The 143,310-nt window shown below is 47.3% G+C and overlaps 1 protein-coding gene across 2 annotated transcripts; it reads left to right on the plus strand.

Annotated features, from left to right (window-relative positions):
- Positions 1–17,499: 17,499 nt before the first annotated feature.
- On the plus strand, positions 17,500–93,458 carry LOC140658462 (gamma-aminobutyric acid receptor subunit beta-4). Of its 2 annotated transcripts, none has more exons than XM_072876922.1 (9): positions 17,500–17,579; positions 21,604–21,692; positions 44,784–44,851; positions 69,866–70,086; positions 83,202–83,284; positions 87,548–87,685; positions 89,345–89,497; positions 92,249–92,505; positions 92,997–93,458. In XM_072876922.1, the coding sequence occupies exons 1-9, from the start codon at positions 17,500–17,502 to the stop codon at positions 93,372–93,374; spliced, it is 1,467 nt and encodes a 488-aa protein (XP_072733023.1). In that variant the 3' UTR covers positions 93,375–93,458. The 2 variants fall into 2 exon arrangements, with proteins under 2 accessions (XP_072733023.1, XP_072733024.1); XM_072876923.1 differs by having other exon boundaries at positions 92,249–92,493.
- Positions 93,459–143,310: the final 49,852 nt, after the last annotated feature.

Raw genomic sequence — 143,310 nt, forward strand, 5'->3', positions numbered from 1 at the left:
AAGGAGCAGCACACAAAGTGCTGGTATAAAGTAAAAGTCTCACAGAACCGTTGCAGGGCTGGATGCTGCTCAGAGGCTGGAGGGAAACCTCAGTGAACCCTTGCAAGGGACCTGAAGTGCAACCTGGACCAATCTGCAGTCCTGGCCAGGGAGAAACCAGAACCAGATTGAAACTTCCCCTTGATGTACCCAGACAAAATATTTAGCGTGGCATTAGGCAAAACTGTGTGAAACTGTGTGGTGCATCACACAGTTCCAAATTATGTGCGTGAGAGTAACACATGCCTGCCTGCTGCAGGTGCATGGACAAATCCGTTTGGGTTGGGAGGTCACCTCCAGGGTGGGAACAGGGACTGCTGTGGTTGCCATTTGCACAGAGAGTCCTGGTGTCTTCTCCAGCATCTCAGAGATCCTGTGTGGAAGCAGTGAATCACAGAATCACAGAATCACAGAATCGTATAGGTTGGAAAAGGCCTTTAAGATCATCGAGTCCAACCGTAAACCTAACACTACCAAGACCACCACTACACCATGTCCCTAAGCACCTCATCCAAATGTCTTTTAAATACCTCCAGGGATGGCGACTCAACCACTTCCCTGGGCAGCCTGTTCCAATGCTTGATAACCCTTTCAGTGAAGTAAAATTTCCTAATATCCAGTCTAAACCTCCCCTGGCACAACTTGAGGCCATTTCCTCTCGTCTTATCACTTGTTACTTGGGAGAAGAGACCGACCCCCACCTCTCTACAACCTCCTTTCAGGTAGTTGTAGAGAGGGATAAGGTCTCCCCGCAGCCTCCTTTTCTCCAGGCTGAACAACCCCAGTTCCCTCAGCCGCTCCTCATCAGACTTGTGCTCCAGACCCTTCACCAGCTTTGTTGCCCTTCTCTGGACACGCTCCAGCACCTCAATGTCTCTCTTGTAGTGGGGGGCCCAAAACTGAACACAGTCTTCGAGGTGCGGCCTCACCAGTGCCAAGTACAGGGGCACGATCACTTCCCTAGTCCTGCTGGCCACACTATTTCTGATACAAGCCAGGATGCCATTGGCTTTCTTGGCCACCGGGGCACACTGCTGGCTCATGTTCAGCCGGCTGTCAACCAACACCCCCAGGTCCTTTTCTGCCAGGCAGCTTTCCAGCCACTCTTCCCCAAGCCTGTAGCGTTGCATGGGGTTGCTGTGGCCCAAGTGCAGGACCTTGCACTTGGCCTTGTTAAACTTCACACAATTGACCCCGGCCCATCGATCCAGCCTGTCCAGGTCCCTCTGCAGAGCCTTCCTACCCTCAAGCAGATCAACACTCCCGCACAACTTGGTGTCATCTGCAAACTTACTGACGGTGCATTCGATCCCTTTGTCCAGATCATTGATAAAGATATTAAACAGAACTGGCCCCAGCACAGAGCCCTGGGGAACACCGCTTGTGAATGGAGTAAACTCCATTCACCACCACTCTTTGGGCCCGGCCATCCAGCCAGTTCTTTACCCAGCAAAGAGTACACCTATCCAAGCCATGAGCAGCCAGTTTTTCCAGGAGAATGCTGTGGGAAACCATGTCAAAGGCTTTACTGAAGTCTAGATAGACAACATCCACAGCCTTTCCCTCATCTACTGGGCGGGTCACCTGGTCGTAGAAGGAGATCAGGTTGGTCAAGCAGGACCTGCCTTTCCTGAACCCATGCTGGCTGGGCTTGATCCCTTGGTTATCCTCTACATGCCGTGTGATAGCACTCAGGATGATCTGCTCCATCAGCTTCCCCGGTACCAAGGTCAGGCTGACAGGCCTGTAGTTCCCCGGGTCCTCCTTCCGGCCCTTCTTGAAGACGGGCGTCACATTCGCTAATCTCCAGTCAGCTGGCACCTCCCCAGTTAGCCAGGACTGCTGGTAACTGATGGAAAGGGGCTTGGTGAGCACATCTGCCAGTTCCTTCAGTACTCTTGGGTAGCTCTCATCAGGCCGCATAGTCTTGTGAGTGTCTAAGTGGTGCAGCAGGTCACTAACCATTTTCCCCTGGATTATGGGGGCTCCATTCTGGTCCCCATCCCTATCTTCCAACTCTGGGGGCTGGGTACCCAGAGAACAATTGGCCCTGCTATTAAAGACTGAGGCAAAGAAGGCGTTAAGTACCTCAGCCTTTTCCTCATCCTTGGTCACTGTGTTCCCTCCCCCGTCTACTAGGGGCTGGAGATTCTCCTTAGCTCTCCTTTTGCTGCTAATGTGTTTGAAGAAGTATTTTTTGTTGTCTTTTACAGCAGCAGCCAGATTGAGCTCTAGCTCAGCTTTGGCCCTTCTAATTTTCTCCCTGCACAGCCTTGCTACACCTTTGTAGTCCTCCTGAGTTGCCTGCCCCTTCTTCCAGAGGTCGTAGACTCTCCTCTTTTTCCTGAGCTCGAGACAGAGCTCTCTAGTCAGCCAGGCCAGTCTTCTTCCCCACCGGCTTGTCTTTCGGCACCTGGGGACAGCCTGCTCTTGTGCCTTTAGGACTTCCTCCTTAAAGAATGTCCAGCCTTCCTGGACTCCTTTGCCCATTAGGGCTGCCTCCCAGGGGACTCTGCCGACCAGTCTCCTAAACAGGCCGAAGTCTGCCCTCCGGAAGTCCAAGGTGGCAGTTTTGCTGACCCCCCTCGCCACTTCTCCACTTATCAAAAACTCTATCATTTCGTGATCACTCTACCCAAGACGGCCTCCAACCATCACATGGCTCACAAGTCCTTCTCTGTTCGTGAACAAGAGGTCCAGTGGGGCACCTTCCCTAGTTGGCTCACTCACCAGTGAAGGTTTTGGCCATGCAGACAGACCTGCTTTTTTAACCCCTCTACCTCTTCACTCCTCTTTGTTCCTTAGGGAACACTCTGCATGATTTCTAATAGTGAACAAGAATTACCTAATGCTTGAAAAGCCCAGGATCTTGAACCATTAAAAAAAAAAGTGTAATTCAGAGTCACCCTTTCCATCTTGTAATGGGCAGGGTAAAGCAGTCCAGAGTGGTGATGAGATTTGTGGGATGTCACGGCACAAACAGAGCCTGGGTCTCCTGCTTGCACCCCAGATCCCTGTCCACCACTCGGCTTTGCCTCCCCAGGGAGAGATGTTGGGAAGAAAATGGGGGGATAGCAAGAAGAAGAGTGGTTAAACCCTCTCTCTCCTCTCTCCATTGCAGCCAGGGTACAGATTATGCTGTTTTTCTCCCACCACAATAACATCGTTATTCAACCTGGCAGCACAAGGTGGAGTGAGTGAGTGAGAGAGGGAGAGTGCGTGTGGTTGGTATTTTTTTAATCTATCAAACATTTCCCCGTTCTGCCGATTGCAAACTCCTGCCCGGCCGTCCCCGCTGCAGCATCCTGCGTTGCCATGTCAACAGAGGCTGTCATCCCCTGTGTCGTGAGGGAACGCTCCGCTTTCCTGGGGGCCACGGGCTGGCGATGGAGGGATGTGCATGTGCCTGGCTGATGCTGACCCCTAACCAGGGCATTTTTTGGTAATTTTCCCCCAGATCTTCCAGTGCCAGGGGATGATTTACCCCTCATTGGCCCCTTTAAGATGTCATCATCAGTGCTTGACTTGACATCATCAGGACATCTTGGCATGAAAAACAGCCTTCTCCTGACCCCTGTGCTTCCACTGTGAATTAGATGTAATAAAGCAAACAGCTCTTCTACTCCCCACAACACCTCGCAGCCTTCCTGCCCTCGCTGCCGCTGCAGGGGAGTGTGCAGGGCTGGAGGGAGCTCGTGGATAGAACCGGGCTACAGGGCCTCTGCCTGTTTATTTCTGCGCTCTCCTCTCCTCCTCCACGGGAGTCGGGAGTGGAGGCATGGCAGAGCCAGGCTGCCCAGCCCGGTCAGCATGGTTTCTTTTAGAGCGTGTTTAAAGCACCAGCTTCCCAGGGAGATGTCCTGCAGGGCTAGTCAGGAAACAAAGAAGAGAAAGTTTGATGAGCTTTGCTTCTTTCCACCGGGGTGAAGATGCTTGAGGAACAGTTGTGGATGTAAATGTGAGTGCCACTACCAGGAGATAACAGCCTCTCCCAGGGTGTTGGTTGGCTCCAAGGACAGGGAAGCAGTGGATCTGCTGCCTGGTCCCAAGCTCACACCACGATGTCCTCCCTTCTGTCCCTGGGTGGGTGAAAAGTGTCAGCATGGCAATGTGGGGAAGGGGTACAGGGCTTGTGCTGGAAAAGAAAACAATGGCATGCCAACCAGCACTTACCTGAGACTGGGAAAACAAGAATCCCCTTGAATCAGGAGTGTCCCTTGCTTTGCCTGCTGGTTACAAGGTATGGATGGCTTGCAGTGTGAGGCGAGGTTGGACTAGATGATCTCCAGAGCTCCCTTGCAACCAGTGTTTCTATGATTAAATCTCTGGGCATCACCAACTTGGTTCAGTTTTCTCTGCAGAACTGGGTAGCCGTTGCTGGAAGAATTGTTATGTTGGTGGTCTGGAAAACAACTTCACAGCCAGAAGCTGGGATGGTGGGCTGGGAAGCTGCTGCTTCTCCTGGGGGGTTGCTGGCTGAGGCACCCTAGGTGCAGATTCCCTGGGGACACAGGCATCCAGCTCTGTCTTTGCTCCTGGGCTTGCCGCTGGAGGTTGTCCCTTATGGTTATGTCTACATAGTGCTTTGTACTCTCCAACTGTGGAAGAAAAGTGGCCCCTGCTCTGGGTAACAGACTGGAGGAAGGGGACAGCAGAAATACAGGTCACCTTACTTCAGCGTGGGCAGTGTTGTGCTGTGTCATCCTTTGAACAGGACCTGAGAAGATGCGAAGGTCTGGATTTAGGTTGAGCTGTGGGTTGTTTAGAATTTGCAGTACACTTCCACTGGGGCCCCCAGGGAAGGCAGCAGTGGGATTTGCTTTTATTCAATTAAAGAAACAAAACAAAATGCATCACGGATATCTGCGAGCCCAATATTGCTAGCTGCTGGCTTTGGAAAATCATGACCAGCCAAATGTGTGGCCACACCATGCCTGATTTCTAGCCTAGCCTCAGGTCACCTCCTATAGACTTTTGGTTTGCAAATAAGGGCCAGAAACTCCAAAGAAAGCAAAGAGAAAGATGAAGTTTCCAGGAACTGGGAGTTTAGGGTCAAATGGCAGCTTGTGGGAGCATGACAGAGGCCAGTGAGACCCTGGTGTCGGCACCCACCACTGACCCAGCCAGGGTTTGCTGGGCCCCAGGACAGCACAGCCCAGAGGTCCTGCCTGCCTGGGCTGCTGCTCCTCCCTGCAAGCCCCTGCCTGGACATCCCACAAGAAGGGTAAGCGCTGTGGCCATTCCTATTTCCCATTCATAAAGGAGACTGTCTTTCCCTCCTGGAGGAGGTTTGTACCGAGCAGCATTGCAGGAATGCTTTATACTTCCCCTTCCAGTTGCTTTGTTTTCTTGCCTCCCTGCAGTTTCCTTGGAAAAGTTAATTTTCCCTATGGACTTGCTTTAGATGGAAACATTTCCCCTCAATGGATTTGGTGAGCACAGAAAACATCAGTTTGGAACCTGAATGGAAATAATTTGAAGCACCTTGGTGAAGAAAAATGGGCATGGACTGAGATAGCTTGCACCCCTATATCCATGCCTTGATTCACAGGACATATGAGATATGGCCTAAATTTTTGTCAATAGCTTTCCAAAAGCTCTTGTGCTAGCTTCAACTCACTTTCTACCACCTTCTGCATCATCTGGCTCCAGCATAAAGCAAATGTAACATGCTACTAAAGTGTTATGGCTCTGCACTCACTTTAGGCTGGTGCTAGCTGCAGCAGGAGGTGTTGGCTGGTGGAAAATGAGATGTTTCAGCTATTGCTTCAATTATAGATAGCTCTTCCTGAGAAAAGACTTTTCTGCCTGAGAAAAAGGCAGTGGAATGAGAGGGACAGCAGCCCAGCACGAGGATGGCTGAGAAAGGATTCAGAGCTCCTCTCCACCCTGCACAGCGAACACGCTGTAACCCTCCTCTCTATCAAGTTTTCTGGGTATCACTCTTAAAAAAATGTTCTTTTCCTTACAAAACTCAGGCTATGGCAAGGACAGACACACAGCTGACACAGGCAACACAGCTGACACAGGCAAACTCAGTGCATGTCCTGGTCTCACAGCTGCTTTACCCTGCAAGCAGGAGCCCAAGGAACGCTGCCTCCCCTTACACTCTCAGGTGCTGTGCTGAACCTTAATTTTTAAAGAGAAAGCAATAGATCAATTTTCTCAGAAAACATGGTACAAAATAGAAATGTTCTGTGGAGAGAGATTGATTTTTTTCCTCAATACTCATGATAGAAGATTGTAATATACTTTGTTCTGATAAGCGTTGCAGTCCTTATCAGTTTAAATTTAGTATTGCCTCATATTAGAAATGACAAGAAAGGTACAGCTAAAACAAAACTTTATCCCAAACATCTCAGAAGCAGCTATACTTAGAAAAAGTATTTTTGCTCATCTTTCCAAATTGGGATAAATCAACTACTGGATTTGGGATTTTCTGCCAGGTGGAAGTCCTGTTACAATGCTGTTTTCAGTCAGGCTGGGTGGAAAAGCATCAAGATGGAAAGAAGTGAGCTAAAAGGTTTATCTTAATTATTAAGACTCTAGAGCTGAGCATGGGGAAACCACAGTCTATTGCAGCACTACTACTCCCTCACTGTATGAGCGCGAACAAGATACCTTGTTTTCTGTGTCCCAGAGGCAACATGGATGAATGCCTCCTCCTGAGGACACTGTGAGATAGTGTGGTTACTCTAAAAAGACAAAAGGAAAAGCCAGAGAGTGGCCAAAGGGTGGCTGTTGTCCTTTCTGCAATGCGTTCTGTGCAGGGGCAATCTTGTGTGGCATCCCCATGATGTAGAGGGCTGAGTTGTCAGGCTCCTGTCCGATTCAGCGCTGAAAACCAGCTGAAATGCAAGCAGAGAGAGGTGGGGAAACCTCATGCATGGGACAAAACAACACTCAAAAAAATTTCTTTGGGATATCTGGGGCAGAGGTCTGCAGCCAGGACTCATGGTGCCATGCTCCAGGTAAGGGGGATTACAGACATCCCCTGGGGAGGGATCAGCAGTGGTGAATGAGTGACCTACTAACAGGCTGGGATTTCCTAGTAAGAAGGGACCGAGTGTCACTTCAGTTGGCACGGTGGCCTTCCCCAGGGATCTTCCCTGAGGGCTGGCTGTACCCCGTCCCGCCATCCCTCCCTGAGCCATAGCTCAACTCCAGGCAGGGAGTCCCCTCTGGTCTGCATGTTGATGTGGGGAAAGGGATCCCCAAAAGTTGTTGTGGATGCAAATGGGAGAACAGAGGTGCAGGAAGACCTGTGGCTTTGAGAGGGATTAACCAGACAAAAAGCATTTAGCATGGAAGGAAACCAATTGCTTTCCTTGTCCATTTACCCTATTCCTCCCTTCCTCCTTTCCTCCTTTCCTTCCTTCTTTTTTTATTTCCAAGCACTTAAAAGTAAAGGAAATTAAGATTAGACTCACACCCTCTGTGCTGGCCAAGCCTGACCCCTCAGCCTGAGTGTGGTGCCTTTGGGACAGCTGAACTGGGGCTGGGATCCTTTTGGGGATTTGTCTGAAATGTGGTGTTATTCCTGGTAAAGCCTTGTGTGGATGCTCCTTGCTCAGAAAAAAAGTCCCTTACCCCAGTAAGCGGGACTATGAAGCAGTGCAATCAACTTTGAAACTTGTCTGAAGACCCTGGGGGTTGTGAGGGCAGCAGAGTGTGAATCCCTTAGGGGTGAAGAAACACTACTGATACTCAGAGGAAAACTGCATTTTCCTGCAGTTCTTTGGGTCAAAGCTAGGACACATCTGAACAGAGACTGCAGCTGTCCCTGGGAGGTGACAGCCAAGAGCCCTTGCAGCTCAGTGAGTGCCCAGATGTCTTCCCTGAGCTCCCCTTCGGTCTCTCCGTCTCTGACTTCTCTCTTTTCCCCTACCCTCAGGCTTTCGTCTCCCTCTTGGTTCTTCTCACGTTTTTGTGTCTATGCCTTTTCTCTGAGACATGTCTCTCTCTGCTGGAGCATGCTCCCCTTCCCTCTGCTACACTGTCATGGTTTAGCCCTAGTCGGCAACTAAGCACCACACAGCTGCTAGCTCACCCTCCCCCCTCAGTGGGATGGGGAGAGAATCGGAAGAGCAAAAGTAAGAAAACTCGTGGGCTGAGATAAGAACAGTTTAATGTTTGGGAAAAACAGAGAGAAAAAAATAATAAATTGTAATGAAAAGGAAAACAACAAAAGAGAGAGAGCGGAACAAAACCCAGGAAAAAAAAAACAAGTGATGCAACTGCTCACCACCCGCTGACCGACCCCCAGCCAGTCCCCGAGCAGCGATCGCTACTGCCAGGCCAACTCTCCCCAGTTGATATACTGAGCATGACGTCATCTGGTATGGAATAGCCCTTTGGCCAGTTTGGATCAACTATCTTGCTTGTGCCCCCTCCCAGCTTCTTGTGCACCTGGCAGAGCATGGGGGGCTGAAAAGTCCTTGACTAGTGTAAACATTACTTAGCAACAACTAAAGCAGCAGTGTGTTATCAACATTATTCCCATACTAAATCCAAAACACAGCACTATAATAGCTACTAGGAAGAAAATTAACCCTATCCCAGCTGAAACCAGGACATACATGCACACACGTGCAGGCACTATGGCTGGAGATGCTCCTCTCTGGCACAGCCATGGAGAAGACTTACCCTGTGCTCCATCACTCCCACCCTGTTGCCAAGCAACACAGCATCACACGGATTTCACTCCCAAGCTCCAAAATAAACTGTATATACATGGGATTTTCCTCCTGTTCCTCCAAAGAGGGACTTCGCAGACATGGGGACTGGGAGGTCTGAGAGGGTGAGGGGTCTCCAGCAGTCACTGTTGACTGCTGGCTTTGCTGGGGTACTGCTCTGCCTGGAGCAGGAAAGCTGGGACAGAGTGGGGTGGCGAAGGCAGAGAGGAGACACCTGTAACTCCTGCTGGGGCCAGCTGTGGTTTCCTTGTCCCCCCCGTGCAGCTTGCTCACACTTGACATCTACCTCCCACGCTGCAGTCACAAGGGATGGGCAGCAAGACTTCTGTCAACCTGCGGGACCAACTCTATGTTTTCTGTTACACTGGTTCAGATCAAGGCAATTTCTTACCAGTGTAAGAGGGAACACAGAACCCATCTCAGTTGCTTTCTTTTCCAAGGCGGAGGCATACTTATCATACAACTCCTCCCTTTACCTTCCCATCTGCCAGTTTTGCACCTGGGAAGTCCCACACTGAGTTTTATTTGAAGGCAGCGAATTCCTCCAGGCACAACCCCTCAGGCAGCTGGAAGCCAGACACTTGGGAGCAGTAGGAAACACTGGCATGATCCTTGTCTCCCACAGGGATTTGTTTCACAGATGCCCCACCTTCAGCCTGCACAGGACTGGCAGTCTTCAGACTTTAATTTGGGGCTTTGCACACTTACACAGGAGTTTTGTTTTCACATCTACAGAGCGAATGCTAAAATGACTTCAGAAGTTGAGGCATGACACGAGCTTACTTGTTGTCAGCAGGCTGATGGACTGTCAGACCTATTTCAGGAGCAAGACACATGTCTCAGTGTCTTCCATCCTATAATGTACAAATTGCATTTCATGACAGCCATCTAACACTCCTGAGAGCAAATTTCGGCACAATTATCACCCTTTTCAGGTCATAAAAGTCACTCAGCTCTCAGCCACCTGTTTTAGAGCTGTCAGCCAAAGCCCCTTGCAATCACTGCAGTGGTTAAACACCATGGGAAGGCACACATGAATATTATCTCACATAAAATGCTGAATTAACAAGGAGCACACATCATGTTCCCAGTGAGAACGTATTGCAAATACCCTGTCCCAGGCAGGAGGAGTCCTAGAGGAAGCATGCCTTTCCCAAAGCAGCATATGCCTTCAGAAAGCACGCTTCATAAGTGTCCTTATGCATTTCCACACCAAAAACTGGACTCAGTATACTGTCTCCATCACAGAAACAAGCCTGCTAGTTGGCTTAGGTGTCCAGTCAAAACTAAGAGAGATCAAAGCTGGGAAGCCAGAGACCTCCCAGCTGGGAATGGGGCATTTGCATTACCAGTGGGGACCTCTTGATCCAGCACATACTTAAGGCAGTCCTGGTCTGCTCCAGGGAAGCAACTGAGCAGAGCGGCTTCCCAGCACGGTGTGACACTGGAAAGATGCAGTATGACAGTGCTGCGGTGCAGGGCTTTCTGCTGTTATAGTGTCCACAGCCCTGCCTACAGGGCTGTACTGTGCTAAATGCTCCACAGGCACTGGGACACAGGAACATAAGTGCCTTCCTTCAAAGGGGGCAGCTGTGGTGTAAATCTCTTTGGAGGGAACAGTCATTGGGATTGGTGTCACCTGACGCCAAGGGAGTTTTTCCACCCAGTTTGCACTCCCCACATAAATAATCACCCATGCCCACTCTCTGTAGCTCAGAACAAAATTAGAGCCTTCCTCAGGACACAGATGTGGCACCTGCCTCTCCTCCCTTACTGAAGTATTTAGTACATCTGATCACCAGAAGTGTCAACTTTTCACTCTGAACCAGAACTATGTATTAAAAACCTCTCTGAGCTGAAATATCCCAGTGACTGAAAGACCCAAAGAACTAACCTTTGCCTTTTTGACTGCACAAGTCTATCATGTTTGCAGCTGAGATGCTCTTGCAATGTAGCTTTGCTCTGCCTGTGCTTTCCTGCGTTCTTGGTCCCTCACAGAGCTGCCCCTGAACAGGCAACCTCCTGGCTCTCGATTTAAACCGTCAGCTCAGGGAAAACTTCTCTTTCTTACTGTCTTTTTTTTCCTGTTAATCTCAAATGTCATCTTACAAAGGTCCAGGGTTTGTAAATCTTCTACAAAGAGATGCTCTTTGTAGTTAAATACTCTTATAGTTAAAAAGGAGGCAGGAGTTCTAGATGACTGAAATTGTGCATTGTAGGCAGGCAATTAAGCTAATATCTGCCTCAATTTCCCACCTGAAAAATAAAAACAGGAATTTATGATGAACAAAGGAGTAGGGTTGTTCCTTCTGCATTCAGTCTTAGAAACTCTGAATGCAGTTTTATGTTCTCTCTTTCAGCTCTGCTCAGAGCAGAAAGCCCAGATGGGCACCTTGATGTGTGTGTCCTTCACTGGTGTCACGGCCTGGGGACTTCATGCATTTGCCTCTCTCTGCAGCTCACATGTCTTTGGGATGCTGCCTTCAGCAATATGCTTACTCAGTCTTCTATATGCTCCCCCCATGACATCATCACTTGACATTGCCCTCTACCCATGACATCACTGGCCATCTTTCCCTGCCATTGTCCAGAGTGTGACTCTGCCTGGGTGACCCTTACAAGCCCCTATGCATGGCCTCTCCTGGGCAAGGGGGCTCTGTTTACAAGCAAACCCCACGCCAGTGGCTCAGACAGTCCTTGCTGAGCAGGAGAGTCATGGGAGAGCGCTGCAGCTGTCTCCAACCACTGGGGCATTGCCTGTGGAGGACACCACCATGAGCTTTATCATGGGATAAAATACAGACGAGGACTTGCTCTCTCCTGTGCGCCTGGGACGCAGGATACGTGGGCTTGACCTCCCTGAGGCTAATGGAAGAATCGAGCGCAGGTGCCCCATGGTGTGAAGGAACCATCTCTTTTATCACATTTGCTGTGGCCACTCAGCACAGGTGGTGGATGCTGCAGGGCTTTGGAGGAAACAGCTCCAGGTGGCACCTGCTCTGGGAACACATTGTCCCTGTGGCCAGCAGGGATCAGCAACTGGGTTTCTCAGCTCCTCCTACCTCCTGGGTGATGGTGTTGAGCCCTGGCCCTCCTCAGAGCAGGAGAGCTGTGGGGACAGAAGGAGGAAGAGAAGCTGAAACCATCCACACCTCCATGTGGTGGTCAGGAGTGGAGTTTTTTACCTAGATCCTTGCAATCCGTTTCACTGCTGCTTCCAGCACTCTTTGTTGGATCTCCATGACTCAGACCAGGAGCTTTGACTCAGAAGGGGCATTCTCTGCTGGCATAGATGGGAAGGAGCATCCCCAGGAGAAAGAGGTGCTACACCTTCTGAAATGGGGATGCCTCATGGGAGACATGGGCCCAACAGACACACTCTGTGTCAGAGCAGATCATTATTAACAGTAATGAGCAGGGAGGCATTTTTTGGCACTTCTTAACTGTCTGCAGGAGCTGAAGGGCCTTTTCCTTGCCTTGGGTCCTTCACACTGCCAGTCGTAATACGATCAGAAATGCCAATGCCAAAGGGGATCGCTGCCGCTCCTAACCACCACTGTGGAAATGTGAAGAGAAAATAAACTTGGGGCCTTTTATGTGCTAAGCTCAAACCTGAGAAGGTCTTTGCCACAGATCAGGAGTTTGTGTTTACAGCCCTGAGGTGAGATGTGCAAGCAGGGTAAGTCAATGACACACCACTGCAGTAAGCAGGGCCAGGCAGGCTGACACAGCTGAGGAGCTGGCCCCCATCTCTGTGGTAGTCCGTAGCCAGGGGACATACAGCCATACATGCATTCACGAGACGACTAAGGCTCTACATCTCTCAACACATATGCAGGAATGAATTCATGCCTCCCGGGGTACCACAGCTCCACTACAGCTGCATGTCAGCCCTAAGGCTGCCCTGTGGACCCAACCTACCCACCTCTCTCGCCACCACCCTTCAGGTACAGTTGGAGCAGATTGTCCCTGTGCATGGGGAGACCGGCATGCATAGGGCTGTTCTTTCATTGTAGACATGGGAGCTAAACCTTCTCAACAACCACAGGTATCACAGCACTTCTGCAATCTCGTAATCAAAGGACCTTCACTTGGCCATACCATTTTTCAAGTGAAGGAAAGCCCAAACTAGACTGTGTCTGCAGCCTCATAAGGTAAGAGACAGGCTGGAATGGGAGCTGGTGCATGAACCCATCTCCATGGACCATCCTTTCTCCCTTCCTTCCACACTTTCCATCCTCTAGTTAAAGAGATTTGAGCACAGAGGAGATACATGACCATGCAAAGCTCTGCTCACCAGTTCACCCATTCACAGTTCCTAAAAATCGTCAACATTTCCACTTACTCTGGAGAAGTCTGCACTATCTTGCAAAGTGATGAGGGATCTTTAACTCAGCAAAGATGGGGAACCCTATATATACACTATGTCTTTGGGATATTGCCTCAGGAATATATAACATCTAGCATATGGTCTATCCAAGCAGAGGGGCTCCTGGGCTAACACATTTATGAGCGATTTGTGAGTTAGAGGACACAGAGTTGCCGAAATGACAGTCCCAGCTGTCCAAGCAGTTGCTGATGGCTGTCAGCCCCATTAGTACATGGGGGCAGCAACTTGTGGTCTTCTCTTGCCAATGCCTGAGGGTGATTAGGTGGCCTTGTAATTGCTGATGGAGCATTTGTCCTGCAGGATAGCTTGAAGGAAAACCTTTCCTGCCGGAACCTAGAGCTGGAATTGCAAAGGATCTCTGGCTGGGTGAGTTCAGTCCTGGATGCAGCTACAGCAGGAAGCAGAGGCTGTGTGCTACACCAGGTGGGAAAGCTTCTCTTGCCTCTGCCCTTCTCTATTTCTGCCTCATGAGGTACACTTCATTTATTTTCAGGGTGTTTTCCACCTTCCACACAGGAATGGGGGCTCTGAGGCTGAATATTTTCTCCATTCCTGCAGGGTTTTTATTAAACTTCTGGTTTAGTGCCTGGTTTGTTTTGTTTTCTCTTCTCTTGTCCTTTTTCTGCTTTAGAAGAACAACCATCTGCTGCTAGGAGTTGTTGGCTTGACAGAAGAGCCAGCCATCCTGCCAGTGGGGAGAAGGGACCGGGAAGAAATTCCACCTTGATGGCAAGCCCTTGGGAAAAGCGGCACTTATGTAATAATCATGATGGCAAGGGAAAGAGCTCCTCATTCCCTCCTGCTACAAGAGGGACACATGACACCTCCTCAGGACAAGAGCTGACACAGCTAAGTGGTACTGGTGGACCTGTATTTTGGATGCTTCCTAGCGCTAGTTCTAATTATGGTATTTCCTGATGTTGGATACTTTCTACTGAAATATCTACCCATAATCCATTTGCTGTGTGCATCTGCATACTTGGAAAGGAGGTCTAAAGCATGCCTTGGTGCTGGCAAAGCTCAGCCTCCTCTTTCCCTGTTTTTGCTAAAAGGTAGAGACAATCTGATTCACTACCTCGCTGCTTTACTTGTGCAAACCCCTCAGGACAGCACTGATCCATCTCTCCCATGCCATGGGCTCAAAGATGGAGGTAGCACACAGATGAAGACCCAGCAAGTGCTCAACTGTTAGACACCATGGAGAAAAAAAAATAAAAAAGGGGGGGAAAGAAAAAAAAAAACAAAAAGAAATTGCACTGTCTCTGGTGTCTCTAGACCATAAGCCATAACGTGTAGAGGCTTTTGGCACAACACTGTCACACTGACTGTGACTTGGAGTCACCGGTGGCCACAGAATAAGAAGGGAGGTCAGGACGTAGAGCTTGCAGCAGAGCAACAAGTAAGAGAGGCGTGAAAATGAATGATTTAATAGTGGAGGACAGCAAATGGCCATGAACAGAGTCCTCCATGGCCTCTTCAGGGTGATTACAGCCACAGCATGTAATCTCCAGCAGCCTCTCACAGCTCTGTTTGGACTCAAAATATGAACTTCGGAAAACCCCATTGCTGGGCTTTCACTGGAGAGCAGACAGCACCCAGCAGGGGAGGGAGATTCAGCATTTGGGATTCTGGGAGGGGCTCAAGGACATCCATCTTCTGGAGGGCAAGAAACAAACACCTCAGTGAGCATCATCACGTATCAATGTGCATCAGCATTAATGAGACTCAGCAGAGATGGGTGACTAATTCCAAAGCAGTCCTTTATTCATGAACATGGCTTCAGGTAGGTTATTCAAGAGCCCACAACAGCTTCTTTGAATGCATTCACTGCTAAGCAATCAGCTTTCCAAAGTTTCCTGTTGTGGCTGAGTGGTCAGATAATTCATGTGACATGGTTTCTGCTCCTGACTGGGTGAACTTGCAAGCACAAGTGTCACCATTTGTGAGCATAATTTTTCCTCTTCATGTATGCCTCTGATATTTGCTTTTCACTTACCTTTTTGCCAGTAACATGCAATCACAGCTGGTGGGAGAGAGCAGTGCTAAGGGGCCGGAAAAGGGAGGAGCAGAAGGCCCCAGGAGGGGCTAAATGGGGCCTCTGGTGTCCAGAGCCTTGGCAGAGGCAAATGCTTCTCATCTCCCCAAGAGCTCCTCCCTGGTACCCAGCAGCTTAATTCAGAATAAGTGCTTCAGAAACACATTGCTGCCGGGAGACCTGTGCGCTGGCAGCAGCAGGTGAGGTAAATACTATACCTGTACAACTGATGGCACCTGAGAGGAGCCAGGGCAGCTCATCCAAGAGAGAAGGGGATGCAGAGTATGTGATCTGTGGTGTGCCTCTGATGAGGAAACCATGAAGAGCCATGCCAAGCATGAGGGAAGGGAACATTATGAACCCCAGAGCCAAGGATTTGCCCATGGGGCTGGAGCAGATCTCCCTGCAGGGAAGGGCAGGACAAGCGTGCTGCCCAGCAGCCACTGTGCATTGCCCTGTGCCTCTTCAGAGGCATTTTGGACCTCATCCTGCCCAGCTGCAGTGACACATCTGCTCTGCCCTCTTGACCCAGAGGGCTTTGGAGACCATCCACACACAGGTGTCAGCCAGCACCAGGGGAGGGGAGACTTACCTGCTCACAGGGTCTGCTCTGAGCTGCCAGGCATGTACAGAGGAGATGGCATCCGGGATGGTCCTGGCATGAGAGCTCAGACATTTCCTCCTTGAGCCACAGCTTCTGCTCTGCATTCAAAGTGCTGTTGGAGCTCTTCTTTTTCCTAGGAAAAAATCCTCCATGGAAATAACATTACTGCATGCCTGAGGTAGAGTTGTACAGCTCCTTAATTATATTACTTTTTTAAGATAAAGATCAGAAGCTGATGCACAGCAGATTGTGACTGTGAAGATTTCAATGGCTGTTACCATTTCAGCAGGCAAAGCCACAGCACCAGGAGCTGATCCTCAACAGCATTTCTGGAAGTTCAGGCTCCCTCTTCCCACAAACTGTATTGTACCCATAACACAGCACCCTCCGGGGAAAGCTGAGCATCCCCGCTGAGCTGGGCTTACCTGGCCTGGGGAAATCTCCAGCCCCACCAGGGGCTTCAGATCTTCCCCAGCGCACCAGGAGGAGGCCACCAGGCTACTCTGCCCCATGGCATAGGGAGTGCCTCAGTTGATCACCTTCTTTTTTATCTCTGTGGCTGAAGGAAGAAGCTCAGCCTTTGCTGATCGCACTATTTCAGGCAACCACAGCACCCATCAGCGCTTGCAGCTGAGCTGCTCTTGTCCAGGTGCATCCCTCTGCTTGTCAAAATGTCATCACCTTTCCAATCCTCTCCACTGCTCCCACCTCCCTGGGAGAAAAAAAATCCCCTCTACAAGCCAGCAGGGGTTAATGTTGTCAGCCATGACGTCAGGATCCCAATTTGCCCGGAGAGTCCCCCTCCCCATCCACAAACTCCCTCTCTCCTCCCCTCCTCTTGTGACTTTGCAATGAACAGCAAAACTCCACAGGAGCTGCGGCAACAGCACTAGGGAGACATCCAGTCCTCCCTCGGAGAGCAGCTCTTTCCGCAGACAGGGTTTTTTTTTTCCCTACACATGTATATATGTATTTATTTATTTACTGGGTTGCATTTGTTTTTCGTTTTTTTAACCCTTTCAGAAAAGCCCCAAACCATCCAAGTGACGAGCCTGAGATTTCCCTAAAATAAAATAACAGCACAGTGGGGTTGGGTTGCTTCCCCTTCCCCCTCGGAAAATAAAGAGGGAGGGGGGAGCAAGTAGGTAAAATCCAGAATAAAATCATATTGCTAGATAACTCACACCTCCCCCCTCACACACACACACACACACTCTCTCTCTCTTTCTCCTCCTCCTCTTCTCTGAAGGTGGGTAGCAGGAGCCATGCAACATCTGCAGAACCGGATGGCAAAAGAGCAGGAGGAAAAATAATCCAAGTGGAGTGCTCAGGAGACACTGAGTTGTTTTTTTCTTTTTCTTTTTTTGTTTTTTCTTCTTCTCCTTTTTCTGCGTACCTGTGAGATTCAATTTCACATTTTGCTGAGCCCATTTTGGGGCATTTTATTTTTCTTTCTCTTGGGATTTTCTCCATTGCCAGAGGATGTCTCTTGTTGAGAGGATGCTGAAAGGAAGAAGAAGCGAATTCTTTGACTGGCACTGAAGGAGGGGGGGGGATATTTTTCCCCCACATTTTTTAGTTTTGTTCATTTTTCTTTTTCTCTAGGAAATCATTAACTGGGGGGGGGTTGGTTTCTTTTTTCCCTCCCCCCCTTTTTTTGGAGGGGGATTTCAGAAGATCCATCCTTCTTTCCCCTCCCCTCCAAAGATTTTTTTCATCCTTCGTCTTTGTGGAAATGTGGACATTTCAGGCAGACAGATTGAGTGGAATTGTCTCTGCTTTAGCAGCTCTTTGTCTCGCCTGCTGTGCGCAAAGGTAAGGATTGCGATCCCAGGCTGCAGGGACAGGGGGGCTGATACAGGATTTGTTTGTTTTGTTTGGGGTTTTCTCCATCGATCTGGGAAAGGGGAAGGGGTCCTTTCCCCAAATTCCTTCCCCTGCTGCTGCTGTTGTTATTTCCCAGTCCGTGTCATTTTAGGGGGAGGAGGGATGCTCCTACATGAGATGTGGAGCAGGCTCTCTGCAGACGGAGCCCACCTCGCAGCCCACTTGCAGCGCGTCCCCCCTTCCCCCGCATGCAACCTGGGGGAAAAATGGCAAAATGAAGCGTTTTGCTGGGGAACATGGTGTCCTTAGGAGCCGACGGAGTGCATGGCACCGAGCTGTGTGCATACGCACCCCGGCACAGGGCTGCCTTGGCCATGCCTGTGCCTGCACACACAGAGTACACACGCAGCCACACTCACATCCAAGCGTGCTGTGCCTGTACAAAAGCTCTCGCTCTGCGGTGTACGGGAGGCAATGCCTACATCTGTGCCTCCACGCAGATTTATGGCATGGAACATAATCATCTGTGGGTGTGATCTGTTCAGATACATCCCTGCATGTGCGCATTCATCCATGCCCATTCGGGTGCACACACGTGTATCACAACACACCTACAGAGCACAGCATGCTTTACCTGCTCTGCATGTAGCCATGTAAATGTTTGCACTAATACCCTGCATACTCAAGCTGCAGCTATTCCTCGTATATGCCTTGAGCACTCCAAGTGATCCAAGCAAACAGAGGTGCAGGCACCATCCAGCCTGGACAAGGTGTACAGAGCACACCTGTTTGCTCCGACACAGGCGTTTATCCACTGCCTTCACGCACAGGAGTAGCGCTGCCTACTCCTCCTCACCCTCCTTTCTCACACATGCGGGCAGGTGGGTTTGTGCCTCTGTGCTGACAGTGTTCATGAAGTCTGCTGGGGAGGGAGCTGTAGCATTTCCTTGCTCAGCCATGCACACTGAGCAGTGCGTTCCCGATGCACACATGCAGGTCCCTGCACAGCCTTGCAGATCTGTATATACAAAGATTTATGTTCCCATAGTTATAAACATGCACATGCGCAGATTCATGCCCACCTTACCCATATCATCCATGCATGGTTCCACTGTGTATGGACACATACACAGGCATGCTTAGAGGCAGTGTCCAAGCAAGTGTGTAAAGGGCAATGCCCATATCAAAAGCCTTTGCTCAGACATGTCCTTGCATGTGTGTTTATATCTGCTTATGTCCAGGACTGATATTCACCTATACTCTGCATGTATATCTGTGCATGCCTTGGAGACAAAACACTCTCCCATGTGCACATGCCTTCAGCTACTCCCACACATCCCAGCCAGCAACGTGGTGCACATATATGTAGATGTTTGTCTGCAAGTGTACGTGTATATGCAAAACACATGCACACCCACACAAAATCAGGGACACAGTATTCAAAAATTCAGTTCACAGGCTGGATGTACGTGCTCCCTAAGCGCATGCAGACCCACATTTGCCAGGAATAACACTTACATGCAGCTTCTCACCCACAGCTGGGCAAATGCACAACTCTCCTGTTCAGCAGGAGGGACGTGGCTTTGTGGATCAAAAGGAGCACTGAGAGGCAAGAGACCTTGCCCTTAAGCATGCTGCCAGTTTATGCCCTCACTGGGCCAACTTGTAGCTGATGAGGAGGAAAGAGCCCCCTCTTCCCATTCTGCCACTTTCTGCAGGGCCCCTGGCACATTGGTTACTGTCTCTGCCTCAATTTCCTTGCCTATATTAAGGAGGTAACACTGCTTCCTGAGTTTATGTCCTGTATGAAGCTAAACAGAAGTGTCTAAATCCCTTGAGAAATACATTGTTTCTATAATATGAACATGGAAATCTATGAATATGGAAATCAATGTACCTCGGAATGACTATCTAGAGATGAACAAATGCTGGTACACACTATCAATCCACAGTAAGCATATATACATAAGCATGTTGTAAAACCTCACATACCTGCATAGAAATCCACAGGTGCAGGCAGACCTTGCAAGCCTAGACCCAGTGTTGTGAAAATGTCCACCTGTGCACACCTCTCTGGCTTTTTTACAGTGAATAAAGGAATGCAATGAAGAGCTGTACCCCTGTAAGGTGCATGCTCAGGAACACAGCTCAGACACTTCCCCCCGCCTCCCCCCCCAGCACAAGTGCTGAAAGGTTTGTCCATGCACCAAAGCTGGGCCTGGGAAGTGTGCTGTCTCACATTTGCACATCTCTGTTCAGTTGAGAAATCCCTGCACATATACAGCCTGTACATCCAGAGCCTTAACGCATGCCCAGACTCCCCAGTGGTCCCACATGCCTCCACCCACATCTACACAGAGTCTGGGCACCTGGGAACCCAATCTCAGGCACCCACAAATGCCTGTTTATGTGTCCACAGCCCAGTGTCTCGTCATAACCCAATGGAGCAAGATCTGCACCCACAGTCACCTCCACACACACTTGGATGTGGTCACACACGCTTGTGCACGTTTCACAGCTGTACTCTTGAGCTCCAGTGCTTTCATGTGTCTGCATGCCTGCACGTGCACAGGCAGGGAGTGCGTACATCCTCTGTACAGTCAGGAGAACATGCATGTCTGTGTGTGTGCGTGCAGACACACGCACATGTCAGTGCAAACCCTGGTGTCCAGTGAGGCACAGGGCTGGCTGGCAGAGGTAGTGCTATGGTGCAGCTTTCCAGCTTGACTTGGATGGATGTGGGAGGCAGTGTTGACAGGGAGACATGCTGTTGTGGTGGGTGACTGCAAAGAGCAGCAGTTGTCACCGGCAGGGTCTCTATTCTCATGCAAAGCAGGGGATGAGGGTGGCACAGAGGCTGGGTTTTCAGGCAGAAAACCTATATACCCCGCAGCACTGAATAGGTTCAATATTTTTAGCATCCTCTGTTTTCTGGTTTCCCACCTTCAGTTTTGCTTTGGCTCTTGAGCTGTTATTAGAGGGAGCTCCCTTCTTGCTGAAATGGCTGGAGGAGCTGGATCAGTGTTAGGGAGGACGGCTACCCTCCCTGCGTGCAAGTCAGAGGGCTGGGAGGGAAAGGATCACTGCCCTGGCACAGAGAGCAGAAAGATGGACTCTCCTTCCCTGTCTCTGTCTCTTGATTTGTGTTGCTAAGAAGTCACAGTGATGCTGAGTGACAGAAAATGAATTTTTACATGCCAAAGATCAGCCTATGAGGCCATAGGACAAAAGGAATATTGTTTTATCCTTTACTTCAATAATATGAAGAAATACCTGGGTGTGCTGAGAAGCAGAGGTTGCACTGGGATGTGTGACAGTGCAGGGCGCCTGCTGGGGGGGGAGTTGTGTAGTGGGGACCTCAGTGTGTGACAAGTCCGTGCTGTGTGGTGTGAGACTGGGAGCAAGTGCCCAGTGTGGCAGGGGAAGGGGAGCAAGCCCTGCAAGAGGGAGGCTGCAGCCACCCTGTGCACACCTTGGTGGAACAGAAAGGATAATTTCTGCCTGCGTGTGTGGGTGTGCACCCACCTATGGGCAGGGCAGAGCAAGGCGCCCCAAGTGTGCAGGTCAGTGGCCAGGGAGAGGGTGTGCATGGTAAGCAGTGCCTGTGTTGCGGGGGATACCAGCCTGCAGGACTGCTGGGATGCAGGCACGTACCAGGTGGGAGCATGGGGTGATGGAGTTTGGAGTATCCAGGATTCAGAGTGAGCCACAGAAGAGGAGCCAAAATACCTGCTGAGACTCCTGTGCCACCCCCAAGGATGGCTTAGGACCCCTGGCAGCCCCGTGGGGCTCATGTGCAGGCCGGGAGCCAAGACCTGTGCCAGGGACAGAAAATAGGAGTGAGAAAGGAAAGGGACAGGCGGTGCCCATGGCTACAGTGTCCATAGCACACACAGGTGCTTTGGTGCTGTGGGGCATGAGGGATGCTCTGGCGGTGCTGCCCAGCCAGGACACCCTCCCGCGGGGCTGGTGGCATACGGGATGATGAGGACTTTCTTCTTTTGTCTTTCAGCCCATCCACTGGGAATATTTCTGTGGTGAAAGAGATTGTGGACAAACTGCTGAAGGGCTATGATGTCCGCCTCAGGCCTGACTTTGGAGGTATGGTGATGGCTGGTCGCGGGGAGCAGAGCATGGGCACAGTCGCATGTCTGTGCTGGCAGCTCGGCTGCTCACAACATGCACTAACCTTGCAAAATGTTCCCACCTGACTTCTCCCCCCACCACTGTTTGCTAGCCCCATCTCCTTCTTGCCTTCTTCCTCATGTTTCTTTCTTGCCTCCTGGTTTCCCTCCTCCTCTCACCACCTCCTCTCCTCCTGACATGTCCAATTTCTGCAGACAGCTGGGGGTTATCCATGGTGTGATGTCTCTGGGGATGTTTTGCTGGGACAGAGGCACTCTGCTTTTCCTCTAATCCAAATTGTCCTCCTGACAGACAACAGGTCACCCTCCTCCACTTCTGTTCTCGATGACAGATTTTTTAGCTCTTTTCCCTGCAGAGGGTTGGGGTGTCTGTTGTAAGGGGTGTTGGTCGGTCTGCCAGGCTGCCCTCTCAGCAACAATATGGGATAAAATATTCCGTGGGGAACTGGTGGCCTCGCTGCTTATTCAGTAGGAGATGCAAGGATCTGCAATTCCTCTCGTGTCCTGTGAGCAAAAAGGAGAATGGGAAGAGCCTTCTCTTTGTTGTCCTGGTGGAGATGACACATGAAATAATCATTGGGTACTGTCGTACTCCAGGGTACAGTTGAGGTCCATTTGTTAGAGAGGAGCAGGCAGTGGAGAACCACAGGTGACCATACGGGGAGGAGGATTTGGAAGACTTCTGGCTTCAGCCTGCCAAGCTTGGCTGTTTTCAGTCTTTTCTGAGCAATGCTATTTCTTCCTCACGAGGAGATGTGTGGGACTGGGGGATCTTCAGCTTGCAGGAGGACAGGAATCACATCGAGATGTCCTTCTCCAGATGACTGCTGGGAAGCAGATTCATGCTTGTGCTCTCAAGGGGTAGAGATGCCAGGGCAAAGTCCATGGTGATACAAGGGAGGAGTGTTCTCCCAAACGGCCTGATCCAGAGTTCCTTGAAGCTGGGGGTGGGGGAATATCCCCACTGATTTCACCAGGTTTTGAAGTCACTTCAGTGTATTTCAGTTTCCCATGACCCCATGAACAAACCTGAAACCTCTGGTTTCCCTGCACCTCACCCAAACCTGCCCCCATCCACTCACTGCCCCTTACCCTTTGGCAGAAACTGCCTTCCCTCCCCATGCACACCGTCCCCACCACCCTTGCCACCGCACTCTCCCCCAGGGTGGAGCAGGGGCTTTCAGGCAGCAGCACCAAGTGCTGCTGGGCCCTCGCCTCATGGAGGACTGTGGTGCAGGGAAGATGCTCATCCCTCCATAGTGCACAGTGGGCATCTGCGAGGTCACTTCAGTGCAGGGGGGAACACTTCGAGGAGTCTTGCAGCACTCTGGAAGGGAACAGGAGTTCCCCTTCTCCCTTCTCTCCTTTGAACATGGGATTTGATTTAAAGGCTCTGTCTGGGAAACATGAAATTTCCATATTAGCTGACCAGCCCCATTCACAGGAATTGGTGCAGTCACATTTTATGAGGGGGAAAACTGTAGATATGACATAAAACCTGCAAGAAAACCATCCTGTAAACCATTGAGATTATTATGATACAGTAAAACAGTAGGTGATCTGGCTCCACGGAGGCACAGAGCAGAGGGTCGCAGTGGGAAGCTGTGGGGCTGGAGATCCAGCAGCCCAGGTCCATTTTGAGCCTGTGTACTGATGCCAGGTCCCCAGGGCATCCTACCATCCCCCCAGGACACGGACCACCCCTTCCTTCAGCCTGGGCAAGGTGGCACGGGGCTTTGTGCAGGCGGTGCTGCTGACCCTGCCAGGTCTGTGTGGTGCACGGGCTGGGCTTGGCAGGCACTGTGTCCTTCCTGACTGTAAAAACGATGTTTTTGGGTAACCATTGCATTTCATTTGATTTTACTCTGAATTCCCAAAGTACCAACTGCATTTCCCCTTGCTCAAGCAGAGAAATAGAAAGACGACAGTAACCCTCTTTCCTGCGCTCATTTTACTGTTGCCTTTCACCATTTCTTGTCCTTCCTTCTGCTCGTGAGTGCAAAGTCCTGGCTGGCAGCACCAGTGACGCTGCCTTTGGTGCTCAATGTGCAGGGATGCCCTAACTCTCAGCATGTCTGGCTCCCTCCCCCTGAGAGTAAGCTTATCTGGACAAAATTTCCCCTGCAGCATTTACAGATGAGGGAAGGGTGGGCAGAGAGGTGAGTCTGAAAGCTGGAGATCATTAGCATTACAAGCCCAGGGGAAAGGGGTGGAAGTTTTCTTGCACCACTGCTGTCCCCAGAGCTTACCAGTTCTCTGAGATTTTGGGCCAAATCCCTTCCTAGGAGAAATCCAGTGGGATCATGGCAGGATGAGTCTAACCCTTTGTGGCTTCTAGTTCACCCACAGCCCTGCTGTGGAGAGGGTGAAATTCCCCCCAGTAAATTATGTGCAGCTAGAAAAGGCACACTTTAGGCAAAGTCCTGGAAGCTGTCTGTATGCAGACCTGCCATCTCTCAGGAATGCTTGGGACTGGACTGAACCCCAGTCCCAGCACCCTGAGGACTGGCCTGTTCTCCAGGAGACTGCCCCGCAACCCCCCTCGTGCTCCACTTGGACTGTTCTGCCACCCCTCGGCTGCCTTCCAGCTGGGCAAGTTGTGTGTAAGCCATCTCTGCTGGGGGAGGCAATCACTCTTCACCCGCTTGTGGTCTCGCCCTGCGAAGACCAGTCAGGGTGTGCTGCAAATGGCTGAGACAGCATCTCAGAGGGGGGACAGGTCCTGCTTAGAGCCATCTGCCCCAGAGGAACATCCTCGGGGCTGGTCCAGCAGTGACCGAGGGGTCTGGCTGGACAGGCAGCTGCCTGCAGGAGGAGTGGACAGGCCTGGAGCAAAGCAGCTACTGCTCATTTTGCTGTGAGCCGGGCTGAGCTGCTCCAGAGAGCACCTCTACAAGCCAGAGCCCTCAGCCCTCTGCAGCTCAAAGATGAGGGCACTGGGGGGCTGGAAGATCAGAGCAGCTGGTGCTGGGCACCCCAGAGGCGCAGGCAGAGAAAGACCCTTCCCAGACAGATTCCCATGTGAGAAATGCAACCCACAAAAGTGATAAACCAGGCTGCCCTCCCTTTCTCCCTTCTCTGCTCTTTCCCTGCTCACTTTCCCCATCTCTTCCTCCTACAGGAGTATTGTTTCCTTCTTGCCATCCTTCCCCCACATCAGTGCCTGGTAGCAATCACCTCTGCACTGTCCCCCACCCGCTCAGCCCTGAAGGCAGGGTACCACCTTTGCATTCTGGGACTCCTCCACACATCCACAGTTGCTGCCCACAGAGTGGGAGGGAGCTGGGGACCTTTGGGTGTAGAGGCACTGGAAGAGCATGTTCCTATATACAATTTGTGCTCCTTGCCATGGTGAGGCAGAGATTGCACTTCTCAACCTTTCTAAGAGAGCCAGTGCTTCCATGGCACAGCAGCCCCAGGCTGCCCTCCTCATCCCAGCACCCCCACTGTCCCCGGGATGTGGTGCTCCAATGGCTCCAAATGCAACTCACGGCTCCCCAGTCCTCTTTTTTGAGAGAGAAAGAGAACTCCGACTAATGCCAAAAGGAGGACAGGCCTGCTGGGGATTGCAGTTCACTTTTTAATTTTGAGATGCCTCGTTAGCTGTGGGCCAAGCTGAGTGGCTGAGAAATGCCAGCCACTCGCTCTCCTCCCCTCTCCCCCACCCCCTTGGAAACCCATTAGGCCGATGAGCAGGTCGGCTCTCAGGGGTAGTGCTGTGGCAATGAGTGTGACGTGCTCATCTGGGGAACTGGGCTGAATGAAGGGACATGCGGGAGAAAGGGCGAAAGTTGGAGCCATGTGGGATTGATGGAAAAATGTGGGAGCAACTCCTCCAGTAAGCTGTCCTGGCTCAGTGGGGGCAGCCCAAGGGGGTCAGGCACCAGGTGAGGTGGAGTGGAGGGGAGTGGCATTGAAGGGCCAGCAGGTATATCGGTCCTTGGGGCACAGGCGATAAACCCTTCCAGCCTGGGGAGTGCTGGACAGACCCCTCTCACTTCTCAGCCACAGTCCCCCAAGCCCTAGAGTAGCATACCAGGTTGGAGATATGTGGGACAGTGGCAAGGTGGGACATGTAGGGACCACAAAGACTAATTTTCATGGGCTGAGCAAGGAGATGGCCTGGGACTGAAAGGGCAGGGGATCATTGCAAAGCAGGTCTAAAGGGTTTGGCCAGGATTGTGGTGGGGATCTGGAGCAGCCTTGGAGGAGGCATCTGCAGGGCAGGAGGAAGATACAGCCAGGGCTTTTGGTCTGCTGAAGAGGGAGATCTCTGTCCTGGTACTGCAAGATCAGCAATGATGCAGAGCGAGGTCTTTTGGCAGGGTGTGCTGGGGAGCCCGCTCAGCTCTCTGGGAGGAGGGCAGTGTATCTCACAGGGAGATCAAATCGCAGGTGGGTGTCATCCAGCTGGCCCTGGCCTGGGGGATGGACAGTATGGGGGTCAATATTCAGTGGGTATGTTGCAAGCCAGACCACAGTAAGGCAAGCAGGATGCTCACGATTTAGGACTGGACGAGCAGCGGATGCTGCAGATCAGGTCTGGGAAGCATTGCAGGGCCACGGGTCAGGGAGAGAGGGAGCATTCAGAGCAGCACCCTGGTTCTTGTAAGTGCTCTTAGGCACTCACTTTCAAAAGCACTAGTTCTATAGGAGAAAAAAAAAAGGAAAAAAAAAAAAGAAAGCAAACGAAGACTGTATTGCCCCAGGATAGAGAAGGCAATGAAGGAATGGCAGGAGGATCCCACTTGCGCTCAGTGACTCAGCTGCTCTCTGTTGGTGCAACATTTCCAGCCCAAAACTTTGCAAGAGTTTCAAGCAGGTGGCTCCTGCTTCCCAGGAGCAGATGGAAAGGGGACCCTTTATGGTTTCCCAGCATCATTTACAGATCTTGTTAGCCAAAAGCAAGGTGAGGGCATTCTCTGCTCCTTGTCCCCAGCCCACCTAGAGTGCAGGGTTCCTAGTGTTTCTCTTGGGTGGTGTGTACAGTGTCTGAAAATGCCTGGTGAAAAAGGAATGACTGGGAGGCCCTCAGGATTACACAGTAAATCCTATGTTTGCATGCCTATGCATGGAAGCAGCTTTCCCTGCCCCATTTTTAATTCAAACTACCCTAAGGAGAAGGGGGGTCTTGGGGGTCTTGGGGGCACTTAGGGGATCTTGGATTGAAACGAGCCTGTGTCCTGGTCCTTATCTGCTCTGTGGCATGGACTTGGCTTCCCAGCTCTCATCACCCTCACCCAGTCTCACCCCTCTCCTCTGACACCCAAACCCCTCCTTAGCTGCAATATCTTGGCCTCCCTCCGTTCTCCCCCCTGCCCCCAGACCCTCTCTGCTCCATCATACCTGCACCCTCTTGGGGACCCAGCCTGCCTCCACATCCTGCTTGTTCCCTAGTGTTTCTTCTTCAAAGGCTACTCCAAATTCAGTGGACCTGGGGATGAAATCCTCAGCCCTTCCCTGCGTAACAGCATCACTTGAAACCCAGAATTGTAAAAATAAATGATTGCTGATGCATAAAGTGTTGCAGTGAAGCATCGTCAGTAGTTCAGGGCTCTGAAACTGGCAGGGCTGGCAGGCTGAGTGGCTGCGTTGGCTGGCATGAATGCGGCAGGAGGTGGAGGGGGCCCTGAGCCCTGACCCACCAGCCCTGTGTGGCTGGGAAACAGCTGGTCTTAGTGGTCCAGTACTGGAAGAAATGGGAATTTGGTTTCTTACGTAGTCAAGGCTGGTGGTATTGCACATTGTTAAGACTTCCTGAAAATGTCCCTGTTTTCCACTGCGTATAAGGTTCAGCCACAGTGGATGTGTTTTTTCCATGCAGCTAGCTTGCTTTGACTTTTCGAAGGGGAGGGAGGAAATTTTAGGCAAAATGATTCAGACATTTCTGAGAACAAGCCGAGGCACGTACATGCTGGGTTTTTTTCCTCTCCTAAAATGTTGCAGGGTAAAACTGGCAGCACCTCCAGCAGGGCTGGCCCAGGTGCGTCTGTAGCAGGCGGGTGCCCGGGGCCGCCAGCGCACCGGCTGGTACAAGCACTGTGGCCCCACCACCTCCGGTGCCAGTGCAGCATCCCAGACTGGCGGTGCTGCTGCAGGAGGGCCAGGGTGTGGGGCTGGGAAGAGGGCAGCCCAGCAGGGGCCAGGCGTTGGTCCTAGGTTGCCTGTCCCAGGGGCAGTAGGAGCTGCAAACCTGCCTTTCCAGGGCTTAGTCCTCAGCTCTCCAGCTCTCTTCCCCTCCACTTCTGTGGCAAAAATGTTTAAATCTCAGAGCAGCCAGATTAAATTTTCCCTATGCTTCTGAGAAGCCTTGAGCCAACTCTTTTGCATGCTTCGGGGCAGGGAATTGAGACTTAGCAGGAAGGCACTCCTCCTGCCAGGGCCATCTCCTTCACTGTCTGCAGGAGAAATTGCCGAAAGCTGGACACAGGGTTAACCTGAAACACTGCACTTCACAGAGCCTTACTACAGTGGGAAATATCACCCTTCCTTCCTTATACCCTGTCAGGGCAGAGGAGCAGCTCTGGATTTGAAATCAGAGGGGTGAATATGGATCAGACTGGGGAAAGGAGTAAATTGAAGGAGAGGCAGGAGCTGTCTGGAGAAGTCTGCAAACCCCAGTGTCACCTGGGGCCAAAGAAAAGGTGGATATGCCACCATGGCTGCCAGTAGTCCCACTTTCCTTCCTGAGAAAAGGGTGTTAAGAAAAGGATGTTCTTGGTCAGTAAAACTGTCTGCAGCTGTGCAGCCCTCACTTCCTCCCCCATTTACTTGACTTCTGGCTCCAGACCATGGGTCACATCCTCTCTAGGGCTAATCCAGAAGGAAAATGACAACCTCCTGCTGTTGTGTCTTACTTCATTAACTGAAGTGGCAGGAAATGAAAGGATCCAGTCCTTCTTGGGACATATGTGGATGTTAACACATTGCCACATGATAGAATTTCTATTTTTTTCACTTTGCTCTTTTTATAGGAAATACATGCTGTGAAAAGGACTTTGAGGCTGTAAAGTCAGACACTCAGGACTTCAGAAACGCCAGAATTGGGGTTTGTCCCTGGATCTATATTTGGTCCCCTTGTGAGGGTGCATCAGGAGGCAAGGTCCAACAGTCAGTTCCTCCTGAACACCTCTACAGAGCACACAAGAGATGCCATTTACATGTGGAGCTGATCTTCCTTGTTCCCTTCATTCAAGAGGCTGGGAGCGTGACAGTGGGGACTAGCTGAGGTGGTCGTGGCAGGTGATTAGGGCAGGTTGAGGCAGACTGGAGTGAGATGCATGTCTGATGCAAAGCCTGGGACTGAGCAGGCAAAGACCATCTTGGACTCATGCTTTCTTGACTGCTCTGTATTCAGACCTGCTCACAACACAGAATTAGTTGTTTTTATAACTGTTGACAAACACACTAGTACAGCACAAACATGTTCACACCTCCCCTCCAAAAAGCCAAAGGTATCCCCTGCTGTGGGGTGCCCAGCCAAAACACCTGATTTTCCAGAATACTTAGCAGCATTGTAGTCAGCACACTGCATGTCTGAAGCACAGCTCCTATTGATTTCAGCTACAGCTGTGAGTGCTCAGCCCCAGTGTCCCAAGAGAGAGACACTCAGAGTTCATGAAAACCTGTGAGGTTTAGGTGACTGGCGTAAGAAGCTCCATGTAGGAACCCCTGTAACACAGTCCTGGAGAATAGGACTCAGATACACAAACAACTTCTTTCCTTTCCTGGAGGCCTCCCCCTCACTCACTGCATGGCTATCAACTTCTTCAGCAAACCAGGCAGGGACCCCACTGTCAGTGCTATCCTCTCGTATGTAATCCTGCGTCATCCTCAAAGCAAATCCATCCTCTATCAAACAAGGAAAAGGAATGCACAAGGATCCTGTGGACTGTTTAATTAAGAACTGGCTCTGTAACATCCATTCAGCAGTGGGCATCCTTCCACCTAGCTTTCATCCATTTTGTTTTCTCATGCATTTTTTTTGAGTGCAATAATATTTTAGTATATTAGACCAGCCCCTTCCTCCAGTGTGATAGAGCTTGCAATCTTCTTGCTGCATGTTGAACACATTTGTGCATTCATCTGTGGCCCCACAAGATCCTTGTTATCCTTCTTCAGAGACAGGAAGCTGTGACACAGGGCGGTGGAGGGAGTTTTGGGTGGCATGATGAAGACAGCAATGAAGATGAGTTCCTCCAGGTCTCAGCCCAGAGTCAAATTGGACTTGGGTTTCTGAGCAATCTGTGTGCCTGCCCTAGAGGTGTGCTTGGTAGTATGAAGCACTGTTTCCTGGATTTGGTATCCGGTGGAGGACATGAAGTCTTGCTGCCATCCATTAAGCCAGTATACTTTCACAGGAACTGGAGGAGATGTTGATTCTCATGTTTGTGCCAAAGCCCATGTCAGATAATTGCATCCGGTTGCCCTCCTCCTTCCTTTTCACCCTTGGCTGGTGCAGTCTTTCCCTGCAGCTCTGCTTGGCCCCTGACACAGCCGCTTTCCAGTGCTGTTGGAGCTAGTCCACTGTAGTGCACTGTGGCTAGCGAGGGGCTCTGAGATATCTCTCTCAAAGAAAGATGTCATCATCATTTTAACAAAGCATTTATTCCATGAATTTTGCCTCTTTTCTTAGTCATAGATATTTTGTGACTGAATACAATGCATTCAAGTTATTGATTAGTAGAATGATTCCAATACTTCTTAATCAATTAACTGATTAAAAGCAGATTGTTGTTTATAGCCAGTCTGGAGGATGTTTGCCATCTCACCTGGACCCATCTTCCTCCTTCACTAACATCTACATAACACTCACCATTTCTGAGATTATTGCTGCCAGTAAACTTGCCTTCAAGGGACTGCCACTGAAAGCAAAATGTAAAAAAGAGTGTAAAACCCATTAGTACAAATCCTTTTGATTACTCAAAATATATTCCCACAGCCCTAGAGCTGTTCATCAGAGCAGCTTTACATATCTGCATTGTTCATTTCCTAAGACTCTCAATATCCCAGTTAGGCAGAAAAATGTTTTTAACCCACACAGCACAAAATATAAAGGCCAAGGAATATGCTGTAGTTTTACTGCTACATGAAAGACAGACCGTGTGTCCATGTCACTTTTCTCACCTATGTCTGATTCAAATAAAAGAAGTTGGAGGCTACTAAAGTGTCAGGCTGAACTGATGTAAGATGGTTCTTCAGCGGTAGTGACAGCATTTGGTGTGGAAGTCTGTAAGAGCCATTCTTGCTGATAGCCCTTGGTGGGGTTTGTTAAGTGTCTATTTATATCTTGATATTTCATGTGAAATATCATGCACTTGTTAAAACATGACTAGAAACATGGACAAGACAAATGATGTGCTTAATGATGGCATAAAGCCCATTAAAGGAATTCACATCACATATGTGAGAAAGAGAAATGTTGGATGGCGGAGCCCTATAGCACAAACAGATCAGTCAAACAAACAGGTATTCTGGAGATCCAGTGATTGATCCTGTTCCCATTAAATGGAAAGAAACAGACCTCTTCTCAGTCAGCCCTTCCTCCCAGGCTGTAGGAGCGCCACTGTTTGCTTTGAGCAGGGTATGAATTTCAAGCTGGTTTGGGGAACACTGATCATGCAGTTCCTATAGGCTATTATTCTGGTTTTGGCATTTATCCTTGGTTCTGTGTCAGAGCTAAAAACTAATTTTCTTCTCTGATCTTTCCCCCCTCCCTTTCCTGTTTCTCTTGCTCTTTGCAGTCCTGCAGGAATACTGCTGTTAAGTAATTGTACACTTGTAGATGTCTGTGCTTGTGACAGGGGTGAGCCTCAGCCAAACCTCCCATGGCTTGAACTTCCCTCCCCAGACCTGAGGACCTCTTAGTTCAAGTCTGGGATGGCTATACAGTTATAGTTGGAAAAGAGCCTCTGTAAAAATTACATCTTGTTTTTCCATATTTACTCTCCCTCAGTGGTTACCATGTCAAATTTTCTCAGTTTACCAGTCAAAACAAGATATTTCTACCTGCCAGCTCTGCCAGCTCAGCCTGGGCTCTGGAAATCAAGCTGTGCTCTCTCTGCTCTGGACATCATCACCAGCCAAAAAGGATTCTCAAATCAGGGCTGAGCTGGATGTGATCTTGATTATTCACGAATATAATTTGTTCTCAGGTAGTATTACGGGCTTTGTGTGACAGATAGCAGCAAGGCTCCTGTGCTGTACAAACACTGACTAACAAATCTTCCCTACTACCTCTGGGACAATGGGCCACTGATAGGTCCATTTTACATCTAGGGCACACCAAGAGGGGGCAGCTTGTTGGGTATGACACAGAAAACCTGTGGCAGCGCAAGGAATACCACTGGAAAGTTCTGCTTCCTGCTATTGCTCTTTATTTATGAGGTCAGACCTGAGCATCTTCAGTGCTCTGGTCCACTGCTTGGTCACCAAACCGTGACCTTTCCTTTGACTGTGGTAGTGTGTGAAATCCCCAAAGGGAACAGGCAGGTGGGCCCACTTCTTGCTGCAGAGAAATGGAAGGTGTATAGCCATAGGAAAGGCTCTCACATGCAATGAGCATTAATTTTGTTCACAAATAGTTCCCCTTCTGGTGGATGGAACAGGAGGGCATTCCCCACTGCCCTTTTCAGAAAAACTGAAATTTTGAAAATTTGATCATTGGCTGAATATTTCAAAAAATTATATGTGGCAGATAATATATTACCTGTGTATGATCATGTCATATAGTAGAAAAAGTGCGAAGGGTGTCCTGGCTGTTGCACTACTTTCAACCTTCACTTTTCTTGTGCTTCTGTAATGAATCTCACCACGGGCTGTCAGCAAGAGGGGACACCACAGGCTTCCCTGTCCCAGGGCGAGACTCCACTCTCTGAGCCCACAGAGTCATTTCAGCCACTAAAAGCCATGGTAGGCTTTTATCTACTACTCAGACCAACCCCTACCAAGAGCAATGACCCAGAAGTAGCATGCCTTACTTGGTTCCTATGACAGTTTATCATCCCATGCTTGCATTTGGGACCAAGGCTCATCAGTCAGCTGAGAAGGGAGAACACCAAACTGCCCCTTCCTCTGCCACAGGTCGTAATGGCAGCTGTGCCGCAGAACCAGGACAGGTTTTCTGATCAGATCTTTCCAAACACATCTTCTCAGCTACCAGACAGCTTCCTGGTGTTCCTCTTACACATTGGCCACAGCAAGACAATCCACCTACAGGCTTCTTTCTTTAAGGAGCTTTGTGTTAATGAGACCACAGCAGATGGCTCCTTCAGGTTGGGGGAAACTTGTGCCATGGGAAGGCCAGGTTCAGGGGCTGCACTGGGCAGTTCAACAGGGAATGCATAAAGAAGGGGGCTCCACATTGCAGGTGGCAAAGCTCTGGGTGTAACATCAAAGGCTGTCACACCAGGAGAGGAGGCCACCCAGGTTATGGGTGGGAACCTACTAGCGGGACATTGTCACCTGAAGAAGGAAACCTCCTCCAGCTGGGGAGAAGGTCTGCAAGAAAGCCCAGTCTGCTAGCCTCTGGGGAAGGGTCTCAGCCTGGTAGGAATTTTTTGGAAGTGAGGGAGAGGGTAGATTATGAGCTGAATTTTTCTTCTTATCCTCCTTTCATAGCAAAAATAGAATGTTCATCACAAGTTCCCCTACATGTTTTTCTTCCCTATTGCACACTAGCTCCTTGCTAGTATTTGAAGCTAGAGAAAAAAAATTGATGAGTACTCAAGTTAATAATGCGTGATTATTATGTTGATGAATTGCTGGAGATGAATATATATGTAAAAGCTCTGCAAGATTTGCTCATCCATGCATCCTGAGTGAAAGCAATTATTTTGGTGAACAAATGGCAGTTAGTTCTATCTCTTAACAAGAGGTGCTGGGGTAAAAGGTAACCTGGTAACTTTTGTCCTGCTGAATTTCCAGGACAGTTTTGCAAATTGATCATTACTGAAATGATGGAAACCCCAGTGGAGGGGTTGATGTTTCAAAAGTGACCAAATTAGAAATGAGTTCTTCTTCCTAAAAAACTTGCAATTCTCAGTCATCACTGCATTTTGTAAGATTTTTCTCTGCCTTGAGACTGTGGAGAAAAAGCAGAACGACCTGAACAAGGCACATCCAAAAGACTCAGAAACTGGGAGATGAAAACATATAATCCCATGTATAACATTTGGAAAGGGGGAGGCTTGTTTGTGTGTGTGCTTTGCTTCTCATGATTTCTAATTCAGACTCATGATTTTAATGTGAATGTCATGATATTTTCAGGCCTGACTCACTCCTTTTTTTTAATGCTTGCACTGTAAATTGTACTGACTGTCACTAAGTGTAAGCCTTGGGCACCGTGCGACCCCAAAGCTCTGCCTCTGAGCTGAGCCAAAGGGCCACTTGCCCTTCGTAGGGTAAAGAAAGGACCAGGTGCGTGGTATGAGGAGGTGGTGGTGGGAAGCATCTGAAGTCAGCATTAACAAAAGCCCTAATAGCAGGCTCTATCGGGAAGGATAAGGTGGGCACTGGGAAAAGGCTATATCTCCACAAAGGACTTGACAGAGGAAACAAGAAAGGAATGATCTTCTTTCCCTTGGAGACTGCAGCCATTGACTTCATCCTGTGTTGGGGGATGAAGGACCATGTCCAGCACCATAAAAAAATCATCTTATGGAGGTATGGCAAGGGGGCCACAGCAGAGTCCCTCCTGCTCCTGGATGTCCCAGCCCTGATTTCTCTATTTGTGCAAGTTTGGCATGTCCTGACCTGTCCATCTTGTTTCTTTTCTTTTTTCCCCGCATGCTGTGCGTGTCCGACTGGATTCAATCCAGGAGTTAGATGCTGTGGTACCCTTTAAAGACAAGAGTCCGTAAACAGTGATGAGGAGGTGTGACTAACTCATTAAAAATTGAAAACAGGGGGAAAAAAAGGAAAACACCTTCTTGTTGTCACTTTGATAAAAATGACAAGTCCAGTTGTTGTTCTTACAAATACTTCCAAGACGGAGTAATGGATTTGATATGAACGGAGAAGCTTGTGTGAACCCATTTAGATTAATTTGGTTTGGCTCATTTTCAGCTAAGGGGATTAGATGGCTCAGGATTTGGTAATCTGTGAGAGTGTTTTCCCAGACAGGTCACGTAGTCGAGTACCGGCCAGGTCTGCAGTTGTTTGGGGGATGATATTTCCAGTGCACATAAGAGAGAGGCTCCTCCATGTAACAGGCATTTATTGGTAATGTGCCAGAAAAGCCCAGCACTGAAAAGGTGGGTCAGGACCTTTGTACCCTGAGTGGGCAGATGACAAGTGAGACAGGCTGATGGGCAACATGGGAGAAATTTCCACAGCTGCCAGTTAGTATGCAGGAAAAATTGCTAAATGGCCTCACCTGTGTGCCACCCTGGCAGCCCCACCTGAGGTTGGTGGAGGGTCCTGTGGAGGGAGGGAGCCAGATGGTCAGATCCTGTGTCAGTCCCCAGCAAGCACTGGGATGGGATGGGATGAGATGGGATGGGATGTCCCACATATAGCACCAGCCCTGCCATTAGGAGCTATTTGGTTGTGGGTAGGAGGAGGGTGCTGTGGTTTCCTCAGGTAGCTTGCTGTACTCCTACCTGCTGGGCTGCTGCAGGAGGGTCATGGTGCTGTGGCGGTCCTGGTGCTAGGGGTTCAGCCCTAATCCTGCTTAAAAATCTGTGTGTGTTTGTGGACCTTGTAGCACTGGAGCTTGAGCAGGAATCCAGCATTTTGTGTTGTAGAGAGTATTTTCCAGGCTGTGAGGGACCCCTGGGAGTGGGGTGAGTGGCCCCCTGCTCTGAGACTAGCCTGGTGAACTGGATGTGAGGTAGGAGGGGGCAGCTGCCTGTGCTGAGGCTTGTGGCAAGTCTGCTCTGGTGGAAAGCTGTAGGGACATGATTAAATACTTTGCTCCCTTTTGCACATTTACCCATGGGCTTTGAAACCCTCAGTGTCTGTGTGCAATCCTTTCTGAATGTCTGCCCTCTTCTGTGTGCCTTAAAAAGCAGGGTAACAGGTAGTGGGCTAGGAAATGAGGAACAGCAAGGTGCCAAAGGCTTCTGAGTCTGCCTGAGCTGGGGGAGTGGTGGTGCTGGGAGCAGCAGGGTGCTGATGGCTCTGGGAGTGCAGACAAGTGCCCAGACTGGCTGTGATGAGAAGGAGCAAATATGAACTCTGAGGGCCTGAGTAAAATCAAAAGGGCTGGATTTCTCCTGAGTCCCCCACAGCTTCCCAGGTGGGCAGAGCTGTGCTCCACAGCTGTACTGGCAGGGCCCACAGGGGAGATGCACTTGCCTGTCAGGATCCTGACAGAGGTAGGAGGAAAGTCTTCTCAGGTGGAGAAATGTGGGGGTGGCTGATCAGTGTGGGTCTGATGCTTCACATTGCTGCTGGGGAAAAAATGCCTGGCTTGTGTTGTTCTGCTGTCAGTCTACAATATATGCTGGCTTGGGAAGCCCTGTTGCCCACCTGCTACTACTCTTGGTGGAGAGTAAGAGCTGAAGGGATCTGGGATGCTCAGTGTCTCTGCTTTTCCCAGGGTTAGCTCAGTGTAACCACAGGGAAATGTAGTGTTTCATAGAAGTGCCCTACTCTGCAGGGAGGGATGTAAAAGAAAACACAAAGTGTGTGCCCTGCAGACTGCAAAGCCAGGGAGCTGGTCAGTGTGGGTGCCCTGGAGGACACAGGGAGGAATGTCCCTGGAAGGGGAGGGCAGGTGACCAATCCTTGCTCTAGCAGCACAGTGCACCAGGAAGTCAGGGCATTGCCTTCATCTCCTGATGATCAGATCTGTATCTGCCTTCTGCAACCGCCCTGCTCTGACAAAGAAATTGATGGCTGTGGCAGCCCTGCAAAGTAAACTGTCTGTGGGCTGAGCTGGGCGTTGCCTACTTCAAGGGATGGATGGTAGTTGGAATTGGTGTTCTTAGTAAAGTCACTCTTAAAGAGTTGATTGCTTGGGACCCTCTGGTGGTACGCCAGATTGATAATAATCAGGTCTGGTAAGGTGATGCAGTTGTGTATGTCTGTAAATGAGAGCAAATATGCGGTTTGACAAACCTGGGAATTTATTTTCCCCTCACTTTGCTGTAACCTTACCAAGTGTGCATCACCCAGGCAAGAGAGATGCATACGGAAGGCTTTGGAAGACTATCTTCATCACTGAGGGTGAAACACCTTTAAAAATCTGTCTCCTGAATATTGACCTAGCCCTCTCCCAAGAACAGATGGTATTCTGAGTACTCAGTGACTTTTCTTAATGCTGAAAGCCTTGTGTGTGCATACAGGCACTTTGCTGAACTGAGTCCACCAGTAGTACAGATGATGTAAGGGTTGGTGTCTAGTCTCTTTTTCCATTTTTAAGCCTATACATTTGAGACCTTGTTTTTATTCAGCTTGGGTAGCTGTCTACCAACATCTTTTAAAATCAACCTTGATTTAGCTTCCTCTGTAATCCTTCAATACCTCTGGGACAACCTTTACACTGTTTTTGCAGCCAGTTGATTGTTCTCTCTCACTTCCAAATTTCCATGGGATATTTGCAATATCCCACTCTAATACCTACTAATCCATTAAAAATACCCATGAGATAGATTAGGTAATCCACTGTGCCTCACAGATTGTGCTCCTTAGCTCTCTGCTTTCCCTAAAACAGTCACAGAATGAGTGCTACATCTTCATTGGGAAAGCATTGTTCCTCCAAAAGGATTCCTCAGCACTGGTTCACAAGTAGGCACAGCTTACCTGAGAAAATTCTCTTTATTCAGATCTACAGGGACAGCTTCATTTGACAACATGCTGGAAATATGGCTGCCATTATCAAGGTTAACATGTGTTTGCAAAGAGCATCACAGGATAGAAGTACTTGAGTGGCCAGTTCTGCCTGCTCTGCAAGTGCTGTGTCTCTTGGCTCCTTGGTGAAGAATTGGCCTCATTGCTTGCTTGGAGGAAAGGCTGTCTCTTATTGAAGCTCTTCATTTGTTCAGTGTGGATATTCCAAAGGTTTGCTCAAGAGCTATGCTATGGTTGTACTCTCCCTTAGATGTTCCATCAAACCTGTGTGCTGTCCTTGATATCACCGTCTTGGTGAGAGCTTACTCTAACTTTTCATTTCTCTTGGGAAGTCCCTAGTATTCCCCCTTCTTAAATGAATAGTGCAAACTCAGTCATCTGACTGGATGAGGTGAAAATCCAGGCTGCCAGGAGAGCAGAATGATACAGGCTGGAAATCCTCATTAGCCTCCTTGCACAGGGTACTGCTGTGTCTGGTCTGATGTGGATGGATAGGAAGCCTAGCAAGGTTAGGCACAATCTTGTTCTGTGCACAGGCTCAGTGGCTTAAAAAGTGCTGAGCACTCCCTAAAGAAGCATGGCAAAATGCAGGAAACTTGTCAGGCAGAAGAAACTGTTTTCTGCCAGACCTACTTGGAGACTGGCTTCAATCCCCATGAGAATCAGTGGTGGTAGATACCCCTCCTGCCCCTGCAGAACAACAAATCTGTGGGGAAGTAGCAGGCATTGACAGTCCCAGATATTCTGGACACCAGAGCCCTGTCTTTCAGCTCCAAAATACCATGCTTGCTTCATGAGGAAGAGTCCTCAGCAGCAGCAAGTCCCTCATACTCCCTATTCCCCCACAGACAAGAAGACAACATCATATTTGCTGACTTGTCATGAGACCATCTCTCTTTCTGGTAATGTACAACAGTGGCCAAAAGTGTAATGTCATGGTATGCTTTGCTCTTTTAAATCCAACAGACGTCATGGAATCACCTGCTAAGAGTAGGGGAAAAGCTTTGATATCAGCCTCTGAATGTGTTTGCTCCTGGTTGATGTGCTGAGCCTGGCAAGCTTAGTGCACAGCAGTGGCTGCAGGTTGAGGAGAGGTAATGGAAATAAGAGTAAAAAACCAAGTGGAAAAAAGGTTGGAAAGTGTTTAATGGGTATTTAAACCTATATTTTGTTGGAAAAGTTTAAGTAGGTTCTTAAGAGACCCTGCTGAACTCGGCTTTTCTAGATGTCACTGCAAATCAGAGATGCTGGATCAAAGTGGTTCCCAAAACATTTCTGCTTTCATGATACATGGTCAACTTTTCTTGCTCCTGAAGCAGTGTTAAAACTTACTGAGTTTGTGCTTGATGCTGTACGTAAGCTAAAAAAAAAAGGAAAGGAACAGGAAAATTAGTGTTGGGAAACTTTTGTGATTTGGCTTGTTTAGCCTACTGGGATGGCATCTTTTAGACATTCTCCTATTAACTGCTGTAGCAGAGCCTCAGTCTTGATCTGTGAGCACAGCTATTATGCAGATAGCAATTTGTGAACTCTTCTTACAATCCTCCTATATGGTGAAAACCCAGGAGCATTTTCATTCTCCCTGTCCTGGGGGGTAGGTATAGAACTCCTCCACAGTGAATTTGAGTGTCCTGATAGTAGGCTGGCCTCTGAGTTAACTTTTTGGTGGATTTAAAAAAACTATGGCCCAAGACTAATTAGTCCATCACCTGAAAATTATTCAAGGGTATCTGTTTCAGGAGGGATTTCTTAAGAGATTGTATGGTGGCATCCAGGCAGCAGCTCCTCAGTGCTGAATGTGCTGCCTTCTGCACCTCTGATTACCTGGGAGCTCTTGCCTCCTAACTAACCATGTCTGTCAGCCCTTGTATAACCAACTCATTGCTGCACGTAGCAGTGACGTGGGTCATGGTTTTAAGTTGTAAACGTAAAGCCAGGGTGCCCTGAGGTTCAGTGCTGTGAACAAAGCAGAGGCAGTGGCTTGGGCAAACCATTTTCTGCAGAAAGAGCAAACAGATACTGAACAGTTTTCCTTTGTTCAGGAAAGTGGGGATAAGGCTGAAGGAAAAAGTCCTGAGAGTGAAATTACAGTCTGTGTGCTGGTCATGCCTTTGGCAAGCCTGAGAATATCCTAACTGCTGATCCTGTTTGGTGTGGGGGGTCATTGAAAATGCAAGTAAGGCACTGCAGTCCTGTAGCTACATATATCAGCAAACCTTGCTCTCTTCATGCCTGCCTCTATCAACCTGCATTTGCAGAAATAGTTCTGCCAGCCAGTGCTGGGCAACCTTGTCTGAGACCTGCTGTTTCTGGGCTCTAGTGCCACTACTGTCCTCTGGCTTCGGGAGAGCTGGGGATGAGGAGCAGGGTTTTGCATGGATGGAGTCTTATGCCTGTGGGTATTTACCATTGCAGGGTAAGGCACAGACCTGTTCTATATGTAGGTTTAGTGGCTGAAACATCTAATTTTCTCCGGTTGGCTTTGTTTACTCAGCAGCAGACCTTAAAGCAGCTTTCCTGCTGCTGCAGGGATCTCAAAGACTGGTGATGCCACAGGCAGGGTGAAGCAGGGAACGCTGGGCCTCATGCACAAAGCTGTTTTGAATAATCTTCCCTCTTGTCCAAAAGAGACAGTGTTGCACTCTCTCTTCCTGCATGTGTGATGCACTCTAACAGCAAGAGCTAGGCTGCCCCTTTAACATCTCTAACCTACACAAAGTGAGCAGCTCCCAGGATGGGTGCAGTGGGTTAGGAGAGGCTTCTGTGGGAATGGTGTACATGAGAGGTTGCTTTTTCTTTTCTCTGTACTGGTGACATGTCATCTTTGCTTCAGCGGCTGGTTTCTGGACACCATGCTTTAAAATAGAGATGTAGACAAACTGGCAAAAGGCCAGAGGAGAGCAGCGCTAATTGTCAGAGCTTTAGAAAACACGACCTCTGAGGAGAGGTTGAAGAAATCAGGTGCATTTAATCTAGGCAAGACAGTGTTGGTGGGGGAGGGAGAGGGATGTAATGGTTTCTCAGCACATAAAAGCTGTTGTTAAGGAAGGATGATTAATTTATTCTTTCACTAGCATTGGGGCGAAATTGGAGACAAAACTACGTTTACACAGCAGAGAAGGTTTAGTTTGGATATTTAGGAAAAGCCTTCAGTGCAGTGAAATGCTGGAAAAGATTGTCCAGGGGAGCTGTGGAATTCTGACACTGGTGGTTTGAAGAAACTCTGGTCTGCTTCCATGAAAGATATGGGCTGTGCAACCTCCTAAGATCCCTATCAGTGCCTTTGTTCCTGTAGTTTAGGCCAAAGGGTAGGTTTGAGGCTGATGCCTGTCCCTTAGCAACCACAAGCCTTGGCTCTGCCAGCATTGCCAAGTTCATGTGGTCAGAAATGCATGAACCAGACTCCTCAAAGCATTGGCCGTAGTTCATAAAAATGGTGTGGCTTCAGTGGATGATAATATAAAGTAAGCTCTGTTTATCTGTCCATTATTTTTGAGTCTTTTTGGCTGTGTCTGTATTGCAGTTGGAGATCTGATGGCAGAGAAACCCAAGCTTGCTCTAGTCTAAATTTCTTGGGTAGGAGTGAAGAGAGGGCAGCTTGGACATTAGTACAGGGCAGTTGCCCAAGTAAACATCCACTGTCTGGAGACCTGTGACACTGAATTTTGTGCTATTGTCTTTGCTGCTCTCTGCAGCTGAGCTACCAGGCTGAGATCTGGAAGAGATGTCTGGATTCAGGCTGTGATCACCTCTGGCTGTAGTGCAGGCAGACACAGGCTTGGAAACACAACCTTTCCTCTGCAGTTGTGCCATAGGAATTACTTCTGTAGCAATGTGACTCTAGATTCTAGGGCTTTTAAGCATTATAAAATAAAATGTGAAAGTAATAACTGGTTGCTGGGAAAATATTGCAGATTAGCACAACTTGTTCTCTACCTTGACTGTTTTTATATTTGACAAGTATCAGTTGCAGAAAAAGGACAGGTTTTATTATAACTCTTTTGTCTGCTTCCCTTCTAACTTCCTGAGTACATTTTTCACAGGCATCAAACTACCTTCTGGATAAAATGTTGGTGATTTCTCCAGTGGTGGTGAGAAATGGGGATGCGTGAGGGTGCTGTTCACTGGTGAAAGTGGAAGAATTTCTCACACTCCCTCACTCGTGATCTTGCCTACAAATCTTTTCTAGGCATAAGCTTTTTCTTTAAGGGGAGGAGGTCTATTTTTTTGCACTCATTGGCAAGGCACAGATAAAACCATGGACCTTTAATATCAGGTTTGCTGCTTTTGCCTTGTCTCAGATCCACAAATGCAGAGTTCTGCCTTTTTGGACAAATTTACAGATGACGTTATCCCATATTTTAAATACCCTACTTTTGTATCCCTCTTGCCTGAAGCTATTAACTTTGGCAGAATTGATGTCCTTTGTTTATTTTGTGTACTACTTACAGCCTGAATGTTGGACACCAACCGGTCTAGTTTTTTGTTGGGCTGCAGTAAGAGTTAGGGCATGCTTTTCCTGTTGGCTGTGTACATGCTCTTGCATCCCTGTCCTGAGGAGACTGCAAGCCAGTCTTCACAAACAGGGATGGAGAAGGTGAAATGGCTTCCCTGTGATCAAGCTGAGAGTAGGTCCTGTAAAGGCAGGACTTTGCATTCCTTCATCTTTGGAGTGTTTGTATGACAATCATACGCTTCTGCTTGTGGATTGATGGGCACACACCCCAGGGGTTCCAAGCGGGCAGTGGAGCCTCCCATTTGCCATGATAGATGGGATGTAGAGGTCTTGGCAGTGCCCAGAGTGGCCAAAAGGAACATTGCTGAGTGTGCATGGGAGCTGGGTGCAGCTGAGCCCAGGCTACGGGGAGCGGTGTGGTTGATCTTCACTCCAGTGTTTGTCTTGGAGCTGGGAGTCAAGAGGTCTGGATCTTATCCACGGCTCTGACATTGAGTCACTGCATGACCTCAGGCGCTCAGATACCATGGTGATGAACACAGCACAAATGTCTAGACAGATAGATTAGATTGGATAGACTCTGTATTTGACAAATATTTGTATATCACCACTGTCAGTGCTTCCCTGCTATAACCACCCAGCCTGGTGGTTTCAGTGGGTCTCCTGCACAGCGGGGTGGGGCAAGAACCACTTTTTGCACTGAGGAAGGAGGGGACACATAACCAGTGACACAAGTACTGGTGGTGACAGATTGGAAGCAAAGCAGGCAGTAGGGCAACTCTTGGAGGAAACAACATTGAATGGCAGAAAGGCTCAGGAGTCAGGAGCTGGCTTCTCCCCAGCTCTGCTGCAGCCCTGTGCGTGGCCCCATCTTTCCTCCTGTAACCAATTAGTCTGTAAGATCCTCAGGGCAGCGGTGACTTCCTCCTCCTGCTATGGCTTCTATCACAAGGCCCTGATTTCAGAAAAAAAGACAAGCTACCAAAATGAGACTTCCTTAAAATCTTTCCTGTGCCACTGTCAGCCTCTGGCGCAAGGGAGGATGCAGGAGAATCAGCTCTCCCCAGAGTGACTCTTGGTTATTTTCCCACCTGGTTCCCTTGTGAAAGATGAATGTAGCTGTACAGCAAAGATGTGGTTAGGAGCATACCCTTGTAGGGATTTTCAGAGGCTCTGCAAGGTCTCCTGAGCACCCCTGCCTCTGGCACCCCTGACAGTGAGCTGGAGAAGAGCACTGCCTCTTTAAGGAGATTTACATAGCAGAGCCTAATTACAGTTGTTGATTCTGATGTTTTCAGTGTTGTTCATATTCCATTAAAGGATAATGCCGCTTAATTTGCAGCAGAGGGTCTCGGTTTACAGTACACCCAATCACAAGGCAGCCCTAATGACACTGCTTCCCTACTTCTGGTAACACATAATTAAAAAATCACTTAATTTCCAGTTGTGTGGTTCTCCCCTCTCCCCCAATCTCCTAATTACTTTCTAAGCCATTTCATGATTATCTGTAAATATTTCAGCACTTAGATCTACTAATGAGTCCATGGAAGAGTTAATAACTTGAGTGGCATAACTGCTTGCCATTCCCTTTCTAGTACTGCATTGCAAGGAATCATTTTCCACCTTGCATATGCGAGAAGAGGGGCTTTGCTCATGGTGGGATTAGGTTTGTGCTCGGGCTGTGGGGATGGCAGGAGAGGGGTAGCACTCAAACTCCACCTCAAGCTACAGGAGGTTTTTTGCTGGTTTTGGTAGTGGATGTGTATCTCTGCAAATTGTTTTATGTGGCTTAAATCCCACTGAAAGGGCTGTCCTGTTGCCTGGCTGTGGGAGCTGCTAGTCAGAGGGCCTTAAGTAGAACTGGATATGAGTCTGGATCTAGCTGGGATGCCCACACATCTGGAAGAATTGGCTGAAATGGCTGGTTTCTGCCCTGACTCTACAGGTTTGTGGGAAGTGGTAATACAGCTCTTGCTGCACTTGGGCAAGAGAGGGCAATAGGTCTGGCTGTGACTGCCCTTGTACGGTGTTTCTTCACAAGCTCATCTTGCATGCTGCAGTCAGTGGCACTTACTGCTGCATGAGTGTAGCTTGGTCACTGGGTAAGGGAATATCTGAATTTCCCAGCAAACCCGTGCACAGATGTTTACCACAGCTCTGTGGCTGCAGGCAAGAGGATGTGGGGTGACATGTGCCCTGATGCCCATGGTAAAATAGGGAATCTGTTCTCTAATCTAAGTGCTGCTCTGCTCTGAAAAGCCACTATACAAATGTTGCTTTCTCACTTCATAGATCTGGTCCCTGTACTTGCCTAATATCTTGGATATTAAAATTCACTTGGAGTTTTCAGACTGAGCACTCGGAGCTGACAGAGTGATGGAGGAGTGAGCTGGAGTATCTTTCCTGCCCATGTGTTGCATGGGCTTGATTGCTATGTTCTTTGTGTGGTCAATCAGTAACACCTTATGCAAGTCCATTGGGAGCCTGCTGATGGCTTCTGAAGGCATTATTTGGAATAACCAGAGATAATTGTATAACTAGGGGGTAATTAACTTCCAGGAATTAAGGAATCAAGCTTAGGCTGCACTACTTCTAGGGGGAGTCTGTAAGGCTGGGAGTTAAAGAAATGTACTCTTCTCTAATCATTTGAGCACATGTGACTTGGAACCATTTCTTGACACCTGGGGAATGTGAGGCTACTTTAAATCATATCCAAGCATTTCTAGGCAATTCTTTAATAGCAGACAAGGGAGGAGGGTTTGAATATGGTCCTAATCCAGTCCATTTGTGTTTCAGGTAACCCTGTCACAGTGGGAATGAGCATCCATATCTCCAGCATTGACCAGATCTCTGAAGTCAACATGGTAAGTTTGGAAAGAAAAAAAAAAAAAAGCCTAATAAACTGTTCTTCCATTTTCTGGTCAAGATGTGCTTCCAAGACAATGGCTTCTTGGAGCCATCTGAGATTTCAGGGTGTCCTTCTGAAAAGCAGGGTAGTCACACCCCTACTTCCTTCACCTCCTACTACAGATCTTCCCTGCAGCTGGGAAGTTGAAGAGTGACATTTGTCTGGTACTGAAGAAGTACCTCTTTCTTCTGCTTTGAACACAGAATTTTGTGGGGTGATGGGAATGCTGATTTAAGACAGAATTCTTCCTCACTAAAGCATAAGGAATTCAAGGATGATTTCTCCACGTGTAGTGTGCTGAAAAAGAAAATAAAACACTTAACTGGGCCATAGGAAATAAGGGTGTGTTTTCCTAATTTCTTTCTCAGCATACTGATTTCAGTGTGAGCCTTGCTCCTCCCACCTGATGAGTGGCCTGTGTCACTGGGACTGCCTGTCAGTTGTCCCCACAGCCTCAGCCCAGCCCCAGGCTGAAACAATCCTGAACTCACTGAAATAACACTTGCAAGACAGGACTGGCATGTGGGACCTCTGTGGTACACACCTACCCCTGCTGGTGGTACTTGTGATGTGGTTGGACATGCTGAAAGACTGTAGTTCACTTCCTAATGTGGTGTAACTTCTAGTAGGGTTAGTGATTGTCTGTACTGGCACACTGAAGTATCCCTGGTGTTATCTGTGAACATGTGGATGGGGGATCTCTGCTGGCAGCTCCGGAGCTAGTGGCATCTTATCTAGAGTAGATTCTCATCCCTTATCCTTCTGTGATGGTTGCATAGCCACCTCTGGGAGCCACTAATGTTTATGCCTTAAAAGAGTAGATGCGAGTTGTATTTTTTGGTTGACACAAAGGTAGTGGTGTCTTTACAGTCAGCCTGTGCCTGCCAAGTTGAAAAACAGTCAGTGGCTTTTCATGCTTGCTGGTGGTAATTTGGCATTTGTTTGGAGATCTGTACTGGAAAGGGAGACGTGTAATGGAAATCTGGTTTTGGGTGGCATTGATAGACTGGAGCTTTTCATACCACAGAGAAGAAAAAATTTATCTGCTTAGATAGCAATGGTTTGGGGTGAAATTTGTTATTGTTTTTGTCATGGTTTGGGTACACATCCAGGCCTGTGCTGTCTCTCAGAAGCCCTTAGCGTCCAGCAGAGGACATGGATTGTGCTGATCGTTGCCTAACCTTGCCTTCTTTCCTCCTCTCCAGAGGCTTTTCCTCCAAACTTCTCTCCTTTCCAAGAGGCTGAGTGGAGTGGAAGGCTGGTAGGGACCTCCTGGCAGCAGCTGTCCTGTTTCTTGGTTCCTGACCCATGCAGGAGACTCCTAGGCCAGTTTAGAGCTCTTGCTGTTCAAGTCAATTAAAACCTTGGTCTCCCAGTGCTCCTGTCCTAGTTATTTATCTGTTTCTGGACTCTCCTGCCTGTTTCTCTGGCCCACCAGCTATTCTGCTGTTGCATGGGCGGGGAGGAGGGAAAGCGAGACAATCTGACTAGTTGTTTTGATTTCCAAACTGCTTGAAAATCCTGAATGCATATGTTGATACGACCCAGGGTGAAGGGCCAACCATGAACCTTCACGTTCTCATATGGAAGTTTCTTTTCAGACTCTCTGCTATCATCCCGCCATTACTGTAATTATCTGTGTGGCATGTTACACCTCAATCTAGTAACAGTGACACTGGACAGTATGTACAATCGGAAATTCAGGTACAGACCTATGTCCCCATTGCATTGGGTAGCTGTGCTTGAGGTTAGGCTCAACTTAGAAGAGCCAGATGGCTTAACTTAGCTCCATCTATCTTTCCCTTGTCAGGGCAGAGCTCAACTTTGAGTCATTTCCTCCCCCAATCTCAACTTGGACCTGAATTTTCCCATCTGATGAACCAGTTGTCACCCTCCTTGCTAGAGCCAGCATGAACCATTTAGGGTCTGGGCCTGTAACTTAAGACCCCAGCTCACACAAACGTAATTGGGAGTGAGTGAGGGATTTCATTCTCAATTTACCTGTAACAACTGCCCTGATCTTCCTCTGTAGACCTGAGAAGGTAGCTGAGCACTGCAGAGGCTGGTTCAGGATGAACCTCCTGCTGGAGGTGTGTCCTTGGACTATAAAGGTTGATCAAGTGGTTTGTCATACACCTGTTGTGAGCAGCTGTGGCCAGGCATGCTGTGTCCTAGGCTAGTAGCCATTCTCTTAGCAACACTTTTCAACCTTTGCCATGGGAATGTGATGCTCTCCCCTCTCCAGTGAACACCTGCTTCTCTCTGCCACAGGATGGCTGAGGCCAAATGTGTATGCTCGGGGCTCGGGAGAAACAGCAACAATAATATCCGTGGGGTGCATGGCAGAGCAGGTTTCCTGGCATAGATCTTCATCCACATGCTGTTCTGGATCTTGCAGAATTTGGGCAGCACTATTGATGGACATTGAGTGTTTTGATGGTTGTGGCATGGCTGTGATCAGGCTGGGCACCAAGCACTGTCCATTCCATGCTCCTGTTGATACTGTGAAGGCATGTCACTTCTGGGCTTTTGATTAACCCTCCTGGAGCTCTGTTTGTCTTGACAAGCATAATCTCCTGCCCATCCTTCCTACATGTGTTGGGGCGGGGGAATAGGGGATAAAGTGGCTATATGTGAGAACCTGATCAATATCTATGAGCACCATGGTGAGGCAGCTTCAAAAAGGGGTTAAAAAAATCAGAATCATCTTAAAGGACAAACATTTAGGGAGCAGAAGAGTTCTCATGTGATGTAAGTTTCCAGGCTGAAGGGATTTTATGTGCATCATTCTTCTGTGTGACAGATGCCCTGGGGAAAGGGCTGTGTCTTACCCCTGCTCTGGACATGGATACTGGCAAGAAAAACAAGGCATTTTTTGGCATCATGTGTGATTGGGAAAGGGACTGTGCAATGAATAAATTAAAGGCACACAAGTGAAGCTGGGTTGTCATGGCAACCAAATAGCTTCTATTGTTCCACAAGGAGTGTTATTACTTACTGCCCCTTGTAGGATAATTAATTAATCCTCAGACATCCTTTTGGGAACAATGGCCCTGGTGCTGGGGCTGGGCAGGCTGAGGAGAGCCCCCAGCTCTCCCATGCCTTTCCCTGGCACCCTTGCTGTCTGCTGGCTGCATGATGGCAGGGAACAAGTGCTGTCAGTGACTAGCTGTTGCATGATTCAAAAAGTTGTTTTCCACAGGAGTCCAGCTGGATGCGGTGTTGTGGAGGAAAACAGTTCCACCCATGATCTAAGGAGCACTCCTTGCCTTCACTCCCATGAGAACTGTATTCCCAAAATGATGATCTGGTGACATTTCAATCCTGGAGGATACAGGGCTCTCTGCAAAGGCAACACAGTTATGTCTTTATGCTGGAAGTTCCCAGACGCTCTGATATACAGAATGCTTGCAGCTGCCTGTACATGCTATGTTTTCTGGTGCCTTGCTATACAAAGGCGATGCATCTCTGTCTCCTTGGGGGCCGTGCCCAGATACTGTGCTCAGAAGATGGAGTCATGCCAGGGTGCAGGACTTTCACAGGTACCGTGCTGGCTCTGTAATGATCTCCCAATGATGAGGGACCAAAACTACAGTCCTTATTTTAAAACAATGGCACCTTCTTGTTCATTGCAGCTGCTGCCTGTGTGTGGTCAGCTGTATTTTCAAGCTCACTTGCTAGAGTAATGCTTTATTACTGTGTACTCCTCTTAGCCCTGCTAAGTAATGCTGAGCTGCAGCCTCTGTTCTTGTCAGTGATTAGAAGGATTATTTGCTGAGCCAAGATCAGCGACATCAATTGAAATGCCTGGGAAAGGATGCCAGGGGCCAGGCCAAATAGGTACTGGGGAGGGCACATTTGACTGGCAGACCCTCTGGGAAGTGCTGAGCCATGAAGATGAAAGGCCTAGCTGGAGTCTTTTCACACCCTGTATGAATTTGCAAGTTGGGGATTTAAAGGCAGGCTGAAAGGAGGAACGTCTTCATAACAATGTTCAGTAGCTCAGATGATCTGCAAAGATTGGAAGGATGGTATCTCCTAGTTCTCCTTAAAGGAAATGGGCTGGATAAGTTATCTGGTAAATGCCATTTTGCTACAGGTGGTTGAATTGCAGTAAGCATGGAACAACATGCAGGTATTTATAGATGTTTGTTGGCATATAGGGGTACTTGGACAGTGCTATGTTCAGACCTGTATGGTGCCCAAGTTATTGAGGAGTCTAGCAGTACTTCTGACCCAGAAGAATGAAGAGCACTGGCAGCGTGGAGCTCAAATCACTCTGCAGCTGAAGCAGCATGCAGGTTTCTGTCCTTGTGGTATGTGGTCTGAATGCTGCCCAAAGTCACTATCAGCTTAATGGTCTGGTTCAACCACCCTGCTTTGGTGAATCCGATTCTGATGGTATCTAATGGCTTCAGAAAGAGCTGGAAGTCTTTCCCCACTCCTGCATGTCCTTTCAACACACAACTGAGGACTGGGCTGTTCAGGATATATTGTACTTGCTGCATGGTGGGTCTAGAAGCTAATACTTCCAACTGTAGCCTTCTCTCTCTAGGTAATCTCTGGGGACATGTTTTTCTAACAGCAGACAGTTCAGACTCCCTTCAAACATTAATGAACTATTTCAATAAGAAAAACAACCAGAAGTTTTGTATGCATTCGAAATAAGAGATGGTTACCCTTCATAATGCTTCAGTTTTCATAGAATGCTTTGGATTGGAAGGGACCTCCAATCCAAGATGACCAGGTCATCTAGTCTAACCCCCCTGCAAGAGCAGGGACATCTTCAACTAGATTAGGTTGCTCAAAGCCCCGTCCAACCTGACCTTGAATGTTTCCAGGCATGGGGCCTCCACTACCTCTCTGGGCAACCTGTTCCAGTGCCTCACCACCCTCATTGTAAAAAATTTCTTTCTTAAATCCAGTCTAAATCTGCCCTCCCTTAGTTTAAAACCATTGCTCCAGACCTTGCTAAAAAGTCTGTCCCTGTCTTTCTTATAGGCCCCCTTTAAGTACTGGAAGGCTGCTATAAGGTCTCCCTGCAGCCTTCTCTTCTCCAGGCTGAACAACCCCAACTCTCTCAGCCTGTCCTCATAGCAGAGGTGCTCCAGCCCTCTAGTCATTTTTGTGACCCTCTTCTGGACCTGCTCCAACAGCTCCATGTCCTTCTTGTGCTGAGAACTCCAGAGCTGGACGCAGAACTTCAGGTGGGGTCTCACCAGAGCAGAGTGGCAGAATCACCTCCCTCGACCTGCTGGCCATGATTCTTTTGATGCAGCCCAGGATATGGTTGGCTTTCTGGGCTGCAAGCGCACATCGTCGGCTCATGTCCAGCTTTTCATCCATCAGTACCCCCAAGTCCTTTTCCGCAGGGCTGCCCTCAATCACATCATCCCCCAGCCTGTATTGAAACCGAGGATTGCCCTGACCCAGGTGTAGGACGCTGCACTTGGCCTTGTTGAACCTCATGAGGTTCACACAGGCCCACTTCTCCAGCTTGTCCAGGTCCCTCTGGATGACATCCTGTCCTTCTGGCGTGCCAACTGCACCACTCAACTTGGTGTCATCTGCAAACTTGCTGAGGGTGCGCTCGATCCCACTGTCTATGTCATTGATGAAAATATTGAACAGCAGTGGTCCCAGTATGGACCCCTGAGGGACACCACTCATAACTGATCTCCATCTGGACATTGAGCCATTGAATTTTCTTGCCCTATGATCTGTACAGTCCTAAACCTGCTCCCTTCTGTGTATCTGCACAGCATAGACAGCTTGGAGCATCCAGCCGTTATAGTTGTGATTTCTTTGTGGCTCCTATAATTTATTCATCCCAAGATGCTCTCCTACATCTGCAATAACATTGTTTCAGTTTGTTATAGCACTAGCTTTAAAGTTTTATAAACCTGGTGACAAGTTGAAAAGTTATAAGAGGATTGTTGTAGAGGGCTAGTATAAGAAACCAGACTTCCAAATAGAAATGTTTGCAGGAATATACGTGTTAGAGGAACGATGCCTGTGGGATTGGCAGTACCTTTTGCTGGGGGACAGTCTGCAGTGCAGATAGGTTAGAGGTTGGTGCAGGATGCTTGGCAAAGCTGATCTTGATGATTCGCTTCATTGCCTCCTGCTCCCTACTCCTGTATCACCTGTTGCCACACTACTGTCCTGTTGGAGTGACTGCACTCGCACTGGCATACTGCACTGGATCTCTTGGGGGTTATGGAAGGAAGCATCATGTCTGCTATTTCCCAACTTCCTGAAGCTTGCTTGAAAAACAAGCTGTCTTGTTAGGCAAAGAAGTTTTCCCTGTTCATGAGAGATGTAAAGCATGTCCCAAGACAGCAATGAGCTGCAAGAGTTTTAAATTGGCTTTTAATCCAAAAGAAAGTGGATCAGGTTGTGTGTAGGGGTTTTCTTTACCAGGACAGTTGCTCTTACAACCTGTTATGCCATCATCAGTGGGGCATCACTCTTCTCACTACATCACATTTTCCATCTATTAGGCATGCTTGAAATAGCCTGTGTAGTGGAATCTGTCCTGATCAGGCTTTGCAGTTCTGTTTTCACTGGAGTATGAATGTGCGCTGACTAGTTGGATCTCAATTTCAGTGTAAACCATGCATAGTAATATATGTGCTTGACTCTGCTGTATGTTGCATGTAGTTGATGAAAGAAGGCAGTGTGGATGGCTAGGCTCCATACAAGAGGCTTTCTTTGGTACACAACATAGCAGCCTCTTAGGCTGTACATTCTCCTGGTCAGAGCTCTTGATATTTGGGCCCTTTCAGGAAAGGGGAAGGGAAAGGCAAGAAAATATATATCCATGTGGGATCACTGATGTGGATGCATGATTTCCAATCCATTCCCAAACTGTTCTGACAGTCAAATTATGTATGCAAAACCCTGGTTTCCTTGGCGATGATGCAGCTTTGGCAGTAGCCTTTAAGGACCCTCAGCAGAGCCTCTGTATGCCTGCAATAACAGACAGAAAGAACTTTGCTGCAATATGCCCCTGAAAAGGATTTTCCATTGGTATAGATGTCTTGAGCTTTAAAAAACAAGATTTTAAGAAGAGGTTTCTACTCTTATACTGTACCTTATATTACCATATATTCTCTTCAAATATATCAGTGTTTTTCTTATTTGTAACTGAAAGTGTTTTGTTTTGTTGCCATTTCTTTTCAATGGAGAAATGACATACAGATATTTCCTAGTCAGTCCCTGGATATCCAAAGGTTTTAAAAAAGCAAAGGTTAAAGTATTTAAATCCTACAGTCAGAGGTTTCTGGAGTTATATGCTATGAGATACAAGTATGACATGACTTTCCAGTGCTGTGAATGTTTCCCTGTAGCCTAGAGTATCTCCAGCCCTGTAGTATCTAAACTGAGAGTATGTGTGTACATGTATGTACACCACATTACATCTTGGTATTTAAGGCTGCTGAATATTGAAGATTGCCAAAATATGGTAAAACTAAGAGGCAGCTTTGGTGCTGAGCTAATGATGGTGTGCTGTAATGGTACTGCAGGGGCTGTAGTCCTGTTGGATTGCTGTAGGCTCCTGGCATGGTAGTTTTGCACGTAGCAGAGGATGCTGTGGGGCCTTTGAGCTGGAGAAGGGCCTGATCCTACCAGTGTGGCATGGTAAGAATGGTACAGCTCTGACTTACGGTGAGGTATCCCCAGGCGCTGTGCTGGCATGGACAGGTAGGGATTATGTGCTTTTTTCACATGCTGGGGGCTTCTGTGTTCTGTGATTTAAACTAAGGTATTGCAAACATGCAGCTGAGATGGAAGGTTTCTTCAGTGCTGGCAAGTGTCTGCGCCTTCCTCTGCCGATGATTGTTTCAGTACAACTTAAGCCATGCAGCTATTGTCACTTAAAGTCCTGGTGTGCAGGGCCGCAATGCATTGGATGGCTGTTTGCTTGGGAAATCAAACAGTGGCAGTTCTGAACGTCTGAAACAGCATCTTCCTGAAGGGGAGAGTTACCAGGGGGTGCAAAGGGCAGTCCTGCACAATGGTTTTCTGCAGTGTCCTGTGCAAGCTGCCATCAGTTACATATAGTCACCTTGGTGGCCTTCTCACATTTCTGCTTCTGCAGCAATAGGAATTAGCTTGTGCTTGGCTAGCTGAAGGAAAGCAACAGCATCTTGATGCTTTTTCCTTCTGCTAGAGGGATGTTTGGAGAAATAAAAGACGGTGGTAGCTGGGTGGAGAGTAACCTCCAAACCACTTTAGACATAGCAGCTTTGAGCTGGTCTCTTTTGCAGGCAGGAGGTACAACAGCCTGCTCTGTGGCTCATCTAGATAGATGGTAAGAGTAGAAATCTACTGAACTCCTAGAAACATCTTTGCAACAAAGCAGATGTCAGGGACCCATCTTATCTGCCATTGCTAGATTTGAGGTTACTTTGTCTGTCCTCACAGTGGTGACACCCTGTGACTGCTGAGGCTCAGGGTGACTTTCACCAGCACTGATACAGTCTAAAAAGTCAATAATCAGATGTGGATATCTGCTCACACCACATTATGCTTTTCTTTAACAGAACCCACTGATTGTGCTGAAAGATCCCTTGGACTAAGGTAGTGCGTGAGGACAAGTAAAGCATCTGGCCTCAGGGGTTCTCTGCAGTGTGATGGTATGGGCGAGTGGATGCTGAAGTTTAAAGAAGCAGTGGTCCTCTTTCTGCCTGAAAGACAGGGATGGTCCTTCCACAAGAGGGTAGGGTTCTTGCACAAAATAGTTAAGAATAAAGCAAACTTGTGAAGGAGCCTGAAGTGCTCCCCATTCATTGGTTCTGAAATTGGTTGCAAAGATATTGTCCCGATTTAAAAACTAGAAAATAGGTCAGTGTGACTCATATGTCAATGTCTACTGCATTTATGGTAACTTGTAGAAGGGAAAAAATCTGTCTTCCATAATATTTCACAGATTATTCTATTCCTATGACAAAATTCTCCCTATGGCCTTGGTCCTGGTGTTGCTTGACTGCAGGCAGCCCAGTAAATTCACTACATCTTAGACTCAGGTTGCTAAGTAACAACCCAAAGGTCACCATACAGTCTCTTCAAATCCTGTGGCCAGCTGAAAGCTAGGATCTGGACAAAGCACCAGCAATTCCTTCTGAGACAGAGGTCTCAAGGACTCAGTGCATGTGTAGCAGAGAGCAGTCTGGTAAAGCAGCAGTCCTGCCAGGTCCCTGCCACTGTACTTCCTGGAGGTGTCCTCATGTGAGAGGGAACAGCTTTATTGCTTCCCCTATACAGGGGTTTCCTATGGTTGTGCTGAAGTGGTCTGATATTTTGAACATTAATGATGTCCTTGAATGAAATATTTTCATTGGCTGAATTGCATGATTTTACCATGTACATAGATCAATAAATGGTGAACTGTGGAAACCTTGCTGAAACAAGCTCTCAGAAGAAGAAAGACTGTGAACTACTGGACTAGAGAATGAGACTCTGCCCCTGAGGCTTTCTATTCTACCATGCTGGTTTCTTCCTAGGGGTTTTGTAGCATTCACATGATATCTTAATGGGTGAGTTTGCAGAAAGCCCTTTGCATAACTGGAAATTCTTGGTTATGGGAAAGCTGTTGGGTAGACTGGCTGATTCCTAGCCTAGACCTTGGGTTTTGCAGCATGAATAAAATGTGGCATTGCTTGTTGCAAATGATTTCCCCCTGTGCATCTTTCCATGATGTTGTTATCCCTAAGGAGCAGCTCTGCAAGTCCTCCAGTATCACAAGTTCAAGCCTCAGGAGGGCTGAGTCAACGCTGCTCCAGTACTGAGAAACAGAGTTCACATGTTTTGCTCACTAGGCGATTTCCCAAATGAGAACATTTCTGTGCTCTCACTGAAGAGACTAAGTTCACTCTGCATTTCGTAGGTCACTCCACTCCATGGCAGGAGAGAAGTCATGTTGGAGAGGATGAGAGTCTATGGCTATACAGTTTGCAGCGTGCTCTCAGCTGAACAGTGCTATGTATTGCAGTGTTCCATCTGTTCCTGTATCAGCCAAGTTATCTTTAGATCTGAACATGTCAATGTTGTATGGTGGTGGTATGAACCACTTCAGCTTGCACCCCAGCATTCCTGTAGTAGTTAGAATTGCTACTGCAGAAAACTTTGCCCAGGATAAAAATGTCTTTTTTTTTCCTGCTTAAGTTTTTATTCAGGTTTTTACACAGGCAGAACTCCCACAGCCTTTATATATATATATTTTTATATCTATATATTTAAAAAGCTCTCTGTATTTGAGAGCAATGTTCCAAACTGCCACCTGTTTCAGTAGCAATGCTGTAGCATTGGAGAGGATTACTGCAGAATGGTAAAGTATCTTCCCACAAGTGAAAGCTTCATCTGGTTTGACTGAAAACCAAATTAGATCTTGAGAATCTGACCTTCTGACATCCTGTCATATAGACGTTTAAAGCATCTAGCAATAGAGAGTGTATGTGTGCAAGAGTGCCAGCACCTCAATATAGAACCTAGATCCAAATACAAGTACGTGCATGTCGTGTCTCTATCTGAATATGTAAATAAATGGGGCTATATATAGCTCTATATGTTATGTACATGTTAAGTGAAGGTGGCAGATACGACAGCTGAATATCTTTGCTGTTTCTGAATGCTGGTAGAGGCTCCCTGCATGCTCCCTACATCTCTTGTGCTTGCTCCTACCCCTCTCAGCCTTTCTGCTATCGCATTTTTCAGGCCTCTGGAGAAGATCGTGTGTGGGGACAGGAGTTGTTAATATTCTGAGTCTGTGCTGAGTTGCTAGGCTACAGAGAAAAATGAACATTCAAGGAAAAGGGATGGTAAAAGGAAGAGGATCTGCTGAGCTGTTTGGAGATCCAGAAAGGTCCTCTAGTCGAAAGGGATCATTTTGGGGAAGGAGGGGGTGCATACATGTGGGATGAAATGTGGGCAGTCCCTGCTGCCCTGACACAAGCAGAGTCCCAGACCAGCTCCAGCCAGAAAAATGGCAGAGGAGGGAGTAAAAGGCAAGATCCGCTGGCCCCTTCCATGTCACTGCTTGCAAGGTGTGCACAGCTGGCTGCGTACTATCTCTGCCAGGGTGCAGTGGGTCACCAGGCTGGAGTATGCCCTCTTATACATCCTTTGCCCCCTCTCTGCAGGGTGCACTGAGCCCCCATCTGAGGCTCTAGTAAAGAGGGAAGCAAACCCAAAACATACTCACTGCTTACAGATTGGACCTCATCTCCCTTTTCCACTGCAGCAGCCTGCTACCACAGTATCTCCTTTAATTTCAGTATGACTGCAGGGGAAGGCAGCCTGTCGCTTGTATCTCTCTGTCCATCCCCTTTGATGGATTCCTAGGTCATGGATACACAAAGTATTGACCCTTTTATCCATCAAGAGTTTGCAGCTAAGGTTCAAGGGGACTTTCAGGTTTTACAATATACAAGCTCCTGTCGGAGCCTAGTTTTCCTAAGTCCCAGTCTAGTTCCTGAACACAAACCCTCTTCCTTTTCGGCTGTCCCCCCCATAAATGAGTGTCAGGTATTTAGCTGTACAGGCTGTGAGCCATCAGACCTACCAGGTGCCTTGTGTTCCACTCTTCTGGAAGGATGGCTTTGCCCTGTGCTCCTGTTCCTGTCTGCAAGATTTCTGTTCCCTCTCAATATTACTGGCTGTATCAGAACCCTCAGAAAAATTAAACAGTGCCTTTGGGTATTTTTATTATCTGGATACTTTATTTACCGAGCTTGCATGGGCTCCCTGCCAATAACTTTCAGCCAGCTCTGCAAATAGAGCTCCTTGGCTCCAGGACTGTTGGTCCTGGTACTGCAGAGAGCACTCACTCAGCATGGACAGAGACTGCAGCTTGTTCTCTGCCATCCAGTTGGCTGTAAAGTCAAAGCCTGCTTGCTTGTGGGCCTCCACAGCCTGCTGAAATCTCCTTTTTCTTCATGCATCCTGTAATAAGCTTGACTTGTTCAGCAGAATCAGGAGTGTTTCATGCAGCTGCATTTTGAATGCTATTGTCTACACTGCACCCATCCATCAGGTTATGATCCTGCAGCCAAGACTTGGATTGCTAAACTGGAAGAATGATAGCATGGGCCATATTGTGTGCACTGCTGGTGGTGTCAGCCTGGACTGTTTCCCTTGGCTTTACCCTGGCATAACCAAGGGCAGACTAACCCATGGATGAAGGCAGAGATAGACTAAATCCATGATGGTACACTGTCTGGTCAGTACCCTTGACAGTAGAAACTTTTTCCTAGAACAGATCAGTTGATACTCCTGTACTTTTTGGTTGTCCCAGCATGACTATACAGTGCTTTGTTCACACCACAGTTGAGACAGTTGATTGCTAGCCCTTTTCTCTAATGATAACTCAATCTTACTGAGTTTGTCAACTTAGGAACCAGAGATATGGCTATGCAGAATATTCATATGTAGAAGCAGTCACCCCAGATATAGAACTGGGTCTCTGTGTGCAGAAGTCTTGGGGTTTTCAAGTGCAATAGTTTGCATCCAGTTTGCTTGGGCTTGTTGAAAAGCATCCCTTGTTTTTCAAACCACAGGGCTGCCATCCTCTACCCTTAGGAGACCACCCTTGAACTCTATTGCCAGAAATATGTTCTGCTCTTCTGCATTTCACCATCTTATCTGCTTACTCCCAGTTATTCTTCTTACATGATCAGACTTTAGTTTCTACAGGAAATAAACACCATTCTAACTTTTTGGTCAAGCCAATCTGTGCCAGCCTAGTTGAGGTGATTGTTCCACCCAGGACATGTTATTCATCTTACATAATTTAAAGGATTTGCTTGCCTTTGGCTACCTCCTGGGAAATGACATCTTTGTGGTGATTTTTGGAACTTGGAATATCAAACCTTCCTTCTCTAAGTTAAAGCAGTGTCTTTAAAGCACTGTGTGCCTTGATATTGTTCCAGACAGGCTCATGGTTTCAATGCTCAGAGCTGTATATACAGCATTTTATTCTGCCGTGCAAAGTAGTAATATTGCTTCATCCATAACATGATTCCCTACCTATGCAGCCCCAAACTGCATTGGTGGTCTTGACTGCTACAAGCTCTATTTAATTCTTTTTTCCTCAGGGAGAAAAAGTCATTTCTGTTCGTTACACACTCAGCACGTGCCTAGAGATGTGGGGATCCCAAACTGCAGCATGGAGGCAAGTTAGCATCAGTGTCTTATTTTTACAGATAAGAGAAAATGAGGCATAGGTGAAAGTGCACAAAGCCTCCTACAGAATTATCAAGTGAGCTGAAATTGGTACGCAGAGATGTTTTCTAGAGTACCTAATTCCAATGGGCTACTAAGCACCTTAACTGCTTTAATTCCACATTCCTCCAGCCTTTTTTCCTTGTAATCTCTACTAGTCAGTGTCTATGTGGAGGGCTGGAGAACCTCTCCTGCTTGGGGTAGAGTCTGACTGAATTGGTGTCCAGTAAAACTCTTGGCAAGGTGAAGAGGATATTTCATTTAAATATAAAAAAGGTACAGAGGAGTGAAGAGTTCTGGGAATGTTTTGGAGAAATTACATTTTTCTGTTACCAGGTTCCTCCTGCTAGAAAACCTATTGAGTTTTAACCACTTGAAGTGAGCATCTCTCAGCAAGCAAGAGGTAAGAAAGTCACTACAAGGTGAAAATTCTCTAAGGATACATGCAGAGGCTGTGAAACCCCTTTGAAAAGGACTGGTCTTCCAGCATCACCTTTCCCTTGGCATAATCCATTTTTTTTCCCCCATCCTTCTGAGGGCTTTAGAAACTGATATCTTCACTAGTCACTGTTCAAATGTCTCACTCTAATTTAATTTACTCTAATAGGCTAGTTGTTGCATGTTTAATTAAATACAAAGTGATTATTAAAAACATTTTCGAGCTTTAATAGCTGTATATTAGATATGTCCATATGTGTATGCAGGAGGGCACTGGCAATACTTGCTGTAAGGCGGTAAGGGTAGTGCAAGGAAGTATGAAAAGATGAGCTGGGAGAAGCTAGGTGGGAGACGGGAGGAGGAGAGGTGGGATACAGGCACCAGCACTGTCCCATAGCTTGTAGGCATGCAGAAGGCAGTTATGTAGCATACTTAGATTAGTGCAGGCAAACAGTGAAAGGTAAAGTTGGCCTTTCTGAAAGCACCATGTTTTCCTGTTATGGGTCAGCAGAAGCCTATGGTAGCATAATCTGTTTTAAATTACCAAGTACTTCAAACCAGAAAGCTTGTTGTAATATAAGCATTCCCTTGGACTCCCTTTCCCAGCTATGCAATGCATGACCATAACACTTCCCTGAGACTCCACAGAGATAGTGCATTAATGCTTGTGTGTCTCACACTGTGGTAATGGGTGACCTTTGCATACCTAGAGAGAGGTTAGGAGAATCAACAAAAGGGGCCAAGTTAAGATTTTGCCTTAAATAAATATGGTAAAAGAGAGAAGGGATTTGGAAAGACTTGATGAAGCCATTTGGAGACATCTGATACACTAGCAGAATATAGATGTAAGCAATAAGCCTTTAAGGATCTCCAGGAGGGGAAAGAACCCGTTACCTGCACTGTCTGGGACCCATGTCACTCCTGGGACAGACTTCACTTGGGAAAACATACCTTGAACTTCTCATGAAGGGGGGGTCAGCTTGCTGCCCTCCTTGCACTATCTTAAGCCAGTCACCCCTCTAACTTGCCATTTTCCTGGAAGAAATTACTCAATTGGGAACTTGCTGCCTGAGCTCCCTCCTTGTTTAAGTGAGCATCTTACCTGTTTTTAGCTCTCCTGGTACTACAATGAGTCCTTACGAGCTCCCAGCCCATCTATGAGTGAGACGATAGGGTAAGCACCATCCCTTTGACTTTCTGCCTGAAAACTGGTCAAATTAATGCATCACCTTTTTCTGAACTTAATGTATGATGTTGCTTCTCTGGCCTTAGTTAGCTGTCTGAACAAAGCATGCCCTTCTATGCTGGTTTGGCATGGGAAGGTATAGGAACCAAAAATGAGTTTGACCATTTGTCATTAAGTGTTTCCTCTCTGGGAAAGACAATTTATCAAGTTATTATGAGGTTTGGAGTGAAAGCTAGCTGGTGATGCAGAAATGGGAAGGTCAAAAAATCCTGCTTTTGGGGGTAGAATGGGCTCCAGGTTTTGCCCAGCTACTAGTTCATGGGGAACTCAGTGAGGAGACCAGACCAGCAGAAATGGTATGCAGTAGCTCACAGATTTTATGGCTTAAGAATAGAAACTGCCTAGTGTTGTTCTCTAAGAGCGTGCCTGAGGAAGGTGTCATGCTGCAGGTGGTGATTTTGGGATTGCTGCCTGTAACACTGAACAAGGTTGCTGTTTTGCATGTGCTCATAGAGCAGGTGATACTCATCCCTGTGCCCATTGGTTCTGGCTTTCTCCTCTTGACCTCTGCTTCCAGTATGACTGGGGCTGTTAAGCAGATAACATATGGTGCTGCCTCCTGCTCAGATAGAGCATTGATATACAGGCTCAGAAGTCTGAAAGCCTTGTCATGGGCATATCAACGCCCTTTTGGCTTAGGACCCAGCTAGGTATGTCCTCTATTTTATACCTGCAGGACCAGCACCAATCCAGGTGCTGCAGGGATAGGGCATGGCAGGAGAGAAATAGGGCAACAAAGTGACACTTTACTTGCACACCCTTAGTTGTTGAGGATATAGCTGATATCTGTCCCAGTTTCTAGACATGCATTCAGCAATTAAACACATGCAAATTACTACAAAAGTAGATCAAATTAGTGAGGGGAACATCTCCATGCAAAGTACTTCTCAGGTCCTAAAGAAAATGAGTTCAAGAGCACAAAGACCTGCAGCACAGAAGGGCATAGAGCATATCTTAGAAGCCAACAAATTCCTATCCCTTACTGGCAGAGAGATTGCAGGAGGAATGTGTCTTCCTGATCCCCAAGTCAGTGCTGACATCTTGTTATTCAAAAATAGGGGAAGTGGAAAGAGGTTGTGGCTTTCTTGCCTGCTAAGCTGAAATGCAGGGAGAAGGGCAGTATCTAAAATAGTTGTCACTTTATGTAGAACAGTTGTCATGCAGAACTTCAGACTTGTAAACTGGGCATTAGCTTGCATCAAAAGAGAAATTAAAAGCAGCATTTTGGCAGAATACTCTCCCCATGAAAAGTACAGTATGTACAAGAGCTGTTGCCTCCTGCCCTAAGCAAAGGTGAGAGTCTGAACAGTCTTAGAGCTGGAAAGACTGCTATCAAGTATTTACTTATGTCAGATTAACCAGTGCTTGTTAAGATCTGGGACCCATTGATTTATCTGTGTGGAAATGGACAATCCCTTATGAGGGCAAAGTAGTTTTCTTAAGCTTGCTAAGGAACAACCATGGCTGTCTTGCTCTGTCCTTCATGTATTCTCCTGTACATTTTACACTGCTCCAATTCTTTGCAACTGATTGTAGGCACATCCTGTCTCCTCCCCTTAAAAATAATTCCTCTTATTTCCCCTACCCTTCCTTAAAATGAAATATACTTGAGGGCTACTTTGTCCTTTAATTTCTCTCCCAAGAATGATGGGAACAGGAGCTGGTGTTTAATCATCAAAGAAGTTGAAGCCAACAAACTGTTCATTAGTCTCTGGCAGTGGCAGCTTGGTTTTTACTAAGTCAGATGTTCCATTTTTCTCCCTCTTTCTGGAGCATCTTGGCTTTCCTAATGTTCTTTTGCGATCTTGGACAAGGAGACCATATGTCATTTGCTTATATGGGGAAGGACTTTTAATTGGTCACTTCTTCAAAAGGAGGTGCTTTATCAAAGTTGGGGTGGAGGGGAAATGGGGGGAAAAAGTCAAGTGGCACAGCTAGTGCTAGAGGCAAGTTGCAAAACCTCCTTTATCCCTCATGCCCAAAGTCGTGCAGCAGCAGAAGAGCAGTGTGCACTTTCCCCTGCAGAAATGTTATTGCTTCCAGTACCTTATAAGTGCTTGGTGAAACACAACCTCCACTAGCAGCCTGGAATAGTCACCTTCACTTTCAAAGCCCCTCTGAAAAGTATCTGAGTCATTTGTCATCCAGAAAAATGGACTAGGCACAGGAGACGTCCATGTTGCCAGAAATACTGTATTCTGAGCAAAGGTTTGACCCTTTCACATACATTACTCCTTCCATTTCTAATCCTGGCTTCTGAGTCTAGTGTAGCTCCCAAAGAGCATGCACAATTCTGCCTCTGGACAAGTTTAGTACTGGGGACTCTAGGTCACAGCAAAAAGGAAAATGATCTGACCCAACCTGCCAATGATCCATGTTTCCCAGGAGCAGTGTTGGGGGTTTATGAAGCAGCCTGCCTGGGAGGGATGCTTCTGGTGACTTTCTGTTGGAAGGTGGAGCTTCTGCCTCGCAGCACGAGGCTCTGTGTCCTTGGGCTATTCTTTCCTGTTAGTCCCTTCCTTTTATGACTTGGACTGTATTTTCCACACTAATGCCTAGACCTTCCAAAATACTGTTAAGCTCCTGACTTTGTGCTTTTGTAACAGCAAATTCCACAGGCTCTGTAGAAAGTTATTTCCATTACCTTGCTTTCAGTCTGTTCTTGTGCAACAACCCATTGCAGAACGTCAGATACTGTCATCATACGGCTCTGTTCTGTGTTTAACCCGTGCAACAGTTCTCCCCTCCCTTGCTGCTTCCTGCCTCTACCAGAGCCTTTCTACTACTTTTGAGAGTACATGTAGTTATTTGTGTTCTGCTCAGTAACCCTTAAGTATCTAAAAGGGGGTGGGACCCTGTAATCATAACCCTGTAGGGTTACGATTATTACTGACAATGCAAGCGCTACAGGGAATCAGAAAAGAGTAAGATTGATTTGTACTTGTTTTAAAGTGATGTAAATACAATGGAGAGCTAAACTGTGGAACTCACTACCACAAGATTGCAGATGCCAAAGGCTGAATATTCTGAGAGGTAAGACAAACTCTCAGAGGAGAAACTGAGTATCTTCATTTAAGAAGGTACCAGCTCTGGCTCAGGAAATCCTTAAGCCTCAAATAGCTGGAGAATTAAGTATCACAACAGAGACCCTGTTTTGCTTATATTCCTCCCTGCTATTCTCTTTACTATTACTGAAGACAAGATACTAATATAGAAAGACTTTTGGTCTGACACAGTACAACTGTGTCTCCAAAATCAGCACAAGCACACTTGTAAGAATACCACCTGGGACATATACCATGTTTGTGTTCTGCACACTGACATGAGACTGTGCAGGAGAATGGCAGCTCTTTTGGGGGAAGAGGGGCTCCTTAATTTTAGACCCCTTCTGCCACTGCAGTGAGCAGAAAGGGACACACGATGCTATCCTCCAAAGGGGTCTCCTTGAGCCTAGGGACTCTTAACAGTGCATCACTGCGTGCAAAGGAGGAGTGCCTTAGGTGGCTTTCCAGTTAAAGACTGAAGGTGCTCTCTGCAGAGTGCTGCCTTTGTTACTGAGGTGCCTTAACTGGTCCTGCTCTACCCCTCGCTGTTCTTTGATCTGTAGACGAGGAAGTTCAGGATCCCACCCTGAACTGACTCCCTGAAGTGTTGTGTTCCTTGGTGGTCTGGGCGCATACCTGCACACTGCTCAATGCACATGGCTGGCTCACAAGCAACTGGCCACATGCCCATGTCCTCACCTGGGTTGTGGTGGCTTCAGATAGTATCTGCTAACCCTAAGTGCTCCAGCTTCCTCCTGGCCGCCAGTTTGTCAGTGCTTCAGTGGCAACCAACCTGTGCTCACAGCACCAGGAGTGACCCACTCTCCTGTGTTAGTCCCCTTTCCTGGACCCACATGCCCTCTCGCTGACTTGGTCTCCTTAAACTTTGCCTTCCTCTGCACAAGTGGGTTTGTTCCCATTAGGCTTAGATCTGCCATCCTCCTCCTGGGCCACTTCTCCTCCAAGAGGCAGCTTTGCTCTCCTGTGACAGTGGGCTCATTTCTGATCACAGACTGCACAGAGCCAGCACAAGTGGGGAAGGGTCCAGGGTGAGTCCAGGTTTGCTTTCTAAGGATAGGTGAGCATTGTACTCCCAAAGGGGCTCTGTGAGACAGAGGTGGAGGGGCTCATATGGTAGATGCTAATAAAGGTGTTTGGAATATGAGACAGTGGAAATTCATTCTTGAATTCATACTAATGCTGCTGGCTTATTTCCCTTCTTATCATAGAATCATTAAGATTGGAAAAGACCTCTAAGATCATCGAGTCCAACCGTCTATCCAACACCTCCATACCTACTAAACCATGTCCCATAGTGCCATGTCTACACATTTTTTGAACTCCTCCAGGGATGGTGACTCCATCACCTCCCTGGGCAGCCTGTTCCAATGCTTGACAACCCTTTTGGTGAAGACATTTTTCCTAATATCCAATCTAAACCTCCTCTGGTGCAACTTGAGGCTGTCTCCTTTCATCCTATCACTTGTTACCTGGGAGAAGAGACCGACACCCACCTCGCTACAACCTCCTTTCAGGTAGTTGTAGAGAGCGATAAGGTCTCCCCTCAGCCTCCTTTTCTCCAGGCTAAACAACCCCAGTTCCCTGAGCCGCTCCTCATAAGACTTATGCTCTAGACCCTTCACCAGCTTCGTTGCCCTTCTCTGGACATGCTCCAGCAACTCAATGTCCTTCCTGTACTGAGGGGCCCAAAACTGAACACAGAATTTGAGGTGCAGCCTCACCAGTGCCGAGTACAGGGGGATGATCACTTCCCTAGTCCTGCTGGCCACACTATTCCTGATACAAGCCAGGATGCCATTGGCTTTCTTGGCCACCTGGGCACACTGCTGGCTCATATTCAGCCGGCTGTTGACCAACAACCCCAGGTCCTTTTCCGCCAGGTAGCTTTCCAGCCACTCTTCCCCAAGCCTGTAGCATTGCATGGGGTTGTTGTGACCCAAGTGCAGGACCTGGCAATGAGCCTTGTTGAACCTCATACAATTGACCTCGGCCCATCAATCCAGCCTGTCCAGATCCCTCTGTAGAGCCTTCCTACCCTCAGGCAGATCAACACTCCTGCACAAGTTGGTGTCATCTGCAAACTTACTGAGGGTGCACTCGATCCCCTCATCCAGATCATTGATAAAGATATTAAACAAGAGTGGCCCCAAAACGGCTGTGCACCAGCTGCTGTTCCCTTAGATGTATCTACCCTGTCCTCTGAGAAACTGGGGAATCCATGTGCATGCTTGACTGAATTTGTTGCCTCTGGGGTTCTGCAGGAAATACCTTCCTCCATCCATGCCCCTCTCGTGTCAACATTTCATCCTTTCACTGTTTAGTCCTCCTATATCATCTTTGGTTTGGGGTACCTGCTGAGTTTCAGGAAAGGCTGTAATTATCGGTCTCCTCCTCTTGTCTGGAGATGGATGCTAGCAGCCCTGTCCTCAGTAGGATGCACTGTCATTTCAGCATGTGAGGCCCCCAAGTAAGCTCCTCTTCCTTCTCCTGAGCTTTTGTGGGCCTCTAAGTGAGCTGTCCTCCCTCCTCACAGGAAGGCACCTCTGCAACACGAGTGTCTGCTGGCTCCACGTGTTGCTCTCACCTCTGTTTGTGCGTCACACGCGGTAAGGAGGAGGAAAAAAAGAAAGCAAAGCCTTTGCAAAACCTGGGAGCGGGGGAGGCGAGGGGGGCTGGGAGTGACAGCTCGCAAGGAGCTGCTTGGCAGAGCAGACCGAATAGAGGCACGTGGAGGGGAGGGTCTCATGGGGACGGTCATGCTGAGCGGCTTTCCAGCAGGCTCAGGTGCCATCTCAGCTTCATGAGGGGCTGAAGGGTAGCTGTAGTGCTGAGTGCAGTCCCGCACGCAGCTGGGCCACGAGGTCTGCCGTGCAAGGCAAGAAGGGCAGTGCAGGAGTACTGCAGTAAATAAAAGGGCTGGAAGCAGCATTGGAGCTGTGCAGCTTGTGAGCTACTGGGTACTGGATTTCTGGGACAAACCAAGAGATCTGGCCACCGCTGGGCTAGCAGAGATGGAGGAGAGAGGAACAGCTTGTTTTGAAGCACACAAGCTCTTTTGGCTTAAGGGGCACATGATTTGTAGGTCAGTGAGACTTGACAGGGCTCACCTGGGTCTGAAACAGGCTTTCCCCTTGCCAGTGCTGTTGACTACAGCATTTCAGCTTCCCGCAGTGGGATGCTGGTTAGGGTAGGTACAGGCTGACGTGGCCAGTTAAGCTACGGTAGCAAAGCCTAGCTAGAGAAAGTTTGCAGTATCTTTGGAAAGCTTGCTTTTCCTGGGGGTGGAAAACAGAGGACCAGGTGGAGATATGTAACTTCTGTTCATGTGCACCTTTCAGAAGCCCCTTTTCCCTTGTCCCAGCCTGTGTTTTTTAAAAACTGAAATCTAAGTTCACACTGAAAAATTTCCAAAGGCCCTTGCAGTGCAACATGCATGGAGCTTCTGATGAGGAATGGTATCTCCCTTCCTCCACGCTTGCCTCTCCTCCCCCAGTAGCCACCAGATGAAGCAGGAGGTTGCACAAGGTAGCCTAGCATATACATGCTCCCTCCAGTGTAGGTCCTGCCTTTTCTCCCTGGTGCAGTACCTGGCAAGGTGAGCTGGGAGCTCTCTGCAAAGCTCTCCCACCCTTGCCACAGCAGTGACTGGTGCCTTGGCCAGACTCTGGCCCTGCCTGAGCATTTTATGGTCCTCCAGAAAGACCCAGTGGAATCCATAACAGGACATTTGGAAGCATTTTTGTTGCTACTGGAGCTGCACTGGTGCAGTGCAGAGAGGGTTTAGGCTGCTAGTTCAGAGGCAAGTGGAAAGTCATATTTGCCTGTACCACCTGCTTGCTCCTCCAGCAGCAGCAGTGGACAAAGCTGCTTACTGGGTACGCATGCACAGAGAAAGCTCCCTCGCTTATCCTTAGCACAGGTGGCAGGGAAATTCAGCTGTTTTGTCCCACTAAAGTATTTCAGTGGTGAGCTGGAAGGAAGAGCTGCAGGGGTGCATGGGCTCCAGGTGTGTTTGGTTTTGAAGTTCTTAATTGAGCCTGGTAAATGGGCCAACTTTCTATCTGCTGGTGATGCTGGGAAACCCAGCTTGTATATCTGTGGCATCAGTAGGCTTGTGAATGTCACTGGTTACTGGGAGGTTTGGGAAAGCCTCATATTAGCCCAATGACAGATGAAACCCTACAACAAAGGGATTGTCATTCAAGACTTGGAGGAAAATCAGGCTCGTTACTTCTGATTCCTAAACTTATGAACTGCTGTATGCATTGGCTCCATCTGGCCATTCTGCTTCTGCAGAACTATGTCACTCTTGCTTGTTATTCTATCTGCCTCTGAAAGGAAGGCTATGATTAAGATCTCATCAGCTCTGGAGCCTGGCCAGGTGGTAATGCTAGGGTGTCACACAGGTACTTCATAATTGCCTGACCAGACTATGGGGTATAAAGGGGAAGGCAAGCTCACTGCTTTCTCTCCTGAGTACTGGTCCCTCTCGCTTGCTGTAGTGGGCCATATCAGTGCTTCCTCCAGGCCCCTGGTCTGTGCCCTGTCCTTTCCCAGGGGCCTGGAGGCAGAGCATCCTTTTTCCCCAAAGCGCAGTGCTGTGCCCATCAGTATGTCAGCGGCACCTGTCCTCCCAAGGAGAACCTACCTCTGTGGGGTGGACACTTGTCCTGCTCTTTTCCTTCTTCCCAGAAATCCTGCCCACTGTTCAACAATGTGATGGGGTATGGAGAGCAGGAGAATGAGAAGTGGAGCACAGGAATCAACAGAGAGAGAGGCTGAGGGAAACCTCAGGCACTAGATGAACCATGATTATCAAGTGCTCCAGACTTCCATGATGCTGCCCAGAGAAATCTATTGTGCCCAGAAGCCCAGGAAGATCGGAGAACAGAGCTTAGCCCAGGGCTGGGCTGACTGTTCTTCCCCAGAAAGATCTCTGCACCTGAAGAACATCATCAGCCTGATGGTTAGGGTTTGGGCTTTTATTTCTGCACCCTTCTGAGTTTGTTCCCATCGATCATGGAAGATGTGTTTAGAAGGTGTATCTCTTAGGTGCTAATGACTGTTCACTTTGTAAGCAGCTTGCCCTTTTTGACTTCTGGAGATCAGTGCTACCTCTAGTCTCCTGCTGCTTGAAGGCTGGCAGGAGCCTGCAATGACAGCAGGGTGGCCTGGTTAGGGGTGAGGTGTTGCAGGACTCTGTCAAGGATTAGGAAAATGCAGGTCAGTGAAGCAGCTTGCCAAGATGTGTGGGCGGAGTTCTCAAAGGGAGAGAATGGAAATTATGCCTCTGTAGCTGAGTTTCCCACAAGCAGGGGAAGAGTCTGTTACCAAGGAGGGTAAGAGGCTCCAGGAACTCAGGTGCTCTGCTCCTCTGTGCTCTCACTGCAATGCAGGTCCAACCACTCTGGGAGGGGTACCAGGGAGAACATTTTCCTTTGCAAGGTCTTGACCAAAATGAAAGTGTTTGTGCACCTGAGAGATGGTCTGTGAGGCTTCTGAGGCAGGAGTTTAGCAGTCCCTTAAAAAGCAAAGCAAAACAGTTTCTTGGCCAGAAAGCTGTCACTGTGTTTTTCTTCTTTTCAGTATAACACAGAGAGTGACAGATATAGCTTTTGTATCCAGTCTACACCACAGATTTACTCTGTGACCTTTTGGATATGCATGTGGGTCTAGATTTCTGAATCATAGTTAGATACCCAAAGGCTGGCATACCAATAATGTGGGATTATTTGAGCTTGTTTTTAGAGGTGCTAATGACACCTGGCTTTGAGTGAAGTCAGTAGGAGAAGACAGGCAGGCAGGATGCCCCTGTGCTCAGCCCAGATGTTAGTGCATGAGCAAGGTCCTCACCAGCCCCTTGCACAGAGCTGGAATTTGCAGAGCAGAAATGCCTGTCATGCAAGTCTGTGTGGTCAAGAGGATTCCTGTGGCACTGTAGGTATCTCCTTGGGAAGAGACAATGTGTTTCTGGCCCCACCTGTTCTAGATCATTTGCATGCATTTACAAAAATGCTTTTTATTTAAGGACTTGTGAAAAATCACTGACTTCTGTAAGGCCACTGTCAGCAAGACTTGTGCCTGCTTCCTAATCAACATCCTGTTATTTTAATGCTAGCTGTTTTACCCCCAAAAATCTTGGCTCCTAGCCTGTTTTAAGACCTGTTGTGAGAATGTTTTCCTACAGTTGTAGGCCACCAGACAGCTCTCCCTGCCCCTCTGTAAAATTCTTGTCTTAGCAGCAGTTTTAAGTGTCAACCTTTTACTATTGAACAGGAGAAGAGCAGGAGATATGCATGGCATTGTGCTAGCTGGGGATGGTTAGGGAACTGCCCCTTTATCAGTGGATCATGCTCCACTGGTGACAGATTTCCTCCACATATGTCCCTTCCTGAGAATCGCAATGAACTCCCAACTTAGCTCATATAACAAGGCAAGTGCTAATATCTTGTCACGGCTGGCCTGGGTTGACTTTGAAACCTTGGCCTCGAGGTGAGATTCTCCATGTGCCCTTGGGAATCTCCTGAGTTTCTGCTCAAAATAAAATTGGCTTTTACCAGCTGCGTGGTAACAAGCAGTGGCTGAGCATGACTGCATTGTGCCCGGACACCTTTACATGACTTTATTGGGAGATCAATCCTTGAAGTCTTTGGCATGGTGTAGCCCACTGTTGGTTGACATCCTTTAGTGCTATCGTAGTCCTAACTACTACTAGTTTTGCATCCAGACTCTAAGCAGACTGCGACAACATGAGTGGGATGCACTTTTGTTTGATTGGAGACATGTGATGTTGTTTTGTCCCCTACAAAGCTCAGGCTTGTTTCCATTTTCCTAGAACAAAGCACATTCCCCCAAAACTGGTGGAGGTGCAGGCACAAACATTTGGGTGCCAAGGAATTTGGAGACCCACCAAAGGTCTCAGCAGTGGCAGTAGTGAATGGACTGAGTTACATCCCTACTCTGGAGCCAGGCTGACGTTTGCATGTTTCTCTCCCAGGACTACACCATCACCATGTACTTCCAGCAGAGCTGGCGGGACAAACGCCTGGCATATAATGACCTTCCTCTCAACCTGACCCTGGACAACCGGGTGGCTGACCAGTTGTGGCTGCCTGACACATATTTCCTGAATGACAAGAAGTCCTTTCTGCATGGGGTGACAGTGAAGAATCGCATGATTCGGCTCCATCCTGATGGGACTGTCCTGTATGGCCTGAGGTAAGTCTGAGCGGAATCTTTGTAGGTTGCAGTTGAGAATGACATCTCATCTAAACTTCCCCCATTTCCAAAGATATTCTGTTAAGGCAAGGACCCAAAAGACACTCAAGTGTTGCACAGCTTTAAGTTTCTCTTCTTTCTCCAAGCTGGAAATGGTTGTTTCCTTCAGGCCTCCAAAGTTTCCTGTCCTGCTATAGACAAATGTTGGAGATGGGAGTAGTCTGCTCTGAGTGTTTCTGAGTGTTTCAGGCCACTGTCATTCATGTTGCATAAAACTTTCATTTGAAACACTAATTTTCAGTTGCTTATAATTTTCTGCAATTTTGGCCTATGGAGGTGAGACTTCATTACTCTTGTATCTAAGGCTGAATTTCCATAGCATTTGAGTCAAATCACTTTAGTCATTTTTGAGTATGAGATAGGAGACATGTTTTTGTATTGTTAAAAAAAAGTCTCTTTACCAGAGCAATTCTGAAGAATGAGGCTTGAAAGTTGATAACTAGTAGGGGAATGGTCCTCAATGAGGACACTTTTTGTGGTGTCTGGAATAAATTAACATAGGCAAGTCCACAGCCTTTGAAAGTGCTGTACTTGTGTGCGGTGGAGGTGGCAAAGGTTGGCCTTACTGTATTATCTGGATATGTGGAGATGCCAGGGTACGTAAGAAAGTTAAATGAAGGGGGCAGAGGGCTAAGAGGGGAGTTTGCAGCTACAGGTAAGAGTGCAGGTTTTGGATACTGTAGCTGAAATCTAGGCAACGATTTTCACAACCCTGTATTTGTCTGCTTTGAGCTTTTCTCCTAGTTTTTTTTTTCCTTTTCGACTACCAAAATTCACAGCTGGCTTTTTAGACCTGCCTCCACATTCACAAATGATTGCGATAGCAGCTCTGGGCTTACGTCCCAGTGCAGCAAAGGGGGAGGAAAGAACTTTCTTCTTCAAAGAGGGTACACCCACCCTTCCCATTTACAGTATCAGCTCCTCTGCTGCTTTGTGTTTTGTGGCAAAGTCTGACTTTGTATAGTTTTTTTCCTCCTCTTTAAGTAGCAGGAGTATTTTGGGGTGGGTAGGGCTGGATGTAGGCATAGCAAAGTAGGAGGCTGCCCAGGGCATCATCCTTCCAGGGCAGCAAGGTGGCTGTGCCCAGTGCTTTCCCTATGGCAGAGTCCTGGGAAGCCAAAAGAGCAGCAGTCACTGCTGGTGCTGAGGGACAGGCAGCGGTACATGGGGTGACGTATGTACTACTTTTTCCTTCCAATTAGTGGATGCCTCTTGCTCCAGGCCCAGAGACAGCAAAAGAGGCAACAAGCCCAACTGTGTGACTCTGTCCCAGTTCTGCCTCTCCCTTCCCAGGACAGATACATCCACATCTCTACCTTGGCTGATACTGTTGTTTGGCTGATACTGTCAGGGAGCCCTGAGCCAGCTTTACTGACCCACCAGAAAGATTGCAACTTTCCCACAGCTGACTACCCCAAATTCCCTTATTGTGTTACAACAAGAGTGAAGGCTAGGCAAGAAGATGCTTTGACTTGGGATAGGTAGGAGCATAAATTCAGCCTGTTGGGAAGGAGGGGGCAAAGATTGCTGTCAAACTCAGGCTGCTCTTTGCTGCTGAGCCAGCCCACCTGAGCATAGAGCTGCCTCCCCCAGGCTGGTGGGAAATCTTTGCACACATCTGCGTAGCAAAAGAAGCAGAAATGCTAGTATATTTTTATAAGCTGCCATTTAGTCAGCTCAAATAATGAGCAGTGTGAACCTTGCAGCACAGGTCACAGGCAGTGGAAGTCCTTGGAGGGCTTGCACTTGAGCTGGCTTGGGCTGGGACACCACGCAAGCACCTCCTGCACTGTCCCTTCCCTTCCCCTCCCGCGGGGCCCAGCAGTGCAGGGAAGGACGCTCAGCTCCTTCACATGACCTGTGTAAACGGGTGAGATGAGGAAAATTGCATCCAGGCCAAAAGAAAGAAAATGACAGCTGTTTGCCCCTGTTATTTCCAGGGCCATAGTAAGAGCTGCCTGTGTTGTTTTAACTTTTGGCTGGTTTTCCTGGAAGCTGCTCTCTTGCCCCTGGAGAAAATGGCAATTGCAAAAATGAAGCATTGAGCAACTGTGGCTTCTGTTCCTGAACTGTACCTCAGGTCGGGATGGCTGGCTTTTACTATCCTGAAAGCACTGGGGATTTGGGGGACAAGCCAGGTGCCCTGAATGCTTGAAGTCTCTCTAGCTTTATTCATAGTGGTATGGGCAATGTTTTCTTTAGGGCTGCTTTCTCTACTGACTCCTGCACCTGTGATTTTGCTGACAAGAGAAGTGCTAGGTGCAGTTTTGCAGGTGCAAATAACTGTGATCCTATTCAAAAATACATAGCCACGTGCACAGCAGGTGTAAGCAGGTAAGAAAACAGTCATTGAATATTCACCTGTGTTCCCCTTATCTTTGTAAAAATGCACCCGTGCTTGTCCTGTAAACAGGAAGAAAAGTGGAGGTCCTCCCTGTGTTTTGAAGCCTGTTCTTGTCTTTTCCTGCATTTTTCAGAAGGATTCATAAAATGGAGTTGCCCTGAAGGAAGAAGGCCAAAGGAGGCAATTTCTGTTTCTTTTCCTTTCTTTGCCTGTTTATTTTTCCCCAAGCAAGATACCACAGCTCTGCTCCGTCTCCTGCTACCTTCTCACCAGTCACTTCCCCCTCCTTTGAGCTGATCCTGTAGCAAAGTGACTCAATCATGCTATTTGTGGCACAACAGTCATTTTGCTTTCCAGCAGTCTCTGATGTCAGAGACTGGGAAGGATGACACCCTGGCAGGCCCCTGCCTTCAGCAAGTGTTCAAGCAACTGGCAGGATCAGGCTCAAGTGCTGGATCAGACCCCAAGGTCCAAGTTAGCTTACGTGGAATTCAATGGGTATTTTGTTTCTGACTTCAGTGAGAACAAGATCAGGCTTCAGATAACTTGTTTGCATGAGTAAATGAAGCCCTTTATTCCTCTGCTCCATTGTGAAAGTTTTGTGTCAGAAAAGCATATGCTTGTTTTTGGTAGAATTAGCAAATTAGTGGATGAAGGGAGTGCAGCAGATGTAATATAGCTACATCTTAGGAAAGCATTCAATACAAAAGCTTACTTCAAAATTAATTCACAGTGGGCTTGGATTAAAAGCTGGTTGACAGGTCTCCAACAAAAGGAATGCATAAACAGCAGTGGGCTGCGCTGGGGCGGCAATGCTGGGCTGCTGCAGGGCTGGAGTCAGGACTGGTGTTCCCTACCCCCTTCTTCAATGAGTTAGCAGATGGCATAAATCCCAGAAGGCCAAATGGGGGCCTGGGGCCCAGATCCAGCCCAGAGGGTACTGTTATCTCTGCAGACATGAAGCAGGATGTGTGGTCTGCAGTGGGAGGATGCAAACTGGCAGAGCTGACAGGGTTTTTAGGAGGTGTAACCTGGCATGATGGTGCCTGAACTCACCCGGCCCCCAAACAGCTTGCAGGAATTAAAAGTTGCTGTGAAGCATAGGAGAGCTGGTCACTTGTAGCACGCATCAGGAAAGTGCTAAAATTATGTGGAAAGTCTGCAACATGAAGGGAGGCTTAAAGGAGCTACCCACAAAGACATAACAATCAGCTCTTGGATAGTGGAGAGGGGCAGATAAAATAGTGAGGAAGAGCTGGATAGCACTGGCTGAATTCAATAAATTTTTCCTCCTAATGGCTTTTTGTCAGAAATTGCATTGGTTTCATCAAATTTTAAACAAAAAATTAGAGAGAAATTTTTCATTTAACAAAAAGCATTTCAGAGAATGTTGATGTTTCACTCCTAATTTTATGTAGAGAATTTTTCACTTATGTCAATATTTCCCTCACTATTTCAAGCTGCTTTACTACCACTATGGATGTTTGAGAGCAACACAGAGAATCATCAAAGGCTTTCTCTGGACCTCCAGAGACTGTCTAGTCCACTGCTGCCACAATATTCAATAAGCTTTACATTATCACACATACAAGCTATACGTTATGGTCTGAGATTATTTCCTTTTCTAGACTGTGTAGCATCCATTTGGTAGTGAAACAAGTTGAAACTTGTCAAATGCTGATGCCATCAGTATTTTGTTTTCTGTTTTCAGAGACCTAAAAATAGAAACAACTGTAACAATGCTGAAATTCTCATATGGTAATTTGAAATCATATTTGAAACCAGCTTTAAAACGTCCTTCAGGGAAATCTTGAAGCTATTTGATTTCATTCTAATTAGGGACAAAACCGGATTCTAGCAAAACAGGTGCTTTGAGGAGCCCAGACTGCATCCCTGAGCTCGCAGGGGGAGTGGGCGGGCTGGGATGCTGGGAAGCAGGCGTGAAGCCGGGTGGACAGCAAGCAAGATGTAATGCCTGGCTGGCGAGGAGCCCAGGCAATGTAAACTGAGCAACTGAAAAACTGCAGAGGAATTTGATGATGGAGACTAAATCCTGTGCAGAGAGAATGAGGGATCTCCTCCTGCGAAGGTGGTAGTGGTGGTGGGGAGCATGTGCATGTGTTTTGTATTTTTTTTATTCCTGTCCATGATAGTCACTGCAATGAGGTGTGTTTTAGAGATGAGGCAGTTTGGATGCAAGCACAGGTGCCAAGGCATAGTGGGGCTCTGAGCCCAGTGAGTGCTCTCCTGGGGAAGCAGACTCCTGCTATCCTCATCAGTGTAAATACCTGTTCGGTGCTTAAAGCAAGGGGGGAAGAATTGTCATACTTCGAACAACTCAAAATTTGCAGCTTTAAACTGAGAGATGGGCATATCTGCTTTGGCAGCATGTAATTTCTGCTTTTCATGGGGGTAAGTTCCCACTGGTCAGCTGCTCCCTGCAAGGTAACAGCTCCTGGGGGACATCAGCCCTCACATTGCAGCAAGCTACTGCTGACCTGCTTGTGGACCAGACCTTGTTCCTGGGCAAGGCAGCAGCTAGAGCACCACTTCTATCTCACCTTACATCGGGAAGTGACACAGGTTAACAGACCTAAGTCAAGCATCCCGCGTGGTCACTCATCCAACACCAGGCACACTGGCAGACCCCCCCCATGCCACCCTGCTGTGCGATGCCTCCAGGGCTGCCCTGCCTGCTCCCCATGGCTGGGGCTCTGCTGGAGCTCATCTTGGGGACTTCTTTATAGCTCCCATCTCCAACCTGCCTCTTCATCAGGAGCCATCCCTGTCTGTATTACATTCCCCAGGTCCCAGCCTGGGGTTATTGGGTTCTCCAGCTGGTAGAAAGGTTTCTCCTGCTCCTCTCTCACTTGAAGCCTGCTGTTTGCAGCCATGTCCTTGTTCTCTCCATGCGTGTTACCTGATTTCCCGCAGAGAAGATGGCCTGATGGGTTAAGACAGAGGAGTTTTTTCTGTACTGCGACCACTGTGCAATTTTCTTCTGCCATCTCACAGGCCAGAAGGGAAGAAATCCGTGATTTGTGCTTCCCCTTCCCTCCCTGAGAGAGGTTTTTTTGGAAATGTGAGAGATGATTCAGGCTCTGCCTGCTCCCTCCGCAGGTTAGACAAAGGCAACGGCAACAGAGATCTCTCCCTTTGGCAGCTTGGGTGCAAAGAGTTGGGCTTATGTCCATCCAGCTGACCCCTTGGAGCTAGTCCTGCAGCCTTGTACTGCTCCTACCAAGGAGCTCTGCTTTGGGCCAGCTCCTTAGCACAAAGATGTGGGGATGGGAGAAGAGTTTGTTAGGTGGGTGAGGGGAAATGAGAATTTAATTAGGAGCTCAGCTCCCCAGTTGAGGTTAAGGACAGATCCTCTTCTGCATTTTTGCCTCCTAGGGTTGAGATGAGGGACTTAGCTGGAAACACTGGAAGGAAGTTTAATAATATGGAATTTCAGAATAATCTTAGAAGCTGTAGAAGAAATTGGAGCTCACCAAAACAGGATAAAGCAGCAAGCCAGAGCTGCTTCTCCATCCTTAATGTTGCAAGAACAGAGGAAAGCATCATCAGGGCCTGGCTGGAGTTGCTGCCTGTGCTACATCTCCTATAAGTCTGACTTGTTTATTAGCAAAAATAGAGGTCAAGGAGTATCCACAAACAGCTGATTCCCACTGTCTCCTCACAGATCACTGAAACAGCTTGCGTGCCCTGAATCCCTGTCTCACCCTGGCAGCACCTCTTAGTCTTCCTGCTTACCCTATCCAGCCACCAATCTGAGCCCATCCCCAGACCCTGTCTCTTCTTTGCCATATCCCACAGGTTTAAGTCATGGGTTACTGTTTCATTAATTCAGCTTCATCCCAGCCTGATGCTGTTGAAGGAAGAGGCCTCCTGCCCTGTTAAGTGTAGGTCACTGTTGTCTGAAGCAACTGTAACGAATGAATCTCTTTTTAAACATGTTCCACTTGGGTCTCTCTTGTCCCCCCAGTCCAGCTGACAACTTGCCAGATGCAGAGTGCCTTTGGAATAGAATAAAAAGGCAGAAAAGCAAAACCTTGCAGCCAAGGCAACTCTGGTTTGTACTCTCCCAGGGTGGAAAAACGGTTGATTTAGATGACTGGTACCCTGAGTACAAGTTTAGAAGAGTTTTTTTTCTCCCCCATCTGAGTGCAGTGCACACTGTTATTTATCAAAGGATGCCTATGCAAGCACAGATGCTTTTCAAAACAGAGTGACCTTAGCAGGATTGTGCCAAGGCTTATGGAGTCAGTTTTAGGCAAACAGACACAAGGGGAAAATATTCTGTATCCTTGCCTTGCTCTTGGTTCTAACATGACCTCCAGGAGTTTGCAAAGATCAGGCTGTGTTAAAAGAATGGCAAAATTCACCATGGGTTTATAAATCCCTCCAGGCCCTTCGAAGTTTGTGCTCACTGCCAGGCAGAAGGTGACATTTGCCAGCATGTTTTTATGACTGACTTTGAGAATGTACAGAGTAAAAATTCAATTTTGTTTTTTTCCCATGTTCAGCAAAACAGCAATTTTGCCTCTCTCTCTACTCTTAGTCACCAGAATTCCCTTACGAGTCTAATTTGCCCCATGGGGTGAGCCTGCACAAGTCCTGCGAAACCCAAGCTGCTTCCATCCGTTCTCCTTATAGCTGCAAACTGCTGTGAGCTTTGGGAGTCTGTATCCTGGGGGAAAGGAGTATCTTCAGCTTCTCGGGAGATCTGAAATCAAAAAAGTTGCAACCAGGAACTTAGAAAAATGTTTATCTTTTGCTGTGAGAGGGTTTGTGTTAGTGCCTGCATAATGACACTTACTCCATACCTGCAAAATAGGGTAAGTGCCTGAACTGCTGGCTCTGTCTCCCCCTGAATTAGGAAGGCAATGGTGGGGGCATTTGCGTTATACTCCTCCTATTCTCATCCATACTGAATTTTAGGCAGCATCCTTTCGAAGCCAAAGGTATCAGGGAACATTCCTGGGCACTGGACATCAGTGGCCTGCATAGTCAATTTGTTTTGTGGTTTTGGTCTGTGTCCACGAACAGCCTCTTGGGCATTTCCCAGTTAGAGCACAGCAGAGGCTGGTGACCATTCTCAATAAACATTTTGCATGCAGCCAGACCCTTTTTCTGGAGGGTAAGAATTTAAGTGTAGACAAAGTCTGTTCCATACCAATCGACATTGGCCCCAGAAACCAGTGCCAGGCATGTTTAGTTTGCTGGTATAGACACAGTTATGATGCAGACAGTGCAGTAGTTTATTTTGTAAGGATGAGCTTAAGGGAAAAGGGACCCCACTTGCTTTAGGAAGCCCTCAAACGTAATAGTCTTCCCCTCTCTCCCACCCAGTCCTCCTTAGAGAGTCTAGACCTGCTCCTTTTGAAATCAGATGGTATTTCAGGGAAGTTATTTTTTGCCCCTTACACTTGTAGCTGGTGAATTTGGTTCTCCCAAGACACAAGAGATGATCTAGAGGATGAATGGGTAGCTGAAGGCCTTCAGAGATGAAGTTTGGTAGAGGGACATCCGACTGGAGCAGGAGCTCAAAAGGCAGCTACCTTGGAGGTGGCCAGCAACAGGATAAGGAGGAGATGGAAAGAAGATATTCAACCATCGCAAGTTTTAATAGTAGGTTGGAGCTCTGTGCTGCTCCGTGTCTGTGAACTTATATAATTCTAAATAAGACAGAAGAAGCCATTAATAAGTAAACAGCGATGAGGAGGATCAGAGAGGGAATGAAATGGCTAGTGGTGTTCATGTCAGAGAACTGAAATATTTGTGGAGGATGGATGGTTTATAGAAACTTGAGCATTCCCTTTTGAGCTGCAGCTGTGGTGGGACAGTCCTCTGCTGCTGCTGGGTTCAGCTTGCAGAGCAGACATTGGTGGAGGCACAGCAAGGTGTGGTTGCATTACCCTTTCTGTGCCAGCATCTTCTTTGTCAATACAAGCTTCAAGTGGGCAGAGCTTTCCTCATTGTAACAAATAGAGACCTAGCACTCACCTTGTGTGACTTAGAGCTTTGTGGCTGTTTTTCTAGAGATGGTCTCTACCTCTCCTGGGGTTGAAGGATGCTCTCCAGAGCTACGTATCCATGCTACTTTGCCTTCTGCTCGGATCCACTGGGTGCTGGCAGAGAAGGGGGATCTCCATCAGCCCACAGCCTGCCAGAACTGCTCGACATCTCATGAATGCATATCCCTTTTTTCTTTTTTTTTTTTTGAGATGTGTGGTGGTTTCTCCACAGCCCTGTCTCCCCCCAGTTGAACTGTGTCCGCCTGCCAGCTGTGCAGCAGAGTAGCAGGGCAGTGAGGACTTGGCTGCTTGATAGCACGACTGCCTACAGACCTCCGGAGAAATGATTAGGGCAAGGGCATGAACGTCTGTTTTGTGGGGAAGGAGGTGTAATGGTTGTGACATGTGAGAGGGCTGACCCGGAGGCACATGGGGTGGGCAGAGATTGAGGGAGGAAAGGGGACCTGGAGACGGAGAGTGGTAGTGGTGGCCGGCCTCAGCAGCTGGAGGGAGCGGGACTGCTTCACTGAGCGCATCGTGCAAAGCGCAGGCGAGCCTCTCCCCTCTGAGGGGCAGTGTCTCTGTGAATTGCCGTCAAAGCAGATGAAATTTCACACCACACAAATTTTTGAATTTAAAAGGGGAGGGAAGTGGGTAGAGAAGCGGGGGAGGGAGAAGATGCAGCCTGGCCGGGCGCCAGCGCCTCTTGCTAATGCCACGGGGAAGGTGGCATCCTTCCCCGGTGTTCCCTCCGGCCCCCGCGCTCCCTGCTCCCTTTCACTTTGGTCGCATCTCCTGGAGGCGCGGCATGCTCTGTCTAGAGCTGTTTACAGGGCAACGGTTTGTTCTCTGTCTCCTCATCTCTTTTCTCACAGAGTATCCACTCCTCTGCTTTCTGTCTTTTAACCTCTTGTTCTTCTCCAGCTCTTCTTCCCCAGGCTGCTTTATCCCTTGCTTGCCCTGATCCCTCTCCTCTGTTCCCTTAGCCCGGTCACTTCCTGTACTGCACTATCTGCTCTCCTGTCTCTCATCTCCACTTCTGCCTCCCCTATCAGTGCTTATGCCGTCATCACTCTTTGATCGTGTCCTCATTTTTCTACCTCTTACTTTCCTTCCACCTTTATTGCATGTTAACCCTGTTGAGTTGCCCAGGAGCTCCTTAGTGTCAATCCCCCCCATCTATCTCTCCATCCAGTCCTCCCCATGCTGTCTTCTATGTGCCAAGCAAACACATCTTCACACAACAGCTCTGAGCAAATCAAGGTAATACATTTATACCCATCAAAGCATGAGGCAGAGAGGTTGGTCCTGTGGCCTTCTAGACCAGAGATGGCATGTGCTGTGACCCCACAAGGCGGCTGGGGTGCCTGAGTTTTGCTCCCATTCCCCTTTGGCTGTGAGAGGTAAGGGACTCTCATCACTTTATGAGTCCCACCTACCCATAGTACACAGCCACCAAAGGAGCTAGAGAAATCTCTTGTTGGCCTCTCTAGGAACAAGTGAATGTTGAGTCAGTCACAGAGGCCACAGGTGGACATTTCACCAACAGTGGCAGGTGCTGTATAAAGCAATGACAGGGTTGTGATGCTGTGGGTCACCCATGGACCTCAAGCAGGGTATGGCAAAAGGAAGTTGGTGTCCAGGATGCATTCTGAGATCTGTAGTCTAAAGAATTAAACACCCCCTTCTTCTCTGGGATACCACTTGCTTTATTCCAAGTAGGGCTGGTTTATCAGGGTTCAGGAAGCCCAGAGGCAGGACCTGAGCTGAACCTTGTGCCCCAGGCTAGCTGCCCCTCACATCTTGTCATGCTGCAGAAGCCCCACATCCAGGTGGTCCTGTGGTGCTGGCATCCCTGGGCTTGCTGGGCACGCCTCACTGTGGGTACAGCACTGCAGCTGAAATGCTCTGGACGAGCAGGTAGCTACAGCCTAGCCCAGCTGCGTGCAGCTGTGATACCTCTGCTCTGAAAACAGAACAAACCTTTCAGCCTACATGGTCCCAATTCTCATCTGCCCAAGCAGTGTTACATGGGCAGATCACCAGGAGTTTGGGACCTGCAGCCAACTGGCGTATCTCTGGAGGATGCTGAACTATACGGTGTGGATGCACCCACCGTTTAATGAGAAGGAAAGAGAAATTACCTGACTTTTGAGGACAGATGCCCTCTTAATCTTGTTTTTCTCCTTTCTGTCCTACCTGTCCTGAGGTGCTGCTCTTTTTGAATCAACAGGGCTAAATTCTGCCCTGATGTAAATCTCTGCTGATATAAATTGGTGTGATCTTGCAAAAATCATTGGAGTGGCTCTGGATTTATGCCGGCTGTTAGTGTGAGCAGGATTTGGCGCATGGAGTGTGGTAGCCATAGCTCACTGTGTCGTGCTCTGCATTTCCAGCCAGCACTGCAGGTGACAGGCAAATGCTGTTGAGAGGCGAGAGGGTCCCTCTCAAACCAGAAGAGGCTGGATGTCCTTTGTGTGGCCAAGTTAGCCAGCCAGGCTGCAATTTTGGGATGGACACTGTGGAAAGGTTTTAGCCCACAGGGTCCCACAAATGGGGTGGAAAATTTTCATTTAATACATTTTTGCATCTCACACTTTAGGGAAAACAGGAGAACACATTTGTAACTGCTATTTCCCACGGGTGCAGTATAATATATACAGTATATGCCATGTGCAGCATAGGGGGATGAGTCATACCCATTCGTGACTTTTTGGTCTCAGTGCCTGGCTAGGATGGACGCTACACCTGCCACTTTGGGCTTTCCTGGCAAGGTGCAGCTCCCTCCAGGTGTGCTATGGATCTGCTCCTCCACTGTGGTCTCCTGTGCCCAGCCACCCTCATCCAGGAGGATTAGGGTGGGAGAGACGTTATGTTTCCAGCAGCCCTCCTAGAGATGCCAAACTGGGATGCTGTAAAAGCAATACATGCAATCCCAAAGCCATGGTGATAATTTTTAAGTGGCTCCTGTCCTGTTATACTTCTCCCTCTCTGAGCTTTCTCCTCCACCCCAACTGCACTACAGACAAAAGGGTTAAGAGCTCACTTGGGCCCCCTGCTCAGAGAGAGGGCAGTTGCAATGTTGTATCTAGACCCAGTGAGGATATATATAAATTCCCTCCGTCTCTTCAGATCTATTTATAGCACGGCAGGCAGTGGCAAAGGCTCTCCTCAAGGCTTCATCTCCTACAAACAGTCTTCACAGACAGCAGAGAGATAAATTTAGCACACGAGATTTCTTAAAGAGCCAGCAGCTCTGTGGTGCCGCTCGCCTGCCCTGCTACAGCCCCCACCCTGATACCCCCACTGGGGCAGCTCTCTCCTGCAAGTGCTTACCCCCTCCCTCTCCCCCCCCTTTCCAATTTTCTGTCCAGCTTCACCCATTCTCTCCCCCTTTCTGGTCTCTTTTTCTTTCATTGATGTTTTTTCTCTTTTTTCCTTGTTTTTTTGCTGGTTTGCCATCTCATCCTCTCTGCTTTCTTATTTTTCTTTTTTTCCCTGTCTTTTCTCTCTCTCCCAGGCCACAGGGCTCAGAAGATAAAGCTTTCTTGTTAACAGTTCACTGGTTATGTCTACATAGTAAAAAATGTGTAGCTTGATTAATGCCTTCCAGATGGTTAATTGAAAAAAGAGGGGGGGAATGCACCAATCTCTCCCCCCTCTTCAGCACTCTGCACACATACATCGCACAGGAAGAAAACTGCATTAAAGGGTGAGGGGAGCAATATATTTGAGAAATAGGGGCAGCCTGTAAACTCCAGGGCAGCGTTGCCAGGCCGGTGAGTTAACTGTTGATTTCCTCTGTCCCTGCTTCGTGCCATCTTCCCTCATCTATCCCACCCCAAAATTCCCCATCCCAGAGAGTGATGCTCCTTCATGTACAACATGTAACACAGACAAACCCTCCTCGCACCCTCATGTGAACCCCACTGTGGGTACTGTGCCACTCTGCCCTCACCCCGTGCTCTGACACCCCCAAAGCAACACCTACCCTCACTGTCTCCTGATATTTCTCTTTCAGGGGGATGCACACACACACTCATGTGTCTTTCATTAATCTTGATCATGCAGTTGTTTGCGCAAGAGTGACTGTTACCAGAGCCATGAGCCCACAGGAGTGGAAGGGCCCCATCGGTGGGGTCTGGGCTTTTGGATTTGGCAATACCAGTGGGTGCAATGGAGGGGGCGTGGGTGGGTTGGCGGCTGCAAGTAGGGCCATTGGGGCAACTTGGGAGGAAAGGGGGGTGATAATGTGGTCAGCTATTCTTCTCCATAGGTCATTGCTGGGCAATTTAATCAATGCCTCTTCTGTTTTACAGACACGTGTTGGCTGTCTCCCTCTTACAAACTGACATGCCCCTCCTTTTCTCCCCCTGCCGTAGCTCTGCCTGCTCCCGGTTTCTTTGTCTCTCAAGGGAGAGACAGAGGAGGAACACAAATCCCTCCCCACTCTGTTAACAGAGATACTGCCTTGCTGACGTGAGTCATGAAGGGTTTAAGCCGTGCGGTTGAGGGTGAGCTGCATCCAGCCCCCCGCCCCGCACTCCTCCCACCACGGATCTCCCTGGTTTCCAGGGAAACAGCGGCCCCAAATGCTGCCTGACTTTCACATCTGCCTTTCATTTCTCCTTTTTTTTTTTTCTGTAAGAAAAAAACATACAACTGATTTTTTTTCTCCCTTCCCCTTTCAGGATCACCACCACAGCCGCTTGCATGATGGATCTGCGGAGGTACCCCCTGGACCAGCAGAACTGCACGCTGGAGATCGAGAGCTGTGCGTATGCCGCGCGCCCGCTCTCCACCGCGTTGTGCCACCCAATGCCACCTGCCCCAGCCACGGCTTCCCGCTCATGGGATGCCTCCCAGGGCCACCCGTCCTGGAGGATGCTCCCTGGGGCAGGAGCAGGCTCCCTCATCCAAAGTCCATCCTGAGGGGACCTCGTGGGTGAAATGCCCACAAAAATGGAGCTCTAACAGCAGGCTAGGCATTAAAATCACTCTCACCCTAGGAAGGGTGGTGGAAGCCTCCCTTAGCCCTAAGAAAGCCCTAGGAGCTTGCCCTCACTCGTGGCTAGCGCCGCTCTGCGTGGGAGGTGGGACCCGAGCCCTCCCACAGTCTCTCCCTGCCTGGATCTTCCCTTGACTCCTATGGAAAGCCTCCCCTGACCATGCTGGCAGAGGAGGTCCGGCTCTCCCTCATAAAAATGCACTGCAGTATCCCTGCAGGAGCGGTCCAGAGCAGCAGATCTCACAGTAATGATGATGCAGCTTCAGTGGTGATTATCAGAGAATTGCTTTTTTCATAAAAGAGATCCCACAGCATCCATAGTTGGAAGGTGCCATGCCACCTTTCCCAGCCCTGCCTGCACCTGGGACCCCCCTTCTCACTCACTGCTCGGGTTGCTCGGGATGCGCAGCCATCACAGCACTTGGCGTGGTGGGTAATGGGATGTAAATTAGGTCCTGCTGGAGACACTAATGACATGTCATTTCTGGCACTCCTTAGCATGTTGAGAATAGTTTACGGTACAACCAAGAAAACAGAAGGCAGAGAATTACCCACAGTTCCCCATGTTGCAATTTTGTTCTTAATGGGACATGTCAAGCCAATTTGTTAGTTGAAGCTACGTTTCCTTACAGTATTTCTAAGATCCACACAGAGATGAAGAGATTCAATCATTTCCTTCCTCGGAGCTTTTGTCTTTCAAACACTTGCACATTTGAAATCTGCAGGGCTCCATTTTGTTTTCTTCCAAGTCCACACAACTCTAGAATAACAGTCCTTTCATGGCTGGCTTACAAAACAAAGTATATAAAAAACCCCTTAAAACAAACCACCAAAATAGCCCTTTTGTGGTGTAGGGGTGCAGGGTTTGTAAAGCAGCAGCGGGCAGCTGGGGTATCCTTCCCCACAGCAGCTTGGGGCACTTACCTGCAGGAGATAGGCCAGTGCTGGCACTGCCTATTGATCCCATCCCTCCATCCCGAAAACAGCCCTCACCATGCATACCTCTGCCTAGCTGTGTGCCAGGATTCAACAAAAACCTGATGAGGCAGACAGCAAACAAACTGTTAATCTGATGTTTTAAGACATTGTATCAATACTTTATGATATTTCATGTTGAAATTACTTGTCTTTGTGAAAATTCTTTGACTTTTTAAAAGTAAAATGGAAATTTGGGGTTCTTTTTAAAGGTAGAAATTGAAGTGAAGCATTTATTTTTAGACTGAACAACCTTTCCCTTTAGAATCCCTTTAAAAAATGGCTTCCCAAAAAGCATGTTTGATTTCATATTGTATAATGCCATAATAACAAAAAAAATACAAAAATTGGTACCCAATACCGGCAGGTCAAAGAATAAATGAAATAGAGCCAGTTAACTGCAAGATCTCCTAAAATTAGTTACTGTAATTTGACATTTACGTTGCTGATCAGGAAGTAAATTTGAAGTCACTGCTGTTAAATTTGTGTATGATGAAGATAGCAGTCTGCGTGGCTTACTCGCTGCACATTTGAATACCTCCCAATTTGAATACCTCCAGAATGCATTTGAATACAGCTAAATGTGGAGGTCTGTGCCTGGGTGCGGGAGTGCAGGCAAGGCTGCCAGACCGAGGGACTCGTACCCGCACGGGTATCGACCGGGGGAAATGATGAAGGGATGGCAGCCCCGAGCACTGCTGCTGGAGATTTCGTAGCAGGGCTCTGACAGAAAGGGCTGGAGCGAGCCTTGGTTATATAAACCAGGGGAGCCATGAGTCAGAGCAGGGAATCGATTGGCCTCTGAATATGTCGCTGGTGAGATGAGGAAAGGGACTCTGTCTATATTTGGTTTCCAAAATTTAGAAAGGAAGTTGAGAAATCAGAAGAGGTTGGGAAAAGATGCTAAAAAGCGGTTCAAGGGCTAGAGCAGATGTTTTGCAGTAAGAAACCTAAATAGCTCATTCTGGTTTGTTTACTGCAAAGGAGGTGGAGAGGTGATTTGTTTACAGGCTGGGTGCACCTCTGCAGAGGGGGAGCGCTGAGTGGAAAGGGCTTGGTAACCTCCTCAAAAAATTCAGAACAGCAACCAGAGTCTGAAAGTCTGAGCCAGGTGAATTCAAATGTAAAATTGCACACAATGTTTTTACCTGAGAGAGTGTTTGTGCCGCTGGAATCAACCACTGTGAGGAGTGGGGGACTTGGCTGTTTCTTGCTGCTTTCCACACTTGGTCTCAGTGCTCTGGGAGAGATGCTGCAGCCAGATGCAAATACCAGTTCCTGCACACAAAGCTGGGGTACTTGAGTCAGTGCAACAGCCTGTAACACCCCAGTGTCTGCAGCAGATGAGATGATAACCTAAGGGTCCTGAATCTCTGTGGGCTCATGGGTGTGTGCTTTACCACTTACTGCCTTGGGAGCAGGAGCATGCCATGGGGGAGGAGGTGGAGCCCTGGCTTAGGTGATTTACACCAGAAGCAGATCTGGCATGGCATTTGGAAGATTGTTATTATTTTTTAGCACCCATGAATAAAAGCAGTAATGACTGAGAGTGCAGGATGTGGGCTTGGAGACTACACAGTCATCAAATAATTCAGTTTGGGAAGAGACCTCAGAGTGTCTCCAGTGCAGTCCCCAGCTCAAAGCAGGGTCAGCTATGAGATCAGACCAGGTTCCTCAGCTCTTTGTCCACTCGGGAGATGCAGGATGACAACATCCTCAAAGGTTCAGCTCTTATCTGGGGTAACCCTTGGCCCCTAAGGCTAGGTAGAAGAACTTCTCCTCCATGTTACATTCAACAGCTCTTCATTCCCCTAGTCCCACTAATACCCTGGTGCTGGGTTGGGTGGCAGCTCTCCCTGGTGGATGTTAGCCTTGCTGAGTGTTGCTAGCCAACTGCCTCTGCTGCAAGGGATTGTGGACGAGGCAAGCTGTCGTGCTGCAGTGCAGGTTGTGAATAAAAGCTGTCTGTGGGCACAGCTGAAGTTCATGCTCTAAAAGAAGCCTTGCACCATGCTGTACCAAAGCCTGTACACAGAGGTGCTCCCATGCAGTTCTGCACTTTGCTTAGAATAAGAGGACACCCCTTGTGTAGCAACAGCCACAGTGCTTCAAAACGCAGCTTGCCACAAGCGGCGTTAATTTTCAAGTGGAGATGAATCCTTGCCCACAAGGGCAGCGGGCAGGGCTGTGAACATCACACTGATGGGAGGGGAGCTGCATGGTTTCGTCCCTAGGCCCTCATTCCCCATGAGTCCAGAGCATCTGGGGAGTCTTTGGCTTTGGGCTTCTCAGCACTTCCAGCCCGTGCAGCCCTGTCTGGCATGTATAGTTTGGGGTTAAAGTAAGAGGCTGTACCCTTGGCTGAGTTAACAAATCCATTACCCTGAAACATAAGGGTTGAGTATTTGCTACCAGCTTGACTCCCCCTCCTCTCTTCTCCCATGACTGCTCTTTTCAGCTGGCACTTGGTAAAAGCAGCCCCCAATCTCAGAGACGCTGTCCACTTCCCAGCTCCGAATTTTGACTGAGAGTACTTAGAACAGGGAGATGCTCTGATGCTCAAATTTATTTTCAACCGCTGTTGTAAATCTTTTTCTCTCTGGGAATTTTTAATATTTAGATGCTCTGTTTACCTGATCCCCACCAGAATGTATTGTGTGGTCTCCCCCTTCTGGTAAAAGGAGGCAGGTTTTGAAAAGCAAAATGCCGTGTTTGGCGCATTTGACAGAAGCTTCTGATGTACAAGTCCCTGTCATGTCAGCCATGGAGATTATGTAGCGCAAGTCAAGGCTTGATGGACCACTTCTCACCTTTTTCTCCTGAATTCTAGCCAGAAGTGGGAGTTCTGACCAATTTTTTCCTCTTCTCCTGGGGACTGTACTGCCAAGCTCAGCTGAAGAAGAAAAGTACATCAGCAGGGAGGGGCTATGCTTGCTATCTGATGGTGTGGGCTTGCCTTTGGATCCTCTTCCAGATCACCTTAGTGAAAATGGGGGTGTCATCTTCTCCAGCTTGTCAGCTTAGTTCTCTCTCTGTGCTTCTTCATCTCTGCAGATGGTTACACGGTTGATGACATTGTCTTCTTCTGGCAAGGAAATGATTCTGCTGTCACGGGGATGGAGGTGCTAGAACTGCCCCAGTTCACCATTATTGAGCAGAGGCTCGTCAGCAGGGAAGTGGTCTTCACCACCGGTGAGTCTCTGCTGAAGGGATGAAATGGAATATGCAAACCTCCTGCTGTTCAACGTCAATGTGGTTGTTCCTCTGATTCAGATGCTGAGGCACTAACTTAGGATCTAGGCTTCAACTTAGGGTCCTGTTCCTTTGAAAAGAGGCACCTTCTGTGCCCACCAAGTTTGCTTTTTTTTTTGGCTGCTTCTCTTCAGAGACTTATGGGATCATTTTTTTGCTACAGTTGTTTTCATTTTTGCATTTTTGCTGCAGTTGTTGACATGTAGTCAAAACACCAACTGAGCTCAAAACAGAACTTCTTTAGAAAGTTCTCAGCCTTTACCTTATTTTTATGTGGTTTGCAACTGGCTCTCAAAGCTAATGTAGGTGCAATAGTAAGCAGAAGAATATATCAGTTGAAAAGCAAGTGGTCTATGAAATGACGCAAACCCATCTGTACACAGCAATAAAAAGATCTGGAGAGAATACCTTGGACAATTCAGATACTGCCAGTTGGAAAGTTGGAGGGGTTTGGATTTTGGTTGCTGTCTTCACTTTGATCTGGCAAGGAGTTCACTGCCAAAACAGCATGCCACACACCTGTTATATAGGACAATTTTTGAAATGTGATGAAATCACAGCCTGAGTCTATCAGCGGTGGTGGCAGATGGTGATGTTGTTACAGTAGTGCCTTGGGGGCATGCTGGGAGCAGGGTCCCATTACAGTGGTAATCTAGGGACCCACAACAAGAGGCAATATTCCTCCATAAGAAGTTTGCAGTCTAAATAGGTAAGACCTTCAGAAAAAGACTGGTGAAATACTGTGTTCAAGCTATGCAAATGGCACATAATGGTGAGAGAACATAACCTCCTTTTTCCCAGTCTACCTCCTCGATCATTAAAGACTGTTGTTCTCTTGTTACTTTAGCTGCCAACCCACAATTACACCCATATTTCAGGCTGCTGTGTGCCTAAGGGATGGAGGTGGGAAGGAGGAATGACTTGGACTTTGTTTCACAGCAATGAGAGAGGCCCTGCTTTGTCCCTGTCAAAATGACCCTGCTCCAGTGGAAGGACTGTGAAAGTACTTATTGTTGTCACTATCCCCATTAGGTTTGCTAAAAGACTAGGAGGAAGTTGCAACAACTTGGAAAAAAAAAGACCTACAGATTAACTAACAGTACTCTATTTGCATATGAATTTGCCCAGTCTGACCATAACCCATTTTTAGAACAGCATGGGAAAAATATGATTCAGATCTTCATTGCTGTTTGGTGGAAAAACTAGCACATGAAACATTGGAAAATCATCTCACTGCATCCAGATATAGGGTTAAAGTCTCCTGTGTAAGCCTGTATCAAATTGGCATGTACCATAATAGCAATTTCAGCACTGAACAGACATTCTCCCATGATGTCTGATATGATAACGTAACTTATGTAGAGTTTCAGTTTCTTTCTTCTTAATATTTTGAGCCAACTGAGCAGACTCTGAAGAGCCCCCTTCCAAAAACTGATGAGTCTGGAAAACCAAATGAAGAAAAATAGAGAGATTTCTCATTATCCCTGCCTCTTGAGAACATTTTCCAAATAAAATTTCAATTCCTAACCTAAGCTCTTACCGTAAATACAGCCTTGCTCTCTTGTCAAACAGCATCTCCCTTTAATATCTCATTGACAGGTTCATATCTGCGCTTATCCTTGAGTTTCCGGATTAAGAGGAACATTGGTTACTTCATCCTGCAGACTTACATGCCATCTATTCTCATCACCATCCTGTCCTGGGTCTCCTTCTGGATCAATTATGATGCTTCTGCTGCACGAGTGGCACTGGGTATGTACCTTTTCATTATATGTTGAAGAAGGTGGTATTTTGAGGGAGATCAGCTAGGACAGCTGTAAGAAAGAAAATACCTTTTTCTTTATGAGGTAGCAGCTAAGCAAGCCACACAGGTCTGTCAAACTTGTCTTCCCAAATGAAGGACATTTTTTCTGAGAACAAACTTCAAATTTTCAGCCAGAAGAGCTACTTTTTTTTGTTCAGAAGTATCAGTACTTCCCAAGCTGGAGTCTGTATTATTTGAATCAGTAAAAGTTCTACCATAAATTTCTGTGCGTGCAAGTTTAAACTCTATAACAAAAGCATAAATGGTCACAGCTTCTCAGGCATGTGAGACTGACATGCCATGAGCTCACCAGTTTCTTCACTCTGGTTTGTACTTGTTTTCTTAAGAAGAGAAGTTTGGGCACCTCTTGGTCAACAGGTGTGCCGGGACCGGTTAGTTGGATGATAAATGCTGGGAGTGGGTGACCAAAGAGTGGTAAGAATGGTGAGCGAATGGCTAAAAGATTAAAAAAATAAAGGAAGTGGCATTACTCAATGATAGTTTAGGCCCCACACAGACACTTTTTGTAGCTGAAGACCTTCATAACCAAGGCAAATGTGGAACAGTAGTTAAAGTCCAAGTTCTTCTTAAGCACATGCTCCCCTAAATAGGAATGCTTTCCTATAAGAGGAAAAAAAATCAGGTCTTTTAAGCAACAGAAGGGAAGTGGGGGTGGATTGCAGATGAGGATTTTGAAGAAGGAACAGGAGAAAAGGGGGGATGGCTGGCATATGAGAATGGGGCTGTGCAACATGATAGAAAGTTCAGAGGAAATAGGAGAGCCAAGGAGGGAGAGGGATTTCATCTGTGAGTGGGAAAAGGCTCAGAGAGGCAGTGGAGCACAGGTAGAGGCTGGGTCTTACAGAAAAGGTTGGGGGCTTAAATTAGCTCTAGGAGAAGACAGAATCTGAGAAGACTCAGAGGAGGGATGTTTTGTACAAAGATATAAAATAGATGATTTGGCTGTGCTTGCTTGGAGAGGCTGGAGCAGGGAGACAGAGAGGAAACAAGAAGAACATGGTAAATTAAAAAGGTAAGTTGCATTGACAAGAGTATAATCAGTGAGAGAAGAAAAAAAACCATGGCATACATTGCTGGCACAGTGAAAGGACAAGCAGAAGGGTGGACATAAGATGCACAGCTGTTAAATTTCTGCTGACATCTGGATTCAAAGGAGAAGACAGAAGAAAAACATTGTAGATCAAAACTGGAACAGCTCTCCCTAAACTATTCCTGACAGCTCTCTATCTAACTTGTCCTTAAAAAAGCTCCAAAGAAGGAGACTCCACAGCCTCCTCTGGGCACTTTATCTCCAGATTTACCTGCTTGTACAGTCAAAAAGCTCTTCTTTGCCTCTGTCCTAAGTCTCCATTGCAATTTGTCCACTTCTTAATGGAGGCGTGGAGAATATTCTATTCCCCCTTTCTTTGCCCCAGATTTCTGACTACTGTCTAAATATAGACAGTATAATATATTGTATGTATATAAATATATCTCCCTTCTGTTTACTTTTCTGTGAACTAAAGACTATTAGTTCTTTAAATCTTTTATCAGGAGTGACACTAAAGAGATTATGAGGGTGAAGGGGAATCAGGACAAGCAGAGGTCCAGGATGCACACAGAGTCTTGAGAGCCATGACTGTAAGAGGTAGGGCTGAACCCAGAAGACCAAATTAGGGTCATGGAGACTAAGAGAGCTGCCAACAGAGAGATGAGGAGGAGGGACACTAGAAGAAAAGGAGATCAGCAAGGCAGTAAGAAAAGCAGGACAGCTGAGCTAGAGAAGCAGAAAAAGAAGACTAGGTTGAAGAGGAAAAGTTACTGCCCCCAAAAGAAGCAAGAAGGCTCATTGCCATCTTTTTGAAGCTGGCAGAAGGCTGTCAAAGAGACCGATCTGAGGCCACTCTGACAGTCCAGAGAAGGGAAGAGGATGAGAAGAAACCGAAGAAGAGGACTGAAGCTGTGAGAGTAATCATGGTGCACCAGGCTCTTGGAGACTGAGTAGATGGGGAAACAAGTGTTCAATGAGATCAAAAAATTTTTATTTAAGATGCAGGAAATATGAGTAGGCCTAAAAAGGACAGCGTGAGAACCATGGCAGGAGTGTGTACAGATGATAACTGAAGTGGTGAGCAGTAAAGCTGGTGAGAGGGAAGTGGGAATTGATGGGGTCAAGGATGTAGACAGAAGCCTATGAGGCAGGCAAAAAAAGTGAGTGCCATGAAGAGGGAATCTCTTCACTCTTCCTCCTATTCATGGCACTGGAAAGACACAGCAGATTATAAATTCATGTCAAGGATACTGAGGCATTCAGTAGTGCCCAGGGAAGCCTGATGAGTTCATGAAGTTGAAAAAAGGGAGGAGAAGAGGTTGAGAGACTGAGAGCAAAACTGAATGTTTCCTACCACACTGAGGGAAAGAAGGAGGATCAGGGAGGACTTAAAGAATGAAGGTCCAGAGGATGTTGATCCCCATCGTCCTGATGATACTCAGCTTTGACATTTTCTCCCACTGTTGGCGGCTGGTTTATTTTCTGCAGCAATTTGTACTGGGCAGCTGGGCTTAGAATAATGACAATTTTCTTCCCAGTTGCACTGCTCTCATCCCTCCTGCGGTTGTCCAGCTGGGAGGAGGGACGGGGAAGCTGAGAGTGGAAACCATCCCACCTTGGTAACAGAGCACCTACCCTCTCCTTACAGGGGTCACCACGGTACTTACAATGACTACCATCAACACCCATCTGCGGGAGACTCTCCCCAAGATCCCTTATGTCAAGGCTATTGATGTTTATCTCATGGGCTGCTTCGTCTTCGTGTTCCTGGCACTCCTGGAGTATGCTTTTGTCAACTACATATTCTTCGGGCGAGGCCCTCGGCAGCAAAAGAAACAGAGTGAACGGATCAGCAAGGCCAATAATGAGCGCCACCGTTATGAGGAGAAGAGGGTGAGAGAGCAGGTTTGTCTCCTTCTTTCATTGTGGCAGGAGAATTCAGACTCTCCACTGTTCATTCAGTCCTGAGTGAGCTGTGGAGAAGCCTTTCTCCTCATCATGAGAGATGAACTCCTGTTCCCCTGTCTGGTGATTACTGGGAATTTTTTCTCCTTGATCGCTTTGTCATCATCCTCAAGCCAGTCTCATCATGACCATCTTCTTGCACGGGGCAGGTGTACCCAAAAGTACCCCTGTGGCTTTTGGTCCTACAGTGTTGGCAGAATCACACTACCCCACTCAAAATTTTGCTGCGAGCACATGTGGCTCGTCCTTCAACTCCAGCATCCATGGACAACATTTTGAAATGCAGAAGTCCAGGTTCAGAGCTCACAAATGACCCAATCAGTGGTACTGTTACACAGAAAACAGTTCAAAATCATTCCTGATGGTGTGGCCCTGTGTGCGTTGTGCACAGGACATCCACACTACCTTTCTCTCTCTCTTCCCTGTTCTAGGTTGACCCTTATGGTAACATCCTCCTCAGCACTCTGGAGATGAACAATGAGCTGCTGGCCACGGACATGATGAGCAGCGTTGGCGACTCTCGAAACTCTGTCATGTCCTTTGAAGGCTCAGGAATCCAGTTCCGCAAGCAGCTGGCCTCTCGGGATGGATTTGGTCACCACCCAACCCTGGACCGCCACGTCCCACTGACCCACCATGCTGCAGCCCGCAACCGTGCCAACTGCCGTCTCCGCCGGCGGTCATCTAAGCTGAAGCTCAAAATCCCAGACCTGACAGATGTCAGCACCATTGACAAGTGGTCACGAATCATTTTTCCAATCACCTTTGGATTCTTCAACCTTGTTTACTGGTTGTACTATGTAAATTGATGCCTGCAGCCTCCGAGAGAGATAGGGACAGACACTCAGACAATGACAACACAGGAGTGTTGTGGTCTTTTGGGTTTGGGTTTTACTCTTTACTATCATTATCATTTATTCCTTTGATTCATTAGATTTATTCTAAGCTTACTCTTCTCTTTTCAGCACATGTAGAACCATGGAGTGGGGAAAGGGGTAAGGGAGAGAAGGGTATATGGGAGGGGGTTTGGTTTCAGGGAGGGATATGTTTGTCTTGATTTTGGTTTCCTGCTGAAGGACTGAAACCATTGTAAAAAAAAAAAAAAAACCAAAAACCAAAAAAAGAAAGGAAAAAAAAAAGAAAAAATGACAGAAAAAAGAAAAAAAAACCAACAAAAAAAACCAACAAAAAAAGAAAACTTTAAAAAAAGGGGGGGAGGGAGATTTAAAGAAATTGAGTCAAAAACTGGTGGGGGGATAGGTTACCTTTGGCTGTGCTCACTAATGCGCTATCCTCACTTCCATTTCACTACTGAATTTCATCTTTCTCTTCTCAGTATTATTATATTTTTTTAATCTTTCTTCTGTCACTGCTCTTAGCCCCTTCATGTTTATTCTTTCACAGATTCATGAGATGGTGGGGTTTCATTCTCATGCTATGAGATTTCTCTTTTCTTTTTCTCTCTCCCTCTCTCTTGCTTACAAGCCTAAAAGAATCTTTTAAACCAACAAATAAAAAGAATATTTATTTTGGAAGAGCTGGGAAGGGGGGAGGACAAGGCAATTATTTGGGAGGGAAGGGGCAATGTGGGGTTATGGGGAGGGGGGGCGAGGAGGGAGCTTATCAAAAACAAAGGCACATTTGCAAGTTGCCTTTTTCCACCTTCAGGAGTTTGCAAGCTGTTTTTCCTGTATGAATGTGTGTGTGTGTGCGGCGCATCTGTGTGTGTGTATGTGCGCATGTATGTAGATAACGGGTGTGTGTGTCTGCAAGCATGTTTTCTGGGGAGGGGAGCTGGGAGGGGGGTTTTGTAATGTCTTTTGTAGAAAGAGAACACAGATGACATTTAACCGCAGTGTTTTGGGGGGAATAGCAGGGTTTTGTTTGCTCATTGCAGCTTTGCGAGGTTGGAGGTCAGAGTCTCAGCTTGTATTAGAGAGACAGAGCTGGGGAGGTAGATTGTGCAAATAAACACTTGCTGAGGAAAGAGAAGGATTTGCGGATCAGCAATGGGACAGTGCTGCTGTTCACTGCTGGCATCTGATCTCTAGTAGACTATGCTGATTCAGTCCTGAAAGGAGGGATTGTTCCTAATCATTCCCACCCTGCATCTTTCTTACTGAGTTTGGGGAGAAAAGCATTTGCAAGACTCTGAAAACTCAACCCTTCCCCCTCTCTACCTGTTTGTTGTGCCAGACAAGGGACTTCACGCTCCAGCCCACCTAGCCTATGGCAAGGTGCAGGAAAGGGTGGATGTCGTTTAACTTTGTTGTGCTTCAGGACGAAAAAATTTGGAAATTATAACTATCCCCTTTCCTAAGAATTTCAGAAGCAAATGGTGGGCTGGTACCCTCCGATCTGTACTGCTTCTATCAGGCCTTCCTTTATGTCTGTTAATATATGTAGAGTGTAGAGAAGAGCACCCTGTGTCCCTTCTTGCAGAAGATGTAAGTAAGGATGCAGTAGAGTTCCATGGAGCATCATCTTGCTGGAAGACGATGGCAGGGTGACTTCTTCAAGGCTTCTTCAAGACTTCTTCTTCATGACTTCTTCAAAGACTGGGCAGGGTGAGGGTTGCAATGAAAATGCTGAGCTTGTCAGTGCTTGTGGAAGTCCCTAAGTCTGTAGCAGTTTCCATCCACAGGCACTCATAAAGGTACAAAAGGGTAACTTGGCCTTGGACAGCAAGGTCAACTTTTTCCAAAGGAGCCAGTGACTTTCAGGAAAATCACTGAATTATTGGCCACTTTGGCAATCACTGATGATTGATAATCTCCCTTATAATATTAATAAAAGCCATGAAAATAATAAATTCACAAGTGCAAAACTTTAACCCTAGGGTCATTGTGCCATTCCTGGAGTAATGATGAGAACCTTGTTCTTACCTAATGGAGGTTTTTACTTGCCAGGCACACAGACACACACACACTGCCTTGAATCCTACCACCCCTTTATTTTCCTGCTACCATTCTCTTCCTTTTTCCTTGATTCCCATTGCTTGGGAGAGCAGAGTGATCCTGTAAGACCAGGCAAACTCCTGTTTTTCAGTTGACAGATGCATCTAATACACATCTTTTCATTCAATAATTTATGTCTGTACAGTGCTATGAAAATGTGAATCACTATAGGCCTGACCTAGTAACACTGAAGTCATGGAAAGTTTTGCCTTGACTTGGATGAAGCAGGATCAGGGCTCATCAGAGTAATAAGTATTGTTATTTTTATATCAGTAATGTGTCTTATGCATTTTCCACTAATAGAATCCTAAGCATAAACGTAGAGCACCCATCCTTCTCAATCGTACCCAATCTCTGTCTCCCTCTCTCATGTTCATGCATGCACACATTCGGTCCAGGCCTCCCTGGACTCACCAAGGTTTCAGCACAATTGTTAAATCAGACTTAGATTCCCAGCTGCCCTGCAGAATAGTCTCTTGCTGCTTTCCACATTCAAGAGTGATGCTGTTGAAAATGGGTTTTCCCAATGTTATTGCAGTTTACGGTCTAGATGAGTCTATATAGGAATAAGTCTGAAGAGTGAATGGAGATGGATGATTGGGCTAGGGCTGGATCAGGTAGTTTTGTCTACCTGATACGCAGGAAGTTAAAGCTTGGCCAATGGAGAAAGTTATGCTTTCTAGTGGGATTCTATCTGGAAATGGCTTTTAAATGTTTTAATGGAAGTCATAAAGTTGTAGTTTATGATATCAGCAGTATAATGTAGGTGGATACATGCATGTCAGATGACTGCAGTTCCCAGATGGAGGCTGCCTATGAGCAGGTTCAGTTTTTAAGGGGAGTCTAATCAGCTGATTGATGATTAAATAAAATATCTAAATACTTACCCTTTATATATGTGATTGCAATGTAAAGGGTGGTCAGAACAATAGAAGGGAATAAAAGAGGCAGTTACAAGAATCCTATTAAGATTGGAGGGAGAACAAATGGCCATGTGGTAAGAAATTATGAAGCTGAGGCAGATGACTCAGGAACTCCAGTAATTTGATAGTTGTAGTAAAAGCCTGACAAATATGTGGTAGGAGTTAGGCACCTGAGAGCTCTCTCAGCTGGTCCCAAAGACTGGCAGCGGCACACAGATGATGCAAAACCCACCTATGCTCTTTGCTGCTTGGGTGCTGAGCCCCACACAGAGTGGGGTCCTGACCGATCCCATCCAGTGGCTTGCAGGTACAGCCCAGGGCCTCCAGCAGCTGGAGATCAGGCACAGGGGGGCTGTGTTTAATATTTGAGGCTTCAATCAGAGATTGAGCCCAGAATTTCATAGCGACAATCCAAACATTTTCCAGGGAAAAAGCACTGCTCAGCTGATTTCTTTACCTGATGGGACTGGGAGCCAGACTCCTTTGCTATTGCCTCGGTTCTCTGTTGGCTGGGTTCTCTTTCTTATCAGGAGTCATCATAGTTTCTCTCTTTGAATGTTTCTGACGTGGTATTACCAGGTCAGTTTTACTTCATAGAGTCAGTCTTAGTATATCCAGACATCTGGACTATTTGGTCCTACAAAATAATCTTTGCCAAAGAGTGTGCAGTCAGGACTTTTCGCAGTTCAGGAACTGCCTTATAATTTCTGGTGACAGGGCAGAATGCTGGAGAACAACTGAGTGTCCTGTGAGTCAGATGAGTAATAGAAAATACATTCCCGTACTGGGGTGAGGGAAGAATGCTGAAGGCCTTTAGAAATGCCCTCCTCCAGAACTGCGGTGACACCTCCATTTTCCCTCTCCATAGCTGTCTGTGTCCACCCCTAAGAAAGGCAACAAACCCATGTCTCATTTTGAGGTCCAGTGATCCAGAAAGGAGATAGTGGTGAAAAAAAGGCATTTTAATCATACTCAAGGCTCAGACGTTTCAAGCCATCACAAGCATGAAGAAAGGAAAGGCATGAACATCTCATGCAGTGGGTACAAAGCTCGTGTTATTGGAAAGGTGGAGGGGATTTCCATGCTGCAGCTTGTGTGCCTGCTGCTGTCCACCTTTTCTTCACAAATGGAGAGCAGTGGGGAAAGAGGGAGGAAAGAGTGTAAGTGCTGTTCCAAAGTGGAGCTTATTCTGACTTTTGCTGCAGTGGTGCAGGAGGCAATTCTGATTGGGGCTTGGTTTGTTTGCAGCTTGGGCAGGATTGCTGCTTGCTGGGTTGTGTTTTTTAGCAGAGACAGTAACACGAGCATAAGGGATGGTCCATGCTGCCTGAGGGAGCTGGGCTGGGGGAGAACATTTTGCACCTTTCCCATGCACAACAGCCTAAGACGGGCATATGGAAGAGGAGAAGGAGGAGGAGAAATAGAAAAGAAATCTCTCTCAGGATATACATGGCCAACGCAACTCTATCACTTCATTTTCTGATACTGTATAGTGCTGTCACTCAGGGACCTTTAGGAACTAGGACCTTGGGACTGTAATCCTACCTGTCCCCCTCCTATCCTTCCTTCACCTTGAGTATTAAGAACTGAAGAGAGAATGAGAGAAAGAACAAAAGAGGAAAATAAGAACCCTGGTAGCAAACCCCAGCTATTCCATGGGTGAAAGTAAAGTTTTGGTTACTAAGGTAAAAGGAAAATGTATACCTTTATATTCATGTCTTCAAGCATAAGCCAGCCCATAGTGTATATAGGATAAGTTCACAGTGCATGAAACAAACAGGACTGTAGGTCTTAACTGGCATCCAGCTTTCTTGCATGCACATCTGACACCACGCCAGCAGCTTATGTCTTGCAAATAAGTAGGGAACCTGCCAAGGCTTGGCACTTCCTCTGTCCAATGGACAGCACATCCACTTCCCAGAAATAAAGCCATGTGGGGAACTGATCTGGCCAGTCTGTTTGACCAGATCTGCTCCAGAGACTCTGGCAGGAGGAGATAAGGGGGTGGGGGAGGGAGTTGGTTTTGTTTTCTTTTTTGGGGGGGGAGGGAGTTGGTTTTGTTTTATTTTTTGTGGGGAGGAGGAAGGGGTTTTAAATCTCTGAGCTGTTATCAGGCAGAAGAGAAACCTCTGGAGCTGCAGACCAAAGGACAGTGGCTTTAGGGAAGGTGGTTACTGATATTCTAATGGAGAGGATGGGACGAGGAAGAGGTTGTTGTTGGGAGAGAGCTCTAACTTCAGAAGCAGAGCAAATAGGAGAGAGGTAGTGAAAATATATATGTGCAATACAATAGGTTTGAAGGGACTAGAGCACTGAAAACCGGGGACCTCCGTTGAGTCAGACAGGCTGGGTACAGCTGCAGGCAGCACTTGAGGAAACCCAGCCATGGCAGCAGTCCCCAGCGGGCAGAGACTGCGGTCTCTGGGAGACGGTGAGGTCAGAAATGGGGAAAATAGAGGGAGACTCACTGTGCTCTGCCATCAGTATGAGCTCAGTCCCTTTAGGCAGGGACAATCATTTGCATCTGGACAATGTTGCAGGAGCTGGGCTGGGATGCACAGGGGAGCAATCACCATGCCAAGCTGGGGCAACGGCTGAACTCTACCCTGGTGTCGGAGATCAGAGCCAGCTGGGCAAGAAATGCCATGCGGGTTACCAAATGCTTTCTTGGAGATGAGACTGGGCTTACCAAGCAGGGTGGGACGTCTTTACAGTAGACATAGAAATTGGGTCAGGGGCATGGGTTGGGTGAAAGATGTGAAACATATGTGTTGGAAGCAGGACCTAATGCAGATGCTGGGAGGGAGGGAAGGGGGAAGAAGGGTGGGAGGGAGGGAGGGAGGGAGGGAGGGGAGCGGAGACCGGGGAGGAGATGTATATAGTGTTGGGGCTTGGGTTTTGTTTTTCATTTGGGTTTTGTTTGGTTTTGTTCTTTTTTTTTTTTGGAAAAAAAAAAGTTTGATTTCTCATGTCTTGATGTAAACCAAATAAAAATGGTTCTGTAAATTCAGAAGTAAAGAACAGCTGAAAGGTGACAAGTGTAATAAAGAAGCACTGTCCTCCAGGCTGATACTATAACACATTTCCCCAGACTTTTCCCACAGGGGTTGGAGGGCAAACCTGTGCCTGTGCCTGCACGGAAGTGCAGCCCGCTGGGATGGTGACCTTAGGGTTGGCCCCCTGATCCACCTCCAAGTGCAGTAAAGAAGAGGTGGGCAGTAGAGATGGAAGTGATGGTATGTAAGTAACTTTTCAGTGTTTGATTCCACCATCCCTGAGGCCAATGGGACAAGGCTGTGTATTAGACCCTAATCTCTCGCGCACGTGGTCTCTTCCTGGAGAGACCTGCACTATGCCTTACTATATCTTGGGATGTAGTGAAGAGGGTGAAGATGATATCAGGTACCACTTGCATAAATGAAGTAATGCAGATGGAGTAAAGGCAGTATGAGCCTGAACTTCCTTTCAGAAGCTGTTGTTGCTGCTGCTGCTTTCCGCCCTGTGACTTAGTCTGGGGTAACAAGTGCTAGGAAATGTCCAGCTGCTCAGAAGAGGTACAAAGAAAGCCCTTCATGTGAAAAGATTTATCTTAAGACCCTTTGCAATTCAATAGAACCTTGCCTGTGGGATCCTGGCTGCTTGTGAAGGAAGGGTTTGGAAGAGAGTGCAAAGAAGGGACCTTGTGTTAAGCTTAGTTATCTGTTTTAGTGGCCATTGGCCTTGCAGAGACAAATTTTTCAACAGAAGTACAGAAGGTCAGAAGTACAAATGAGTGGGCTCAAGTGTAGGACATTGATTGAATTTGGACTGAGGGGCACCTGGTTTCTGTGCAGCTTCCAGTTAGCAGAAATGAGTGATGGGGAATGCCAAGGCTGATTATGGTAGTAGGTCTGAGACATGCAGGTAACCCTCTGTGTTACAATCCATCTTTGTCTGGACTGGGAGGAGTGTCAAGGGTAAAAAGCAATATAAGAAATTGCCTGTCTGTCTTATCTTATGTTTAGTGCTTTGGAAAAGCAGAGACAGTCTTGCCTCCATGGGGCAGAAGTGTGGCTTCTTTCTGCAGCTGGGCCAATGAATGATGTATTGTTTGTGTTACTGCAGCGAGGCTAAAAGAAAAAAACTTTACATGGAAGGCAGACAAGAGGGAAGTCTCAATCCTCTTAGGAAAGGCCATTCTTCAGCAGTAAGGCTGCAGTAAGGCTCCACTGCAGCTGCCACTCCAGCTAGAGTGCATCAGTATGGTGCAGCCACACAGCCCTGACTCAGCAATTTATGCTGATGAGCAGGCCAAGCAGGACTGGTGGGTAAGCAAGGACAGGTGTTTTGCAGAGACAAAACAAGGAGGAGTTGTGTGAGCATGAGCTCCTGCATCCTGTTGTACTCTAAACTACAAAACCCTGGAACAAAATGCAGTCCCTTGCTCCAAGAAGCTTATGCTGTCATCATCCCACTCTAGAGACAATGGACCCAAACCATCCCAAACCTCCTGTTTTAGCTCCATGCTGTGGGCTGCCTGCTCCCATCTAAGATAGCCAGAACTTGCCAGTGCCACAGGTAGAAAGCACTTACAGAGTAATATTGAATATGCGTATGACAGTGCGGAGATGAGAGGTGGTAGACCCATTTATGATACAGGGGTGCACTTTTTATCATTTGCACAGGCTGATCTTGGCATTTATACCAGCAGACTTTTCCCCCAGAAAGGATGAGATAGTACAGTGGTGAGTAACATTTTTTTTTTGAAAAGGGTAATACTTTCTCCTCCAGTATATGTTTTAAACTGTAGATCAGTATTGGTTTGCCTTCTGTAAAGGCTAATGTGTCCCAGCTCTCAGTGCTATGCCAACTGAATGACGTGGGGCAGCTCCAGGGTTAATTGCCATATTCAGTTAGATGCTGGGTCCAGGTCTTATTTGGGGACCTTGCTGGGCATCTAGTGGACAGAGGGTCCAGGCGGGAGGGTCAAAGATCTTTTCCCTGACTTTCCCACTGCTCTGGACATGTCTTTGACCACAGTGTGCTTCTCTGGGTATGCCGTGGCTCATGCTGCACAGCTGCACAGATAGCCCTGGCGCTGCTGAGCCTCGTGGGGAGAGCTTGGGGACCAACAGGCTGGGAGAAGCCAGGCCAGCCAGGAAGAAAAACATGATTGCCTTTGTTGTGATGCCAATGCCACTTGGGGACTGAGACAAGGGGCAATGGTCTGTTTTTCAGCATCAGGAACGCCCTGTCTCAGGTTAGCAGAGGCATTCTCTCTGTGGCTGATCTCAACTCTCTTCTGCAGAGAAAGGAACCGGCATTGCCTGTTCACTGACAGATGTTCTGCCCCACACTGGGATGGACTCACTCGACCCCACTCAGTCCTTGAGCAGGTCCTCTTTATTTTTACCTGTAGGGGATGGTGCATTTCGTTGGTCTCTTCTTTCTAATCACCATCCCCTGACTGAGCCCAGGGCCATGGAGCCTGTGCTGCTGCAGCACCAAGCCTTGCTGAGGCAATGGCCATTCCCAGCAAGACCAGAGGGTCTCAATGGTGAGTGCAGGAGGCAAGCAGGTAAATCCTTACTGCAATGGTGGCTGTTGCACAATATCATGACATGTCAGGTGGGAGGCCAAAGAGGAGGCACATCTTCTGAGAGAGCCCGCGCTGGCATAGCTGGCAATGCTTAACCTTGTTTCTCCAAAGAAAGTGGCCCACAGGACCTGAAGTTCTGGGGACTGCTGTGCCACCTGCCTCAGGGACATCTGGGGACCCATCAGGGGTGTTTTGAACAGGAATATATCTTCTGCTAGTACAGTTTCCAGGCTGTTTGTTGTTAGAGATCTCACCAGCCTTGTGCCCCATGAATTTGGAGGCAGAGAGAAGGGAGACATGTCCCAGAGCCTCTCACAGACAGCGACTGGGCAGAAATCCCTGAGTTTCAGTCCCCGCCTAGGCTAGGTGATGATGAAGGAAGAGGTTAGCAAGGGAGGTGAGGTTGCCCCAACCTTCCCCTCTCCCATTTCAATTACACTGAAGCAAGAAGGGGATGGGCAAAGCAGAGAAACACAGTGGGATTAAACCCACACAGTGCCCCAGTCCAGCAAAGCCCCATCCCTTGCTCAACTCTGACCACAGGAGCAGTCCTGGCAACTGCATATCTGCTTAATATCATGCCTGGATCCGACAGCTTCACTGGGTTGAGGCCAATGTGCTTGGCAGACAAAAAGGGAAGATTCTTAGTGAGCAACTCCCTAGAAAGGCTCAGCAGTTGTCACAGAGAAGAGTTTCTAACATCTGGAAAGATGAATAGCTAGGTGCTGGAGAAGAAAATGGAAAAACTGAGAATAAAGGAGAGCCTCAAGAGTTACCCAGAAAAATCCCATCTGTTGACAAGTACCCATGGTCCTGGTAGCATGACCGTTGTCCTGTCCACGATATTTTTTCTTTCCATTGCCTGGCATGTCATATATTGTGTCTGTGTGTGAAATCACATCCCCTTTCAGAAGAGAAACCAGTTTCTGAAGGACAAATGCCCACTCACTATGTGCTCACCACAGGGATGTTATGCCAAGAGGTATGAAAACAAACAAGATTAGACCTCTAAGGCTGGGGCATCTTTCCCAGGAAAATATAGACCATTTATGCCAATGTATCATCCACTCAAACTGCACCCATCCATCTTCCTCTCAAAAACAAAAAAGTGGCAATGTCTTCTCTAACTGGGGACATCTTATGTGGCCTGAAATTCAGAGAAACAACTAACTGAACAACAATGCCAACAGGACAGGGAGATCAATAGCAATGTCAGCATATACTATCAAAGGGACTGCTGTGAACCATCTTAACATATTCTGAGTGGCTGCGTTGCATCCTGTACAGCGTTACAAAAGAAAAGAAACAAAAAACAAAAAAAAAACCCCAGAACAAAATACCCATTTTTATGATCTTTAATTTGCATTTTCTGCATGAAATAAGACCTTGATCCTTGTCTTTTTTCACAAAAGCAGATTCTGCTTTAACTAATGTAAAAAAAAAAAGGAAAGAAAAATAATGTTTCTAGCAGTGATTTAGATGTAGAAATTTTTGTAAAAAAAAAAAAGGGAAAAAGAAAAAAAAGGGAAAAACAACAAAGAAATAAAATAAAATTACCTAAAGAGCCATCTTTGTCTACTCTAGAGGTGGGAAAGTGTGATTGGTGGGTGGCACTTTCTGCTCTCAGAGCCGTCCTGTGTCGGTCGGAGAGGCGCCGGAGCCCAGGATGTGCCGCGGGAGGGCTCCCAGGAAGGGTGTGCTCACCAATTACTGCCAGGTGCTTTCAAAAACTGTCTCCTTCATCTTCTTTTAGGGATAGTGGGCTGGAGGGCAGGGGGAAGGGCGGGAAGGGGCAAGGAGAGTTGCCTTGATTTTATTTTGGGGTTTTGTTTGGGGTATTTTTGTTCCTGCAGTGACAGTTTTTGAAAGGTGATGATGAACAAAAGTAAAAACAAACAAACTTGAAAATAGTTTACAATTTTGTACAAACCATTATAAATACTAACAACAAATGTTTTTAAAAATGGTCCATACCAGTGCCAAAATAATGTAATGTGAACATTAATTTCTTCTCTTTTTTTTTTTTTTAAAAAGGTGTTAAAACACAAAAAATATTTCTTTTTTAACAAATGCTGTATGTGGATATAAATGTACTTGAACGCTGTTAATTATTAATTGGTTAGGAATCTTTCTTGGGCTTTTGGGTTTGCTTTTTTTTCCTACCCAGAACAAAAGTAACACTTATAAATAATACAGCCTTTAAAGGAGAAACAGTCAACTTTTTCTCTGCTGGTACATGTTTCCATTTTCAAGGCACTGTCTTTAGGCCAAATCTGTATTACTGGGCTCTGAAAAGCAAATCAACCTTACCATCCAGAGGTCTCAAACTTGTCCTTAACTTTAAACAAAACTTTAGTGATGCCGTTTGAAATGTGTGTCCAAAGAACTTTGCTAAGACTTAAGCAAAGTTTTCTGCATGCCGAAGTGTTCTGCTGGGTTGAACCAAGAGCTGGGATACGCACAAGCTCTATGACACTGCCTAGAGCAGAGGAGAAAATCAGAATAAATCCCCAGTCTTATTTTTCCACCATAAGGTGAGTAACTTACCCTAACTTTGAGGAACAAAGATCAGAGATTACATTTTCAAAGGCTCTTAAGTCTTATTTCCACAAGCAAATAAAGTACTCAAGCACTTGTACTCAAGTGCTTGAGTACTAAAGTACTCAAGACTCTGCCATGCTAACCAAAATTGGATTATACAGGACCATTTTCAGAAATGACTGATGCACTCAGAGTAAGGCATTGAGGTATTTCATGTTAATAGGCTCAGTCTTAAGCTCCCAAATTTCTTTTTAAAAGTTTAAAAGACTTGGCCTTTTGAGGTCATCTAGAAGTTTTTTGGATGTGCAAGTAAGGCTGTCTGGACAGCCATTGCAGAGTGGGCGAGTGTGTTGAGAGGCCAAGGTGCAGCAGTGTGTCAGCATCTCTCAGCGAGGGGCTGTGGGGACACAGGGGAATGCTGTTAGGGAGGTGGGATGCATGGTCAGCTGTGACCACAGGTAAAAGGAGGGAGCTAGCTTTGAATCCCCACTTCCCTCTGATGCAAAGAGATGTTACCACCCTAAAGTCCCTCACTGCACCTTCACTGGGTGTCCATGTTCCATCCAGGCTGCGTTCTTCACAGCTTGGTCTGCTCCACACCTCTGTGGCTTTACGCTGTAAGCACACATCTAAGGATTAAAAATACAGGGAAAGGGAGTAGTGCAGGCATGCTGGCGGGATGTTGGAAGTCTGCTTGCCACTGACGGGACCATCCTTGCATCCCTGAAGCAGAGAGATGCTGTCTCCCCCACACTCAGGCAGAAAAATAGGAAAATTTACACTGTGAGATATGCTCCAGCTGGGCATTCAGGTATCTGTATCTCTTCTTAGCTGGGACCTACTGCCAATGGGATCAGTGTGGGTGCTAGGATGAAAAGTCAGAAAAAAATCATGCTAGGAACTGCATTCAGCACTCAACATGTGAAATCCAGTCCTTGTTCCCCTCTCCAACACCAACCAAAGCCACCACCTGTTCAGCAAACCAGCTGTATGATATTTGGCAGGTGATGGGGAGGAAGGTTTATTTTTTTCCTTTGGATTTTTTTCACTGAAGTCTATATATAATATAAAACCATTACCTTGCTTACTTCAAATATGACAATTCAATTTATAGCTCTCCTCACCAGCCATTAGGACAGTTCTTGCCTTTAAAAGCCCCAAAGCCCTGCTGAGCTGAGACGTTGCCCTTTCCTGACACAGCCACAGCAGTGGGGAGGCCCTGGGAGCATTGCTGCCCTCTCCTCTTGGACTTCCTTCCCACTGGCCCCATATTTGTTTAAAGCTGGAGCTTTCGGAAACCTAACATGTGAGCTAGATGTCCGGTCCTCAGTCTTGGATGTCCAAACTCTTGAGGGTCTTGGCCTCATCAAAATTATAGATGAAAGTTAAAGAGGCTTTGCTCCCCAATAGAAACAGTAAAAGCCAATTATTTCTTAGCTTTAAAAGAGAAATAGCAAGTGGATAGCATCTGTTGTGTTTATGCTTAAATAATAGGAGTATAGGGCAGAGGAGAGCAGCACAACGGAAATCTTTTCAAGCTGCGATGGTGAGTTACAGTTCCTGCTAACCTGCCACTCCAGAGAGCTTCTGTGATGCTCCTTTCCTTCCTGCCTTCATTTTATTAAAGAGATAACTGTGTGTATGTTTAGCTGCTGGAAAAACTCCTTATCTTGCTGTCTCATTTAATTTAAAGTGAGATTTTAGCCCTGTTAATCTCTCTTTACCTTCCTGTTCTCTTCTGTTTAATCTATTGTCCCCTGGGTTTCCATGGCAAGATCTCATACTGCCACAGGGAAAAAGCTTTAATGATTTCTTCTAGTCATAGCTCGGAACAAGGTGCTAATAATCGCTTCACATCCATAGACAATCTTCAGGGTTCACACCTGCCCAAGATAACTACCCTCTGTCCTTTTATGAAGAATATTTTGTCTAGATTAGAATTTCATAAATTTTGCTACATTAATCCGTACCCTTAGTAAGCGGCACCAGTATATACCCAAACATCCTGGAAACCCTAATAGGGTAGGTCTACACTGCAGCAACAAACACCCCGTTAAATTCAATACCTGCCCACCTCTGTTATGGGGTACTGAAAGGATTTTTTGTTATGACAGCAGGGATAATGTTATCATTAATGGTGCTAGTAAACTGATTGAATATTCACATAATGATAGAGCTCCACATTTTCAAAAGCCCTTAAGTGATTAAAGCATCCAAGTTCCTTTGATTTTTCAATGGCTTGGGCATTTCAGTTGCATAATAGTGATATCCAAAGTGATATGCAAAGTTTGTAAAAACATTAATAGCATGTGCAGATTGGTTTATCCTGGAAATTCTCTTGCTCTTGGAAAGAAGAAATCCTCAAGATCAGTTCGTATAACAGCATGCAAGAACATCAATACACTCCCTCCTAACTGTATTTGCAGGAAACACCACTGCAGATCAACCTCCAGTTGGAAGGCAGAGTTTAGTGCATTGCTCTGCCAACTATCATGCATTAAAGTGAATATATAGCCTCTTAAATTTGAGAAAGAACAGATATTCTAAAAAAAAAAGTTGTTTTGGAAATTTCAGACTGTCTTTAATGCATGTGAAATCTTCAGTGTCAAAAAGGTTTCATTTTTTTATTGATATATCTTCAGAACATTTTGTGTCCAAGAATAAATTATGTTTTGACCTGTATCAACACAACTTTAATTGACTAATTTCAGGCAGGCAGAGGCAGAAGGAGGGAAATTCAGAAAAAGAAAAACTGAGAGCAAAGTGGATACTAAAACTTAAATGAAATAAAGTATTTTATTTCAAAGCAGCTGAAAAGTATTTCATTTGCATCACCATGATTTCACTTTTTTTTTACAGTTTTTTGAAAAAATTCAGATTTTTGAAGGAAAAAATAACAACAAACATTTTCCAGCCAGTTGTCTTGTGAAGTCTCATCTAGTAGGCCCTGTGCTGAAAAGCCCTTGTAAGTCACTCTTTGCCTGGAGAGTAGAAGGAGCTGAGCCGACTCAGCTGCAACCCAAACACATGGTTTGAGGGAGCCTAGACATTTTGTGCTTTCTGTTTAGATCATGCGGCTTTCCCCCAGACAATACACTGCTCCAAATGAGGGTGACGCTGAAGCAGCTGTCTAAATCGGGCACTGTGTCAACTGTTTAAATATTAACTGTTCCATGTGTTCTCACCAGCCTGTGGGAAATGCAATATCAGCCAGAGGATTCAACCTTGAATCCCGCTCATGGACTTTTTCCCCCAAACAGAGCTGTTCAGTCACGAACAGCCTGGAGATAGCCCACATTCCCTTCCAACAGCCAGCTCTGTCACTCTGTTTCTTACACCAAAAGGGCTATGTAGGAAGACAGGGCTTTTCCATAACTGCAGGGTCTGTTTGGGAAGGCTGCTGCAAACACAAGGCAAAAGTAACTCAGCATCCCAGGACATGTCTGTGGAAGGGATGAAAGATCCTTCTCCATGAAACTGAGGACCTATTATCTCCAAAACAGGTAGGTTTGAGGCCTTTGGCTACTTGGCCTGAAAAACCAAACCATAAAACCTGCTTCCTACAAACCACTAGAAAGCTAGCATGCTTGGGATCAAACAATCCAGCAACGGATATTGCTGACAAGCATGTCAGGGTCTGCACCAGCTTTGGTTAATGGGTTCACTTAACTTTTGACATCATACTAAGCACAGTGCAGGAGGCCTTGCAATAATGAAGGCACAAATTACGATAGCAAGGTCTGTAGCTGGAAAAATAGTCTCCAGAGGAGTTCCTGGTTAAAAATGTGGTTTATATAAGCTGTTATGGACAGTGGTTTTGTAGGATCATCTCAGTTTTAGGACTGAAAATTCACCTCTGATAACCTGTATGTTAAATACCACTCTCATTTGTGTCGTGTATTTACAGGTCAGGTCCTAAATCAGGATTTAGAAGAGCTCCCTAAAGCTCATTATACTATGTGAAGGAAGGGTCTGACTTCAGCCTGTGTCCATCATATGGAAAAAAGACCTACCCATCCATTCCCCTGTACTTGCACTCATGTGACAACAGAAGAGTTCAGCTTTAGCACTCACACCACTCTCTTAGGACACATTGTCAGGTAAACCATGCAAGACCAATTAGAAAGTATAAGTAGTTGCAATAAGAAGCAGTATCACAGAATCACAGAATCACAGAATCGTATAGGTTGGAAAAGACCTTTAAGATCATCGAGTCCAACCGTAAGCCTAACACTACCAAGACCACCACTACACCATGTCCCTAAGCACCTCATCCAAATGTCTTTTAAACACTTCCAGGGATGGTGACTCAACCACTTCCCTGGGCAGCCTGTTCCAATGCTTGATAACCCTTTCAGTGAAGTAAAATTTCCTAATATCCAGCCTAAACCTCCCCTGGCACAACTTGAGGCCATTTCCTCTCGTCCTATCGCTCGTTACTTGGGAGAAGAGACTGACCCCCACCTCTCTACAACCTCCTTTCAGGTAGTTGTAGAGAGCAATAAGGTCTCCCCTCAGCCTCCTTTTCTCCAGGCTGAACAACCCCAGTTCCCTCAGCTGCTCCTCATAAGACACGTGCTCTAGACCCTTCACCAGCTTCATTGCCCTTCTCTGGACACGCTCCAGCACCTCAATATCTCTCTTGTAGTGAGGGGCCCAAAACTGAATGCAGTATTCGAGGTGCAATATTCAAGGTATCAATGAATGAAGTATTTGAGGTATCAACCAATATGGCAGATACAAGGCTGCGTTCTTCATGCTCCATGTCTAAAATCTCTGCTGTACAAGCCCTCAGGAAAGAACTCTCCCCATGCAGAAAAAGCCAGCATTTTAGTGGCATAATACAGAGCTCACAGTGGTAATGTTTTGAGATGGCCCATCTACCATGTACCCGATCCTACAGGGTAGATCCATCCTCACCCACCCACATCCTCACACTGTATATTCTTTCACTCTGTGGGTTTACTAGTGAATGATGAACACATTTTCAACTAGATTCATGTTTCAGTTGCCATGCAGAGATACACCCTCCACAGGGAACTGTGAAGATCACAACAGGAGCTGCTGCCCAGTTTGTTAAAATATTGAGTTTAAAGCCGGGTATGCAGATACAGATGGAGCCCCTTTTTAGGAGAGGGGTGGAAAGTCAGCACTCTGCTGAGCACTGCTGGTCACACTCTTGCTGGAGCAGGAACCGCTGCGGTGTCTCGGTTCTGCACCTGGACGTTATCGTCATCTGACAAAGACATCCCTCCCCTGCTGCACACCTGCAGGCAGAGCTGCTGGCAAGCCAGTTCTTCTGCTTAACATTGGATGACCGAGGATACACAAATACTATTACTATTTTGTATTTCTATTTCTAGTCTCTGTTCCTTTTCCCAAAGGCAAGCTCTTTTTTTTTTTTCCTAAAGTTTGAGCAAAATCCATTCTGCCATTTTGAAGTCAGATGGGTGAAAATGAGCCAACTTTAAATCAGAGTTGCCAACTGGTTTAATTTAATTTGGTGAATTAATCATGAGCCTAGTTCTAAGTCCTTCTTCAAAAAAACAACAACATGTTCTTCAGTTCATGGGAATACATCCAGGGCTATGTTTGCATTTAAAAACATAAAGTAAGTTTCTGTCATGGAGACAAGCTCCCATAAATGTGACTGCTGGAGCCTGTTATCAGAATATAAATTAAAAGAATCTGCCATTAAATGTTTATTAATCAGGTCAAAATCCAGTCAAAATCAAGATTTTTGAGAAGTGAAAAGGCAAATAATTAATGATTATTGAATATTTGTGTCTAATGGTATTTCTGTACTCAGTCCAAAATCTCCTGAGCTCCCTTCCCCTGCAACATACATTTATGTGTACACCACCCACACTCCCACAGATTAATTTAACTATTTCATCTGGGACTCTCTCGCAACAGTGCTTCTGATCAGCTTTGCTGGACAAAGAAATAACCATAATTTATGCAGTGGAAGCAAGGGTGGCATAGAAGTACATGACTGCTCATTTTTACATTTTTGTTGCATAAAGTTTCCACCTGGCTTCATGTTATGAAACAGCAGTAATGGTTCACACTACAGGAGCACATGAATGCCCCAGGAGGTAAGTAAGCAGAGCAAGAGGGAGCACCCAAGAATGGTATAAGCAAGAAAAACAGAAACGTAGAGTTCAGGTCTCCAGATCCCCTGGTGCAGTACCCTATCCACTGGAGCATGGCAGAATCAGAGAGCATTTGTGGTCTTGATGGGAATTTACAAGGATTCCTGCTGCAGAGAAGAGCTTGCTCCCCCTCCAGTGATGATTCAGAAAGAGGAGTAGGACTGTCACCCCAATCAGCAGACATTACTTACTAGGAGAGCTGTCCAGCTGGAGTCGGGGGAAAGCATTGCATTGTCCTTGGAGGCAGGGTAAGGTATCTGCTGTGCAACTAAGGGAGGAACTCCTACAACCTATTATGGCAATGTGAGTCCTGCATTGGCAGAAGCTGTTGTGCACCCTGGGTCACCCTAACTGTATGAAAAGATTGTCCACAGAAGGGTGTCAAGAAGGATAAAACAGAAGAAGATGTTTCACTCATCTTCTCACCGCCCTACATATTTGCACACATATTTATCTACTTGCCACTATGCAAAGTTCCTAAATAAAGTCATGTTGAGGTATTGGGATAGTGAAAAGCATCTTCTTCACAGACCTTAGAGGTGAGTGGACACTATTTTACAGATGATCCTTTCCCTGAAAGTGTCTTCAGATGACCACTTTGTCATCGTTCCTTATGGCAGGGAGTGGGTTGATGTGTAGACAGGCAAAAGGAAGATGAAACTGCTCATCACTGAGGGAGTCTTTTGCAATTTCCCCTCAAACATGTGCCTAGTATGTTTTCTTAAAGGTCATTCACAGGAAAATCCCCTTCCATATGCAGGTCTCCAGAGCCTGCTAGATGTTCCTGTATGGCTCATAACTCATAGAGGCAGCTCTTACTATCAGCATTTTCCTTCTCCCTTGAAGTGCTAGCAGCCACAGTAGCTGCTGAGTCTGAAGTTAATTTGTGAAATTAACCTGACAGTACCCCACAGTCCCAGGACAGCAACCCTACCTGCTCCATGCGTCTTCCTGGGAGGGACAAAGCTTGCAGCCTCAGCACTTCTGTAAGCTTTCCAGGAGGAGGGGAAACTCTTAGGAGGGGGAAATCTCAGCTGGTTAAGTGTTTCAGCCAGAAGGTAAATGGAGAAGACAGGACGCATTATACAAAGGCAAAACACAGAGCAGAAATAAAAATGAGAGAGGAGGAAGGATCCTAAGAGTATAAATGAAACAAAGAAGGAGATGCATAGTTATCAGTTATACTTAGAAAAGAAATAAATAAGGAGTAAGATTGGGGCTGGAAGAACTTGGTACCAGTGACAGCTAACCAGGTCACAGGGGCCAGAGTCCCTTGGCAGGTTGAATACCTTTGTTTTGTTTAATGTGCTGTGAAATTTTCAGTACCATGGTGGACTCACATACATACCAAATTTGCCCATGGAGATTTATTTTTGCTCTCTTTTGTCCTCTGGGGTGTGGAAGCTTCTTGTGAACCCAGCCCTAATCTCCCCATTTAAACTGTAAGGACTAAGCCGTGCAGCTCATTTACTGTGCTCTGCCTTTTCTCCACTCCTTTTACCAACACACCTTCGCTCCCACCAGACCTTAACTGATCTCATTGCCAGCCCTGCTTGGGTACTTGCTGCTGTAAAAGACAACAAAAAATACTTCTTCAAATACATTAGCAGCAAAAGGAGAGCTAAGGAGAATCTCCAGCCCCTAGTAGACAGGGGAGGGAACACCGTGACTAAGGATGAAGAAAAGGCTGAGGTACTTAATGCCTTCTTTGACTCAGTCTTTAATAGCAGGGCCAATTGTTCTCTGGGTACCCAGCCCCCGGAGCTGGAAGATAGGGACGGGGACCAGAATGGAGCCCCCATAATCCAGGGGGAAATGGTTAGTGACCTGCTGCACCACTTAGACACTCACAAGTCTATGCGGCCTGATGACATCCACCCGAGAGTACTGAAGGAACTGGCAGATGTGCTCACCAAGCCCCTTTCCATCAGTTACCAGCAGTCCTGGCTAACTGGGGAGGTCCCAGCTGACTGGAGATTAGCGAATGTGACACCCATCTACAAGAAGGGCCGGAAGGAGGACCCAGGGAACTACAGGCCTGTCAGCCTGACCTTGGTACCGGGGAAGCTGATGGAGCAGATCATCCTGAGTGCCATCACACGGCATGTAGAGGATAACCAAGGGATCAAGCCCAGCCAGCATGGGTTCAGGAAAGGCAGGTCCTGCTTGACCAACCTGATCTCCTTCTACGACCAGGTGACCCGCCTAGTAGATGAGGGAAAGGCTGTGGATGTTGTCTATCTAGACTTCAGTAAAGCCTTTGACACGGTTTCCCACAGCATTCTCCTGGAGAAACTGGCTGCTCATGGCTTGGATAGGTGTACTCTTTGCTGGGTAAAGAACTGGCTGGATGGCTGGGCCCAAAGAGTGGTGGTGAATGGAGTTTACTGCAGTTGGTGGCCGGTCACAAGCGGTGTTCCCCAGGGCTCTGTGCTGGGGCCAGTTCTGTTTAATATCTTTATCAATGATCTGGACGAAGGGATCGAGTGCACCCTCAGTAAGTTTGCAGATGACACCAAGTTGTGCGGAAGTGTTGATCTGCTTGAGGGTAGGAAGGCTCTGCAGAGGGACCTGGACAGGCTGGATCAATGGGCTGAAGTCAATTGTATGGGGTTCAACAAGGCTCAGTGCAAGGTCCTGCACTTGGGCCACAGCAACCCCATGCAACGCTACAGGCTTGGGGAAGAGTGGCTGGAAAGCTGCCTGGCAGAAAAGGACCTGGGGGTGTTGGTTGACAGCCGGCTGAACATGAGCCAGCAGTGTGCCCCGGTGGCCAAGAAAGCCAATGGCATCCTGGCTTGTATCAAAAATAGTGTGGCCAGCAGGAGTAGGGAAGTGATCGTGCCCCTGTACTCAGCACTGGTGAGGCCGCACCTCGAAGACTGTGTTCAGTTTTGGGCCCCCCACTACAAGAGAGACATTGAGGTGCTGGAGAGTGTCCAGAGAAGGGCAACAAAGCTGGTGAAGGGTCTGGAGCACAAGTCTTATTAGGAGTGGCTGAGGGAACTGGGGTTGTTCAGCCTGGAGAAAAGGAGGCTGCGGGGAGACCTTATCGCTCTCTACAACTACCTGAAAGGAGGTTGTAGAGAGGTGGGGGTCGGTCTCTTCTCCCAGGTAACAAGTGATAGGACAAGAGAAAATGGCCTCAAGTTGTGCCAGGGGAGGTTTAGACTGGATATTAGGAAATTTTACTTCACTGAAAGGGTTATCAAGCATTGGAACAGGCTGCCCAGGGAAGTGGTTGAGTCGCCATCCCTGGAGGTATTTAAAAGACATTTGGATGAGGTGCTTAGAGACATGGTGTAGTGGTGGTCTTGGTAGTGTTAGGTTTACGGTCGGACTCGATGATCTTAAAGGTCTTTTCCAACCTATACGATTCTGTGATTCTGTGATTCTGTACTGTGATTGCCCTTGTCACAACTCACAGATCAGCTCTGTTCTTGCTGCTTCCCATCATCACAGAAGTGGTATTTGGTAGCAGGACTGCTGGGACAACTCCTCACTTTAAAAAGGTAAAATCTGAGTCAGTCAAAACACATCTGATGAAAGCCCTGCCCTCTGAGGCTGGGATGCAAGAGGCCCTGAGCTCTAGGAGAAGAGTTGGGGTAGCAGAAGTTCTCTAAGGAAGTCTTGAAGCATGCAAGGGACTTCCTGAGGTATGTTAAATGTCCTCCATGGTGTCCAGTACTTCAGAGTTCAGGTTTGCACAGGGTGTTTCTTGATATTGAAACTGTTGAGATCTGTTGTCTTCTTGCTCATGAAGTGGTGGAAAATGTGAAGGCAGTGGACATTGTTAAATGCCATGCATAACTCCTGCAGGCACTGCACCTGGGTGGTCAGGGCCTGGAATGGCAGGCAAATGCACTTGCTAACGTAGATGAATGGTGAGCTCCAGTAATTGATTTGGGTTTCTGTCCCTAGAAACACAGCTGGTGTTAAAATCCATTACCTACATGGGGTTTGTATTTCTCCTTTAAGGACGATTAATTAAATGACTTATTTTTGTAAGTAAGTAGCAAGAGGGAAGGAAGGTGGCTGAGTGAGACTGGAGCAAACAGAGCGGGCTCTCTTCAATGCCTGATTTCCTCACACCACCCGTGCTCGCAGGGGAGTCCTGTCCTCCTGCCTAATTGGGAGGTGAGGCATCAATATTGCCAAGTGTCTGGGTTGCTCCTCAGTTCTTTGTAGACCAAATAGCTCTTTTGAGAGACCTTGGCAGAAAGGCTTGAGGAGCTGTCTCCTGGATGTGGTTACTTCGTAGTGTGTGTGGTGGAAGTCCGCATGACTTGTTGGTCTGGCTCCATCTGGTTTGTGGAGTGAGAAATCTGGGCAGTAAATGTGGCCTTTTCCTGAGCATCTTGGGATTTACTCTAAGCCCCTTGCTCCACTTAGCAGGGATGAGGGGCGGGTGTGCAAGTACTTTTCTTTTCTGCTTGGTCAGCAAGCTCCTTTGGTCAGGACGTTTCCTATATGGTGCATGGGGCAATCTCATGATGTTCCCACAGGTGAGGAATTTCCCTGAACGCACAGCAAAAAAGGCTTTAAAGGCAAGCAATGGAATAGCAGAGGGGGTATTGAGCCTGTCTGTTTCCTACCATTTCCTGATCCTTTCCAACGCGCAAGGTCAAACCCACTCTCTACCTGCTGCTCGAGAACATGCTCTGGGGATGCAGTCCATGGCCTCTACCTCCTGCAACAGTGAACATTTTGTTGTTCATGTAAACTGGAAAGCTGTCAAAATGGGAGGGGTGGAGCAGCCTGGTATGGCCTCCCCGCCGCAGAGGTTTGAGACCTGCTGCTTCAAACCCCTTTAGGCAGAGGAGGGACCTGAGTCTGCCCACATCCTGACTGTAACTACTGAGCCTATGTTGGGATCAGGACTTCTCCTGCCCCAGTTCTGTGAGACTATTTAGTTTCTTTATTTATTTTCTTCCTATGGGGCTAAAAAAAATAATTAAGCCTTTTGTATGAAATGTCTGATTTGGTGTAAAGCCATACACTCTTCATTTCCCACCTTTCTGTGAGAATTTCTTCTTTACTTTGACTAACAAAAAATAGTGTGTTTGTGTGAGCACAGCCCTACTTACAGGAGGAAATGAAAGTTCAGCATTGTCCACAGTTTTGGGCTTTGATATTCTTGAACACAATGTACTAAACATAAAGAGTCTGAGCCATGCTTTCTACAGAAAGGGGATATGTTTGAAGTGCATGTTTGACTATGCAAGACCTAATCTGGAGTGCAGTTGAGCACCTGCAGAATTGGAAATGGCAGAGCTGAGGTGACACTGCATCTTTTGTGCTATGGAGTGGTGACAACCAGGAACCTGCTTCTCCCTTGCTCGTTGGCGTGAGCTGTGCTGCACCAGCCCCTCTGCACCCAGCTGCAGGACCTAAGAGGGATGTGTGCTAGAGGAGAGCTGAACCATCACATCTACCTTACACTTTTGCTTCCAAGAATTGCTCTTGGGTAAAGAACACTTTGATTAAAAGCAAATTTAATTTACAAAGCAACAATAAGCAAAGAAAACCCTTCTGTGAGCTCTGTACAACAGTTGCAGCACCTCATTGCTTCTAAGATCAAAAGACCAACTTGACATTTCATGCTGGCTCCTGTGCTGAAGCAACAGGAATAATGGGGACCAGAGAGGTCATGCAAACCTTCGGTCCTCTGGGTCCTTCAACAACCAGCTCCTCCTGAGCACGGCCATTGTTACCCCAGAACAACATCTTGTCATGAAGCAGTGGGGTCCCAGTCATTCTGCCCTTCAGATTCCACTTCAGAGGGAGTTTCCTATGTAATGTCACATTAGATTTACGCTTCCTATCTGCTTCTCTGTCTTCTTTAATAAATGTGTTACAGGGCTCTGTACTAGTCTCACACAGTTTTCCTAGTTCTTTTTCTTCTCGATGTCTATCCCAGCTTTCTTAGTTCAGGACCCTCAAAAATAATTGCCAGTCTCACAACTGAAGGTCCACACCTTGACCCTGCTCTAATACATGACGTCCCCTGGCATCTTTAGGACCTGATGCAGGGGCAGTAATGCAAAGAGTCTGACCCAGTGTGTGCAGCTCTAGTCTTGGGTTCCTCTTCACCTTCTGCACTGTTCTGGTATATATGCAATCCCCTGCTGCATGTCCTTCCACACACAGTGTTGCTTTGGTGATATTGATTCAACTGATGACAAAAGTCATTGCTTTTGGTCTCCATCCTGATTTTACCTTAGGTGGCTGGAAGGAGAGCACATCAGGTTCAAATAGAAAGTCCCTGTGGCTAAGGGGGTAACTGGTGGCAATATGTTGTGTTTGGGGTGGGAAGAGTGGATTGACCATCTCAGAAGATCCAACACTGTATCTGTGCTGAATACTGGAAAGAAGAGCCCCTTTTGGGGAAGACCATGGAGAGGCTGCTTCTTCAGAGTCATATCTATTGGTGTACATAGCTATGCACATCTTGATCTGGAGCTAAATCCCCAGGAAGTCTGAATCATAGAATACCAGGTTGGAAGGGACCTCAAGGATCATCCGGTCCAACCTTTCTTGGCAAAAGCACAGTCTAGACAAGATGGCCCAGCAACCTGTCCAGCTGAATCTTAAGTGTCCAGTGTTGGGGAATCCACCACTTCCCTGGGGAGATTATTCCAATGGCTGATCATTCTCATTGTGAAAAATTTTCCTCTTGTGTCCAGTCAGCATCTCCCCAGGAGTAATTTGTACCCATTACCCCTCCTCTTTTCCATGTGACTCCTTGTAAAAAGGGAGTCTCCATCTTCTTTGTAGCCACCCTTTAAATACTGGAACATGATGATAAGGTCTCCCCTAAGCCTTCTTTTCTTAAGTCTGAACAAACCCAGTTCTCTCAGCCTTTCCTCATGGCAGGCTTCCCAGTCCTTTGATCATCTTTGTGGCCCTTCTCTGGACCCTCTCCAGCCTATCCACATCTTTTTTGTATAGCTGGGACCAAAACTGAACACAGTATTCCAGGTGTGGCCTGACAAGCACTGAGTAGAGTGGGATAATGACTTTATTTCTCCTGGTGATGCCTTTGTTGATGCAACCCAGCATCCTGTTGGCTTTCTTCGCCACAGCAGCACACTGTTCACTCATATTGAGCTTGTTGTCCACCAGGACCCCCGGGTCCCTTTCCACAGAGCTGCTCCATGGCCAGGTAGATCCCAGCCTGTGCTGCGCTCCTGGATTATGTTTTCCCAGGTGCAAGACCTTACATTTGTCTTTGTTGAACTTCATAAGGTTCTTGTTAGCCCATTCTTCCAGCCTATCCAGGTCTTCCTGCAGGGTGGCTCTCCCTTCTGAAGTGTCCACTTCCCCACTCAGTTTCGTATCATCAGCAAACTTCATCAGGGTACGCTTAATCCTATCATCCAGATCACTTATGAGGATATTAAACAGCGTTGGGCCCAAAATCGATCCCTGGGGGACCCCACTTGTGACAGATTGCCAGTTTGAAAAGGAGCTATTTACCACCACCCTCTGGGTGCAGCCTGTCAGCCAGTTCCCCACCCACTGCATGAACCCCTTGTCTAGACTGCAACGCATCAGTTTCTCTAGGAGGAGGCTGTGGGAAACCATACTGAAAGCCTTGGAGAAATCCAGGTAGACAATGTCCACTGCTCACCCCATGTCAACCAAGCATAGAGGGCGATCGGGTTTGTCAAGCGCGATTTGCCTTTGGTGAATCCATCCTGGCTTTTCCCAATCACGTGCTTCATTTGCCTAGTGATAGCCCCCAGCAGGATTTGTTCCATAACTTTCACAGAGACTGAAGTAAGACTGATAGGCCTATAATTTACTGGATCTTCCTTCAAGCCCTTCTTGTAGACGGGGGTGACATTAGCCTTATTCCAGTCTTCTGGGACATCCCCCGATCTCCACTACTTCTCAAAGTTTATGGAGAGCAGCCTCGCAACGACATCAGCCAGCTCTCTTAACACCCTTGGGTGGATATTGTCAGGGCCCATCAATTTATAGGGGTCGAACTCCCGTAATAGTTCACATACCAACTCTTCCTTCACTGATGGTGGGTTTGTGTTTGCATCAACCTGGATTTTTGTCCCCAAGGCCTGGGGCCCAACAGTGCTGGTAAAGACAGAGGTGAAGAAAGTGTTGAGAACTTCTGCCTTTTCAGCATTGTTGGTGACTAATTCACCTCTCCTGTTTAACAGTGGGCCGGTATTTTCATTCTGTTTCTGCTTGTTGTTTACGTACCTGAAGAACCTTTTCTTGTAGTTTTTGACATCTCTGGCCAATTTCAATTCAAGCTCAGCTTTTGCTTTTCTAACTGCACCTCTGCACACCCTGGCAATGCCCCTGTAGTTCTCAACGGGTATTTGTCTGCTTTTCTATCTCTTTTGGTTTTGAGCAGACTCAGAAGCTCGCAGTTAAGCCAAGGGAGTCTCTTGCTCTGCCTACTTCCCTTACCTTTAAAAGGGATGAACTGTTTGTGTGCTTCCAGGAGAGTGAAAAACTCCCAGCACTCACTGGCTCCTTTATCCTCCATGGAAGCTTCCCACAGAATCCCTCCCAAATGAGCTCTGAGAGAGCTGAAGTTTTCTCTTCTAAAATCTAAAACCTTGTCTTAGTACTAACCTTCAGCGTGCTCAGCAGGATCCCAAACTCCACAATATTGTGATCACTGCAGCTAAGGCTATCACTAACCAAGATATTACAAAGCACATTTTCTTGGTTTATGAGTAGCAAGTCCAGCAATGCCTCATTCCTGATTGGCACATCTAACATTCGTATGATGAAGCAGTCCTCTACGCATCCCAAGAACTTGATGGATGACATGTGAGCTGCTGTATTGTTCTTCCAACAAATGCCTGGGTAGTTGAAGTCACCCATAAGAACCAGGTTCTGTTGACCCAGAGCTTGCTTAAGTGACCCAGATATTGCTTTGTTGACCTTATCGTCTTGGTTTGGAGGTCGGTAGCAGATGCCGACTGAATATGCAGCTTGGTTTGAGTCTGCTGTGCTCAAAGCTGATGCTGTGCTGTGCACCCTGCTTTTCACAGAGGATTGAGAGCTCTTCTTGTGTCTGTGTACTCCCTTTCTCATTTAATTTGGTTCTAATTAATTTTCACAGTAACAGGATGAGAGGTAGAATTGCAACAGAGGAAATTCTATTAGATAAAAGGAAAAAATTTCCATGGGGAAGGCAGTTAGTCATCAAAACACAGGCCCAGGTAGCCTGTGGGATCTCTGTACTTGGAAATATGCATTATTTCACTGGACAGACCTGAGGACCTAAGTTAACTTCAAAGGTGATCCTGCTTTGGTCGGGGGTTAGACCAGAGACCTGCAGAGCTCCCTTCCCACCTGAGTTATTCTGGGATGTTGTGAACTCTGTGTTGGCTCTTGCCTTGCTTTCACCTGTTCCTCACCCCACACCACCAGCCTTCAGTGCTGGGGATGTCCCTGGCACCACAAGACCCAAGGGCATGGTCCAGAGCAGGGGAAAGAGCTCAGGTATGCAGACATGACTCCGGAATAGGATTCAGTGAAGCAGAATGATTTGGGTGGAGGACAGGAAAAATAAAGCACTGCCTTTATCAGTGGGCTGTGTCCAGAGGCCAAGGAATTAAACCAGAAACGTACACAATCATTGGGATGGGGGTGACTTAATCAGCCGGAATTAGCTGTGGGGTTTGTGTGTCAGCTTTTTGTGTTTGGAGTGATTACAATTAAAATCCAAAGATCTGACTGCTTAAGTGTTCCGTGCTAATTGGGGGATCAGTGTGCTTTCTTTTCCCTTTCTCCTCTAATTTATTTTAAGGCTTTGTTTCCAGTGCAAAAGGTGTGGCAGGCCCAAGAATTTGAAATAAGGGAGAGAGGTGGGAAATACCAAATCAAAACTGTGCAGGCAATTCCTCCAAAGCTGAGGAGGGAAGGAAGCATGGGGCTTTCTCTGCATAGGGAACAAACCTTTCCAAAGGGATGCAATAATCCTGCTTTCCTCTCCCCTGGTTACTTTTTAAGTTCTGGTCCAACAGCTCTGGGATTTAATTGGATGAGATGGGTTGGTCAAGAGTTTGCATGTTTTTGCAGCTAGTGTGTGGGCTGGGGCAAAGCACTGTTCCTCAGAGCAGCCAGAGGCCTTCCCTTCACCAATGGGTGCTTTTCAAGGGTGAGGTCCCTGGTTTATGGAGTGGGCAGCTGAAGAGCTGTCACACACGTCTTTCCATATACTCTCATACAAGTAACTAGCAGCCCATGGCTTGCATTCATGAGGTAGATGTGGGCAGCAATTAGCACACCAACATAGCTGCCCCAAATACAGCATGATTCTTCTTGTGCCTGGAACAGGGAAATCCAGCTTGGGTTACCTGAGTGAACAGTGAAAGGGAACAATCTAAGGTCTTTGACATGCAAGAGAGCACAGAGTGGAGACTTCATGCACAAGTGGTGTCTGAGGAAGAGTCTTGAACATAGTGTCACTGCAGTTAGTGATGGGGCCAGTCCACAAGTCTGGCCCATGCACTTCTGCTCCTGATGCCAGCTCTACTTTGGGCCACACTTAAGCACTCAGCAGGGACCAGCTCTGTGGTGGGGTCAAGATTCAGGGGCATTGAGGCACTGGCGTCACAAAAAGAATAGCGTCAAGTACCGTTACGGGCAAATGCAGCTATTCCCACCTAAAATTTGCATTGTCAGCTCTGCTTCACAGAGAGCTGTGGTCAGCAGTGATGGTGAGCTGGGAAAAATCACTGTCATCTGCTGAATTCATCTTTTAGGCAGCTGAATGCTCCTTGGTAGCCTTCTGCTTGTGCCCATCACAGCCCCTTGACATGGTGATATGTTACCCCCTCCTTTTTGATGGAGAGCTGAGGCTCAGAGCACACCTGAAATCCAACAAGGTGACTCCAGCACATCAGGGAGCAGAGCCTGCAAGAGTCTTGATAACCATTATGTCAGAGGCAAGGGCTTTGCAGAGCGCAGCAAGGACCAGCAGAGCAAGAGCCAGGGTGCAGCAAGTCACAGCCTGCTCCACCAGCCGCTTGGGAAGGCAAACGGTCCTGGAGAGCCCCTCCTCAGAGGAGCGTTATAGCGGTCTACAAACTTTATGACAGGGTCTAGAGGAGGGCAGGCATTTCACATGCTCAGTACCTCCTTACTGGGAAGTAGCTGCAGCACTTAACAAATTAAATAAAAACCCAGGCTCTCCATCTTAAATTCCCCTTCCCTGGACAGGCTGCCCCCATGCTGTGGGACTGGGGTGGATGACCGGGAAGTGTCCATCTCCAGCTGGAGACCAGGGGTGGCTCTGAAAGTGTTGAGAGGAGGTGGATCCTCCCCAGAGATGTGCAGAGGAGAGTGAGCAAGGGGTGCACTGGAGCTGCACTGCCTGCGCCATGGCCAGGGCCCACGGGAGTCCTCTGTCCCTAACGAGCCCTTCTCACGCCCAGCCAAGCACATCAGCAGAGCAGCTCCGTCCCCGGGGAAGGGGAGGATGGGTCCCAGGGGCTCCGCCACAGATTACCCAGCAATGCAGCTCCTGTTCTCGCTCCAGTGGTCTCCAGAGATGGGCAGCTGTGTGTGAAACATGTTCATCTTTTTTTCATGAATTCAGCAAGGATTACCACCGGGAAGGGAGGAAGGCAAAAGGAAAATATCTTCTGATCCAGAGGTTGGGCGGAGGGGAAGCAGAGTTGTGGAGGGAGAGGAGAGAGGGAGGCAATTGAGGAAGCCTATAGCTGTTAGAGCAGAGGCTGTGAACCCACTGGCTGTTGTCTGTGATGGTTTTTCCTCCTCCATTGCCCATGCTTCTCCCTGTTTCTCCACAGGCAGAGCTTGCCTCACACATGGGATAGAGGAGCTCACCACCCCTAATCCTGAGCTGAGCGTCAGCTGTGACAGGGGATGGCTGTGTGCGTGAAGCTCCCTTGGGTGGGCTGTGGGGTGTGTGTGTGGCCTGGCCGAGCCACACATGGACCCCGTTCAGAACCAAGTCCAGCTGTGTCTCTACCCATTACTCCTCCTTGGCTGGGTTTCTGCCTGTTGGCACATCTCTGTCCCGCCTGCGTGCTGTGAGCTGGAGGCAGCCACCACTGAACGCGGGGCGTTAATGTACCTCATACTGAAAGGAGGAGCAGTTGCCTCTGAGTCACATCATCATATTGCTGTTATTTTTCTTGCTTGGGGATGGTGGGAACAAGTACTTTCATGTTCAGGAAGCAAGATGGTGGGTGCTGGTGTCAGCCTTTCTGTATTTTTTTGTTATTTAGCAGCTGGCACCCTGGGGTCTAAGGTACCCAAGGAAGGGGCCATGCCACTCCTGTTGGTGGGGAGGATGGCCAAAACCCAGCTGCAGAAACTGGCTCTGGCACATGCACACTGAGGACTGGTAGTTGGTTTCAGATCTGGAAGCGTTCTCCATCCCTCGTGGTACTTGAGCACTCAGGGAGCAGTGCAACAATGAATTGGGTCCTAGCTTCTTCCTTGTTGCTGCTACTCGGCAGATCCTATCCTACTTCAGACTTGGAGGCAGGCTGTGTGAGGCCAGGGAGAGGTTTTCTTCTGTTCCTACGTAAGCTTCCCGAAGAGCTGGGAATTTGGCTTGAAACAAGAGGCAAAGTTTGAGATCCAAGTCTTGGGAGCAGGTTGCCCTCATTGAGAAGTCCACAAGCCACCTCCTCTGCTTTCTCCTGCACTGAAGGTGTGACCTGAGCTGCAGGGTTGGCTGGTGGACCCCAGATCCTTCTGGGAATAGCTGCCTTGCAATTCTGTCACTGCTTTCCTCCCAGGACTGCCAGGCCCCTGCTGGTAGGCCCACAGTCAAACAGGCATGCAGCAACTGCAAGCAGCATTCATATTTCCACTTGGGTGGGTGTCTCAGCTGGCTGTGCCCAGGACTGGCTCACATTGGGGGTGCAGGTGTGTTTGGGGTGATGCTGCCAAACAGCCAGGCAGAGCAAGTGGGGAGGACTGGAGAAAGAACCACATGCAACGTGGTGTGGGGGAGAGATGACTTTACACACAGGTCTCACTTTCCTATGGCCTCCAAAGCAGGAGGGAGATATTTAATGGAAATGTGCTGGACTGGCAGGGAAGGAATTTTTTTTAACATTCCAAGTCAAACTGCTGCAAAACCAGGTGTTGCTGAGGCAAGCTCTAAAGTAAAGGGCATGAGGGCTTTCAACCTGTCCTCCTGAAGGGAAACTCAGAGGCAGACAGAAGCAAAACCTTTGTGCCTAGAAGCCCCGGATTTTTCTTTTGCCCCCTTCAAACACCTAAGTGGAAGCACAGCAAACACCTAAGTGGAAGCACAGAAGGACATGTCAGCAGCATTACCAAGTCACCTGCTTGAGTGAAGCCTTGGGTGGCAAAGGGACTTTCCAGAAACCACAGGGAGAGTAGGCAACCAACCCAGTGCTAGGATCACACTGGGCTCTGTAGAGATGTCTTCCCTTCAGAAGGAGCAAGAAAAATTCAACCACTTCCTCAGAGGCTTGTTTCTATTGAGGCTCCCTGTACTAATGCTAGTCCCATTTCTTTGAGTGGCAAGGGAACAGAGACCAATAGTGTCCTTGCAGTAATATAATGTGGGAAGGCAGGAGGGCAGAGCTGGGATGAGGAGGAAACACTGGGGTCACTCTCGTGGGCTAGACCAATGTACCACTGGGATGTTCTACTAGATGTCACCAAGCTCTGGAGCACCAAGTACCTAAATGTTCTTGTAAGGGAAACCTAATGTTCCAGCTCCTAAAGACCAATCTGAGAACATCCCAGCCTGCACAAATGCAGAGAGAATTGCATTCAGAGATGATACTTTATACAAAGTGCAAAGTGCCATTAATGGCTGTTTTCTTAATTGCAACAGAGCGGAAGAGAGAGGGAGCCACTTGCCCCAAAATGAAGGTGAAACCGGAACCCAGTTCCTGGCTCAAAGAATATCTTCTGACCACAGCAGGCCCATGGGACTTCTCCTTGTGTGGGTTTGTTCCTTACCTCAAAAGTAATTGGGGCAGTAGGACAGGGTTGGCCTCTTATATCTCACTGCTGTCCAGTGGGACATGCAACTTGAGCCACCAGCACTTGGTTGTGTTTGGAAAGAATGTGGGAACATCCCCTGGAGGCAAATGGTGCCTCTGTCATGAGGCCTTGGACTCTGCTGTTGCTGGCACTGAGATGCTTTTGCAGCCAGGAGGGAGAACAGCCACTTAAAGAAAAAGTCAGTTTTCTTGTTCTCCTGACAAATTAATTTAAATTGAACCAGAATTTTGAGTGAAGCTGATAATAGCTGTGCTATTTTAATCCATCTGTGTCTCCCTTGCCTCAGCATAAGCGCCGACGTCAAAGGCTTCTCAGCCAGGAAAGACCCTGGTCGGATCTCCTGGAAGCTGGTGCACTCAGCAGCGGCACGGGAGGTTTGCAATGCGCAGACGGCTGCAGCCCGGTCTGATAATTGTCTCTGTTCCTCTGGATGTAGCACTGAATCCTCTGCAACTGAGCATAAAAAATGTGAGGAAGTTTCTTCCTGCAACAACAAATCTCAAACTCATATAGCCTTAATAAATAAATAAGGTTCCATGTTCTGCTCCCAGATGCCACTGTGGAAATCCAGAATAAGTTCAGTGGACATATTCCAAAGATACCAGTGTCAGGGAGAGCTGAATTTAGCCTGAATGGCAGAGGAGGGAAATGGGATGCTTTTGCTCACTGCATCGAAGCATAAATTTCTCTTGTGAAGTTTTATAGTGATTCTCTGAAATATAACAAAAGGAAGCTGTGGCTCCCCAGCATTGTTTCTTTCTTTAGCTGCCCTTTGCTGATTGTACCAGAAGCAATATGTTACCCGCATGTCTGAGGCGCAGTGCCACCGAGGAGCACGTCTTTGGGATCGTTAAAGCCAAGCGTGTCCCAGTTGGGCTCCCTGACATCAGTGATGCCTGTCACGGCATAGGGAACAGAAGCTGAAAGGCCTACCATGACCCTGGCTGCAGCCCTTCTGCCTAAATTTGAACCCTATCTCTGGTGATACTCAAGAAAAATCTCTTCTTTGCCATGAATTAGGGCAAAGCCCTCTTTGCATGAGGCAGATCAGCTGAGCACGTGAAAATTGTAAGAAAGGCAGACATAACGTGGTTTTACTTCTTCAGCCTTTTTTTTTCTTTGTAACTTGCCTCGTTCCAGTTCCAAGTTGATTTTTTTGAGCTCAATTATCTTTTCCCTTGTGCACCCCAAAATTTAGCAGAAGGTTGCATTAAAAAAAAAAAAATTAAGTTAAAGCCTGCAAGCAACACAACCCCCTCTCCAAAAGAAATGCAAAAGAGTTTCTTTGTAACTAACTTGATGTCAGCATCTGTGGAAATGAAATATTTAGCCCAGGATTCAGTGTTTATCCTTCTGGTGTCAGCTCTAATCTGAGCTGCCACTTAAGAAAATGAACAAACAAACAAAAAATAGTCTAACCTTTTCCCTTACGATGATAGTTTCAAAGATGTAAATTCAGGACTTGGAATTCATCATAATGAGTTTCTCTGCATATACCAGATTGTTCGGGGGAACTTGTGATGTCCCACCATGGCTTCTGTGGCTCATCTGCACCTTTGCGTCTCTTCCCTCCCTACCCCCAACTCCCTCTCCATGTACTCATCTCATTCCCAAATGCCAGTGCTGACACGCACCCTGGGAGAGCAGCAGCTTCAGGCCCTGTGGGGCACCAAGATTTTTGACTTAGTTATTTTGTTATTTGCTATCACTGCTGCTTTAGCCCACTGATGGATGGCTCTCGGCTCTGGTGGGCACCAGGGCAAGGGAGCATGCCTGCAGAGAGCAGGGGACTTGCACGTCTCAAGACCCATGCTGAGCTCCAGGCCAGGTTGTCCTAACACAAACTTAATAATCCATCTTGTAGGGACTCTTTAAATTGACCTTTAAACAACCCCTAATGAGATTCTGGGGATTTGGTTTTGCTTTATTTTTGGCAGCAGTAACAACCAAAACCCAAATAATATTTTTAGCTTTGGACACCCCAGGAGCCTTAAAAATCCAAAAATATTCCTGAAAAGCAAGACAGCGGTGGTCTGCTTTTCCCATAAATGCCTCAAAAATACTAACCCCAGGAGAAACTTTTTTTTAATGCTAGAAGTGAATACATTTTCAGCCAAAATAGAAGTTCATGTAATAAATTTGACCTTTCTTGCTTGGTCTTGCACAGTGCCAGTGCTTTTTTGCTAACACACTGCTAATCTGGGGCTTTACTACACCACAATTCAACCTTGCTGTATCTCAGACATAACATATCCTCTGCCATGAGGTTGTGAGCCAAGCTGGGGTGCAGAAGAGCCTACCAGCTCCAGGGTTTGCCCACCTTGGGGGAACCCTCTGTCCCTCTGGTGTTAGCAATGCTGAGGACGCCAAGTGTGGTGAGGGGCTGTAGTGGAGGCACACAAAGTCAAATTAAGCAGGTGATAAACTCAAAATAAACTTTATTTAAACCAAAATTGTTTAACAGAAGATCAACTAGAAATGAGGCTTACCAAAATGGTTCAACACTCTAACATCAGTAAACCACAAGTTCAGGATGATGTACAAGGAATTAATACTGCACAGCCATCTTTAGAAATGAGGATTCAAAATGTGCACAATCACTCACTGATAAGGTGAGGGCTCTCACCCTCAAGGAGTTTCCTTGGGTGGCATCCCAGCCCAAGGGGAGAGTCCCCACCTGCAGACCCGCTGCTCCAAGGAGGACCAACCCAATTTTTCCTCTGGCAGGGCTTCATTTATACTCTGGTCAAATCTGATCTGTGGTCAATTCTGAGGGCTGAGGGCCTCAACTTCTACTCCTTGCCCAAGGTGTGTACATGCTGGTCAGCATGTGTCCCCATAAAGGTGCGAAAGTAAGGGCGCAAATAGTAAGGATGCAGCGGTCCTAATGCCCCTGGTCTTTTAACAGGGCAGGTGCACCTGCCACAGGGATCCCCTTCAGGTGGCCCCCAGGTTTCCATGCCTTAGGCACTGGTGGTGGGGGCCATCCAGGCCAGCCTTAACATAGGGCTGCCACCATCACTAGACCAGGGTCAGTGTGGCTTTGTCTTGTGAAAAACTGATGAAACAGCAGTGGTGATGGGAAGCCAAGGGAATAACGTGCTTTTATTCCAGCTGAGGATCTTGCACAGATGAGTTATGTCTTGGGGATAGATGGCTTGGTCTTTCCCCCGTTCTCCAGGGGATAGCTGGGTTCCTTATCTGGAGGCTGGTCTAAAGAGTCTCTTCACCTTAGTCAAATAAGCCAGTTGTCCCCACCTCAGAAAAGTCATGGACTCCCTGGAGGGCTGTTGGCTCTCACCTTGTCCCTCTGCAGCAGTGTTGATGCTGGGAATCAGCATGCTCTGTTTGCTTTTAATGACCACAGCAATGTTCTCATTGCAGATGAGCCTGCATGTGTCTCAAGCAGCAAAATGAAATTCCCCCTAACCCCCCTCCCCAGCCAAAAATGAAAACTACAGCAAGGTTGGAGGGGAAATGGCACAGCTGGGTGTCCCGCATGCTCACCCTCACTGGACATGTGAGCTGCCCATCTCTTGTGGACTTTCTCTGAAAAATGTTCCTCCCCAATCAGCCGAGCCCCATCCCCCAGCACTGGGGAGGGAGAGGGTGCTGGTAGGCAGGGGGGACTGGCAGCAGGGTGGTGGCAAGGACACAGAGCAGGGAGTGCAAGAAGCGGGCTGAGAGGCTTCATGAGGGTGATAGCGAGGAAAGGCACCAGAGCAATAGCCATATAGCATCTCCATAAATACACACCAAAAAGCTCTCAGTCACCCAGCTTGCCAGAAGCACCTAGTGCTAAGGCTGGGCAAAGCAGAAAAGGCCTTTTCTTCCCAAACACTGCTGTGGCACAGCTTATGGTGCCCTGCTCCTGCTGTCCCTACCAGGAGTGGGAGATGACTGCTACCTTGTTGGGGTTGGACCTGGGGGATGCAGTGTTCCCAAGAGGGCCACCCAGCACAGCAGTAGCTGCTGCAGAGTGGGTGATGTGCAGCTGCAAGCCTTTTGGAGCAAGGCTGTCTCTCTCCTTCACATGTGTGCAACACCGAGCATGTTTTGGATTTGTTTCATGGTTTCTTGGTGCTGCCTTAATGCTTCTCGTGGAGCTTCAGGTAGGCAATAAGGCAAAAGTAGACCGGTTCCCTGGAGCAAATGTCTGGTCTTCTACCAGCTTTCTCCTCTGCTGTTATAAGCCAAATACAGGCTTTCCTGGATTTGGGAGCTTTGCTTTTTACCTTTGATCTCTGCCACTGGGTAAAACCCACAGAACAAATGATGTCTGCCCTCCTTCAATTTTTATTATGAAGCTGAAATTTAGCCTTAGTTCACCAAGCACTTTTGAACTAATCGAGGATGAGCCTCAGGTCACAGGCCTCTGACTTTTTCATTTCTTTTAGGAGTCTAAATATAGGGTCCCTTGTGTGTATGAATGTAGTCGTGGCCTTGCTTTACATAATCCTTGCAGGAAGCCAGAGAGGGGTTGTGAGTGTCTTGGTGAATTCTTTTCTTTTTTAGTAATCAAAGAACAATTCTGTAAAGCCAAAAGTAGATATGGGACAGGGAAGTTCTCGATAAATTATACATTTTCAAAAAAATTCAAAAAAACCCCATATAAACATGCTCTAAACAGAAAGATCAATCTTTTTCCATAAATTTATATCTACTCATAGCTCAAAATACATGGCATTTAAAAGATCAACAGGGAAATGAAACACAAAAATTACCAGGACAATGTTTCAGCAGCTCAAATGTGTTTATTTGGTTCGTTTTAGAATTTCTTTTTCCATTTGAAATTTTAGTCCTCATTTAGGCTGAAAAAATGTGTATGAAACATCAAAACCACACCTGAACTGGAAAAATTATTTCCCTCTGCTTTTGAATGGCTCCTTTCCCAGGCTGTCAGCCACCCACCCAGCTCTTTGCAAAGTACCTTCGGGCATGAGCAGTCTGCCAGCAGCTCGTTTCTGCAGTCCCAGGCCTGCAAAATGCTGCTGCTGTTCCCACAAAGGCCTGATCTCTCAGTGGGATGCCCCAAGAAGCATCTTACTGATAAGCCACCCTTGGCTGCTCCATGGATGTTGCTCCCCATGCCCCTGGTCTGCCTGCACCTGCCCGCAGGGCTGAACTCCTGCCAGCCAAAGGCATGTGGTGCCAGCGGTTGGCTTTGTGCCTTGCTCCCTGCATCCCTCTCTAGCTATTTACATAGCGTCACAGTTGTGTCCATGATAGGAGCTTGCACAGCCCTTTGCAAGGCCAGCAGCACTGCTTTAGCCACACAGCAGAGGACACTGGGGGATGCTCCTGGCACCCTTCTCCTGAGTCTGAAAGGAAATGGTGCCAGCTGGTACCCAAGTCTTGCTGACCAAGGGAGGTATGAGTGCAAAGGAGAGGTACAGAGCTGCCATTCCCTTTCTTGGGGCTGGCTACGAAGCCCTGAGACTAGCAATACTGTCACTGAGGAGCAGGAGGAGTTGCTTTTGGCACTGAAAGCTTGCACAAGGGGTGCCAAGAAGAGGGTTTGTGCAGGTGTCTGTCTTGGCTTCAACTCCATGTTACATAAAACTGCTGCAACTTTTCTGTGCAGATGAAACCCCTCCGGGGTAGAAAGGTTATATGAGAGATGCAGGTTTGGGAGAGCACGAGGAACAGAAAGGGGAGGGTGGGGATCTCTGATTCAGTCCTCATCAGTCTGGGAATTTCAGCAGCTGCAAAAAATCTCCTGCATCTTTGGGAAAAGTGACTTGTAACTCCCCACAGGACCTGACTATGACAAAACCCAGCTGTAGCTGCATCAGACAAATGTGCAATTCTGAGCCTTGGACCTCTCTCTCCCTGAGATGTGTTACTCTTAATGCAAACCTCAGCTGCTTATTCCCAGCCTTCTTGAGGAAAGCAAACCATTTTCTCACCCCCAGCTTTACTTACAGAGCAGAAGGGGAAGCCCATGTTAGATTGAGTGCTGTTTAAACTGGACAACAGGAAAACAGTCCAGGATAAGCCCTATTCCTGTATTTCTGCTTCCTGTAAACAGCTGACAACCTGGACTATTGCAAGAACATGGGCCAGATGAAATAGCTGAACGGGTCATTGCTCTCTATGTGGAGAGCAAACCATTTCCACATAGCTCAGATTTTGCCTGCACCAGTTATCCGAACTGGTAGCTGATTCAAGTGAACAATGCCAGTCTGGGTGCTCTCAGTTGGGGTTAAGGAGTGTTTATTTTGGAGGCAGGGAAGTTAATTGTAATGTTTTCCTCATGGGCTCAGACTAAATTGCAACAGGAAATTAGGGCATACTCACAGCATTTGCATAGGTCTAATGAAATGCACTTAAAGGCCTAGGTTTAAAGCTCACCTAGGCAGTTGTTGATTTTCTTTTTGGAGCTGGTTTAATTATATTGGTTTAGAAAACTAGGCCTTCAACATCTTGGATGCTTCTGTGAAAGAGTTACTCTTTGTCTAGTTATTTCACTAGAATTATGCTGGTAAAAACACTTCACTGAGAATATAGAAAAAACAACTGGAAAGGACCAAAAGAAGTAATCTAGCCCCAACCAAGCAGTTGTCTACCCAAACCCCTCCAGAAGGTTTACATAAATGTACTTGTCCTGCTGGGCTCGGCCTATTCCAGTCAGCCCAAAACAGCACAGAGACAAGATGTCTCCAAGCTGCATTGGGTAGGTGACTGCAGTATGAAACTCATCTGAGCTTGCCGTGGACTCCCCAGCTTGGGTGCAGCCTACAGGGAACACCATGGGCAAGTCCCACTGGTCCTTGCCTCTCCTGAGATTTTTGGACTCTGGTTTCAGCACTGACCAAAGCTCCGAAGTAGACATCCATGAAGATATTAAGTAGTGGGCATGTGAAGAGAGCAAGTTAATTCAACTGTATTACAGCTGAGGTAGATTTAGATCTCTACGAAGTCTGTCACTGGTTCCTATTTTTCACCCAAAGTGTTCTCTTCAGTCTTAAAAATGGCTTTGATATGTGCTGAGTACCAGAGAGGCTGTGATCAATTTGTTAGAATGAGTTTATTAAAGAAGAGAATTCCTGGAAGAAGAAATTGGGAATGTGGCACTTGTAATTATCTCCATCAATTGAGATGGATTCTGAAAACCTGAACTTCCCCTTTCCGGCTTTGCTGCAGCTTTGGTGTTTCACACACAAACTGCATCTCTGAGCTATGCTGGTTGATCTGCCTTTCTCCTCTGAGCACTGGGTGATTCCTTCCTCTCCTCTCCCCACCATGCCATGAATAATCAAAACAAATATGCCAAATGGCTGAAAAATTTCCTTTTTGAGGTAGACCCAACCTGTGTACAAATTTGGGTCAAATTCCACAAACAATTTCAGCCAAAAGCATGCAGGACTTGTTGAAACATTTTTGTTTTGACATCAAACTGAAATGTTTTGAAATGGCCCTTTTTAAAATTTCAAAACTGATGCAAATTTTTTTTAGCCTAACATTAAAAACCAGACTAGACAATAAAGGAAATTTTTCTCTCCCTGTTGAAGGAACCACTTAGGTTTAACTTTAATGATCTTTTGGGTCTTATTTTGTTTTGCCAAAATGGTTGACCAAAATTTCCTCTGATTGCTTTAGGTTCAGCCACTCACATGAAAAATAGTCTGCTCAACCAGCTGTATTTCATATGTGTCTTCCAGTTTCTTGCCTTCTGCCCTGGCTTTCCTCCTGCATGGTCTGTTTGCCTCCTTCCCCCATCCAGTTTGATGCCAGTCCTCACTAAACCCCCTCTGTTTGTGATACACTCCCTCCTCTCAAGGCTGTTTCTCAGTGGAGGGCCATTTAATTGTTTGGCATAATTCCCCTATTATGCAGTGCCACACATGTATGTACACATAATAGGAATGAATAATGGATGCTAATAATGCATAATTAATTCATGATAAGTGTCTGTTCCAAAGTCAGCACCAGAAGTGGGATCACCGCAGGGAAATTCCCCATCCCTCTCTCGGGCTCCCAGTGAGGGGTTTGAAAAGACCCAGGCTCAGTGTGCACCATGGTGACTCTCTGAATTACAGAGTGGGGGTCTGGGGGGAGGATGAGAGACCATCCCCATGCGCTCAGAGCAGAGGGAGGGGCTGAAAACTGCAGTGCCAGGAGCTGAGTTACTCCCACATAGCACTGTGTGAAACTGGGCTGTGGACCAGTTCCTCCCCTACTTGCTCCTCATCCTTCCTGACCCAGGACAGGACATCAGATCAACACCAGCTCCTCTCCAAACTCCCACTGCTGTCAGGGAAGACCCGGCAGAGCTTTATCCCTCTTGCTTAATCGTATTTGTTCCCCTGTGTCACTATCAGTTGGGTTGGCACTTGCGCATGACAGCTTTGATCTTCCCAACTGTGCCGTGGGAAGCCTGGCAGGGCCAACGTTGCCTGCTGAGGACCATTAAAGCCTACTTGTTAATGTACCTGATGTCTGAGGCTCTTTGCACTGAGTCCAAGAGCCAGGGTTAGGCTTGGAAACAAGCACGAGTGAGTTCCTACAGCCCCCAATGCCTGTGCTGCTGTCCAGGGAGCACCCACGCCTCCTCCACCTCTTCTGCTTTTCACTGAGCATTAGCAAGACCACAGATGGTCTCTGGCTGGGACCAGCCAGGAGGATGTGTATGTGATGGGGAAGGAGCCTCCAGCACAGAGGTATTCCATCTTCCTGAGTGCCACTGCCTGTCCCCAGTTAACAGTTCCTGTCCATGTGAACATGGGCAATATCTCTCTGTAGTTCACAGTCTGCTTGTGTGGTAAATATGGACCCCATGTGTATTCAGAAGAGTCTTCATTTGTTCCCTGACAAGAAGGCAGAGCACTGTTTTGTCCAAGTGGACTGTAGGCATGGCTGAGACCATAATTTCATGCCCCATCAGTCTATACATCCTTGTCACATCTGTGAGGACAAGAGCTGCAATGCAACATAGATGGTCTTAGTTATGGCCTGTAAAGGAGCTCAGTCAGGCTCTGACCTCAGTCACAGGCATGGGGGACCCCAGCATCACCCACCACCAACTTCTGAAGGCAGCAGTCAGAGGGTCTGACTCATGTCTTGGAGAAACCCTGCTCCCACCCTGTTTCCACTGCTGCAGCCAGGCTTGCAAGGATCAGGGACTAATAACAGCTTGAAATATCCTCACAACAGCACCAGCAGTGCTAGTGCTGAGCAACCGTACAGTCTTGGCTGAGATGTTCAGCAGCTTCTTTGCTGTTCACTTTTCCATGACCCTGCTTCCCACATGTCCCCGTTTCCAGTTTGGCTGATGCCAAAACTAACAAGCCACTGCAATGCTGCTGCTCTCCATTACTGTTCCTTCTGCTCCTCCTTCATGTTCGGCTCCACGCTCCTTTCCACTTGTCATCACCAACAGTGGAGCAGCTGCTGTCAGCCAGAGCCTTACTTAAGGGAAAAAAATGTTTAAATTGCTCCAAGACAGACTCTTCTGAAGATTGACTGAAAGAAAGTTAGTTTCTTCCACCAAGTCACCAAATACAGCAGTAACCAGGGAGCCTTTGCATGCTGCAAAGGGGGAGGCAGAAAGTGCAAGAAATCCCCTGCAAGAGGGATCTGACCCTGAGTTATGCTGAGGATCTGCTCTGTGCAGGGCCACCCTCGCCAGCAGGGACGGGGACAGCTAAGGACAGAGCTAGGCTGTCAGGAGCCCTAACTAATGGACCCAGGGGACCACCATCTCACCTATGGAACTGCAAATACATCTCCTCCCAACCCAGCATGCATCTGACTTCTGAAGGAGCATTTGTATCTTGCAGAGCATAGCTGCTCTCCTTTCCCTCACCCATGGGACAATTAGCAAGATCTGACACTTCCTTCCCCATATCTTCTGGGACGCTTACCCTCTCTTAAGACCACCGAGGCCACACCACCTGGCAGAGCAAGACACATTTGTCCCGTACAGTGTGCAGGCAGCTGTCTCCTTGCCATGGTCTTCCCCTGCCATCCAGGAGTCCTCGCTGCTGCCCTTTGCACAGGCCCCACGCCATCTGCCGAGGGATGGGAACACTTTTCCTGTGCCGTCCTGCAAACCCAATGCAAAGGAGCTCTGCTGATCCCAGGGACATGCTCCCATCCTCCCAAAGCTGGCAATACTGCCAGTACAGCTCACCTCCCACCTTCCCAAGACAAGACTCATACACATATTACAGTCCCACCATGGCAAACTGCTCTCTTCCTAACCTTGGCACATACTGCCTCCAAACTCCCTGCCTCAACATGACGTGGTATGGCACCAGCACACAAAAGTTCAGCTTTCTGTTATAAGCAATTCAATGCATTTAAGCTGTATCAAATGCAGAAAAAGCTTGTGATTCTGCACCACATAAAAACACAGTAAAATTGCAAAAATGTGTTTGACAAATCCATCAAGTTACATCAGCAGAGCGCCTGGTGTTTCTGGATTTCTCCATGCATGCTATTGAAAGCAGTAGGAGTTTGCCAGAGGCTTTCACCAGAGCTGAGTTGCACACTGGAAATGCAGCTTTCCACAAGCTAATCATATGCTCACAGTCAAGCCCATGAGCTGTGTGGTCTTATCCCCCCCATCTTTCCAAGGTCAGTAAAAGGGCTGTGCACAGAACAGTAGAAAGTGTGGTTCATTGTATTCCCCACCTACCAGGTCACTTACTTCTTTAATTTCTAGATTTGCCTGCTGCAAACAACCATCATATCCTGGCTCAGCCTTTGCTGTTTATCCAGTGACAGTCTGAGCATGGGGGCAGGTTTTTCTCCTTCCATCCTCCCTTTCCCATCTTGTCTACCTATGAAATCTAGCAGGAAAGGAAAGCCAAGGAAAGGAAAACCAAGCTGGGGGCAGAGGGTGACCACAGTGCCAGCAGTACCCTCACCAGCCAGATACAACCTCACCACATTGAACAAGGCAGCCTGGTGACAGTAAGAGGCTCTGGTGAGCCTGTGGTCACCATCAGGCAAGGGAAGATACTGCCCGTGCAGCAGTTCAGTCAGCAGTAGTTGAAGACAAAGCTAGAAACTGTGCCAGAGCTTAAGTATAGCTCTTAGACCCGTGGGTGATGGGTGGGGGCCCCAGATGAGACTGGTCCAGGCAACTAAAGCCTATTAGTGCACACAGAGGCCTGGAAAAAACCTTTCATTTCCCTTTCTGGTGTAATATGTGTAATTTTTCCTTTATCAGACTGTCTGATCATCATGTATGCTAGTCATTTTCCCAAGAGAGATTAAGTGCTACAAAAAAGATGCAGTACCAAGGGGAGAGCAAGGACCCTGACAGTGCCCCAGGTGGGGAAAGCCATGCAGGCATATGGGTGAAGAAAGTCCTACCCCTCCCCACAAAACACTCCAGGAACCACTCAGTAAGGGGAAGGCTTGGTGAAACAGCTGGGAAGGAGGTAAATTGAGGTGTCAGTCCTCAGCCTTCCTTATGCCAGGAAGAAACAGACCAAAGTCGTCAGTGGCCACCTCACCACCACCATGCCATTGTTCCCCTTTGCATGGAGGTTACACCTCCCCCAGACCTAGCAACTGAGACTGCTGCAGTTTCTGCAGTGGCTCTTCTTGCTCTGACAGCAAAATGAAACTGAGTACAAAGGATGAAAGCCTGGCATCCAAGAACAAGGCACGTGAGCTGGATGTTAGACGTCATGGTATGACAGCTCTTCAAAAGCCTGCCTGGGGAGAGAAATGCTGCCTTCAGACAGAGCTGGGCTGGGATAGCACAGGCAACTTTGCTGGATACAGAAACCTCAGAGTTTCTCTTTCCAGCTCCCAGGATAAACTCAGGAACTGTTTTCAAATAAATATTTAGGAAAAGGTAGCCTATTATATGGAGCTGAGTGAGAAGATGTGAAGGCCTGACTGAACATAAAATTAAGCCTCGATGCTTGCTGTTTCTCCTCCCTGCCTGGTGTCCAAATCTCTCCTTGGACAAAGCTGGTTCTGCCATCAGTCCTGCACTGGCCACGCTGGAATGCTCCACTATAGTCTCCCCTGGAGTCGTTGTAATCCAGGATGTGTGGGAACTAAATTTGCCCTATGATGCTCACTTAGAGAAAAACTGAGGGACTTGTGGCCCTCATCTGGCCATGGATGATAGCAGGGCATATTTGTATGGGAAGTGTATGCGGGGAGAGGGTTCGTATCAGAATATCTTGATGCTCTTGACAAGAAAACACATTATTTTTCTTTCAGCAGTGCATTGCATGTGGCTCCCTTGCTTGAATCACTTGAGTATCATGTTGGATCATACTGTACCCAAACTAATCTACTGCATCTATCAATCCATCTGTTTGTGTTGAAGAATTCCCAGAATGGGAACATGTCTTCAAATGTTTATTTAAAGTATTTGGCCTGGTTAAAGACTTCATATAATCTAGGAAATTAAGAATGTTGCCCTTAGTGCAGCTGTGCTTCAGATTGCAACAGTAAGTGAAGGGATATGTGCTGTTCTGAGACATGAAATGGCCAGATTGGCTGGAGTGAAATGGAGGGTGGATTGCTTCTTAAGGATAGGTGATGGCAGATAGATAGCTTTGACATCTCACAAATTAGGAACTGTAAGGAGAAGGATCTTTGTTGCTAGGACAACTATGTCCCAGTCCCCAAACAATTTTAATCTTGGGAGCAAGCAGCAGTAGGAGCTTTGTTTTATGATACCTGCAGATACTTTGTAGAGGAGCATCAAGCCCTGTCGTGCTGCTACATGAACAATGCTTTCTAAACAGGAGGTATACTTCTCCTTGACTTCCTGAAATCTTAAATTTGGAGGGGAAAAAGAGGTGGTGTTTGATTGTCCACCCTCCAGGATTACAGAGTGAGTGCCTCATCTCAAAAGAACTGGTGTTCACATACAACAGAGCAGCCTATCACCCTGTTGTTCACCAGCCCTGTTCAGTCAGCCCTGTTCAGTCAGCCCTGCCTGTCACAGCTGTACTGAGTTAGAGCTAAAAGGGGCAAAGCCCAGCAGGAGAGAGCTGCTTTAGGAGGAGGGTTGGGCTGGTGGTGGAGTTTGGAGAGTAGTTTTTTTATATAAGCTTTTAGGTGAGCATCGGGGTGTGCTGTGTTGCATTATTGGCTAGGGGCTGGGTGAAGCAGGAGGGCTCAGTGTGAAGATGAGGGTCTGAAGATGTGGAGCTGCTGCTAAAGATTTGCCTGAGATGTTGGGTAGGTGATGAGGAAGAGGAGGAGCAAGAAAAATCAGAGAAGAAAAGGCAAAGTAAGGAGTGGCTTGGAGAACAGAAAAGTTGGCATTGACTGTATCTTAGGTCTGGAGCTCAGAGCTGGAGGTGGTTTTAATTTTCCCCACCAGTGCTCAGGGATGTGTTACTGAGGGAGTGCAGGGTGGTACCAACAGGTGATCTGCAAGCGGAGCAATTGGCAGACAGCTTTCTGCCTGCCTGGGTATAGGATTTGACCAGGCAGGTTTTGAGCTCTGCAGGGGAAGGTCAGGCTCAGAGCTATGTCTTCTATGTGCTTGCACCCTCCCGGAGGTGCAAGGACCTGCTACAGCCTTATGGGCCCATAATGCCTTTTTTCACAGAGGAAAACTGGATTTCCATGGTTGTGTGGGGCTGGAAGTGGGAGGGCTGTCTGGATTTTGCTGTGTTCAACAAGTACTGGCTCTGCCTGAGTCTGGCCTGAGAGTGCCTGTGGAACTTGTGGTCTTTTCCTTCCTACAGAGTGATCTCTGCTGGTGGCATTTTGATTGTCTGATGGTCTCTTGACAGTTAATGATTGTCACAATTTAAAAAAAAAGTTATTTACCAATTTTCTTTCCTGTGGAGCTGAAAATAACAGCAAAATCAATCTAAACTACATAACAGTAAGAAAACAAATAGATTATCCAAGATGACCAAATTAAGCTGCTAATAGAACTCATGGTGGTTCTGTTCAGTTGTAGCCATGGGGACTCCAAAATAATTATTGCTAGCTGCCAAATGTGTGATGGGTTGGGACTTTTTGGGGGGAGGGTTTATTCTTCAGTGGGGAGTGGGAGAAGGAAAGTACAGACACTCCATACAATGGAAAACATGAAGATAAAGATAACTGCTGGTATCACATAGGTTTAATAGCACTTGGTATTGGCTTTTTTACTATTCAAAAGAAGTATACAGGTAATAGCAGTGATATGAATAGTACTTTCCAAGGTGAAATGCATAAAAGAAATTCAGAGTGTGAATAAGGTTGTCTGGTAATGATGTGGAAAGTCTGTTTTCTCATAGTAAAAGGCTATGTGGGGCATTGGGGAACCCACAGAAATACTAGAACAAAAACATAATCTTTTAGGAATGAAAGCAAAAGAAAGATGAGAAAAGGAATAGGAGTTCTTGATTATTTTTTTTGTGTGTGTGTCTGTGTCACTTGCAAGACCACATTTTAGCTGTGATACAGTCAGGGTGCTAGATAGCATGCTCTTGAATTTTTCTGCCTTTAATGAGGTATCCCTGGAACATTGTTTTATGGTGTTAAAGATTAAGCTGAGATGTAACAGGCGGGAAGAGTGAGGCCTGCAGCATGGTGGGCAGTGGATTAGTAGGAGAGAGGCTTCTAATCATAGAAAAGTGTTCCCATTTCTTTGGAGAGTGGCATATCTGGAATAGCTACAGTATTGGACTTCATCTCTGAAGGAAGGCTCCTAAAAAGGAAGAAGCACAGGTAAAGAGAAGGGAGGAGAGAGGCAGCACAAGCTCTTCTGAGGAGAGAGTTGCAGACGGAGCAAGAAACAAGGGTGCAGTCCCAAGGGGATGCATTTGTGCCAGTGCTGAGCTTGGGGAGATGAGTTTTGTAGATGTCAACAGAGGCTGGAGCACGGACTGTACTTTCTTACCCAAAATGCCACAGCAGTCAGCATTTTGACTCTGATTTCCTCAGGGTTTTTTTTTTTTTGCTTTATCCTCACACACACTTGAATGACTTACTGGTTAGGTTAGACCTCCCCTGGTTTGTCTGGCTCTCCTCAGAAGAGCTTGTGCTGCCTCTCTAAATCTAATCTTTAAATCTATGCTGTCTAAATCTAATGCAGTCTCACCTATGCTTAATTTGGCTTTCTATTACCCATGTCCTTTTTTTAAAAGAATGAAAACTTTTCCTAGATTTAGTAACACCAGTGATTTCTTTTTCTAAAGACACAGCTTGAGGAATTGAGGCAAATTTGCTGATTAACTTCAGCTAAGAAAAGGAAATAAAAAGTTGAAATTATTCCCTTGGAAAATAACAGATCTAAACACCTGGACACTTCACTGTGAAGTAGCATTTTTAATTTCATTTAAAAGCCATTTAAAATTGGCTTTTTTTTTTAAGTGGTTAAGTAACTCAGAGAAAAATTGAGTTATCAAGTGGGAATACTACCTCGAGTGAGCGCTACTAGTGCAAACTGCCTGTCCTGATATTGGGAAGATGCACAGCTTCCCCCTTTTTGATGAATGCAGGTGGCTCCTGGCTTTTGATTTTTATAGCCTTCACAGTGGAAACTGCTTTTAGAAAGCCTCTACCACTTTCCTTTGACAACTGAGCTCCTGTAGTTTGAGGCTGGTTTTAATGTTATTCTGTGTAATTAAGCAGCACAAGAGAGGGGCTTCTGCAGCCACAGTCATGTTCCCTTGAATGTGGAGTACACTTAAAACAGGATTAACCAGCAAGCTGATTTAAGGGATGGAGTTAGACAATGCAATCCTCCCAAATCTGGCTTTGCATATGGAAAGGGAGCTTGAGGAAGAAGGGGCTGAGAGCAGACCTGCTGCCTCGCTGGTAACATGAGGCCAGCCCTCCCCTACTATCCCGGGCTCACATGAAGGAAAACACACAGGTTGAAAAGGGAAGCACAAGCCTAGCAATCTGGGAGGTCGTTTTCGCAAGGAGCAAAAAGAGACAAGGGCTTGGTGAGGCCCATGGGATGAGTGAGCAGGTGCAGGTGGAGCTGTGGGTTTGGGGGGACGTTAGCGGAGGAGGACTTTGAACAGACATTGTAGTGCAGCACATCAATGCCTGGTCAACCCACTACTGCAACTTGGAGTCACTTGCTGTCTTGCCAAGGGAGACTTGTATGTGCAGCATTTTAAAGAGGTATATCACATCCCTCTGGATGTGCTGTGACATTCCCCAGTTGGGGACAATCATGTTCCCTGGGACCTGAGATAACAGACCCTGTGCCCCTGAGAGCTTGTCACCTCCCCAACATGACATGGAGATGAAACAAGGCCTTTCTTGGAAAGAAGAGCTTTCAGACAGGTGGGATAAAAGGAAAGAGTGTGTTTATCCACAAATCAGATTATAATTCTGGGAGGGAGGAGGGAGGTAGTGCTTGTAATTTTAAATGAGATTTAAAGGAATAGTTAAGGGTTCTGCCACTGAACAATGCCAATGAACTGGCTGGGAATAAATCGGATTGCACTTGAAGGAAGTGACCTGGAAATATATTACTGACTGTCCCTTAGCCAAACCTCATCACCTTAGGGTGTCATTGAATGGAGGGTGAGGTAACCCTGGTCAGAGTGGGGGAGGGCCCAGTCAGAGAGTAAAACCTGCCAGGCAGGGGCTTGGGAACCTCTAAGGTGGCCTTTGTTCCAGACCATGGAAATCTCTGCTCCAAGTAGACCAGCCCTTGTTGGTACAATTTTGCCTCTTGAAAATGCACACAAAATCTTTTACTATTAAAAACCCTGAAGATGAGTTAACAGCTGGGAGAAGCTGGAAGATGATTAATGTCTCATGAATTAGCCCTGGAGGTACTTTATGGAAATAAGATTTACAACACTATTACATGCAGTCCTGAATGTGTTTTACATTTTTAAATGAGGAGAATGAATGTTTCACTCTGCTCTGCTCCCTTTCCCCTTGGGCCCTTGTAGAGGTACAGAAAGATGATCCCAGCTGATTTGGGATGGGAGGTTTTGGCGCTGCGGGAGGTATTGGACTGTGCAGTTAATTGAATGATCTTACTGGCCCCAGTGCTTTATCAAGCAAGGAATCAAAATGTGTCCTGACATGTAGGACACAATTACAAGTCATTAACAGAGAAATTATAGATGCTAGGATGGAAAGAAGGGATCTATCAGTCTGCTTGGTCCATCCTCTCTCTGCCAATGCAGGATTGCTCCTGACAGCATACGCTTCGGTGCTTCTGGAATAATTTAGCTTCTGACACCTTCTGAGCAGTGCGGTGCTTCAAGCAGTCCCATTTATTTCAGTGTTTTAAATGTTCTACTTAAGATTTTTCCTTCCAGACTACTCAAGTCTTGCTAGAGGGAGATGGTAATCTCTGTGGAAGCAGCAGTAGGTGAAGCCCCTGCCTGGGTATGTGTGCCATACTGAGGGGGATGTTCTGTGGAGACCATCCTTAAGAGGAAAGGCAAGTGTCCCCTCCTGGGAGCCCTCTGCAGCCGGGACCATGGTACCCTGTGTTTGTCTCACTACAAGAAATGTAATGAATGACCTTATTTGGCAATAGCAAAACTCTCCCCTTCCTTATTCATGTCATCTTACACCTGAAGAGAAGCTGGGCTCCTGAAGCTGTGTGACTGCCTTGTACAACACAGACCAGGTGTACTCTCTCCTAGTGTAAGCAGGAAAGATTAGAAATGGGCAGCTGAAGCTCCCAGTCTGGTCATTCTGCTAAAGTCAGGCTAAAAGATATGTGAAAGAAGGAAAAATCCCAGGAATGGGCTACAGAGGATAGCTGAAAAGCAATGAACCCCACACTCCCACCACCAGAACTGACCAAACTAGTTCAGGTAACCACAGGTTACCTGTGGTTAAAGAGAAAATATAAAGGAAAATATAAGAGACGGTCTTGCGGGGGAAGGTGACAAAGCAAGTGCATCCACTTGGATGTCTCTACTAAAGCACTGGTTTTATTGGTGACTAGATGAAGAAAGAAGAGCTCTGAACTAGCTTTGAGCTCATACTGGTTTTGAGGCTGGTTTTGTACCCAAAATCCAGTAATTTTCCATAATTGTGTTTTAAAAAGCTGTGTTTAGGTGGAGACTGTTTTGCTAGAACACCCTGCCATCCATAGGCATCCTCAAGCTTGGCAGTGAGCCTTTCTGCTGAAAGCCTGGCTCTGTCCCAGACTATCTCAGATGATCTTGGACCCCAAAATTATGCCACCCTATTAAAGGGTCCAATCAGGCCTGCTTCGATGTCTGGTATGATATCTGCTCCGGGTAAGCTGAAGGCTACAATTATTCACTGGTTTACCGAATACTTTTGAGTAGATTAAGCAATCTGAGAGAAACTGGGATCTTTGTGAGCAGAAAGTGGAGGTGGCATATCTCCCCTTTACCCTAAATGCAGTGGAGGAGTGCGATACCTGAACCACAGCCAGGCTAGAATGGACTAATATGACACAAAGTCTAGCAGTCCCTCCCAGTCATTTCTGTGACATGTCCAGGAAAAACTCATTTTCCTCTCTGAATTGCAGGTCAGGAAGCCCAGCTCAGTTGGGAGTAGTGTGTAAAGCACGGTTAGCTTCTGGGAAAGTGGGTGTCTCCATGAATGTGGAGCAAAGACTTGCCTAAAGCTCCTGCGCAGCACGTAGCTGGGGCCCTACAGGGAACTATAATGTGGGTTAGCTCTGTTCTGTGCCC

This window comes from Ciconia boyciana, chromosome 12 (genome assembly GCF_034638445.1).
Source record: "Ciconia boyciana chromosome 12, ASM3463844v1, whole genome shotgun sequence".
Lineage (NCBI taxonomy): Eukaryota > Metazoa > Chordata > Aves > Ciconiiformes > Ciconiidae > Ciconia > Ciconia boyciana.

Bases quoted from the DNA above. Each gene is read 5' to 3' on its own strand.
- LOC140658462 (XM_072876922.1), top strand. From the start codon at position 17,500: ATGTGGACATTTCAGGCAGACAGATTGAGTGGAATTGTCTCTGCTTTA. The intron at 87,686-89,344 runs GTGAGTCTCTGC...TCTCATTGACAG, and splicing joins GGAAGTGGTCTTCACCACCG to GTTCATATCTGCGCTTATCC. The intron at 92,506-92,996 runs GTTTGTCTCCTT...TCCCTGTTCTAG, and splicing joins AGAAGAGGGTGAGAGAGCAG to GTTGACCCTTATGGTAACAT.